The sequence below is a fragment of the Archocentrus centrarchus genome, chromosome 5 (assembly GCF_007364275.1).
Source record: "Archocentrus centrarchus isolate MPI-CPG fArcCen1 chromosome 5, fArcCen1, whole genome shotgun sequence".
Taxonomy (NCBI): Eukaryota; Metazoa; Chordata; class Actinopteri; order Cichliformes; family Cichlidae; genus Archocentrus; species Archocentrus centrarchus.
In genome coordinates, this window is record NC_044350.1 from 9,909,447 (window position 1) to 10,031,342 (window position 121,896).

General features: G+C 43.2%; 2 protein-coding genes across 10 annotated transcripts; one reads left to right on the forward strand and one right to left on the reverse strand.

Annotated features, from left to right (window-relative positions):
- Positions 1-21,348: 21,348 nt before the first annotated feature.
- Positions 21,349-56,981, forward strand: lrig1 (leucine-rich repeats and immunoglobulin-like domains 1). 7 transcript variants are annotated; one of them, XM_030730003.1, is made up of 20 exons: positions 21,349-21,522; positions 22,460-22,548; positions 33,565-33,636; positions 34,382-34,456; positions 41,012-41,149; positions 41,435-41,578; positions 42,595-42,738; positions 43,250-43,393; positions 44,982-45,125; positions 47,296-47,376; positions 49,068-49,139; positions 49,585-49,656; positions 49,777-49,940; positions 50,197-50,553; positions 51,454-51,735; positions 52,982-53,416; positions 53,529-53,663; positions 53,897-54,181; positions 54,718-54,831; positions 55,492-56,981. In XM_030730003.1, exons 1-20 carry the CDS (start codon positions 21,382-21,384, stop codon positions 55,497-55,499), a joined length of 3,096 nt encoding a protein of 1,031 aa, XP_030585863.1. In that variant the 5' UTR covers positions 21,349-21,381; the 3' UTR covers positions 55,500-56,981. The 7 variants fall into 7 exon arrangements, with proteins under 7 accessions (XP_030585863.1, XP_030585864.1, XP_030585859.1 ...); XM_030730004.1 differs by having other exon boundaries at positions 54,721-54,831; XM_030729999.1 differs by lacking the exon at positions 55,492-56,981 and having other exon boundaries at positions 54,718-55,366.
- Positions 56,982-58,886: 1,905 nt separating this feature from the next.
- Positions 58,887-115,334, reverse strand: slc25a26 (solute carrier family 25 member 26). 3 transcript variants are annotated; one of them, XM_030730418.1, is made up of 10 exons: positions 115,177-115,334; positions 113,762-113,918; positions 111,310-111,428; positions 102,526-102,630; positions 102,084-102,131; positions 77,949-77,993; positions 72,660-72,729; positions 69,063-69,127; positions 65,637-65,710; positions 59,672-59,913 (listed from the first exon to the last, which is right to left on the reverse strand). In XM_030730418.1, exons 1-10 carry the CDS (start codon positions 115,207-115,209, stop codon positions 59,817-59,819), a joined length of 813 nt encoding a protein of 270 aa, XP_030586278.1. In that variant the 5' UTR covers positions 115,210-115,334; the 3' UTR covers positions 59,672-59,816. The 3 variants fall into 3 exon arrangements, with proteins under 3 accessions (XP_030586277.1, XP_030586278.1, XP_030586279.1); XM_030730417.1 differs by lacking the exon at positions 65,637-65,710 and having other exon boundaries at positions 58,887-59,913; XM_030730419.1 differs by lacking the exons at positions 69,063-69,127; positions 72,660-72,729.
- Between the last annotated feature and the right edge of the window lie 6,562 nt (positions 115,335-121,896).

Below are 121,896 nucleotides of genomic sequence, written 5' to 3' on the forward strand. Positions count from 1 at the left end.
CTATTATGAGGGTGACGACAGAAGGGCACAGAAAAAAGTGTGAGCTTTAATCTATTCTGGACTGAACACTGATGGGCAGCTCCTTGGCCTACAAGGACGAAATTTGTGGATGATAGTTTGCATGGAGGTTTGTGGAGATTTCACACTAGCAGCCAAAGGTCCTAGACGCATCTGGGAAAGCCTTTAATGTTAGCACGAAAAAAATATTGGGAGCCAACAAAACAACAGCCAAACAGCAGCACAAATACAGTGCTCTCTACTTGTAACTGGCTTCCCTGGTTCTCAACCAAAGAAACTAGGAATGAGAGTAGCAGGTGGCGAGAAACCTTCCTGTTGCCTTGACCTGGCCTTGAGTTAGCCAAGGACTTCAGGAAGGTTCAGAGCCAAGTGTGAGTCAATAAAGCTTTTTACCATTTCTTGTTGCAGTCTAATTATGACCACAGTCACTTCCTCATATATTCATGTTTAAATAACTGTTTGTGCCTGAAACAAACTGCAAAGTAATCGTGTAAAAACTAACAGAGACGATCTGAAACCCACAAGTGATCTGGCTTAACTGAATGTTACAGAGGTTGTGAGCCCGGGACACTATTAAATTATGATTCAAGTACCTCAGTCAAAACAAACTAAAAGCCTCACTGTATGTATCCGCAGTGCGCTGTTCCCAACAGTATATGGGCGATAAACGTGATCCAAAGAATGTCTGATAGAAGTTCAGAGGTCAGAATGAAGCATGCCTTGGCAGGGACAGAAGGACATAGCCACCTGGTCATTTGGGTTAATTATAAATGAGGCAGGCCGCAACAGGGGAAGATGAGCTGGACAGCTGTCTCTCCAGACACACATATAAACGGGATCACAGCCCATATGCATGGTCCGCTCCACTGAGCACCAGATCCCGGGGGCCCGTCGTGGCTGAAAAGCGCTGCGCTGCAGCCAGGTGGAACTGGGGAAAAGTTCACAATCACAGCTGCCAAACTGTTTTTCACTGTCTCTCTTTCTTTCTTCGCCTCTTTTTCTTTCTTACAGCCTCCCAAAGAAGTACAACGTGGGGAAAGTTGCATGTTCCTTGGATTTGTCTACAGTTATTCTCCGGTATTCTCATGACTGTCACGATAGGAAGTTGACCTTAGAAGGCGGGGGAAACTATTGCCTTATCAGAAGTTAGAGAGCGTTGATTAAAGAGCTAAATGGAGATAAATCATATCATTAATGCCAAATGAAGTTGAAAAAGTCCATCATTTGTCTCGAGAATCATTTCAAAATTTCCCGAGCAGCATCATTCCGCTGAGTACCAATTTGTCACTACGTTGCCGTGCCTGTGTGGTTCTGTGGTAATAAGTACTCTTTGTTTTTGCTTCGCTCAGGCTTAAACTGCACAGGTGCAACTGCAAAACAAGCAGCATAATAAGCAGCATGTACGCACACACAGCAGGACTAGAAGGAGCCAGACAGCAACATAGGGGATGCAACGGTACTGACACAGAGGAGGGGAGAGGAAAAAAGAGCAAAGCGAAGGGAGAAGATGAGAAATGGTAAAGGTGAAAAGGGGAGAAGTGATGGATAGGAGAATGTGTTAATGAGTCACTGAGAGAGTGAGCTCTATGAAACTGAAAATCAAGCAAGAAATGAAGTAGGGGTGACTGATACCAGCCATATGTCTTTCTCACAGGTTATGAAACTGGACACAGGATTTTGATCAGTCATATTAAGCACCTGTGAGTTTTATTTGATAATGTTTCACTGGCTGAGTGTTGATATAGGTAAAATGATAAGGGTGATTATTTTTTGCTGATTTTGTACAGAAAGCAATGCGCTGCTCCCGAGACATCAGACGCACAACCAGTGGAGCAGTGAAGCATTACACTGTGGTCCCAGCTGAGAGCGAGCTACGTGAAATATGTCTCATTGCTCTCTGCCAGATTCGAGAGATCCAGGAAGCAGACAGATAGTTGAACTCGAGCTTTTGTGGAGGCATTGTCCAAAAAAGTGCTGACAGCACAGATACGGCTCCCCCACCCCCACCCCCCAGTGGGTGCACACACACACACACTTGCACACATGCACGTTTTACTGTGTGCAAGTGTCCAGTCACTGGAAAAGCCATTGTGGTAAAGTGGAGGAGTAATCCTGGCAGGGCCTGTCTTTTCACTCAGGAAACCCATAAGAATCCAAACCCTGAGCAGAATGCCTCCCCTGATACCCATAGCTAAGATAGCAAAGACGGCACTGGGGTCACTGTGTTCGAAACAAACACAAAAACTGCGTCTGCTGGGCATAATAAGTCTGATGCTGGCTTACTCACTCTCAAGGCAACAGGAGAGTACTTTTTATGTTGCAACAAATGTCGGTGTGAGTGTGAGGTTTTTTATTTTTACACAGCTCAAGACTCGTGCAAATCCAAGTGCGCAATTTGAAGGACGCATCACAATAACATGACACAGGACCCTTTCCCAAACCTTTTTATGAATGCCAAACTATCAAAAGTCAAAATCCACCATCCATTTTCTGATTGTTATGACAACCTGCGTCTTTTGAAGTCCGTTAGGATCAATACACTTCACTCTAATGGTGTCTGTCAGATCCAGGCAGGAGAACATCCTTAACATTTACTTTCCAATCACATAATGACAGCTTTTTTTTGGGGGGGGGGGGGGGGGGGGGGGGGGGGGGGGGGGGGTCTAGTGTGCATCAACCATGCCAGCTTTGCTTACATTCGCAGGCACATGCCTTTGAGGACTAACAACGTCACCCGTCACTCATGAGCAGCATTAAAACATTCAGAAGATCTGATTAGAGATGGATGGGAAGTCCACATGGAGAGGTGCGCTCTGATAGAAATGTTTGATGGGATCATGGATTCATTTTGGTTTTGTTGGATTTGGCAGCAGGTGCTCTGAGAGGATCAATGAAGTATTGTTTTTTTTTTAATGGGAAAATAATTAGCTCAGTTATCACTATTGAGTATAATCATAGTCTTACAATATTTCTTACAATGCTGTGCAAAAGTCTTGAGTCACTCCTCATTTCTTTATATTTTGCCAGGAAAATGAGAAATAGCTGCAGTGGTTTATTGAAGCATGCAAACATACATGGAAATCCAGTATATGAGGTAAAAACATGTATGTAAAATTCTAATGAGGTTGAAAGTCAGTATAACTGTCTCAGGCAGCTTTCTTGACATTTCTTTAAGCAGTCTTCAGGAATAGTTCTCCAGGCTTCTTGAAGGTACATTCAAAGCTCTTCTTTGGATGTTGGCTGCCTTTTATTCTCTGTAAAGATGATCCCACTGTCACGGCTTGGCTGTATGGCAACCCAAAAGCAGGATTCTGGAGACAAGAAATTAACGCAAAATCCAGCTTTAATGCTGATTTTTCTCAGGAATAACAAAAACCAAAAACATCTGCAGGGCAGGAACTAGGAAGCAGTGTAGAAGGAGAACACAGGACAGAGAATCACACAGTATTGAGGGACAACATGACAAAAAACTAAGGAAAACTCAGGGCTTAAATACACACTGGGTTGATTGGGAAAATAGAAAACACCAGGGAACACAACTTAAAAACAAGACAAAGGGAGCAAAACTGAACACGAGAGGTAAGACGACAGAATAAAACAGGAACAAATCATTGATACGTCTTCTACAGACGGAAACTTAACAAGACTTGGGAAAAACATAAGGAGAGCAGGAATGCACTGAAAACTCAAACACATAATCCAAAACAAAACTACAAAAATGTAGAAAATCATAAGTAAGAAAAACAAATTCAAAATGCTTCACTGCTTCAATAATGTTGAGGTCCAGGCTCTGTGGAGACCAGTCCATGAATGAAAGTGTTCCACTATCCAGGTATGCTTTTACTGCACTGGCAGTGTGTTTGGGATCATTGCCACGCTGAAAAATGTTGCCAATCAGATGCTTTCCAGATGGTATTAAATGGTGGATCAAAATCTGATCGTACTTTTCTGTGTTCATATTTCCCCTGACATTCAGTCCCAATCCAGGACAGTGCTTCTGCTGTGTTTACAGATGGCTGTAGACACTCAGAGTTATGCCCCTCTCCTGACCCCTGCCTTACATATTTACAATGATTTGAACCAAAAATTTCAAATTTGTATTCATCACTCCATCAGATCTGTTGCCACTGGTTTTCAGTCCAGTTCTTGTGTCATTTGGCAAACCTCAGCCTCAAGTGTTTGGCTAATAACTCTTTAGGAATCCGCTTGTTGGTGCAAAAATACAATTTTGTGTTTGTCAAACTACATCATCTTTGCCATTTTCCATAAATTCTTTGCCAAGTTGTCTGTTATGTGTAGACTCAACAGTGGTTCATCCCTTGAGTTCCTTTTGTTGTGCTGGAGTGATTCATAGGTCAGTGCTGAGTGGCTTAATTTAAAAAAACCAAAAAGGTTCCTCTGAAAATGGTCAGGTACAAGGACTGGACTGAAAAAGAGTGAAAAAGCAGCCGATGCCCAATGAAAAACATTCAAAGAACTTCAGAAATCCTGGAGAACTATTGGTGATTTTAAAAATTAAAAGAAAGTCTGGCTCCTTGGAAGTAATATTTTAAAGAAATGAGTGGTGGCTCAAGACTTTTGCACAGCACTATATGTGTTTGGCACATACAGCACTTTAAGCACAGATGCAAACTTAGGAAAAGATAAAACCAAACATCTTTCTTTCAACTCAGAACTGAAGTCTTTGAATTTCATCCAGCCTAAATAATTCATTGTAATAAACCAATAACTTCCCAAAGTGAAAAAAAAAATACTTCCCTTGTAGGAATCTTTTACATCAAAACTCTAAATCAAAACTCTACATGCATAACTTTGAAAATGAGCATTTTTCTTTTGTCAGACTGAGACATAACTTTCTCTGGTCACAGAAGATAGTCTGGTCCCCTGCCACCCAGCTACACCAGCCAAACAAAGCAAAAGTGCCAATCAGCTGCAAGTTGAGCCCAGCTGTTGCTGGGGCTGGGTGTCATGGAGCAGAGATCAGGATGGGGCGGTGACTAAATGTCCAGTTCAGGGAGGAGGGAAGGGGTGGCAGTAAGGTAGCTGTGGGACTGCAGAAAGGGAATACAGGGGATGGAAGAAATCGGGCTGGAGTGTCAGATGAGGGATCGGATGATGCCTGGCCAAAGCCTGAGGAAGTATCATATGCGACACCTTCATGAGAGAAGGTTACTCTGGGCTGAGGCTGCCTCCAGGACCACAAGTCCCAGGAAACACTGACAGATACACAAACCTACACAGACAAACACACACACACAGATTAACACCCACTGCTCACACTGACACAGACATACTCAAAGATGAAGCAAACACTGAATCACACTCTCAGCAAAAGTCCTGTTTGCCAGCACACACACTCATTGATTAATCCATACAGGCTTGCACAAACACAGCAGCTTCTTACAGCTGAGTGGTGAAATTGCAGGGCTCCACCCAAACAAAGCTTAGCAAGTCACAGTCAACAGTCTGCTGTCTCTAACAGGTCCAGAGACCACAGTAATTCAACTCTATCTGCAAAATCCTGAACAATCATTTCAAATCTCACCAAAACAGATAGCACATTCATGCGATAGCGAATATTTAAGCAAGTGTTAAAGTATTAAAGCCGAAGTGTCTGAGAAGATCTGAGAACATCTGGTATATATAAACATGCGCTTTCCATATGATGCAGCAAGCCTTTGCTAATGTTAGAATGATAAAAGTATCCCATTAATCTCATTTGTCAGGTCATATGCATCTCTCATCAAGACAAAAGATGAAAAGGACACTTTCTGTTATCATCGGTTAGTACTCTGTGAACCATCTGTCCACAGAGAAGCAGCTTTGGCGCTTATATTCTGCAGAGCTTTTCCTCTTAATCGAAGCGTCCAAACAGCAGGTGGTGGTCTGAGCGATTGACATCTGAGCGAGATGTGACCACAGATAGCCCTCCCTCTCTATTCCACCTGGAGCTGGCGCGGCACTCGTGACTGACAGCTCTGCTCTTAATAATTCATCTGGCCCTGGGTGTCTGAAGGTCAGGAGATCATCCGCTTGGGCTTGGGCGCTGAGGAGAGGTGGCACTGTCATCAAATATTTATTGACCCGCTGTACTCCCAATACACTCTCAAAATACACAATCTTCTTCGCTAAACACAGCACAGATTCGCACCCAGCAGCGGAATAGCTGAACGGCTCTGACACCATTTGACAGTGTGTGTGAGGGCTCGCAGAGGACGCGAGCGGCAGAAAGGAGTGCATGAGAGTTTTGCCTGTTGCGTATATGGATTACAAGTAAGTCAACAGCTGTAACTGCTGATGAGCCAATGTGTTATCCTGTTTTAATTGCACAGTCGGACAGGAAACAGCTAAATGGACGAACACATGGTATTCTATCAGAACAAGGAAATGAATGGAATTGCACACAAGGGAAATTCCTGTATTTGGGAATCTGCATATTTTTCTCACTGTCCATTTAATTAAGGGAACGTGCAAAATGACAATGGCTGTCTGCATCATAAATCTGACACTATGTTTATGAAACCTGGATTTGACCTGTGATGAATCTTACAAATTTGCACATTGCAACATTAGAGTCTGCATCAGCCACCTTAATAACCAATTTATTTCATATTGAGGGTAAACCTCTAGGCAGACACCTGATCCTTTTCAGAGCAAAAAGTTGTATTTTCTGGTTCCAATTCGGCATTGTTCATATTAAATATTTTGAGAGCAGCAAGAACCTCCATATGTGGACATGTCTCCACCAGTGAAGCCCAACAACTGCAGAGACGCCAGCAGAAATGATGACCTAATACTAGCCCTGCTTCATCATGATCACTCCTGCAAGAACATACACAGACGTCCACTCCGAAGCCAAGGCATTACACTCCACTCACTCCCCAGATTTCAGGCAGGTGCTGCTGTTGTTTGTAGGAGCATTTGGCAGCGCAGTCTTGGATTGCAGCATTTTTCTGCATCTGTATCAGCTTGATACAAGCAGTTACGTGTTCCTGGTGGTATGCTGCAACTCACAGAGCCCAACTGTTCCTGTACAAGCTTTCTCAATCTGAACCTGGAGTGTTACGAATGTTTTACGACTCTTACAGAACGTCTGTTTGCACATGACGGCATAGCTATATCTAAATGCATTCAATATCTTTGCATGTGTGTGTGTGTGCGTCTGTGTGCACTCATGCATCTGCATACTGTTATGGGCTTCTGTGAGTGAACGCACAGCAAGTGAGCTCGTTTGCGTGGCTAAACCACATCACCTACGTGTGAAAGAAAACAGTGTGCGTTTCGTCAGGGTTTCTGAAAAATGAGTCACGCAGCAAATTTGGAAGCTCTGCTGCTGTTTTGTGGAGTCAAAAGCAAGTGAAAGCTGTAAAACACACCTTAAAAATCACACGCTTACAACCAAGCTGTGTGACTGGTATTAAAAAAAAAAAGAAGTGTGTCTGCGTGTGCAGACTCTCTCAAAACATTAAAGTCTGCTTCTAAGATTCCCCCGTATATTAAAAAGCTGATCATTAATTTTATTCATGAGGTAAGACAGGGGGTTGTTCCGCATGCAGCAGGTGAGTGAATATCTACCTCGGATTGCGTGCACTCATGCATGAACTTGGGAGTAATCGTCTCCTGCTTAGAGGCTGATGGGTTGTGCGTGTTTGACTAGACGTGTGCACATCAGAGGTGGATAGGTCCACATACACAGGTCATGCAGGTGAGGAGAGGAGAATGTTATGAGCACAATATCAATAAACATGTCAAGGCAGACATCTGTATGTCTTTAACACCTTTGATTGGTATGTGTGTGTGTGTGTGTGTGTGTGTGTGTGTGTGTGTGTGTGTGTGTGTGTGTGTGTGTGTGTGTGTGTGTGTGTGTGTGTGTGTGTGTGTGTGTGTAAAAATGTTTCAAGACTTCTTCTAATCCCGCAAAAAAATAAAAAGTTACTGTTGCATTCAGATGTCCAGAGAACAAGCCATGACAAACAGCTGTGCCTTGTGTGAAGATATGTGGAAGATAATAGCAGTTGTGTTGGAGCGCAGAGGGATGGAGCCACAGGTGTTAAACAGCTAAGCGCTTTAGCTGCTCCAGGGGAAAAGATGTTATTGAACCAGGAAGGCTTCTCCAACGGCCCCTCTCTGCAGGGCAACTCAAAGCCCAGGGGTCAAAGGTCGGTGTGAGCAGCAATAGAAGCCATTTGTTTGGTTGTCAGCTCAACAGGTGAGCCCTGGGTGGGGGGACCAGGCTTCCCAAAACATCTCATCCAGCAAGGGAAAAAAAGAAAACAGCACCAGAGTTATAATATCAGGCATGTCCACCATACACAATCGCTCACTCACCACGCACGTCACAACAACCTGTGTTTACCCTTATTTTGCCACCGCTCTGTCTGCTTTGTAGCCTTGTGTGACATTGTTATAGAGAGAAAGAGGGGAAAATAAAGGAAAGAATGGTGACCATTGGTGCATAGCTCAGTATTTGTTTGTGTGTCATAGGGTCAAGTTTTTGTTTTTGGTTTTTTTGGGCTGAATGAGAGACAGCAGAGCTGCACCTGTGCTACAAGAGCATCTGGTAGCTTCCCCTCAGGCTGTGTTGTTTTGCATCGGGATCCAGCCTCTGGGTTTGGGCCCCAGCAAGACTTATCATCACAGTGAACATATTTGTGCACACATTCCTCCTCCTTTAAGCCTATTGAACAAACTGTGTGGCCAGTGAAGGATTTTCTATACAATGCGCCACAGCTCGTTCATAAAGCTACAGGTGACTTACTGCACCTACGTTCACAATGCACCCTGATTACTTAGTGGTGACAAGTCATTTAAAGCTAATTGCTTATTATATTCTACACATATGGGAGAATGATTCTGTGTGAATGGCTGCAACCTTATTTATAGCTGTCAACTCTAACATTTAACATTAGCTCTTGGTGGGGGTCCGGGGGGGGGGGGGGGGGGGGGGGGGTACAGCAACTCCATTGGCTCCCCATCAAACACAGCATCATCTACAAGATTCTGCTTCTCTCATTCAAGTCCCTTAATACCTTTGATCCTCAGTACTCCTGCAAGCTCCTCCATGCATACATTGCCACCATACTCTCAGGTCCTCCTCCACCCAACTCACTGTTCCACCTGTTCACTTGACCACCATGGGGTCAAGAGCCTTCAGCCGCTCGGCTCCCGTCTTTGGAACTCTCTGCCCCAGGACTTAAAATTCTGCTTCTTTCATCTCTTTTGAATCTCGCTTTAAAACTCATCTGTTTAGACAAGCTTACTCACTGTAATCAGCCATCAATCCTCAGTCTGCCAGTGATTTCTCTACTATTGATTGGGTGATTTTATTTATTTTTTTTTTATTGTATCAGAGTTCTGTAAGGTAACCTTGAGAGTTTTGAAAGACACCTATAAATTATTATTATTATTATTTTTATTATTATTGACCTGTTGCCTAGTAACCTAATTAGTTCCAAAATGTTCCTCCAGCTGTTTCTTTTTAGTACCCCTTACTTCTCCAGCCTTTTGTTGCCCCCATCCCAGCATTTATTTAGGTGTGTCATTGCCATTGAATTCAAATGACCATATTTTTTTTTCTAAAAATGTTTAATATTCTCAGTTTGAACAGTTGATATGTCTTTTATGTTCTGCTGTGATTAAAATATGGTATTTTTAAAATCATTGCATTCGGTCCCAACTGTTTTGGAATGGACGCTGTAAATTCTAGTGTAGTTTCAGATACAATTTCGTAATAAATTAAAATCATAAAAATAATCAAATCCAAATGTGTTCATTTTGCTCCACAGCTGCTGCTTCCAAGGTTGATAACAAATGCACTTTTACTTCAGTAAAACTCCGAAGGTTTGGACTTTCATTTGAAATGAATGAGACGGCTACATTTACTTGAATGGTCACAACACTGACTTCCAGCAATGTAAATGAGCAGACATCATACAAGCTCCTTAACGGGTAACTCAACATAGCCCGTTCTCTCAGACAGCAGATCAGCCCTCTAACAAGCATGAAGTTATGGTCCAAAGCTGAACACGACAGGGCATTAGATGAATTATCAGAAAGGGCTGTGACTATTTCAAAGCTGTAAAAACATGGAGGTACACATGAAAACATCTGCTGTGTGTGCCGGAGTGAGAGAGTGCAAAATATAGCAATTTAACACCAAGAAAAATACTTGGAACATCATCATCTCAATTTTCGAGCAGTCCCCAGGTTCAACAGCACATGTGAACGTGAACACACACACACACACACACACGCACGCACGCACGCACGCACACACAGATGTCCTATGTTGTCCTGTCTTGATGGGCTGTGCAATAGAGATAATTAGGTTTAAATACAGGCGGTTAAAGATAAATGAGCAATAGTAGGTAATGACGGCTTATTTCCCATCTGTCTGTGCAGTGCGAGGCAGCTGAGCCCTGTGAATGAACATCACTGTTCTGAAGGCACAGAACTACTTCTGAGCAGCAGCTTATCTCGCTCCATTATAAGCATATCATGCTACGTAGACAGCAGTTCAGCTGTACCTTAAAAACCTTCCCATTTTCTTGTAAGAAAATTCTCACCCAGATATTTATTTCCTGCTCAATAATGTGAATGAAAAACAGAAAGTATGGACTTGTTGTCCTTTGTTACCACAACAGTCTTCCTGGTTCTGCGTCACTGGCTTGTAAACCAAATAGTGAGAAAAGAGTATTCAAGGAGGGCTTAATGCTTTGCAGGTTGACAGAAAGCAGGCCATTGACATGCAGGAGAGTGCTGTTGGGTGATTGAAAAAGCAACTGCGCAGAGAGAAAATAAAGGGAGGACTGAGCCGGGGGGAAGGCCTCAACAAAACATCCTGCAAGCACTTTAAGGGAAACTTTACAGCTACTCCCAGAGGGAGTGAGGAAGAAAATGGCCGGCTGGAGCCTTCGCCGTGTCGATACATTATTCTGTTTGTATTTGTCTAAGTTTCACCTCTTTTATCGTCTACTTCCTCTAAATCTTAATCTCTTTTTTTTTTCTCCTCCCCATTTTCCTTGGCCCGGTTTTGCTTACTCCCTTTTCACTCTTCATACAGACCTGCACACACACACACACACACACACACACCAAACACGTCTAGGGCATGCAGGTGCGAAGGTTGTGTAAGCAGCTTATTCCAGGTGCAGCCGTTTCTGCTATGACAAACACTGAACTGCATTTCCACATTCCAGCACATCACGAAGCTTCTGTTTCATTCTGATCGTCTGAAAAGCCGAGCGCTGAATGGCAGATCTGAAATTTTGGGGCGTATGTTGTTTGTGTCATACGATACAGAGGCTTCAAAAGATTTCTTGACAAGGTTAAGCTGGCCGTTTAATCTGTTTGGGAAAAGAATAAAAAGCAGTTACTTGTTTTTTCAGGTCAGTTGTGTTGAAGTGAACGTGCTCTTGCCTGGAGCTTGCGGCGATGTCCTCACCAGCTCAATGTCTTGCACTGCAGTTGGAAAGCAGATCGTAAATAGGAAGCTTCGCTGTCTACTGAGCCTGAGCTGCATTTAGAAGAGACTCCAGCAGTTGGGTCAAAGAGGAAAGGTTGGCATTAAACGCACAGGCTCCTGTGTGACATTTTTCCCCTACAAAGACAGCAGCAGTGGGGTTTAAGGCCAATTTGAAGTCCATCTTTCTACTGTGAGAAAGATTATTCACAAGTAGAAAACATTTAAGCAGTTAAATGTCTGGAGAGCTCACAGCAAGTAATTGGGTGTCATGTGCTACATGCAACACTCCTGACCTTGGTGCCACCCCTCACCTAATAGAAGTAGTCGAAAGGCATCTTACCTGGAGAATCTCCTGAGGAAGGGCTGGGACTTTTGACCCAGTTCCCCTGACATTGTCTGTAGCTCATGCGTGAAAAAGGCTTAAGTAAACGTTAGCATTCTGAAATGCTAAGGCAACAATGGTGATCATGGCACCAAAAATGATACCTGCTATAGATAAGCATGTTAACACTGTCAGTGTGCACATGCATGGATACTGACTTTAATAGCCTATTTTAGCTCAAAGTGCCTGTGCCTAACAGAGCCACCGCTGTGGCTGTAGGCTATTAATGCTTTCATTGTAATCTGGCGAGCAGGTTACCCAGCCAAACAACTTTGCTATCTCAAAAGTGATACACACAGCAAAGGAGTGTATCTCTTTACCATCTCTAATCTCATCTTTCTTTGACAGCTGGCAGAGGCTTCACTAATCTTTCCAATCAGGCAAGCATTTCCTGTCTGATCCACTGTCAAACAGAAAAAAAGAAGAAGAAGAAGAAGAGAGGGAAGAGGAAGATGAAAAGCCACGGTGAGATGGAGCGAACTCTTCCAAGAAACATCGGTGTCGTTATTGCATTTGACCGTGCATGTCTGCAGGTATGCAGGCACATATTCACACCTGCAAATGGGTCAGTAACTCACAGAGCAAATGTTCATTCACATGCCTGCATGTAAGCATTCATGCATGTTGACATACTGTGTATACAGACACACATAGCAGGCAGGGCATGTGGAGAAACACAATATGGCAGGCATGCATACGCCATAAAAAATCTGAAAGACAGAAAAGACAAATACACCGTACTTTCGATATGGAATCATACTTTTAAACTGTCTCAGCAACAAATAAACGTCCTTTTTCATTAGGAAGAACTCCAATTAATTTGTGCAAGCTAAGTATGATAGTGTAAGACAAGGCCCTCGTCCAAACAAGATGAAATGTGAGACGGGTGCATTTAATCCAAGGCAATCAATCTGCTCCACTCAGTGACTGCCAGACTTAAGGGCTCCACATCTCACCTCAACTCCAAATGTGATTTCCACAGCAAATATCCTGTTATAGTCATGTTTTAATCAACTTGGTGTGTTTGACTTGGAAGCAGATCTTTATTATCAGGATATAATTTTGACTTCTCTCTACATGAGGGAGAAGCAGACGCTGGGACACTCAAAATGTCGGTTTGAAATGAAAATAAAGCCAAGTATCATTATAAAGATATTTCATAGTGCGTCCTCAGTCTTTAATATTACTAAATTAGAACAGACCAAGACAAACAAAGACAGCAGGTTAGAAAACGAGAGGCAGAGAGAAATTGTGTCTGTTTGGAGTTAGACATGCAAAACCGAGGAGCATCTGTCCTGTCACGCTTCTGGTGTCCAACAGCCGGAGGTGCCCGTGCTAAATAAGCACAACAAATTCAGCCTGTGTGGGTGTGCGTCTGTGTGTGAACAGGAATGGGGAACATCAGGCAGCTTTGACACGCAGCAGCACCTTTTTCCGGTAAAACGAATCGCCCCGACGTGCCTGCGGTGCCAAAGGTTAAACCGATGTACAGGAGTTAAGTCAGAGATGGAAAAGATCCAGAAGCGTTTGAATGACAATCCATCACTGTCAGCGGCTGTAATGAGCTAATGAGGAATAAATGCAACCTGTTGAATGAGCTCAGCTCTGATGTAAAAATGATGTTTACGGCGTGGGTCTCGGGGGTCCATATTTCATTATCGACTCAGATCTGCTGTCTCTCCTCCTCCACAAATCCAGACATTTGCTGTGTGTTCATAGTTACAATGCATGTTGAGCAACCAGAACCACCAAGAAGCGGCTATTTCTCGGGTGTTTTGTGGCCTTTTTTTTTTTTTTTTCCCCATCATGCCAAATGCTACCAGGCAGCACAGATTCCATTATGGCATATGGAAGAGATTGTCAAGATGTTGTGCAATGCGAGATGTTAAATTATCACGTTTGATGGCATGACAAATTTGATTTGAAAAATTTAGTTTGCGTAGCATTTCAAACTTGTATGATACTGCATGCTCTGCAGCTGATTCAGTATTTTTTTTTTTTCTGAATTATATTTTATGACTGTGATAAACTGACACTCCCACCCCACCCCCCCACCCAAATGCAATCCTGAACTGGACACGTGGTCAAGAAAATGGATGTATGTAAATGAATGTGTTTTACTATTCTTGAATTTGACATGCAGCAGTGTGCATGCAGTGTACCTGTCTTCAGGTTTTTATGATAGATATTGTATGTGTTTGTTTGTCCACATGTGAGTTTATTGAGGCATATCTGATTTCTGACCTCCAGCATTCTTTGAGCTCTAGCTCCAACAGATTAAGTGGAGGTGTTTGATAAAACGTTACAAGTCTCCGTGCTTGCTTTTTTTTTTTACTGACAGTTTCCCCCTTTGAATCACTCCCTGAATCTCTTTCTGTCATACTCACGCCTTCATTTTTTGAGTCCGACAGTGTTCCTGTGAGAACGACTGCCCTGTGTCGCTTCAAGAACTGGACAAACATCAGAAAACAGCTAACATCTGTTAGGTAGGTTAAAACGCACCTTCAGAATCTGGCTGAAACTCAGGAAAGCTCCAAAAGGCCTTAAGTTATTGTCCATTTTCCTTCCTCCCATAAACAGAAGCAGATAAATAGAGCATATTTTCACTGCCCTATAAATCAGCCTCTATCTCACTTGGTTCACCGTTCAGCACCAAGTGAATCCAGCCTGTAAAAGTGTCAGCAATTTTTAATCTGACATCTTACTTAACTTAAAAGGTTGCTAGATCATTTCTAAACATAACTTTTATAAATGCTCATCAGGCGTGTCACACAGGTGCAGTGAGATGACCACAGCCCCAGGGCTACAATGTTAAAGAAAATTCATTCCCTCTGCAGTCCCTGCAAAGTAATCCCCCCCCCCCCCCCACACACACACACACACACACACACAGACACCCTGCACCCCACAAACAGAGCAGGCAAGCACACACACACACGCACACACACACACACTTTCACACACATGTATGCACACAGCTCTCTGTGCTGCTCTGTGGGTCTTAAGTGTGCATAACATGGCAGCCATTATCCTATTAGCAGCAACAGTGGCCTGGGGGCAGGTAAGGGAGCAAAGGAAGGAGTAAAGAAACTGGCATGAGAAAAAAAAAAAAGGAGCTGCAGTCAGTAGAAGGAAGCAGCAGCTCATAGGTAAGAAGGAGAGATGCTGATATCGATGAGGGAGGGAGAGATGAATGTAAAGTACACAGGGAAGGAAAACGAGCCAGCATACGTTTAGCAGCTGTGGGTACAGCAGTGCAAAAATATGGTTGGAGTTGTGGAAACTAAAAAAAAAAGAAAGAAAGAAAAAAAAAGAAGGGCACAGATTAATAAGGTGTGGAGAAGAAAGACACAAAAACTGAGTAAAAATAGAAGCAGGATTTACCCACAGCACTCTTCAGAAGAAAGATTTGGGAGGCCTGCTGTGTGCATATCATTACTTTACCTGGCATGCATGTGAAAGCTCTTTAAATTACTCATATTCTCTTTGAGCTTCAGCAGAAGCCCTGCCAAGCTTGATTTGGCCACCATTTGCAGATCCCAGCTCCAAAGTCAATCTCCCCTTTGAACTGCCCAAATAATGGACTTCTCCGGCCATTATTGCATGCTAATTTCCTTTATGATAAACCAAGTTGCTCTTCTTCACTGTCACACACCAGCTCCAAGAGCTCCACGCACAGCAGGGGCATTAACGACGACAGGCTTATATGCAGACTCTGTATATACCCTCTCTGTTCCCAATTAATCCCCCACCCCCATCCGCACCCACCTCCTTTTCTTTTTCCCTTCCTTCCTTCCTTCCCTCCCTACCTAACTTCCATTCCTCACTTTCTCTCTTGTTATTCAGCTACCCTGTCCAGGCTCTTTTCACAAGGTCTCTATTGAAGTCAAGGAAAAAGGCTCAGCAGCAGCTGGCCACTCTTTTCTGCAAAGCAGGTATAGAGGAGCTGGGAGCTCTCTGCATGAGCGAGCCCCACTCCTCCAGTGCCATTCAGCTCTGCCTTTGCCTCCACTATTCACCAAGGCTCTACTTTGTCAAGAGCAAGGGAGCAAAGGAGAAAAAAAAAAAAAAAAAAAAGGAGGGATCAGCCTTTTCTCTCTTTGTACTCCACATGGCCATACAAGCATTTTCAAAGCCTCCACTAATGAGTTGGCCACAGTGTTGTGAGCGGAGAGAGGGAGAAACAGGTTTGCGAAAGAGAAAAGGTTTGATTAATACGGGTTCGTTCTTTTCTCTGATGGAATGCCAGTCTTCTGTGCATCGGCCTGCACGGGTGGCTTCGCTTTACAAGTCCATTTGTGTCGCGTATACCAGCTCTAGGATATTTAGAGGGAAAGCTCAGCAATTAAAGATGATAATAAATGTACAAGTGCAAATGCAGTGAAGTGTGATTTTACTCAATCGCTGTAATTTATGTGGTTCAGAGGGGAAACTGTTTTGTGCCCAAGCCGTAAAGTGGCTGGTAAACACGCAGTCTTTGTGGCAACAGTTAACACGCCGTCTAATTGCCATTTCTCCACAGTTAATGATACACTCAAGATAAAGTAATGATGCTGAATGAATTGCTCGTAAACATATACAACACATACCAAGGGGGAGGCCATATGGCTCACCAGTAAATGGGTATCCAGTTACTTCAAATAAATTGAATTTTCCACCTCTGGTCTGTGGTGCCACCGACTGTGTTTGAAGACCTAATTGAATTGAGACTTTCAGAGTTTGGTGGCTAATTAAACTGCTCAGTGGCTATCTAAATACCAGGGCCAGTGTGTAACCAACCATGAAATGTGGCAGGTCAAAGGTAGGCCCAGTGATTTTGAATCTGTGGATCGGAGTAAAATAATTTTAAGTGTTCAATATTAAACACTGAGGTTGAAGAGAGCTTTTCTAATGTGAGACTCCAGAGCGAAACAAGCACAGAGGAGAAAGGCCACCGGGTTCAGTCATTCCCAGAGTTTTATAGTTATATTCCACACAAACAACAAAAGCTGTGTTTAATCCTCTTCAGAGCCTGAAGAGAGAGCAAAAGACGGGGGGAGTCAAAGACAAAAGAGAGAATGAGATCCCTTTTTTCGTACAAATGCGCTCACACTTAAAAAACACAGAAACAAAAAGCGCTGGCAGACTTGAAGCTGTTTGGCTGCTGCAGCCTCGCACCACCTTTCAAAGAGTGAAACAAGCGCATTCCTCTCCTTGGACAGAACAAAAACTGTTCCAGGCCATTGCTTCTTTTATGAAATATTCTATTGACAGGGCCTATTAAAACAACCATAGCCGAATACACAAGAGTCACCTTTCCCCACCCTGTCTGTCAAAGTAGGTGTAAACCAACAAGCTGTGGCTTCGGCTTCGTGGGGTGAGGATTTGAGCAATGTAGACACAAGTAAACACCCGTTGAAAGGATGTGGAAACTAACTGCCATTTTTGGCCCCACTTTCCACAATGCATACCTTCATTGCAGCTGACACTGCAGCTTGAAATGTAAGCACAGTAGACAAGGTGAGCGCCTCTCGCCACGCCTACCTCGTGATGGAACAGGTTAGAAAGCTGGTAGGGTTTGTCTCTCATCACTTGCCGTTGGGCTGCAAAGCTGCGAGTCTTACCTACTGACAGGAACTTGGCATGGCACGGCCCAATTCACCCTCGTGATTAGGCAAACACAGATGAGAAATGTAATTGTTAGCACACTTTCTATGCAGACAGTAAAACAAAAAAAAACAAAAAAATGAAAAATAGCTAGAGCTATGCTGTTTGGACACCTGCAGGTTATGTGGCTGTGTTGACTGCTAACAGCCACACCACAGCTGAACCTTCATTGCTATTGTCTTTTATTTACTTTTGGTTTAGTTCATTACATAGGGGAAATATCTGTTCCTATTGCGGTATTTCTTTATTAAGGATGGGGATTTCAGGATATTTAAATACGTGTTCACAAACAATAACGGTGAAAAAAATGACACTGCATACTGTACAAGTGTTTCTATAATGATTGTGTTTTATACATGTATCAATATTTGTTTGGCTTGTCACAAGATCCATGTATAATAAGTATATCAGGTTGAACAGATGTCCTGGGAAATACTGCTGTACTTACTTTAAGGCAAAGTGAGAAAAGATAACAGAAATGATGCAAAGAATGTGTCTATATTTTGGTTGTGTTTTCTCCATATTAAAAGAATTTATTCTCATCAATCAATCATAGATTATTTCCAATTTTGATCAAACCCTACAGTCAAAATGTCTCGCACGTGGTTTTTTTACATTTTTCTTTCTCTGCATCTGTCATGCTTTTTTTTTTCCTCTTCCCCTCTTCACTCACATCCTCGGCCTCGTAGGCCACGTAACCACGCCACTTAGCAGGCAGACTGGTATCGACACAAGTGCCTAAACTGTTTCTGCTTCCTATTAGCCAGGCATCTCTGCACTCCTGCAACACCCGTTAGCCATCTAGTCCCGGTTTGATGAGCTGGCTGCGTTTCACGCCTCTCCACTTTATAGTTGATGAATAGCTGCAGCAGATGGTTTGTTATCTTTGAAGATTCCAGTAAGACGAGCGTGATGAATCGCTCCAGGCCTCGCACATCAAACCCCCCACCCCACCCCACCCTAACTCGCCATCACGTTACCCCCCCAGCACTGAAATAAAGTGAAATGTGAACAATGTGTATTTGACTCATTGTGAACACATTAGAAGCTACTGCCTGCACTTTTCTCATACCGGCCCTGAAATCTTTGGACATGTCTTTATTGACACTTTCATTCTGTTCCACCAATATGGATGGTGTTAAAAACATATAAGCAGGAAAAAGAAAAGGCAAGGGCTCATCTGGTGCAGTCATTACCCTCTTTAATAGTGGACTGTCCTGACACGTGCATGTCCACTCTCACAGACGAGAGTGGGGCGAGTCTGAAGAGTGTCCCAGTCGTGACAGCAAAGGCCGCTAATGCCTTCCTTACAATGTCAAATTTTTCTTTGGCTTTCGGCTTAGTGCACAGCAAAACTAGTGCCAAAACACATGCTATCAAGAGTAAAGATTATATCAGATTTCAAAACTGAAACGAGAGTTCAATAAGAAAAAAGAGAAGAAATATTTCTTGTGAGTTTAACCTGCTGCATTAGTAAAAATGATCTGAGTGGCAAGTCACCCAGAGTAGGTTATCCGCCAGATAAATCACATTAGAAGTCCAATATTATAAACCCAACTTGGCATTTGTATTACTTGATTAATCTAAACTGAGTCTCAACTTGAAAAATAGAAAAAGAAATATAGGTATCATATAGCTGTAGCTATAGTGTAGTTTTTAGCTCTTAATAGCATTTAGAGTATTTTGTAAAGACATTTCACAACTTCAAACAAGAGTCTCAAAGCAACACCGTTTCTGGATAAACTAAAGAAATCTGTAATCGTCTGTTACCGAGTTCTCCATCACCAGTGAGGTCATGTTTTAACAGCGTCTCATTTCGCAGATATTTCCCTTGCTTCCAAGCGCTGGAGGCCTCACCTGTAGGCCACTGTGCTCACTCATGCACATGGTGCAATGTGAAACCTTCGCCTATTCACTGGAAAGGAACTGTGCTGCTAAACCGCCTGCAGTGCTCCAGGTGTGAATGTTGATGTCCTTGCTACTGTGATTAATAGCAATGAAATCTGGGACTTCTCCCAACACGAAGCAATCACAATAGCTCTGACAAAGTCAATCAATACTATCTTTCAGTGCTGAGAAAAAATGTGAGGAGGAAGAAAATGTGTACAAGGGGCCAGAAGGCTGACAGGACCATTGATTTACCACAGATGTGCATTTTTGAGACACCGGGCAAATATGATTTCAACATTTGGGAAGAATTTTGTGCTATCATGTGGCCATTACCGGGCACGCTCAGACAGTGAACGATTATTCTGGATGCAAAAATCACACACAGGTGTGTGGGTGTGTTTGCACACAGTTATACTCATCAACTTTGCACACATTTGTATATGCAAATGGTCAGGCACATGTACACAAAACATTTGCAGCTTATTGCACATTCTTGCAGACAATTATGAAAGAGAGCTCCAGACACTTTACTTATCACGACAATTTAAAGACACCCTATTCAAAGACACTGTAAAATATTATCAGCAAAATCTGCCAAAGTTTTCAAAAGTAAATATTCACTTTGCAGAATAGCTCCTGAAATTTATAATTGAATCACATTTTATTAAGATTTTTTTTTTTAAGTGGCCTTATGAATCACTTACACAGTGTGTCAATATGGATCTAAGTGGAGCTACTAGGAATGTAAGCAGGCTACATTTAGTCATATACTGCACTTAAATACATCCATCCATCTTCTTCTGCTTATGCAATTCAGGGTCACAGAGGGGCCTATACCAGCTGCTATGGAGAGAGAGGCAGGGTACACTCTGGACAGGCTCCGACATCACATCTATACCCAATTTAGAATCGCCAATTAACCTGGAGTGAAGTCAGACATGCACAGGGAAAACATGCAAACTCCACAGAGAACAGCCCCAGCTGGCCAATGGATTTGAACCCAGGACTCTCTGGCTGGGAGGTGACATTGCTAACCACTGTACCACTGTACACTCCTTAAGTACAGTTATACTTAATTATACTTATATTATACGTGCTTCATAGTATAGAATATAAAAGTATAACAGTACAAGTATAAGTATAATAAAATTTTCTTCTGATTACCCAGTTCAGGGTCATGGGGGGCTGGAATTAATTCCATCTATCATAGGATGAGAGGTGGGTCAGAGTAATAGATCTTATTTTGAAATGTGAAAAATTTTGATAGCAAGTAATTCAATCTTGATTTGACTCTGATAAGTATCTGCTTTTACTAGCATTTTAAATGCAAACTTTTGATCACTTGAAAAGAGTGCTGTAAATGTGTACTTACTGTTCCAGTATTGTTAATATTCATGCACACTCAAACTTTGCACAAGCAAATGAACATGCACAACTAAACTTTCTCCAGCTGGAATGCTAACTTATATGGTCCCTTCTGACACGCAACACAAACGCGCACATGCTACATTGATAATAGAAAATATGAACTATATCAATTATGCAAATGTGCTGTTTGAATTATGAATAATGAATGAAAAATAAAATATTTTACAGAGCATTTAGTTTAAAAATCGCTCACTGGGGTGCAGTTAGTGTTGGAATATTTAGGGCAAGTAACTAACTGCCTTCTCCTTCAAATGCCCGAGACTGGGGGAAATACAGCCATCTCGTCCTTTCTTTTGTTTGTAAATCTTGATGTCAGCCTTACTAACAAATACTTAACAAGGGCATTCAAACCAATTATGTTATTACGGCTTGTTATAATGCGATTACAGAGCTTGATCTGTGCGATTGTCTCTTTAAGAAGCAGTGAGAGTGAGAGGAGGTGGTGCGGTTTCACACCCCGGGGTGGGAAACAAAGGCGGGGCCAGCAACCGCTGAGTGACAACTGCTCAAAGGCTCTCCAACTTCGCGGCGCAGCGAGAACCCGTAACGACCAATGAAGTTAGGCCGTAACCCGGCCGTCACCTCGCAACAGCCAATCGCGTTTAGTCATGGGAGGATCGTTGGATTGCTGTTGTGTTTCCAACGTGGGATTACGGAACGAGCCCGTAGGAAAAAAAAGGAAAAAAGTAACTCGGTAAGGGAAAAAACTCATGGTGGTAGTGAACGCTCTGAAGAAAAAGGAGGAGAAGGAGGAGGAGGGGGACTCGATTTAGCTATTAATCGGATCGTCGAGATTTTGTGGCCACAGACTGTACATGATAAGCTGCCGGGTGAGTTGCTTTGGATGGGACCGAGTGTGGGGAGTTCCAAAGTTGGACGTATTCGGCCGCTGCGGTACGGACGATATGCAGCGCTCGGCTTGAGAGACCAACGTTGGAGTTTTCGACACTATTCCTGATAGTCCCAAATTATTTTCTGCATATTCAAATTTCTGCTGGACACCCTGCATCGCCCGTAGAAGTTCCGTGTGGAGTTTCTTTCTTTTTTTTTTGCTGCTCCGCGGATCAACTGTTACTTTGAGAGGTGTACGGGCGCAGTGTTCTTTAATATTTGACTGTTGCATGTTTTCAGAGGTCGCCAAAAGCAATATTTCTGCTGACCAACTACATTTAGCATTTTTATGGACAAACACTTGCAACTTAAATTTAAGTTCAGGGAGATTTAGAAGTCAGTTGTAGCCGAGTTTTGTGGGCTAGTCTGTAATTTACCTTTGATTTTTTTTTTTTTTTTTTACCCCGCGTCGGACGCTAGAGGAGAAAGTTGGAAGTGGGGGTGAATGTTGTTGGGACGGAAAACATTTGGCTGCGTCAGAGTTGTCTGTACGAGCATCTTTAGGACAAGAAGATAATTAATGAGCTATAACGACCTTTCAGTTTTTTCGAAGCGACATTGAGATACCAGGTTGCGGGCACCGGGAGAGAGAGCTCAGCGGCCGCGCTATTAAAACTGGATACAAAATGGCGGCCTTCCTGGGACGATTTGGATATGTGTCTCGATGTATTTTTTATTTAATTTTGTCGGTCGAATTCTTTAAAAGTTATGGATTGAGTTCAGATACACCATGTGCCCAGAACTGTACCTGCAGCGGAGACTCGGTGGACTGTAGTGATCTGGGGCTGACGGCGACGCCTTTGGACCTTCCAGTTCGGACTGTTTCCTTGTAAGTAAAGCTCTTAGTTGCCCTAGCCTATTTATTGACCAGTCCATAACGGGGTAACAATGTAAAAGTGGACAACAGCATAGAGGGGAAAGACTCGCTTTCCCTGAACACGCAGCTTTGAAACAGAGGACCCCCTGGTGATGCGGGTTTCTCCCCAGGAATCCGGTCCAAGAAGATTTTTGTGGTTCTGCTTATAGTTTCATAATTGTCTATGAATTGAAACGGGGGTGGGGGTGACGGGCAGCTGTCATTGCTAGCTATGCCTGTTCCCTCTCTCTAACTGTATGCATACAAACAAAACTACCCCCACCCCCCACGTTGTTTGCAGTTAGTTGCCCCGTCAAAGTTCCCCGGGGGCCCCCTGCACCTCTGGAAAGTCGCGGAGCATCAAAACTTTGCGCAGGCAGGTCCTGGACATCCTGTTGGAACTTGATTTAAGGCTTTTTTTTTTTCATCCACTTCATAAATTAAAGTCGCATAATCTTTCACAACATTGTAGCCCAAGCAAATGAAAGCATTTGTGAGTTTGACAGGAGGCCAGATGTGGTGTTGAAAGACCTATTGTGTATTTCAGCGTTGCCAGCTGATGTTTTTAATTATTACTGGGGGGTTTTTTGCCCCAAAGTCAGGCTTGATGAGTTTTATTTAGAGTAGGTTAACAGGTGTTTTATTATCACATGCATTACAAGTTTTCTGCACCTAAAGGGTGTGAAATGCTTTGCTTTGTAAATTATATCAATGTGATTTTTGGTATTTGTTAATTTCAAATTACTGTGCCTTTAAAACGTACTTACTTTTAGATATTTAATTGAAGATTCCACGCTCTGGCTTGTCTTCATTCTTTTTTAATATCTATAACTTTCTGGTACATGACATGCTTGACATGTGCATTCTGAGTGTATTCGTGTTTCCAGTGTTAGAGTAAACAAACAGTTCCTGCAGGTTGAGTTAACAAATAGAGCCAAACATGTCATAACACATTAACCGTCATTACTCAGTCAGACCTGTGACGGGTATCATCCCGATTCCTCTTTCTGTCTTCCTAGAGTCACTTCACAAATTCAATTTCTTGGGAAACTCATCAGTTCCTGGGAGTAAAGCTGACAACAGATGAAACCCTGTCTGCCAACTCATTTAGGAAATGAGCCAATTTGGGACATTTTTATAAAACATCCCCCAATGTATAGGGAACTTAAGCACTTACTAAGCTGAATGACATAATTTACTTATAGACAACACTACTCTCTGTCCTCCCTGTTGACATTTTGGCTCTCACTGGAGCATATTGCTGCTGCTATGTTCAGTGACTATTGCAAATCCTTATATCCTTGTTTGAGATTTTTTGGCATCTTTGTGTGTGTGTGTATTCCTGGCCTGAATACTCCTCTGGCTCCCAGGTTACTGTTTGAGGCAGTTTATCTTGCCCCGTGAGGTCAGGAATGCAACGTTTTAAAAAGTCTTCTTAAAACATCAGTACTTGTGCCCGTATAGCACCATTACCCTGAAGCACCTCTTATGCATTCTCAAGTGCAGATGCTGTTTATCATGCATGCACACAGACTCACAGCACTGCTGCTGTCCTCTTGGACAGTGAACATGCATTGTGGGACAAATGTCCCATCTGAAACAGCTGCTCTGGACCTTTTGGTTTGTGTAAAGACAGGATCCCGCACGATCCCTGTTCCTCTCCAAGTCGACTTCTGTTATCTCGTCCAAAACCTTATCGGCAAAGATTTAAGGACCCGCAATCTTTGTTGTTTTCAAAGGGAATGGTTTTATGGCTTTGAATTATCTTTTGAAACACCTAGGTTGCATATTTCCACACAACTCAATAGTCACATTGTGTTGGCGGCTAACTTAAAGGGAACCAGCTCCATTCCTCTGGGGTCCATAAATGAGCCAGATTAGTGGATGATTACTTTAAACCCAAAGAGACAAGTGTGGACAATTTCACTTGTGGCCCAATGTGATCCCATCACAGTGAACCTTGTGCCACTTCTGTCCACTTTTGTGGCAAATGTTTTTGTGTGTGTTTGTGTGTAGCAGGTTGAAAGCTATCTTTCTTTTTCATTGCTGTCTGTGTGCAAGAAGGTGTGTGTGGGCAAAAGGGAAACTTTGGTATTGTTGCAAATGACAAGTTGTTAGAGCAAGGTTATGGTGCAGTGCAACAATAACAGTTTAGCTTGTCAATAGAGCTAAAAGAGTCAGTGTGCACTGTCCTTGGTTTTAAACCAAGCATATTTGTCTATCTCCACCTTAAGGCATCTTAGCCAAGTAATCAGTGTGGAATCACTTCTTTGTTATGATTTCCCCAGGGAGGCAGCGGCAGTAGTGGTGTTATGAAAGACAGTATTGGTGGTTGTCAATAAACACAAGGCAGCTACACTGGCTTTTCTCTCACTGCGCAATGCAGATGCTTCCCTTAAAGGAAAATCTCAAACTTACCTGTGGAAAACAAACAGATGTGTGACTAAAGAGGCGTTTAATCCACAAGAAGCACCCTCAATTAGTCAAACATACAGCATGCGTGCTATAGTTGGAAACTTTTAAGTCTTCGGGGTTCTTCTCTGCTGTCTGTAAAATTAAGATGGTTCGAGCAGAGAGGATAAATCCTGCAGCAAATAAACGAAGATTTCCCACCCTTTTGTGTGGGTGAAGAACGATAGCGCTGTCATTTAGCTGTTGCAATTATCCTCGTGCAGGCGCTTAAATTGGGATTGCAGTAATGAACCTTGGGCCTTGCGATTATACAGCATCTCACTCAAGGAAACTGTTCTTGCAGAGAGTTATCATTTTTACACCTTGTGGTAGAAGTGGAACTGCAACATGCCACACTTCTTTCAAGCCATCACCAAAACAGTTCTTGCAGTTGAAACTCAACACGGACACCACTGTAAATGGCCGTTCCCTGTGTTGCGCAGTCGGGGGCAAATGAATCAAGAGTGTAGTTTATTAGAATGAATCTGGAAAAGCTGATGAGCATGTGTCCAGTCAAGATAAGTGGCCAGTGGACCAGCGTTATCCTGCAGTTCCTCCATTAGCTGCAGCGCAGAGTCCACAGCCCTTGGTGGAGAAGAAAACAGTAATGCTTTCCAGTTGTCAAAATAATCTCTCCCCGGGATCTTGTGAGAAAGTGGCCTTGATGGTGGATTCAGGGAAACAAAGATGTTAGCGCATCCTGGCTGGGCAGGCAGAGAGGACAGAGACAAAACGGGACTGGACTTTTAGGGAAAGATGTGTGATTGACTAGGTGTGGAAATACACCATAAAAAGAAGTGTATTAGCTACTTTCTGATGTTTTAAATAACTGGATCAATGTATTGCAGTAATATTGATCACACCAGAATGCTTTATCACTTTTTTACCCTCACACCCCTTCATCTAAGCACACAGCATTTGTGAGTGAATGCCTAATACTTTGGACATCCAACTTCTTTAAAGCCTCTGCGGTTATGAATTTCTTCGTCGCATGTCCTTTCCTATTTTACATCAGTGCTTCTAACATTTAACAAACTGTCCAGCAGTCTCAGACATTTGTCTATTGTTTCTGATTGATGAATAGCCTAACAATATTTAAAGCTTTATTTAAAGTTTACTCTCACACAGTCACATATTCCCTCACAGGAGTGGTGTCTTATCTTATTTGCAGTCACAGTAATGTGTATTAAAAGCATTTTTGCCCACAGTGTCACTGGCGTAATGGGATTTTACAAGTAAATAAAAGCATGAGCATTACAGATTTTGGCTGCGATTGCCGGGCTCGTATAGAGATAAAGCAGATGCAGGGTGTCTGTTTGCTAACGTCTCTCCATCTTTTCTTTTTTGCTCTTTGCTGTTATGGAAAGCTACATCTTTTCTATTTCTATTTCTTTTTTTTCTCATTTGTGAGTAGTGAGCCCTTGAATCACCAGCCTGCTCTCAAATGATCCCCGTTGTAATGTGGCATTTTGCTAGTGGTTTCACAAAGTTTTTAAATGTGCTGGCCAAACATTTTGCTGCAAGTCATCCCCAAACTGTAGCCTTAAACCTCACTTAAAGCCTTATTGGTAAACACCACCCCCAACAGTTGGTTTTTGGCTTCTACCCTCAGGAAATGGGTTTGTGTTGGTGGTTTCCTGTCAGGGACGGGGAGCCCAGCTGGCTGATTGCAGACTGGTCACTAGGGGTGTGTGGCCCTAGATCACCTGGCCTGCAAGAATAGGAGGGTTCTTGGGGAGGGTTTTTTTTTTTTTTTCCCCACTCTGTCAAAGTGTCTTGTTAATGTCAGCCTGCTTCTGCTTACTTAAGCCTGGTTCCACTAGTTGGTGAAAGTCGTGTCAGTGGTCAGAGACCTCAACCACCGTCACACATGTTGTAACACACAGAAGAAACCCACGGGAAATTACACATTACAAGACCGTCTGCTCGACAGCCACAAATCACCAGATACAACACTTTTATTTTCAGGTAGTGTTTTGCTTCTTCTAACCTATTAATAGGCATGCAAAAATAATTTTAACCACTAGGACTGTGCTTGCCCCAGGTTTACTGTTTCCATCATGCCCATTTATACTGTCAGGGATTTTGAATTTTATGTTGGGACTGACTGATGCATAAACATGGCAGTGCAGAACTGTTTCATCTCTTGCTTAAACACATCAAAATTGGAGCAGCTGGGGCAGAGATGCAGCAACAGCACTCAGCAGGGCTGAGCCCTTTGTGGTTTCTAGGGCATTTCTCACTACGCAGCCTTGTAATCTTGTGGTTTTGGTGATTATACCAAGTTTGTTTATTGTAATAGTTTTGCTAGCCTTGTGACTTGCATGTCTGGCAGATATTTTGTAGTCCTAACTTAAGTGTTTAGAAGGCTTTAGGATGATATTATTATTGGAGCTCATTTTCTTTTCTTTTTTTTCTTTTTTTCTCGGCTGCACTTCACTTTTCCTCCCTCATCGGGCCGTTAGATTTTCAGGTTAGAAAAAGTACTGGGAGTTCCTAGATGGAGGATTAAACAGTGTGTGTGTGTGCGTGCGTGTGTGCGTTTTTTTAACCAGCTGAGATGATTCATGTAACATATTAGCTGTGAACAAATTAGGAAGAAACAGCTAAAGGTTGATCCCCTACTCTAATAAGAGCAGATAAAGTCTGACATTAATATGGAGATATGGAATGAGCTCATAGCCTCACACTGGCTCTAATGACAATCAAACAGCTGCTCCCACAAGTCATTCGACAGGAATTCAGTCAGCAGAATAGATGGCTCTTTTGTGAAGACACTTCAGGGCGCCAATTTTTTTTTTTTCTCTTTTCCCTTTACCCTGAAGTCAGTATCTACAAAGTGGGCTTGATCAATGAATCATCTGTGAATTCTGTACATCTGGTAAGAGTTTGGGAATCTGGAGATGTTTGGGGGGGCGAGCGTGACTTGGACAGAGTGAGAGGTACTGCGCAAGTGAAGCAGCTTCACCCCAGAAAACAGACGGCCCTTCGAAACAAAGGGGAGATTGGAGTACCCCTGGCCTCTGTGCTTTCTGACACTGTAAAAAAACAGCATCAGCTTAAATCTTTTAAACAACTACAAATTCATGTGTAATCATAATTATTATGGGTAATTATTGCTCTGCTAGTTAAATAAACATCAGTAGGGAAGGAAATTAACGAATGAAAAACTGCCTTTCTCTTCACTTTGAAGCTATGAGTATTAGAGCAGACTGCTAGACAGGACTACAACAACCCAGTGTTTATGTTATTCTTTGAGATCAATTGGGACACTCATTTCCCTGTACTCAGAATGAACTAGCATGGCACCATTTGTAACAAATTACCTTGTTATCACACTAGAGAATGCTCCTGCATTAATCCCTTAGTTTGCTTATATATATGGGCCTGCTGTGCGGACAGCATGAGCAGGTTTGTGCTTCTCATATGGAGCACCCAAGCTGGTGTGGGCCTGGCCATGGGTTCACGCAGTGCCCCAGGCTAGTGCAGACTCTTTTCCCAACCTGGTTTGTTTGGAGTGCATTGCTTTGTCTCCTGGTATAACCCCAAAGCGGCAACACTCAGAATGGGACTGCACATGGCCCCAAGATGTGCCTGCATCGGAAAACTTTAGAGTCACGCTCTTAGTCTGACTGATTTCAAAGGCTGGAGCAGCCACTTTGAGTTGTGTGTGCGCGTGGTGGGGGGGGGGGGGGGTCTGTAATGCAAATGGTAGAATATGCTGAGCCCATCAGCACTACATCTGTCAGATCTTGCACCTAAATAAGGAGCTTGCATTTTGGACGCACCTTCTAATTCAATGATTTTTCATTATTTAAAAATTGTCTGCATTGCAGATTAATCCTAAAGTCATCCAAACTATGAAGAACTACATATGGAATTATTTAGTAAACAAAACAGTGTCAAACAAACCAGAATGCTTTGTATTTTAGATCCTTCACCGTGGGCACGCCTTGCTTAGACGACAGCTTTGTACATTTTGGCATTTTCTCAGTCAGCTTTTTGAGGTAATCACCTGGAGTGTCTTTCAGTTAACAGCTGTGCCTTGTTAAGAGTTAATTTCTTTTATTTCTTGCCCTCTTAATGTGTTTGAGACCATCAGTTGTGTTGTGAAGAGGTAGAGTTGGTATATAGTTAATAGCCTCATTTGAGTAATGTTCTAATCCATATTATGGCAATAGCTACTGAACTAAGTGAAGAAAAATGACAGTCCATCATTACTTAAACAACTGAAGATCAGTCAATCTGAAAAATTTACTTAAAATGCAATTAAAAATTAAATTATAGTATCCACAAGAGCAGTCACAAAGACCAAACATTATGATGAAACTGGCTCTCATCAGGACCGCCCCAGGAAAGGAAGACCAAGAGTTACCTCTGTTGCACAGGATAAGTTCATCAGAGTTACCAGCCTGAGAAACCAAATCTCTCTCTCTCTCTCTTTATATATATATATATATATATATATATATATATATATATATATATATATATATATATATATATATATATATATATATATATATATATATATATATATATATCTGGCCTGTCTTCACTGTCACTGTATGACTTGTGCGTAAAATGGTGGCCTAGAGCTGGTGTTAGCTTTGTGTACACTCTCACTGCAGTTGCTGGGCTATAAACTGGCCCTTAATGACAGGAAGAGCGGTGTGTGTGTGTGTGTGTGTGTGTGTGTGTGGCTCTCTGACACGCAGGTTATTATTTGACTGGTTTTATGATGCTGTGAAGTCGACCACATTAAAGAGCTTTTGTCTCACAACTACACTACAGAAGGCTCATCCCTGACATCACTTCACACTTACAGCGAGCAAAGTTCACACTGCATTTATCTACGATAGAAATGGGAAAAGATAATGATGATGTATGTCTGTATGTGTAAGTCCCCGTATTCTTCCTCCCTCCTCACATCTCCTCTCTCCCACACACAGACTGTGCGCTGACTTACAAGTGTAGTGTCATATGCTATGACATCACTCCACTACTCCCACAGTACCCATAACAAAGCTATTTTTTAAAGCTTTTTAATGAGTTTTATATGTCACTTCAGCTACATGGTCCAACAGTGATGGTCTGCAGGCGCTAAGCTCCATTTTTCTTCTTAAGACACTTGCTCTATGAGGCTGGCCTTTCATGAGTTTATCACTCTTTCTTTTGGAGAGTTCATTTCCAGGTATACTTGGATAGACTCAAACTTTTCAGTTTCTCATGTGACCTTTAATCTGGCCAACTTAGGATGTTGTCAGTTGAAGTTTTTTTTTTTTTGGTGATTTTATAAAGAAGCTTTTTCCTCCTGATATGTTCAGTCTTTAAGTGTTTGTGGGTACTAAGCTGAGTTGTCTGGTGGGGTTTGAAGGTTGGATTGAAACTGTGACTCTTGATCTGAGCGTGACCTGTGTGCGTACTGATTGACAGCACTGTATTAGAACACAGATGATACTGCTGAGTAGAACAGCGTTGCCCTCACGACTTTTCATGGGTGGGCCACCCATGTACATTTCAGCATTTTTATTTTTTTTTTGACAGACCAGTCATTACTAACCAGTTACTCTCAGCCCTTCCTGTGTTTTTCCCTACCATCTGGCTTGCTGTTGTACTGACCCACTATTCAGCTGTTTCCCTTGAAAGCAGTCCCACAGTCCGACCACTGGGTCGGATGTACTCCAACTCCGAAGTCTTGAACTGCAGCTGGCCACAATGTTCCGCCTTCTGCTTTGGGGGGCTGTTGTCTAGCTGCAGAGTGGGAGAAAGACTACCATTGCTAGCTGCAATCCAAAATGTTGGAGTTAGTGTACATCTGAGTAACTAAAGAGGCACCACCAGATTATTGCTCAGTTATTTATTTGGCAAATAAAATATTTGCAAAGGAGAAACTTCTAAATGTTATTCTTTAATGTTTAAGAAAGCCGTTCTTGCACATAAATATACCCATGCACACCAAAGGAATCCAAATCTGAGGGAAACACTGGTAGACTGTGTGATGAATGTTAAATGCAGCCTTTTTGATTGTCCAAAATGCTTTACTGGCAGCAGCACATTAATCAGAACAGATTGAAGCCAGTGGGCAAATTTGCATTTGATTCAACATTTAGATTTTCCCACACTTTCTTTGGTTAAGTACCTGGCTGAGAGTGCTTTTGATTTGGATCCTGTTGACTAATGTCAAACAGTCCTGCCCATTATGGACTAGTTGTACCACACAATGGAATGCAGTGTATGAACCATTCTCAATTACTTTTTTGAGAGCTAAATTGCTTAGTAGTGTTTGCCATGTTTAATAAAACACAACTACACATCGTTTTCCAGCTGGTTGAATTATACAGCATAAACTTGCAGACGGCTATGGAACGCTAAACCCAGTCTAGCATTTGAGAGGATATTTGGATGGTTCTTTTTCTTCTGAGCATGTTTGTTTCTGTTTGTGTTGGCGTCTGCATCTCTCCACTTGCGGCGCAGTCGAAAACTCAAAAGACTTGTATTTTTCTCACCCGTCGCAGCAAATTCTTTCAGAAACGGCATGAGTGCAAGGTCACTTTCTGGAAAGCATTAACAGTGCTTAAAGCTGGAGTCACATTCCCTCCTCCTTTCCTTCCATATGGGGTGGGGGGGCATTTAGAGCGAGAGGGAAAAACCAGCCTTATCGTCACCATCGCCTCCTTACAGTAGGTGTTAAAATACTGTGAAACTTATCTCATCTGATAGGCGAGAAAACAGATTTGTCTCTGAAGTGGGGAGGAAAAGGCTGGGTTGTGTAAATACCATAGGTGACTGAGAAAACGGCACACGTGTGTTTGCGTACACACATAAAAGGCCAGTTTTGTTTGTTGCTGTGGCCTTTGGCACCAGTGTGGCAAGTTTATCCCTCAAACTCGACGTTTTTTCTTAGTCACGTCTTCATCCTGTTTCATCTTTCTCTTTATTTCAAACTTTGAGTGTGTCTGTAAATATGTGGCCAACCAGTTTTCTCTACTTGTAAATATTAACAAAGCTCTTTGATTGTAAAGTTATTGAATAAATCTTATACTTGCTTGTAATGCAGTGCAGACTAAAAAAATATCTTCTCCTATTTTGTGCCAAAAGCAGGTTGATTAGAAACTACTGATAGCTAGGCCCGATGACGACACCGTCTCTCATGCTGTCTGCATTGTGTGTATTTTTTGGCTCATTATACCTACCTCTAGGCAGAGGTGATCAATGGGGACTGTGTTTTTTGGGGGCTTTTTTTGGCTTCACCATAACAAGGTAATTTCCTTCTTTTGCAGGGAACAATAATTTAGCGATCTAGGCCTCATTGGGAGGTGCCCCAGTAAATGATCATGACACATGCATACACACCTCCCTGTCAGCCCTGTGCCCGGAGGGCAGACAAACGCTCTGCTATTATCCCATCACACACACACTTTGAGAGAAAGAAATAGGAAAAAGGCTGTCATTATCTGCAATTGAACACAGAAGAAAAGAAAAGGAAATCTGTCAAGTGAGATGGCTATTGAGACTGATGGGCGTAAATTGTTTTAGAAAGTGTAGTTCGCCCGCTGTATGACAGTGACAGTCTTTTGCTTCAAATTTAGCTTTTTAATATCGGTTCCTGCTTTCTATTAAATGTGTGTCTTGAAATAACAAATTCTGCGACAGAGATCAGCCCCCAGATTCCCTGTCCGTTCCCGTCCGTCTTTTAAGGCCATCGTGGGACGAGAGCAGAATGAGGAATGCGTTACATCAGGTAAAAGTGTCCCCAGTCTCTGGGAACAAGTAGCCATCTCTCGGCAGGCCTGTGAAACATTCCTGGGCCGTCTCTCACGTCTGGACAGAGGGATGGAGGGGCGGGAGGCAGGCGGCTCGGAGCTCTGGGCTCCTTTTGTCTCGCCTAGCCTAACCCCAGCGCACAAACAAACGGCACTCTCACTGCAGCCTCCTCTGCCAACAGGCAGGCGGCATGCCAGCTAGGCAGGAGGCAAGTGTGTGACACAGATAGCACTTGTCTATGCGAGATAAACTTGATTCATACGGCGTGGGAATCTCAGTCTAAAAAGCAAAGGTGTGTTAGGCGCACCCACCAAATCACCTTTTTACATGCGCTCTAACAGCGGTATTGCTGTATCACTGGACAGATCACTCACTAAAAAGCTTCTGCACAAGTCAAGTGCCAGCTATTAAATACACTATTAGCTGAAAGTGCCAATTGACTGCTGCAGATGAATGGCCTGTGGGTAATGTTTGGAAAGTGAGCCAGGAGAGAGACACTCTGTATCGATAGTATTGATCTGGGCCCTCCTTGAAGGCTGCCTAAATTTATGTACTGCAGTGTTTTCAGGCGTACTTAATGTGGACAGATGAGGATGTTTGTCAAATGGGAAACATAATTGCTGCTATTGATCAGGATCCTTATTTAAACTGCTGAAATATGCCAAGCACAAAAGCAATAAAAGCCATGAAAAGCTGTTGCCCTGCAGATATTTCAAATAATTGTCGTCTCCGGTGTTGTAACGAGCTACTTTTTTGTTTGTTTGTTTTCAGAAATCTCAGCCACAACAAACTGACTGCCATCAGTCCTGAAGTCTTTGCCAGCCTTCCCAACTTGAGAGAGCTGTAAGTAGTCACCTACAGAAAGCTCACAGACATGGTTTCTACTTAGACAGTCTATACAGAGTACAACATCTCCTAACTGCTTCCCAGTGGACTAAATGCGTGTTTGGCCTGGCTTGATTACATTTTTTGTTATATTTGAAATACAAATGTCACCTATCTAACATCTTTTAATCACTGACTCAATCCTGACCAACTTCCATCATCGCCGCTTTACTTCCGAGCAGCATCCTCATATGTGTCGCCTTGAACTAAGTCCAATTGAGAATTAAGTGGTGGTTTTCTATATTAAGCCTTCTCCCCCACCACCTGATACTGTGGCCAACACTGGCCTTGTAAATATTTTATATGGTGAGGAGAGGGCTTGGTTTTGTGTCACTCAGCGCCAGCACACAAGACACATACACACACATACAGGAGCAAACTGGTGATACACACACTGGTGACATCTTTGGCAGGCCAGCCGGCCAGTCATACGCTCGCGGACATCTGTTTTACTCCCATGTTATTTTCGGTTTTTAAAAGGATGACTTGCTACTTGCTGTGCAGCAGACGTGACAAGTTGTATCTCTTGATTTATACGGGGTTTGATTGAAATGACTTGCAACAACTACACAGTGGCATTGTTAAATCTAAATATGGATAGGAATTTGTTTTTGTTTCTTGTGTTTTCACTTTTAAGGGCGATCCTTTATTTACCAGCAATTTAGTTCGCTAACCCACTTCTCTCTGTGTTTGTGACTTTCAGACGACTAGACCACAATGAGCTGACCTCCGTCCCAGATTTAGGACAGGCTGCACCCAAGATTGTGTCCCTTTACCTGTGAGTATTACTTCACTTACTGGTTAACGAAGTCAAGAGAAATCTGCTTCCAGAAGAGAGATGTTTCTCTTGTAGCCTGTGTGCGGAGGGCAGCTGTCACACTCACAGCTGCAACACACACACACACACACACACACACACACACACACACACACACACACACACACACACAGACCCTTCTCTTATGGTGACAGCAGCAAAGAGAACTAAATATTAGAGAGTGTGGTCACACTTATGTCTGAAAGTGTGCAGCAAATATTGCACATACGATGGATCTTTTTAGTAACTTTAAACAGACTAATGAAGCCAGCAATGCTGTGTATCCCATGTCTGCAAAGGGCTTCTGTTACTGTATTCTTAGGTCACTTGCCTCACTGAAGAGCTTTTAAATAGTATCTTGACATCTGTTCAGAAAGAATATGCCTTTGCATCTCGTAAGTAAGGCTGCATTCATGTGAAATTAGCTGTGAATGTGACTCAGCTGCATTGAAACTGGCTCAAACATCCCCTCTCCACTTGTGCTCCATTGGCGTAAATGTGAATTTCTGTCTTCACTGATTAGCATGTGGCTGAGTTACTGACCAGTCTTATTACCTTTCTATGTGGTCCTGTCTGCGCTGAGTGGTGCTGGCTGTTTGGAGTGTCAGCTCGTATATAGTTCTAACTTGGTTGCTCCCAGTTGTGAAACTGTGCCTGTGGGGGGAGGGGGGGCTGCCTGTGCTGGCATCCCACTCGAGATTTACGGCCGTATTTGGAAAGGGCGTGTGCGCGCTTGTGTTTGTCACAAACGTGGGCTCAGCAGTGTCATTTTTTATGCAGTTGAAGGAAATTCATGATGTGAGGGTAATTTGATAGCTTCATTCAAACAGCTGAAAGCTAGCGAACGCAGCGATGGAGACAAATGCACAGAAATGTCCTTTTTAATACTGTTTATGATAAGACAAAGTTAATATGAAATAAACGTAATAGTAGTCGAGTTCCTGCTGCTGCCAAAATAGTTGACACTAGGATGTTACTTTGTTAAACTCTTAAGGAAAGACATTCAAAGGATAGTGCAAAACAGGCCCAAGATTCAGCAAAATTAGTGATTAGTCACATAACCAACTTCTAAAATGGTGTGCAACAGCTTCCCCGAACATTTGTTAACAAATAGAAATAATCAATACTACTGGGAGGTTTATCCATGATGATGTTGAGCAGTGGTGGCCTTTCTGCACATGCTCCACACATGTGCAGAGCTTGTGACTAATGCAGTGCCTACGCTTTCAGCTCAGGGTGATAGAAAAAGGGGGCGGGGCTCGCCAAAGGGGCTTAAGTCACAGCAGAAAAGAAAATCCTGCTATAGCCCTAAATTGTTTGTCTTGTCAGTAGTTAATGCAAAAATGCAACAGTAATGTAACTACACATACACACAAAAACTAATTGAACAAAATTATTCACTGTGCAAATATGAATGCAGCTGAGCTGCAATCAGTGTTCCACTAAATGCTTCCCGACACCGCCGATGTCCATTAACAAGGCAAATAAATGTGGATAGCAATGCCGGCTTGTCAAAAGGTGTGGCGGTTTTGTGGTCACTGCTGTATCCCTAAATATTCTCACAACTCGCTCAGCCCGAAACGAGCAAGTTAAACAGCCATCGTCGAGTGCTAACCATTAGCTTCACTCTGTATTTTCTTTCACACTTCGCTGGCATGCAGGCGGACTGCATGGTAGTAAAGTACACAGCTGCTGGTTCCTATTACATTGGTCATCGGCATATCGGATTCAGCGGGGAGCTTTGTGGGAGTCACACGTCTGCCTCTCCTTGTGTGTCATCTGCCTGCTTCTCAGAATTTACCGTGATGCATTAATGTGGTCAGAATATTACTGTAAGCTGCGGACAGTTAGTAAGGGGAGCAGTTTTGCTGAGTTTTTGATTATTCAATCCTGTCAGATGTCTGTTAACACGTATCACAAGTTTGACCTTCTGTTATTGTGTGTGTTACGTTTACTTTTAGTCTATATCTTTAGGATTTAGCACAGTCTCCTGTTCATAAAACATGATATAAAACAGACTGGAACAAGTTCAGCTTTACTTTCACAAACTGTGTCCATTTGCAGGCCCTCCAAATGATTGGGGCATCTTTTTTTGGTCTGACTTGCAGCCTGTTGCTAGGGGAAAGGCCAGTAGTGCTGATGGGAGTGGAGACTGGTGGGAGGGTCTGATTTTTTTTTTTTTTTTTTACAAAGCCATGCAGCTGAAGTGAAGGCCCACTGAAGCACTTGCAGCTGCAGCTGTCAGTCACATGGCTTACAGTAAAAGGGGCGAGGGTAAGCAGGGAAGGAAGGATGAGCAATCAGGGAGGGAGTAAAAGATCATAGTGTCAGACCGGGATGACACCACCATGTGTCGAAAGAGGAATGGTTGGGGAGAAGTAGTTGAGGAAGCAGTAGGAGGTTACAGAGAAGAAAGGAAAGGGCAAATGAGAGGTAAACTCAGGCTCGGGGTTATTCCCAAAGGTAAATCCAGTGCACTTTTAACATACCAACTGCTGAGCCCTCTGCAGTGTGGACATTTGTGTTTGTGCCCTGGCAGAGGCAGCCGCTCGAACTGCTGGGCAGCGTTTCCGTGCCATTGGTTGCAGATTGTCTGGAATGTAGTCTGACTACAAGTTTGTGTGAGACAGCAAGCTCGAATAAACATACAAACACACAGGCAAGCAAATGGACAGAGAATCTGTCTTCAGCCGCTCATCAAACAGTAAACTCTCCAAAAGCCTGAGAGCATTTTATATGTGGTTGCTACTGACTGACTGGCTGACTCCCTCTGAGTCTTCTAGTCCATCAGCTGGCTAGCTGCAGACAAGGTTTGCAGTTATAGATGAAAGGAGCTATGCAATACGTGCCTGGACACAGAATGTGAAATGAATGACAATTTCCTACAATTTCTGGCTTTATAAACATTTGCTGTTTGAGGAGCACTAACTGGAAAAATGAGCAATTCTGGTATATATTTTTTTTATTTTTGTACATTCATTATTCACCTACAAACTATATTTATTTTACTGGAAGGTGAATAAGGAAATTGTTGACTAATTTATGTGGGCGTGCAACAAACTGAATTAGAAAGAAGTATAGCAGTCTTGCTTCTAATAAAGTAATAGGAATAAGGGATAAGTGAGTGGGCAGGTGAGTTTCTTTTCTTCGCACTCTCTTGTTTGTTTGAGAAATGACTCAGATGATTTTTTTTTTTTACCTTTTTTTGTCTCTTGTAGCTCTCTCCCTTTAGTCCTTTCACACCTTCCTTACACACCAGCCAGCTCTTTTTGATCGCTGCAGTTCTTGATTGGGTACCGACAAGCATGGCTGGGTGGTTGAAATTTGTGGTCGCTGTCATTTGATTAGCTGTCTGTCAGCCATCTTATACAGGACATAGTTTACCATTAAATCATCTGAGCATGCCGAAGCTTGTGTTAAATCATCCAAAGACCATATGCCAGGCTCCCACAGTCCCACAATGCAGTTGGCGAGCCCGCTGATGTCCTGCAGACTCCCAGAATGCCACAGCAGGATGACAAGCAAAAAGAAGCAAGTAAATGTTTTAAAATCACAGTGTCAAAGTGACAGCAGAGCAGCACAAACTTTCCCATTGTGCTCATCGCCTGGTCAGACAGCTTCAAAGGGGCTCTTTAAAACAGCTTGGGATAGAATTCATATGGCTCGCCGGATGATCTGATTTTCAAATAATTCTCCTTTTGTCCCGACTGTGGACTTCAAACGGAAAGAGACGGGCCAAACAATCGACCTCAGAGATGACACTGGAAACAGGAGAATGGGCATGCTAGTGTAAACCCCCCAATGTACTTTCCATACATCAAAAGACGTGTCAAAATGAGCTGGGGCTCATGATAATCAGATGGTCACTGGGGCAGGGTAATGAGATTTGGAATTAAGTGGAATCAAGGCGAATAAGGTCCCCCCGGACATCAAAGAGAACAAGGGTGAACCAAGCTCCTTTTTATCAGAAATGTCACTGGCCATATGATAATCAGTTTTCATAAACGCTACTATTGTATGTGAAGACTTCAAACACGATGAGCGCCGAGGCTTTATCCGTCTCTCACACGGTGCAGCTGGGCTCTGGCTGTGGGAGGGGGGAGTTTGATTTGAGTGGTGGAAGAAGAAAGGGGGGAGAGAGGTCAACTTCTCCCACCAGTTTGAGTCTGATCTGTTTTTCCATAGTGAAGGTCAGCAGCTGTTGACCCCGCCTCACCCCATAACCCCCCCTCTTTTTTTTCCTCCCACCTTTCCTTCCTTCCTTCCTTCCTTCCTTCCCTTCTTTCCCTTCCTTGCTCTTGTTGCTCACTGTTGCCACTGTCTGTTGCTCTGTCCCATGTGTGCGTTTGTTATTTGTGTTGTGTGTTTGCGCATGTGTGCTCATCCTTAACCATTTCTGCCACTGTTTATTCAGGTGGGCCACTGTGGTTTGAACCCTCCTACATCTCATGCACCAATAAATGAGTGTGTGTGTGTGTGTGTGTGTGTGTGTGTGTGTGTGTGTGTGTGTGTGTGTGTGTGTGTGTGTGTGTGTTCATGTTCATCTGCTGGCTAAAGGCTTGAAAAGAAGGAGGGACTGACCTTTTTTGGATGAGTTTGCCTAGTAGAACACCTGCTATCTGTAACGCTTTCTGTGAAACACACATACTCTCTCTGTCATACACACACACTGTCCTATTACATATAGCAACATTATCAAACTCCCTAATGGTCAAGTGAATTGATTTAAAGATGCTGTACATGATTTGTTTAAAGTCGGGGGTGGGGGTGGGGCGTTATAAGCTAATATCGGCAAACTGCATCCATAAACTGTACAGAAACAATACCCAGCCGCCATATGTGCTTGCAGACAATAAAACTGTATAAAACATGTAGCTACCGTGACATCAACAATTGGTTTGTTAAGGCCAAATTTTTGAAGTCTTGAGGTGAGAGTTTTTGCCATTGGCAGCTTGGTGCTTTGAAACCAGATGTGATGAAAGAGGGGTGGCCAGTCCTCCTTTCTGAAACTTACAATGACCAAAATTTACTAAATTTTATTCATTATGACCCGAAATTAGTGACTGAGCCTATAAACTTATCAGGAAAGTGTTTTCCTGTAGACATCTATAGGAACTGAACTGAACTGTCGCTCCCCCGGTCACCATAAGAGTGCAGGTTTAAGGTTTCAATGCTCCAAAAGGCCCCAACATCCAGTTCTGTGACTGGAATTAGCAGACAGCTGTAGCTTAACAGACAGTGGCTGGGTGAGTAATAAAAATGAGAGAGAAAAGGAAACCAGAAATAAATTGGTGATTAAAGACAAAGAGAGAAGCTAAAAATAAATAACACACTTGTAGGCTAGCAGTGTTATAAATACATCTCAGTTAGAGTAGTTAGTATCATTTGCTGGGTTTAAGAAAAGGGCTCTTACGTAGCTCTAGGGGTGGGAAGGTGTTGCAGTTTACCTCTTGCCCTCTTGGTCCACCTGCTGTTTTTGGTGCATCTTGAAAATTTGGGCCCTTTAAAAAAAAAACAAAAAAAAACTGTCATGTTTCTTATTAATTTAACTTGTTTTGTAAGTTTTTTTTTTTTTTTTTTTACCAAATTGTCAGGCAATGTAAACGATACTAAATGGATCCCCCGTCCCTAGTTAGCACCCAGTCATGTGTCAAACGTGTCATCCAGGAGAAGCTTTCATGTACACTCAGATTACACAGGCCTTCAGTCTCCTGACACACTCACTCACTCACACACACACACACACACACACACGCACACACCCACACACACCACTTTTGTTGCAACATGCATAAATGTCACCACACTCTACGCCACTCCTCCTTACATGATGTTTACTGGGACAGCGTTCCTCTATTATATCATTGTCTTTCTCAACTTGTGTGTGTGGAATGAGTGTGCTCCTCAAAATAACCACCACAGATGTTGAGGAGGATGGGATAGGGTGGAGAGAGTCACCCTCCATTCCACACCAGACCCCTAAATAGGGCAGAAATAAAAACTGAAATTCGGTCTCCTGTTAGGCTTCTTGACTAAACCAGGCTAGCACACACTGACAGAGCACATAAAAACAGACATTTCTTTGGGTGAAAACTGCTAAACTCTAGTCTGCCTGCCCATTTTGCCCTGGGTTCATTAGGACCTTTAAAGTGGACCCTCCTGACTGTCGCACAAACTTCTCCTCATTCCGTGACACACTGAGATCTCCCTTCGAGTGGCTCTGGTTCATCGCTGAGACCCCCATCCATCTAACAGATTTTCTGGCTGTTTCTTTGTCCTTGGAGTTGTTTAAAGAAGACCAGCCTCTGTTTGGAAGCACTTAAAGTACTACATTTTGTGGTGGATGAAGACCACTTTGTTCTGTGTACTTTTCTCTCGCTCTCTCTCTGCCTGAGTGGGCTTAGAGAAGCCAGTGGGATTGGAGTGGCTTCCCACCTTGGTTGATGGGAAGAGTACACAAAGTTTGCATGGTAACAGTGCAGACCACACCTTATGCTTGTGTTCTTTATTTTTCAGACATCATAATAAAATTCGCAGTATTGATGGCAGGCGGACTGAGGAGCTGGTTTCTGTGGAAACCCTGGATCTGAGCAATAATGACATTACCGAGCTGCGAGGACAGTGCTTCCCTGCAGGCCTCCAAATCCGAAATCTGTAAGTACCATCTCAGAGGATTCCTGTGGCACATCACGCACCAGTCTTTCAAAATCATAGCTGCTTAAATAAATTAATTAATTAAAAAAAGAGATAAATAATAAATGTTATTTGTTATATAGGGAAACTTCTGAATCAGTGTGCATGATAGTTCTGTAACTGATTTTAACACCAAAACTGAATGAAGTTTTTCAGTGAATATACAGAAATGCATAATGCAAAATAACTCAAGTTTGTGAACTATAAGATCACTAGCAAACCTCACTGTGCTTTTCCTGTGTTCAGGCACCTGAGCAACAACAAGATCAGTGTGCTGGAGCTCGGAGCTCTGGACCATTTGGGCTCAACCCTACAGGTTCTCAGACTGAGCCGCAACCGCATCAGCCAGATCCCCGTGAAAGCCTTCCAGCTCCCAAGGCTCACCCAGCTGTGAGTGCCACTGGATTTGATCCGTTTAACAGTGTAGGCTAGTGTGCTGACAAGCTTGAGCTCTGATCTGTCAAAGCAGTTCACCCTGCAAAAAACACGAATAGGTTTCCCAGTTGTAGTGTTTGGAAACGTTGCAGAGATGAGAGCGTGCATGAGAAGGAGCTTCTAGTGTCTGTTGATCGAGCTCTGTGTGTGTTTAACATTTAGAGTGCTGTTAGCGTGAGCTCTACCACTAGGGATGGATAAGAACTGACTAGGCAAACACCAGAGCCATATTATTGGTGATTTATTGCCTTTTTCCATATCCCCCAAAGTGGTTAGTTTAGTCCCCACACCGCGCTCCTTTATCTTCGTCAAACTTCCCTCCAGCATAATGGGGAGGTAGACCCATTTGTAGCTCAACGCCTCCATTCTGGAGAGCAAAGGGACTTGGGTAATGAGAGTCTCTCCCCATTGTGGCTCCAGTAGTTTCCCCAGGTGCCTTTTGTTGAACAGGGGGGGCCCAGTGACACTGTATCACCACATGCTAGAGGTGATGCACATGAGACACAAAAGAAGCTTTGTGAATGTTTATCTTTGAAAAAGCTGAAGGCTTTTACAGTCGACACACACACACACACACACACACAGAGCAGCTGTACATATTCATTGTTACATCCACAGGTGTCTCAGGCTTTATATACAAAGACAAAGTGAGCACAGTTTTTAGTCATCTCATTCCATGCTTTTAATTTATTTATTTTTTTGCATACTGTTAATTCAAAGGGTGATAACACCTGTGGTGTACAGCCCTGGCTCCATACCACCAACAATGCTTGCAGCTAAAGTGAGCAGGCTACAGGATTATGTAGTTTTCCTTTCCTAAATTGCGATGAATGACTGTGTTGAATAAGGGCAAAACAAGGGGAAGGTGTTTTTCTGCTGCTTTGCTTTAAAATGGTCTTCCATTTACAGTGCCCTAAGCATTTTCTCTCATTAATCCCTCTGTATCGTTTGTGTGTCCATTCATCCTACAGTGAGCTGAACAGGAACCGTATCCGCCAAGTGGAGGGTCTAACCTTCCAGGGTTTGTCCAGCCTGGAGGTGCTCAGACTACAAAGAAACAGCATCAGCAAACTGACTGATGGAGCCTTCTTTGACCTGGCCAAGATGAAAGTCCTGTATGTACAAAACATCAAACTCAATACTATAAATGACACATTAATAAAAATAAAATATTTAAACCATTATCTGGCAGGTTACTTCCACCAAGTCACAAGTCCTACACAGCGTAGCACAAATCCACATAGTAAAAAAAAAAAAAAAAAATCTAATTTCAAGAATTTGTGTGCTGCAGTTAGTTTGTTAGTTTTATCTGATTGGCTAATCCTATTTGCACCCATTTACTGTCATTACAAGAATATACACCAACCAGAAAGATCTTTTTGTACCCTTACTGGAACTTTCTCACAGTCACACTATTTTTCTCTGCCAGAATACAATTTTTACATAATTACTTAAATTACACGCAAAATAACAGAGTAATGCTCACAAATTGCTTTGTAATTTTTTTTTTTTTCCAGAAATGCCAACTTTAATTTGGCAAATTCATGCCACAGTCATAGCACTTTAAGATCAGCAGATTCTCACTGCAGAATCTTTATTTTTTTTCTTACAATCTGTCTCATGCAGCCACCTGGACTACAACAGCCTGACGGAGGTGAACAGTGGCTCGCTTTACGGTCTGACTTCCCTTCAGCAGCTATTCCTAAGTAACAACTCCATAGCACGCATCAATCCTGATGGGTGGAAGTTCTGCCAGAAGCTAAGAGAGCTGTGAGTACCAGCATTTAAATTAGCCCAAACACACAAAGTCGTGCTAGATGTACCTCAAAAAGCTTTCACCAGAGAGTGGTTAAGTTTCCACTAACACTAAATGTGCATTCAAATTTGGATTCTTAAAGCCTGAGAACTCAACTCTCTCGATCTGCCACCCATATCATCGTCATCTCTCTTCCCCGGGGTTAAATGACATTTTGTTTTAACACTCAGTACGCTTACGCTATTCTCAGGATAAGCCTGTTTATCCCATAATTAGAGCTGGGCTCAACAGCACTCAAGCCCTTCGACAAGAGTTTTTGTGTTCCATTCTGTAGCGCGGGGGTTTTGGCAAACCTGCGTGTAATCCTCCGCTTGTTGTGTTGTGGTAATTACACTGAAGGATCACCTTCACTGCCTTTGTCTACCGAGTTATTATCTGAGAGTCTTTCCTGTAATGTTGACACGACTGTCGTAATGCCGCTTTAAAGTGCTTCGCTCAGCTGAGGCGTTGCTAACTATGAGGTAGCCGGAGCTATCTGTGGCGCCCATGTTTGTTTATGTGTAACAGTCAGAATGGATAAAGTGGTAGATGGTGATCGTGCTAGTTTGCTCTGTGTATCTCAGTGCTGCTTCCTGCACGCTCCCAGCGCTGTTCCTGAATCAGCCTCCCAGCACCGCACCATTCACCAGTTATATGATTTTATTACCTGGGGTTATGGTGACCCTCGCGGCCGATGGAAGTGGCTGACTCGTCTTTATGAGAAGTCTGTTATTGCATTCCCAATGCGAGGGGCTGAACTGATCATCAGGGAGAATCTCTGCACACATGACCGGTCAAGCAAACCTGAGACAGACAGAGAGGGCTGCAGAGAGGGCAATAAAATACACAATACTGCCTTTGAACACTGTTTGAAAGGTACCATTATAGGATTTATTATCATTTGTAATCAGGATTTGCCATGTAGTATTATATATAAACCATGAAAAGAAGACGCATTCTCTTCTAGCCGTAGTTTCACTTGTTTTTAAATAGTAAGTAAGCCGTCTCTCCACATTCCTGAAACAAGTGAAATTCCTCGGAAACCCACGCAGTGTTGACACCCCACTTGTATATATGGCCTTTAAAAAAACAAAAGATTTAGAGGATGGATGGATGTGAAAATACGTAATATTTTGGGGTTGCAGGACACGAATGACAGTTTATTCCCCTGGGGGTTTACCACATGCTTAAGTAGTCTTATAAACAGAGGTTGTAGTCATGTTAAGTCCCGACCCAGAATTTCTTTCTTTTTTTTTTCCTGTCAGATGGTTTGGAGCTTTCTTAAGCTCTCGGTTCTGCTAAATCCATTCTCTGTTAACATCATGTGGTGTGGAAAACTGTACAATGGAAAAACACATCACAGAGTGGCAAATAGACATTGAATCAGCTATGAAACCGAAGTATAATGATGTCGTGAGCAGTCTCGGTGGTCTGCCAACCTGTCATCTCCTTCCAGACCTCACACAGAAAATTTCTCTGTCTTTTCTGGTTTCCCCTCTTTCTCTGTACCTGTGTCTGCCTCTGTCCTCTTTTTCTGTCTCTATTCCTCTCTTCTCTCTCCAGGAATTTGTCATACAACAACTTAACTCGTCTGGATGAAGGAAGTCTGGCTGTGCTTGGGGATCTCCACACCCTCCGGCTGGGCCACAACTCTATCAGCCACATCAATGAGGGAGCCTTCAGAGGCCTCAAGGCTTTACGCATCCTGTAAGTACACCAGCACCCCCCCACCCCACCCCCACCCCCAACCACCATTACCAAGCCCCAAACGGCCCCCCAACAACCCACTCATTATGTTTCTGCCCCTGCTGACCACAAGGGTAAGATGTGCCACTTGGGAGCAGTGAAAATTGAGACGCTTAATTTTGGTTTTGCCTGCGTGACATTTGATATTTAGGCTTACGAAGTCCCTTCATTTCACTTAAGAAAGAGGGAACTCTTAATTTTCAATGAGGGTTTACTCTCATTTGCATTCATGTCTTTTGCAAGTTGTCTGTTGTCGTGGTTTCTGTAGCAACTTCTTACTTTTTTGTGCCTTTTCTCACTTTGTTACTTTAGTTTTGTTTGGGGGTTTTGTTTTGTCTCCAAACACCCAACAATCTTGGATCTAAAAGGGTTTTGTGTTACTCAGCTCCCTTGAGATCCTTCCTTGCTTTTTTTTTTTTTTTTGAAGGCATGAATAAAGACAGAGGGTCCCCCCATGTGCACAAAAAGCCCAAAGAAAGAAAAGGAGAGAACCATGGGGAGAAAGCCGATGGATAAATCCAGCAGAAAAACTTGGGGGTCTTGGTCTCTAACCAAGGTCTTCTTGGCTGAGCTGTTCACAGAGAGAGAGCCAGGGAGGAGAGTAATGCCAGAGCTTGCTAGAAAGGCTCTCTGACGGCGGGGTCAGAAGCCAAGGCACACAAGGCTTCTCCCTCTGCTGGCACACTGGGTGCTAGATCACTAGCTACAGAGGGAAGAGTAGGGGGTGGAACAGAGAGCTTTCACTGCCATATCTCAGCCCTTCTCGTGTTTTTCTTTCTTGTCTTTAATTAGTCGCTTTGTTTCATTTGGCTGCACACTTTCAAAGCCCTCTTAATGCCCAGTTCTTCCCCTCTGTTATTCTAAGCATGTTCTGTCATCTCCTTACGATATCCCACAATACACATAATCGGTCTTGATTTTGGATGATATTTCTTTTTCTCTTTCTCCTTTTCTTGTACCGCTCCTGCTCTGTGTCTTTGAGGCAGGCCTAATCTAATCAGCGGTGGGGAGGACACGCATAGCCTGGGCCCTATAAAGGAGCCGGGGGAGCTTTAATTGGGCCTGAGCTGCTGATTGTGCTGGCATGGGGCTGGAGCCTGAAACGGGGTGTGAAAGCTCCAAACAAGCCAGCCTGCCCTCTAATTCGGCCACAGGGGTCGTTGGCTCATCGGGGCCCCCTTTTCCATGCTTCATCTCTCCGCTCTGCAGCCCCCACCGCTGCCCTTGCTTTAACAAGGCAATAGCCTTTAACATCCATCCAGCCAGAAAGAGTAGGAAATTGGCAGCTCCAGTCCAGTCAAACTAAGACAGTGGTCAGCAAAATGTGAAAAGAACCAAAAGGGGATAAGAGAGGCTTGGAAAACAAATGGGAGGAGGAGTGGAGGCTGTCATTGTGGTGGTGGTGGTGGTGGTGCTGGTGGAGGGGTGGGGCTGACCATTAACCCCGAAGGCCTTTCCCAAGTTTGAGGAAAGTCTTTTAATGGCTCAGAGAAGTTCTCAGACTCTGTTGCTTTTCTTTTTGATCACCGTGCAGCAGGGTGGAGTGGTGGCTCCTGAGCAGCTATGACTTCACCAAAAGAGGTAGTTCTTTCGCAGAAGGACGCAGAAGCATTCATCAAGTGTTTGGAAACCCCCAACTTTTGTTCACTGAATCTCTTCTGTCTTTGTCTGGCCATGACTAAGCTCGGCCGCTAACCCCATCAACACTCTTGGCTGTACCATACTTGCCAAGCATTGGACTTACAGTCCCAACTGTCTGGCTTCTCACAGGGCATTGTGTTCTCGCCAGTCCCTCCATGCCATCATGAATTATACATGTTTCCCCGCGCTGGGGTTTGCCTCGACACACCAATGCACATGCTCAAGTATTCACGTGCACACTGCTTCTCCACCCCTCTAAGGAAAGAATGTGCTTGGTTGGCAGAGCAGAGTGGCAGAGGGGCTCTTAAGGCCAGGTGCGGGGGGGGGGGGGGGGGGGGGGGGGGGGGCGAAGGGGGTAACCTGTGACTTCCAGAGCAGCTTCTGCCAGGGCTGTGAACCGCTTCAGCGCTGGCAGGCCCTGTCCCTATTCCTCTCCTCTCCTTCCCGCCTTCCATCGTTCTTATTCTCCTCTTTTCTCTCGTTCTCCCAGGGAGCTGGACCATAACGACATCTCAGGCACAATAGAGGACACCAACGGGGCCTTTTCTGGATTGGACAGCCTCATCAAGCTGTAAGTGTCTACCCTCCTTTTCATCCCTCTGTCCTGGCTTCTCTCAGCTCTCTTCAAAAAACAAAAACAGACAGAGAGGAGTGAGCTCCATCATTTTCCTGCATCCCAAAGCCATTCTAGTTTAAGTCTGTAGAGTTTGGAAATGTGAGACACCTGCCCCCCGTCAGAACCCCATGATTCACTTGAAAAGAACATGCTCACACTGAGCAATGGCTTAAAGGTCCCCTCTTCATTCATTTTATTTTTTACACAAGGCTTGCTCATGAAAAAAAGTAATTTTTTCCCTCTCCTCTCATTCTGTGGAGGCCACTTTCTCTGCAGTTCATTCTAGCTTTCATCTTGTGATTTCATTGTTTCCCTGAAGCTTTATGGGCAAACTGGGTTCTCTGTGCTGATAATGGCTGGAAAAATGAGTCATTTTTATCAGTTTTTGTTTTTTTGTTCAGGATTACTCATCAGTGTTTTCAAATGGCTTGTAAAAAGTTCAATGTCAAAAGTTAGAGAGCTGAGAAATTAGAGGGCGTGAAGTTTCTGGCAATGAGCAGCAATCATCAACCTGCAGGATGAAAAGATGATGTCCAGCCAAGATGGTTCCCAGTGTGAGCACTGCTGAAAGAAAGAATGAGCGAAAGAGGGAGAGAAAGGGCTTTTCTTTGAGCTGGCAGGGGTTCCCTCCCCAATAGGCTTATTACTATTTCTCCTCCATAGCTGCACTCCTCTCATCCCATCGTTCCCAGTCTCTGTTGTTAGGAACCGAGAGAGGGTGAAATTGAGGACTGCATTCAGTCATCAAACATCAAACGCCTCACAAGCCCCGCCCCCTGACCCTGCCCCTTTTGTCACGGCGTTGTCGGAAGCTGCCTGATGCATCCCAATGCTGGCAAAGCAAGCCATGGGAAAAAAAATAAGAGATGGGGGAAAAAAAAGAAAAGGAATCGGACATCAAAGTGTCCATTACACGAGTTCCCGTTTTAAAAAAAATGTTTTAAAGCAGCTTGTGAATGCCACCACATGAGATGGAAGTGGAGCTTACAGCTCAAAAGATGATTTTGGATTTGATTCAACTTAATTTCATTCCTTCAAAAACAAAAGATGCAAAAAATGGCAAAGAAGCCTTTCTCGTCATCCGTGCGACAGGGCAGCCATTTGTTTGTGTGTACATGTGGACGAGTTTGAACACTGGGCTCTTCTTTGTGAGCCAGCCAGCCGTGTCTCCTCTTCCTGCATAGTGAAGGCTACAAGAGGAAAGAGGAGGTGGCAGTGGGGGAGAAGGTGAAGGAAGGGGATTAAGACCCCAGATCGGAGGGAAAAGCAACTAGATTCTTGGCTTGACAGACACTCAAATGATTACACGTATGTCCTTACAAGCTCTGCAGGGAAGAACAAAAAAAAGAGTCCACACACAGCCGTGCCTGGTCATTGCTTTTAGATTCTAATAAAGATAAAAGTGGTCTTTGAGCAGCAGCACAGAGCCCAGGTGCCCCCACCCACATCCACAACCCCGTTCAATCTCCCGTACCCTTCCTCTTGGCTAATCTCCACACAGTTCAGATTTCCAATACCTCAATCCACCTCAGTCTTATCAGATTCAGCCTGGCTAATTGTGCTTCTCTCCCTGTCTTGCTCTCTCTTCTTAACCCCCCACTCCCCCACCTCAATCTATCGGCACTCTTCATGTTTGGAAACGGCAGGACTCTGTTTGGAAACAAGATCAAATCGGTGGCCAAGAAAGCCTTCTCTGGCTTGGAGACCCTGGAACACCTGTGAGTATCCCACGAGTGAGGAGGGGGGGGGGGGGGGGGGGGGGGGGGGGGGGGGGGGGGAATAAGGTTTCGTGTAAGTAAGGTTGGGGTTGCCAAAAGTAGCTGGCAGAGAGGAGGTTGCTAGCATCTTTGTAAGAGGTGAAGATGTAAGGGGGTTTTGTAAGCGTCCTAGCACAGTCTCAGATTTGGCCTTTTTTCCCGGGGCTCTGTGCAGGAACAAAATTACTGAGCATATGGTGAGCTCCATAGAAGAGATGGAATTCCTATAAGCTTTTTCACAGGACTATGTGAAATGAGGGGTGGGGAGTGATGGAAAAGCTGGAGTGTATTCTGGTACATGAAGATCTGGATATTACCACCGTGGTTTAAAGTTTGTCAGATCGTGTGCGTAGGTATGGCTATAATTTGTGTACACTTGATGAAACGGTGTGTAACGTCTCTACAGGAACTTGGGGGAGAACGCTATTCGTTCCATTCAGCCCGATGCCTTCAGTAAGATGAGGAACCTCAAAAGCCTGTGAGTTCTAACACCAATCATTCTGTGTGCAGAAACGTGTGCTTACAGAGCCAGCCAGCAGGAAATACATAAACAGATGCCATACATGTGACACGTGCTTTTCTTTTCCATCTCCTCCAGTCTCATTCAGAGCAACAGTTTGCGGTGTGACTGCCAGCTCCACTGGTTGCCCGACTGGTTGGTGGCACGCAGTTTGCAGGCCGGTATCAACGCCACCTGTGCCCACCCAGAAAGTCTGAAGGGAAAGAGCATCTTTGAGGTTCCGTCCAGCAGCTTTGTGTGCGGTGAGTTGTATGTGTGTGTCTGTGTTATGTGGCTGCGTGTGACGAGCAAGAGGCGTTCAAGGCACAGATGAATCCCGGGCAGCTTATTGCTGTTCCATTGTTTATATAGTTGCCCGTATTTGGGCGGTGTTTTTGTTTAGCTCTGCACTTGTGTGTTTTATTTTCTCCCTTTCCCTTTAAAATAACTGCCCTCACACTTATTCTGTCTTGTTTTTAACACCCAACTTCCTGTCCTTCCTCCATTGCTTTTTTTTAGATGACCTCCCCAAGCCTCAGATCACCGTACAGCCAGAAAACACAGTGACAGTCCTCGGTAGTGAGGTTCGCCTCACCTGTACAGCTGCCAGCAGCAGTTCCTCCCCCATGACCTTTGCCTGGCGTAAGGACCAGGAGCTCCTTCGTAACGCCGAAATGGAGAACTATGCCCATGTGCGTGCTCACCACCAGGGTGCGACGCCAGATTTGCCGGGTGCAGGAGGAGGAGGCGTGATGGAGTACACTACAATCCTGCACCTGCGCCACGTCACTTTTGCCCACGAGGGTCGTTACCAGTGCATCATCACCAACCACTTTGGCTCCACCTACTCAAGCAAGGCCCGGGTCATCGTCAATGGTATGTCGTTAATGGCTTCTTATCATAGTCACCATCATCTATATGACTATTTAAGGAGCTCGTTGGGTCATTGCAATTGCAAAAATGTATTTGTTTTAAATTGATCATTCATTTATTGAAACTGAGAAACAGAAGAATTTTAGTGATGCAGTGACATGTTCGGATAGGCAGGAGAAATCGCCAGGATCTCGGCTGATATGTGTGTTGATTACACAATTTCCACGATTTTATATTGTTTCAACTGTTTATATTATATTTAACTCAATTTTGAAAGAGTGGGCCCACACTGAGCTCTTCCTTGGCTACAGTAAAGTCTCCTCTCTCTGTCGCTGCCTCTCGCTCTCTCCCTCTGTGAGCGTCCATCTTTCCTAAGTTGGTATTTGGAACAAATTGATTTAGCTGCATGTCATCGCTGACAGGGTTGATCTCTTCTGCGCTCTGGCAGGGAACCAAACTCTGAATAAATACTGTCCAACTGCAGAAAAGCAGTGTGAAAAAGTCTCCATCAGACCTTTGGCTTCTTCTTAGCTCTCTCTGTTGCTCCTTGCTCATAGCAGATCATATGTTTTCTGCCTATAAGGTTGTAGGGTGCTTACCTAACAATATAATGTCCAATCAAACTGAATTCAGTTTTTGTCAAAATGATTTTCCTGCCTGTTGTTTTGGCATACTCGTGTATAAGGTAAGGCTTCCTGCTATTCTAACTGGAAGTTCCTTGATTTGAATGTCAGCAGCAGCTGGAAAAATGAATGAGCAGCTCTGTGATTCTTTACAACTGCTGTCGAAGTTCTTTATCCAAAACTGTTCGAGCAGACTGAGCAAAAGTATTTGTCTGTATCAAAGGTCAATCTGTTTTGATCCACCAATACTGAAGGAATTTTGCGGATTTTCCATCCATAGTTCTGCCGTCCTTTGTGAAGACTCCCAGGGACAGCACCATCCGAACCGGCCACACCGCCAGGCTGGAGTGCGCTGCAGAGGGTCACCCGGCGCCTCAGATCGCCTGGCAGAAGGACGGCGGCACAGATTTCCCCGCTGCCCGCGAACGTCGAATGCACGTCATGCCAGACGATGACGTATTCTTCATCATGGACGTCAAGCCGGAAGACATGGGCGTTTACAGCTGCACCGCCAAAAACACAGCGGGCACGGTCTCTGCCAACGCAACCCTCACCGTGCTGGGTAAGAGCTGTGAATTCAGCACATTGTCCCATCTTAGGCTTGTGCTGTGCAGTCCCGCAGTTTCAAAAACGAGCCCTTGCAAATAGCCGGGTGCTCGTTGGGGAATCGGTCAGTCCGAGGCAGAATGAGAATCTTTATATTTTGCTTTCTCGCCAGCTGTGGCTTTGCTGCAGGTCAGGGGTTAGAGGTCAAAGTTAGGGGTCAAAGGAGGGATGCTGGGGGATCGAGGGGGATTCACAGAGGGGTGTTTGTTAGACATTTACCACCCCCCCCCCCCCTTCTCCTCTCTCTGTGTGAGGGACAGTCATAGCTGCTTCACTGCATGCCTCAGTGCTCCCAGTTTATTGGCTGTTTTACACTGTTAAACAAAACAGAGCTTCTCTCCTATAACCACCTCAGCACATAGCTCATCTTTGTCCTTAACCTACTGTTGTACAGAGAGCCCGCAGATGGCAATTTCTATATTTAAAATACTGGTTTAGTATCACATTTGCATGTTGTTGAGGGATTAACCCACATAACAGTGCAGAATACTGAAGCAAGCTACCATACCTCCACGCTGAATGGGCAGTGTTTTGGTCTGAGTGATGGAGAAGGAGGGGTAGCCTGTAGTCGAGGGGCCCCTGTCGGAAAGAAAGTGGTGGGGGAGAAAAATGGGAGCCAAAGAAGAACTGCAGTGGTGGAAGTGTGGAGGGGGGGGGTTAAAGGGAATTTAGAGAAAAAGAGTTGAGGGGGTAGTAGAGAGAGAGAGAGAAGGAGGGAGAAAGTATTGATAGGCCCACTGAAGTGGGTTAAGTGAAATCTCTTAATCTGTGTACGTCCCACTGTGAAGGGAAGTGCTCAGTCTGAGAGGAGAGGCCACCTTTAACATGCACACCATCGCTCAGTCCAGTGTGCTCAATTCATCTTCTTCATTCCTCTGAAGAAGATTCTGCCCCAACAGAAATGTTGTTGGTGCCACAGTCAAAAAGGTTTGAAGTTTCAGGAGATTTTAGACTTCAACGGCATTGCATTTGTATCAATGTCATTCTTAGAAGAGAGATAAGCTTTCAGTGGCTGGACATCTCAGTTTGTATGCAGACTGTCCAACTGAATCACCACAATCCAGCAGTCTGTAATTGATATAGTGAACAGTCGATGTTAAAGAAAACTGTAGAACCGCTGACACCATGGAAAAAAAGAAATCACTGACCTCAGGAACCCTGCAGCCTTTTATGATAAAACTCATCACCCCACTCTTCCACAGAAACACCCCACTTGGCCCAGGACCTGGAGGACCGCAGCGTTGCAGTCGGGGACACGGTGGCCCTGCAGTGCAAAGCCCTCGGCAGCCCGCCCCCGCGCATCACCTGGCTGCGCCACGACCAGCCGCTGCGCCCCTCTGACAGACACCACTTCACGCCGGGGAACCAGCTGCTGGTCATCGGCTCTGCCTCGCTGGAGGACGCCGGGCGCTACACCTGCCTCATGTCCAACACCCTGGGCACAGAGCGTGCTCACAGCCAGCTGGTGGTGACTCAGCGCAGGAGCACTTGCACCGCAACAACGGGCCCGAGCACGGTCACTATAGGGATCATTGTTATCGCTGTGGTTACAAGTATTGTGGTGACGTCGCTGGTGTGGGTGTGCATCATCTACCAGACGAGGAAAAAAAGCGAGGACTGCAGTGTGACCAACACGGGTGAGCTTGGAATGGAGCTCAAAACACATATTTGATCTAAAATAGAAGAAGATACTAAAACAGCATGTGTGCCACAGTTCTGGCTCTGATGTCTGCCTCTTCTCTGTCCCAGATGAGACGATTGTTCATCCAGACGTATCCAGCTACCTCTCCTCCCAGGGCACTCTGTCCGAGCGGCAGGATGTGTGCATCCGCGTGGAGGCCGGCGGTGGACCTCAGCCCAACGGACACGTTGTAGACACCACAGGTATCGTTAAAAGTTCACTCTTTGCTTCCGAATGTTTGCACTACAGCCAGCAGTTTCTCCCACTTCCCTTGGTGTGTTGCATAATGATGAAAGGAGTGCTGCTGCTCTGGAAAGACCAGTATTTGATCAGTATTAAAAATAATCACAGCAGACACCCTCACCACAATGCTGGCACACAGTTGATGACTTTCTGCCTCCAAATCACTTGTTTTTCTCGCTGTGGCTGCCTGCAGGTTTCGATGGTGCGGTGCTGTGCACAGACTGTATGGAGAATGGGAACAGCTACTCCAAAGATCCCGACTACCTGGCCCATGGGTTTGGTCCTGCTGCAGGCATGGAGTACCAGCAGCAGCTTATTCCACCACCCTACTCTTACTGTCACCCACGGGAACAGCATGATCCCGGGTCACACACAACCCCGCTCTGCAACGGCACCCCCAACAGGATCCGAAAGAACTCTGAAGGATCAGCGTTGCCAAAAAACCACAATACAACACTGAACCAATACGATAGAAAAGGTATGGTGATTAATGTTGTGAGTTTAACTGTGCTTTTAAAGTTTTGGGGGGAAAAGCCCTCAGCAAAACAAATGCCAGCAACTTTATCCAATAAATCCACTACACTTCTTAAAGCTCTGCACTATCCCACAGGAATATCACTTATAGTAGGTGATACCATGAGAAGCTAGCAGCAATTATGGAGTTCTCTCTCTGCAAATACCTTTGAATGTGATTGTTGATTGATTGTCTCCTACGGCATCTGAAAGTGTATCATAGTTACACACCCAGAGCCCCTCAGGATATCTACCTAAAACAAAAATACCAGAAAAAGCAGCAGTGACTTCTCCCTCCTGCTCATGCACGCCCAGGCCTGTTGTGGGATTCAGCTCCTTCAGTTATACCAGTGGTATTGGGCTTTGAATACTATAGTTCTCACCTCCGCATGCAAACCCAGCTCTACGCACACGTTCTACTGCCTCGCTTTCCCAAAGCTGAACACATATTTGTCTTTGTATGTGTCACGTCAGTGACTCTGCCTTTCTTCTCTGTTTCAGCAGTGAGCAGAGCAGGGCAGACAAAGGCGAGCTCTCCATCACAGGAAGACTCCTTCCACAAGCCGGTGAAGTTGGCCGGCTTGACGAGCCACGGATGCACCGACACTGACTGTGAGCCTGAGCTCAGGCAGACTCTGCTGTCCAATGGACACGCCCTCAGAGCCTCTCAGAATGAGAGCGCCTCTCTAAGGAGAGCCAGTGACTAGCAGCCCAAAATGTGGACTTCTGACTTTTTAAAGTTTTTTTTTCTTGCACTGGGAAATAACCTGCTACCTCATATCGAGGCAAACAGTCCTGAGCCTCCTGGAGCTGAACTGACAGGGAGGACACGGATTTGGGGGGGGGGCATCCGGAGTTTGAAGGCGGAGCTTGTGTGGGTGGCGTCCCATCTGAGCGTATCAGCTGTATATAGTTAAAAACCTTCCTTTGGGAGGTGGCCGCTAAAAAATTCTAGCTCCAAAAAAACCAAAAAAAAAAAAGTGACTTGCATTTGAAGCATGTAAATGTAGGGAATCTTGTACAATATGTATGTGCAAAGGGTAAAAAAGAGAAATATGCCTTTGGGACTTTTAACTGTACATAAGAGTTTTCTTATATATTATATAACTTTTACAAAAGAGTGTTTAAATATATGTGCATGGCAAAGAAAGGAGTGATGGTATTTTTTATTTTTCTTACAAAAAAGAGACCCCCCCCCCCCCCCCCCCAACCTTTTTTTCAGCTTTTACCAACATTTCAGCTGCAGTGCCTTATTGCATGAGCAAAGAAAACTCAAGTTGTAATAGCATATATCTGTGAGAGATCCTGGTACACGTTCTATCGCAAACAAAACACTTGATCGCACTTGAATGTTTTGGGTTTTTTTTTTTTTTGGTTTGGTTGTTTTTGGGACAAACGCTGCCAGCTGTGGCCTTACAGAAACACAATTCACATCCACTGTTATTGCATGAAGGAAGAGCTTTGATGCTAATTATTTAGGTACGTTACATGGATGCGAGCGGTCGGTTAAAGCACTTTTTTTCATACTCACTTCATAAACATGCGGACTGTGTACACGATCTGCCGATAGGAATGCAGGAACCTCCTCTGTGCGAGGAGACATTCCGCCTATCTTGACGCACTAAAGTCAGCAGTACATACTGTACCCTTAAGGCTCTTCCACCTGTTTCACAATACTACACGTTACTGCAGAGCTGCTCAGATCTGGCTGGGATTGTTTATGTTTAAAGAGGACTTATTATACTTTTCCTTTATGTGTAATATGCTGTTAGTGTTGGATGCTCATATTAGATGTAGCCAAAGTTTTCAAATAACAAGGTCACTGCGTGTTGAAGTAATCCCTATGAGCCCAAAGCTGAGGCTTCAGACTGCTCCGTTTCCACCCACCTGCTGTTCAGACCTTCTGTTTGCCAGGGGTTGGCTTGTTTCAGAGGATGATCTGAGTGGGCTGCTCTAAGGCCCGGCATAAAAACATAAATAATTAATTATTTTGAACTGTGAATCGTGCAAAGCTGCTCTAGTTGATGCCAATAATATACGAAAAATAGAGAGAGAGAGAGATCTGTAATAAGCATAATAGGTCCTCTTTAAGTTTGATTCTTTATTTGTCCCAGAAAGTGACTTTGGCACAAATCTGCAACCACATGTGGCTGCTAACAGCTAACAGCTGTTACTTGGAAGCTGCAAGAGCCAGTAATAATCTCCCAGTGCGACTGCGTGACACCTGTCACGAGTTACAGCCGCATTCATAACCCAGGCCACAATTTTTGACGTTTAATTGGCCGGATGCCTCCATTTTTTTTTTTTTTTTCTTTCTAAAATCTGAATGCTACGAATTTAGCGAAAGGTGCAGAATGATGATGTGTCATTGTGTTACTGCTGTACTATGGATCGACATCCAGGGGAGGGTTGTGCGTTCAGGAGCAAAATGGCCAGTACTCCACCTGAATCACTGCCACTGAGTAATGATTCATGCCTGAGGTAGCTAAAGGTGCAGCCTGCTGCTGCAAACTATTAGGGAAGCTTGTGAAATGTGCTCTAACCAAACACCCACGACTGTCACGGTCCCTGAATACACTGGGTCACCAATCGGCATTTTCTAATGTGCGTCCCCCTCCCCTCAAGCTGAACTGTGTTCTGTAACAAGTGGCCTTATCGAGGTAAGCTGGAGGACGTGCTCCTCTGGTTACACCTGATAGCACTTACTGAGATGATTTTTACCAGCAAGACCAAACGGAGAACCTTTTTTTTTTTTTTTTTTTTGGGAAAAAAAAAAACAGTAGGTAAAAGGGACTCGAAGGTGCAGTTCATATCCTGAGTAATTTATTGATGCAGACTGTCTGAAGCCATTGTACCAATGTCAAAGTTAAAACAGTGAAGTGTCTAACATGGCATTGAAGTGTCTAATAAAATCCCGTTTTGCTATTATTACCAGTGCCGGGCCTTGTTTTTTTGCTCATAAAAGCACAAAGGGAGGATGTTGTTTCGACATTATCGCAAACAGCTGAGTTAGCGTTTAGCGCTGCTCTCCTGTCTCAGTGGTTGTGGAGAAGCCATCAATTCAAATGGAGCATGCACAAAGACAGGGAATCCAGAGCCCTTGATCTTCAAAGAAGTCTAGTAGCTACACACACACACACACACACGCCTATACACACACAAAAAGCTAATCTTCCAAACAGGAATGTCTCTTGGCTCCTTGGAGCTCCAAAGACAGCAGGCATTTTTTTTTTTCCTTCTGCGGGCTGTTAAAAATATTTGCTGTTGAGTCGGGTCTGACTGAGGGTCAGGATGTGCATTCCAGATGGACGTTTGTCACCAGATGATTGACATGCCCCTGGCCGTGGCCTCCACCAATCACACACCGACCATTGTTGTGCAACAGCGTAGTGACAAGCAGCATGACAAACAGTCCCACCTGTGAGGCCATTCATCTCCCACCCCCTGCTCCCGCCAGGTTTTGTCCTTCCAGTCAGACCTGCTGAAGGATGACATAAAGTAACACACCGAAAACACACCGATACCTAACTGTTCTTCCATATGCCAGCTGAATAATCCTTCAATAAGATGTACTGGAGTCTTCTTTTTAAATGTTACATTAAGTTGTCCTCTTGTTTTGAAAGCATGAGGAAAGAAAAAGGAAAAAAAAAAACCTGCCACACAGGAAATCACATCACGTAACCATTAAATGAAACCCAGAGAGATCCAAACTTGTCTTATATCTTGTCCTCGTGGCCTGGTCGCACAGCAGCTCTGTGGTCCAGGAGTTGGAAACTGCTGCTCCAATAAACAAGATCAAAGACAGAGTCAAATGTGCACGAGCTTACCTCTGCTTGATCTAGTCATGCAGATCGGTTCAGTTCTGGGACTGAACTGCTGATATCTCACAACCTCAGGAAACTAAATCAAAACCAGCTGCTCAAATAAAATGAAGCTTCTTTGTGAAATCTGGCGTACCGACCCCTTCAGTGACTACGCCTTATCGAGTAAATGGAGCGTAAGTAATTTATAACCATTGAGATACACGACTTAAACAGCATGTTGACCAGTTTCATGACTTCCAATCAGGCTGATCTTTTATTTTGACAGTGTTTGATTTGAATATTTGTACAGTCACTTTCTTCACGTTATAGTTTTCATACCTTTAGAAAATCTGCACCTACATACAACTGCAGTAAGGACAAGAGGAAACAGCTAGCACGGCTTTCTATAAATGCCTATTAGCACTTGTACAGAACATCAGTATTAAAACTACTCCATTAGAATCCCATCATGTGTTCAGTCCATCTCCAAACACTCTGCTCATGTTGCACGTCTTTGTTCAAAGCAGTTAACAGGGTTTGAACTTGAATTTGGTCGCTGCTCAATGGAACTCGATATGCGGTCCAAAGAGACGTTGATAGTGAAGGAGACCGACATTAGGCTGAAAAAACTCAAAGAAATCAGAGAGAGAGAGCAAAAACTTCAGGGGCTGCCAAATCATAAATGTGATACACTCCTAAAAAGACTCCACGCGCTGGTCAGCTCAGAAACACTAAAAGATCTGAAGGACCAGAGAAGACAAAAGTGCATGATGGCAGAATTGTTTCCACGGTTAAGAAAAACATCGAAGCAAGTCGAGAACACTCAAAGAGGAAGGCGCATCATCGTCAAAGTCTACAATCAAGAGGCACCTTCATCAGTGTAAATACAGAGGGTTTACAACAAGGTTCAAAACACTGGTTACACTCAAGTACAAGAAGGCCAGATTAGACTTCGAAAGAAAATATCTAAAAAAAAAAAAGAATCACACGTACGGATTGTTTTTGACAAAAGCTTCAGATAAGTGCACCTCAGAACAACCACGAAGCCGATCGAGCTGACTTTTCTATTAATCTGCAACCGAAATACAAAGGCAAAAGAGAAACAGGAGACATGTTGGCCTCTAAAGCTCTGCTGTCAAATGTTTTACTTGTACAATATTTGGTATACTGGAGCGGAAATTAATTTGGCTGTAGGTCAAGTTTTGGTAGAACACACCTTCTGATAAACTGAAAGCCTTGTTAACTGAATAAAGAGTTCACTGTTTCAGGTGGATGAGGTCAGTTTTTTTCCAGCAGGATTGGAACAATAGTGAGAGATTACTGCATCTCTCTGGTGGGTCTTTAAAGCAGGTGGCTTAGTTTAATAGAGAGGAGAAAACATGGATGAAACACTAAAATGATCATTAATCCAAGAAGGGAAATTCCACAGGGAGACAAAGGAAACACAAGCCTCACTCAAAAGATACAAAGAGACAGTTTTAATAACATAACTCACTCACACATACATTAAACATAAAGTCACTGCTCCTACAATGACTCTGCTCTCTTGGATGATACAGTGTAGCTTCATTTCAACAGACTACTGTGGTGGTTTGAGCGGCTCATCAACTCAGTCCGCCAATAAGCAGGAACTTGGCGCTCCGGGTAATGCTGTCAACCGTGTGAGCGGCTCTGCTCTGAGCACCTCGTTCCTCGGGGCACAGCAGCGTGCCGGGACCTCCGCTTCCAGAGACGCTTTCCCTGCTGTTCTGGTTCTCTCCATCAGGTCAGGACTGGGGACAGTGACAGGTCGTGCTGCTATAGCAGAGTGCGGCGGACCTTCTCGTAGGCTCCGAGGAAGATGAAACCGCCCAAGCTGATGAAAGTCATCCTTGGTATGCTGCCAGCAAACAGACTGGAGAAAGAGGAAAAGAGCAGCATTTACTTTAAAAAAAAAAAAAAAAAAAAAGACATTTTTCCAACATTTATTTGAGGACTCTACGAGCATCTACAGTGCTTCTCTGCAAAATGCAGCAAAGAGCAACCAAGTATCAGTCCACTTTGCTCTTACTCTTATTTAAAATGTGTTGGGACAACTCACTATTTAGCTGATTTACAGATAAATAAATCACCAAATGTTTGGACATCAAACACTCAATAATTTAAGCTGGTGCCACCTTCTCAAAGGAAAGAATATACATCACTGCAGAGTGAATATGTTTTACAGAAGTTGTGTAGAATAAGAGTTAAAACTGAAACACGGTCAAAAAGAGACATTCATTGTCAAACTTTGTTAACTCTGTTGCAAATGAATTCAATAATATTAATTAATCAAGATAAACATTAAGAATACTGCAGATTTATTGTGCATATTTTTTTTTTTTGCAGGGTTTCTGCAGCAGTCCATGTGTACAAAGGTTATTTTTCCTGCACTCATGTGGAAATTAAAAAATGTAAACACAGTTAAGAGCATGCTGAAGAGGCAAGGCTATACTCCCAAACTGACAGCCATGCTGGCCAATCAGAATCCTGGAAAGAAATAACGCTGCACGCGCTCCCTTTGTTACAGTTCTAACTTCTTCATTCACGTGCTTCCAAAATAAATGTGACAATCATCTGAAAATAGTTTTTTAAAATTACAAATAAAATAAAAACATCTATTTGAAAGTGATTTTAGGCACAGTACATTTCCTTACACTCAGACATGTGTGGCTCAGCTCTCACAAAACTCTCCTGCTGCAGCTTAAATGAACAGAGCGGCTCAGACCGTCTCATGTGCAGCTCCACTGATGGAAAGTGTGAGTGATTTACTGCGATTTCACAGAAGAGGGGCTTCGTCTTTGGTTGCAGAGGGTCCATGGGAGCGCGTCAAACATGAGGCCACGCTGGTGAGCCGCTTTCACAAAGAGCAGAGCGAGGGGCCCGGGCTACAGCGACTGAGGCCCAATGAGGAGCTGCTGACGTCTGGGGGGGAGGTCAAAGGATGTGACGGGCCATGAGAGAGCACTCGTCTCCCAAGATCCAACCCACCCAGCTCCCTCTTGCTACACACAGCTGTTTTTGGGATTAGGCTCCAAGCCTCCACCCTAGGTCCTCCCTGGAGCTCCCACCCCCCTCCCTGCATGACTGATGGCCAGATGACATTCACACATGTCTCTCTGCTGTCCATCCATCCATTTCGCTGTCTCTCCCTTCAGCAACGTCCCCCTCAGCTGGATCACTTGTTTGGGGATTTCTCCTCCGACTCCTTTTCTTGCTGCGTCATGCGCTTCTAAGACACATGCTCGCTCTGTCCTGTCAGCTCATCTGGCTTTCCATGTCTGTCTCTCCTCTTATTTTCCCCACTTCGCTCTGCCTGACTTTCTCGCATAGCATTTGCCTACCAACACCTTCTGTCTGCCAATACGCCCCCACACTCACATGGTCTGGCCCGGTCCAGGCCAGATGTAATGGATGAAGAGTATTGTGTGCTGGTGGATGTGTGCCTGTGCATGTGTGTTTGAAAAGAAAGTGTCTACACACACAACATGTCTGTCTGCATTCATCAACTTTGTGGGTGTGTTGACACTTAGCTTTCTGTCCATTCTCGTTTTTATAAAACTTCTGAAATATTGCAAAGCTTGATTTGGTTTCCATCAGCCTTAAAAATGCTTATTGAATGCAAATACATCTCACACGCGCACATGCGCACACGCGCGTGCACACACACAAAAAGAAAATTATTCTGAAGAGCTAACAGCTTCTGGGCAACCTGACCAGGCCAGTTCTGTGCTTACACATCACATTTTTAAGGTTTCAGGTTTTCATAGAGAACAAATCAAAACAGGTCTTCCAGCTAGCAACTGTGGGGTAAGGTATAAGGTGTATTATTGCATTTCAGAACTTCACCAGCTTCTGCTGCAGAGCCACACAGTCCAAAGTTTGTTATTTCATCAACAAATGCACCATTTTTTTTTTTTTAAAGCCGCTCCACTGCAGATGCTGTGATTCTAAGCATTTACTATATTAACATTTAGCTCAAAGCTCTACTGTGCCTAAGCATCTGCCCACATGCTCAAGCGGAGAAGAAGGTCAAGAATATACTTTGACGCTTAACATGAGTTCTTATACTCAGAAAAACAAGCTGAGAAAAAAATCTCTTCCTAAAGCGTCTGTGCAGGCTGCGTCACGCACAGAAGTCCGTTTCCTTTTAATTTGTGTCCTACATGAAGCGACTATTTCTGGACACATACAGAAAGTGCAGCTCTTTCACTGGAAATCTGAGATCTGGGGATTATTTTCATGTTGTCCATTGTAAAGTTATAAAAGTTGCCAAGCATCTCTGGGATCAACTCCACATTTAAGAATGCCCCAGCCTAGGTCGGCTGTTCTCAAAAGAGGGCTCAGCTTTGCGTGTCTGGCTCTGATAAGTGTGTGAAACGGAGAGGAAGCTGGAAGTGTGAGAGACCTTATACAAGTGTGTTTATCCCAGCGTGAACTGAACTGCTGCAAATAAACATGGGACATTAGTCAGAGGCTGTTGCCCTGCCCTTCGATGTGCTCTTTCCATCTCAGCACGGCTATCTATCACCATCTGCTGAAACAAAAGCCGCAGGCTTGCTCCGGGGAGTGCTGCGCATTGCTTACACAATGATATCAAATACAATCCAAAGCTAATCAAAACCCACTGACAGAAGTAACAGAGTAAAGCCACAAAGGGCAGGTGGACAGCCTAACAACAACATGCCAGATCCCCATGTATTCCACTCAACCTTCTCCATCATGTGATGGTCTGATAGCCAGCAGTGCGAGGAATGAACTAATTTTAAACTCAGCGCTCATGTTTTGTCTCAGCTCTCTGCTAGCGTTACATTTCCTGTCTGGGATCAGGCCCACCTGTGGACGTCAGAGCAGAGCCAGAGCTCAGATATTCCCCTCGGGAAGCCTTGACTCATTCTGACATCACGGCCTGGCCATCCGCAGAGAGCTGTCATGCCCCTATTGTCGGCCAATCACCGCTCCTGAGGAATCAGGATAAATATAGTTTCGGAGCTCGACGGGAGAGTATGGAAGAACGGTTCTGAGTTCAGACAAACTGTTTTGGTTGCAGTGAAGAAAAATGCCGGTGCTACTTAAGGAGAAAGAGGGAGAGATCTTCATATTTATTTGAGAGCAAATTTCTGGAGCTAGTTTAGGAACAGGTTCCAAAAAAAAAAACAGGCTTACTCGGAAACTCTTTGAAAGGATGAATTTAAGAGGAAAGAGACCAACTCTAACGTGTTTGGGTCTTGAAACAAATCTGAGGAAGATCGATCTTTTTTATGTTCTTCTAGCACGGAGTGGGTGGACTTGAATTTCTGGTAGAAAAGTGGGATGATAACAGTCGAGACAAAAACAGACGTGAATGCACTTTCCTTAAAAGCCACTGCATGGAATATAACTCACTCATCTGTAGTCACCCCATTCCCTCTGTGTTATCTTTACCTGTTATATAACTTTAGTCATGGTGGACGTTTTTATCTGAACAGATAACCCAAACCACTGAGTCTCCAACAAGTACTTTCTGTGCAGCACAGCTCCATTTTTGTCGAAAACTATTAGAAAAAGGACCTCAGCTGAGCCACAGTGCTTTACTACTAATCACATATACCATCCTGCTGCACTAGAACACCATCCACAACTCAAAGAAGTCTCCAACAAGTGTGCCATTTGCTCCTGTGTGATTAGCTTTAGCCATTAGACTTCTTACCATTTGGACCCACTTTCAATTTTAGTAAGAACTAACAAGTTTCAGACTTGGATGAGGAATTTGGAAAGAAACAGAAACATATTTCTTGCCTTTATTCAAGCGTTAAATGAATTTGATAAATGTTAAGAAATAATTCCGTCTGTAGTTCGACACCTGTGCTACAGGCTGAATTAACGTGGTATTCCAATAAACACAGAACTACAGTCTGTAAAAATGCTATTTAATCTAGTTGTTTTCTCGGCGCACTGCTGTAGGAAAAGTTCGACTCCAGAGGAATAAGACAGAAATTACACCTTTTCCCAGAAATCCCGTCTAAAGCAGGAGTATTCAAGAGTCCTCAAGATATTTACAAGGCAAAAGAGGGACATGCTCAAAGGATAAGTGGACAGTTGCACATCGGTGCACAACTTTACAGTTTCCTGCAACCCAGCATGACTCTACTCCTCACAGGAACAATAACAGAAAAGTACAATTACAGTTTACGGCAGGTTTCTCTGCTGTGTATGAGGTAAGAACATGTTCTTTATTTGCTTTTCTTCTATTTTGGTTCGTGTCAGCAGCCAATCAGAGAGCCTTGAGGACATGTTGCCCATTAGTCTTTATTATGACTCCTAGTGGTGTTTGGTTATTCTGCAGGTTACTGGGGGGAGGCTGCTGAGCTGCACCGCTCTCTCCTAACCCGGGGTCTCTGGGGCATGGCACACACATGGAAGCACTTTAGAGCTTCACTACACAGCAATTGGGCCTATTACCATAATTGCAGCTTTAAAGCCTCAGCAATCTGTATCAGGCATGCACCAGTGAAACCACCGGGCCTTTGGTCCTGTGGAACAACAGACACCCCCTCCTCCACCACCACTTTTTTTTTTTTTACTTTTTACACACCCTCCTTTCTTTCTGCATTTAATGTGTCTCTTAGCTACTCTCTTTGTTCTCATTCTTCACCTTCTCTGGTTACATCGCATCATGGAAGAAGAAGAGGTTGTCATTTTAAGCTTACGGTCCTTGTTCTCTGGGTGCAGCTGAGACACAGCTGAGCCCAGGATGATGATACAATGAGGGGGGGGGGGGACCCCAAAGCTTTCCATGTGGTGCAGAAGTAGAGACAGGCTCTAAAGAGTTCTCCTGTGTTGCAGCAGGGAGAGTGGGACTTGTAGTTAGGGTTTTTCCACGGGGGCCTGCCAAATATCAGCTCACTGAGATCCTAATGAAGTCTCAAATGTGATCTTTATTAAAAATGATGCCCAGACTGTTACTAATGTTTGAAAGCGGTTTGTAGGGAATCACCCTCGGCTCTGATTAGATTCCAGCACCGTGTCCGCTAAAAACAAACACAAACTAGTGGTTTGCATTTGCATGTGTGTATGCGTTTGTGAGACAGAAAGGGGGAGAGCAATGTCCTACTAGTATTTGGCCCAGTCCCAAACCAAATCTGCCGCGAGCATTACGCCGGGGTGCATCCTGACTAAACGATGGCAGCTTGTACACAAGCAGGCCCATTACTCACCAGGACTGAGGGTTTGTTTTAGCGCTGGCAGCCCTCTGTGGCCCCATTAGACCTGGCCTTTTGTCCAGTGCGCATCATAAACACATCAAAACACTTAAATAAACCCTTCCACTTGGCCCCTTGTAACACCTTAATCAATAAGACAGTACAGCAAGTCAGCAGGAAAAGCTTTTATACATCTCATTTTTCAGCCGCGGCTGTAAATTCACGTTCCCTGGAGGAACCACTCTATCATCAAACTTGATTACGTGAGGGATCGGGAGCCGAGTTAAATCAAATCATGTAAAATACGAGCTTTTTAAAGTAGCTTGGGATAAAATGGTTTGTGTAAAGAGGTTGTTTGGTTTTAAACAATCACAAGGGTCTTTGAATGTTTCACCAAAATCAAGACGCACACACCCACCCTGTAATGCCCCTACTCCTCCACACGTCACAGAGCACCATTGGGATGTTGCCGCTCGCTATGGTTGAGCCCGCCTGGAGAGGGAAGGAGAGAGAAAGAGAGAGAGTGAGTGAGAAAGAGGGACTAAGAGAGCACAAATAGAGGTGCGATGACTGATAGATCGTCTCCGTTGCTTCCTGCACCTCAGACAGACACCCTGTTTAGTCTTCCCCAGCCCAGCTTCCTCCAGCCTCCCCCTCCTTCTCTTTCTGCTCATGGACAGCTGTGTCAGCGCAGGTGTCACCTCCAACACCCACGCAGGCACCCACTCCGAAACACGCCCAACCAGCTGCCCACTCAAAAAACACACTCAACAAGTTCTCCCCGTCTCCCTCCACTCCCAACAGTCCAGTGGTTTTATTTATACTAAACGGATTAGCTGGCCGGAGAGTTTTGAATCCATCAGCGTGGAGTGTCAGAGGGGTATGAGAGCGGCACGATAAGGCCAGTTTGGGTTAAGTGATGGTGGGTGGTTTCAGCCCAAACGGAGAAAGAGAAAAATGGAAGCGATAGCTGAGGAGAGATTCAATAAGTAGGAGAGAGCTGAGTGCGGCTTAAGGACTTTGTGCGTGGGTGCGCGCACACCAATCCACGGTACAGCTTGTTGAACATGCAGGAAACAGTCTGCAGCATCTGCTGTGAATTGTGAGTCGGATTCGTGCTGCTTTTCTTCAGGTAAACAGGAAAAACACCCCTATTTCTTGTGTTTCTGTTGGAGGCAGGTGGCTGAGAAATGAATCCCCCCCTCCTCCTCGTCTGGTCTAACAAGTTTTCTTTTCCTTTCCCGCTGTGGAATGGTGGAACGACGGAACAGGGTGTCCAAAACACACACAAGACACACAGTCCCTGTCTAACCTATGCTGACATAAAAATATCTTCATGCATCTCAGTTTGAGTTTTTACAGACTTGAGTTTCTTTGCTGTCCAAATTTAAGATTTAAAAGTGATTCATAGTGTGTTTTTCTGGGTTTTCTTGCATCTAATATGTTCCCAGTGAAATGTTTGAACAGTAATAGCTGCTCCACAGAGTCCTGTGTTTCCCACAGTTGGTTCCAGTTGATATTAATAAACACGACACTGATGGCAGCGCTGGGATGAACAGGCAGAAATCACTCCCAGTCTAAGAAAAACAGTGTTGAACAGTAGCAGCATAGGGAGGCGTGAGGCAGCACTGTGGTGCAGCAGGCATGTTGCCATTGCTGCAGGCAGTCCTGCCCTGGAGGGGCCCTACTGGACGTCGGCCCACCCGCGTTTCGTCTGCGCCACTTTGCCTTACTGTACAACACCAGTCTTTCATTCTGTCTGCTGTGGGAAGGAAACTGATGTGACAAGTTCCAACACCCAATTTCCTCCCAGCGTCCAGATCCAAAGCGTCCACAACCATCAACACCACTTTCTCTAACGCTCCTGCCTGGACTTGTCATCCAGCCACTATGGAGTTGGCTGAACTACACCAAACTTGAGTCCCAAAAATGCAATCCTTCCTTAAGTAAAGCACTGCTGGGGAAAACTTCTGATTTGAGATGTTTGCCACACAGTTTTTAGAGCTATAACAATTTGGACTATTGGTTGATAAGTTGACTGACAGGAAATGCAACAAAGCCATCATGATAAATATGATTTTTAAAATTTTTTTTATTCAGTAATTTTTTAAAAAAAAGCCTTCTTGTCCAGAATCAATGTCTGACCTCACAAATGTGCTTCTGGAAAAACGGTCCAAAATTCCCATAAACCTTCCCAGAGGAGTTGAAGCTGTTACAGCTGCAAACAATGGGCCGCCATCATATTAAACCCTATGGATTAAGAATGGGACATCACTCATTTTCATATGCGTGTGAAGGCAGACGACTGAATACTTTTGGCAATATAGAGTATTTCTTAAAATTAAAAGGCGTTTGAAGTCCAGCACTTCATGCTTCCATCTGCTGAACGGCTTTACAGAGCTGCTGTTTTCCTTTTCCAGCAGGACTTCACACCTGCTCACTGGACCAGACCTACTACCAAATGGTTTTCTATGCTTGACTGGCCAGCCAACTCACCTGAACTAAACCTCAGAGTAAGCATTTTCAACACGACCTAAAAATGCATTCAAGATTATCAAAGCAACCTGAGCAACACGCCGCTCCCCTCCGTGCCACGTAGTATTGGTGCATTCATGGTAAAGCAGCGCTAAACAACTATTTAATGAATAGATGAACGTACATGTTAGGAGTTGGACATTTCCGTATCTGACTGATATGCTAATAATTTAAGATTGTCATGAGCAGCAAGCCATAATCATACAAGTGCTGAAGTATTTCACTTTACGTGTAATGAATAAAGAATATATGAAAGTTGACCTTTTTGAGTTAAAGTACAAAAAAGAAAAAGACCGTTTGAGATGCATCCGTATATTGAACCCTTCTATTAAAGTGAACTGTGGATGGATTTTAAAGAAGCTGCCTCCAGCCTGACAGTGGAAGCAGTTTAAACTGCATAGCAGAATATTCTTGTTTCGTTCTCAATGGAGCGCCGTCTCTAAGCTCACCTGTGGTGCCTTTAGTGAATCAAAAACTTGGCCTTATAAAGTTATAACTGAAACTCGATGCAGGCCAAGTCCTTTGCTGGTGGTTAAATTACAGCAGCTGTGTTTCAGATAATGTTTACAGGAAGCTTTTGTAACACACTGTTCCACCTACAGCCAACGGCTTCTCACAGGAGATCAGGACTGTCGGAGTCTTATGTTAATTCCAGTATCTCATTAGTTAGGACGAGGTGGGAATGGAACACTGTGTCTTCTCCAAGGACAGTGTGTGTGTGTGTGTGTGTGTGTGTGTGTGTGTGTGTGTCTGTGGGGGGCTGATTGAGGTTACTCTGAACTCACTACCCTTTACACACACACACACACACACACACACAGGACATAGTGAGGGAAGCCAGACGTACAGTTAGAGCAAGCCAGAAGAGAAAAAGGCGATGAAGAGAGGGAGGAAGAGGAGGAATAACAGAAGACAGGGGGAGGGGAGCAGTTTTAGAAGACGGACAAAGTAGGAGAGTTAACCGGAGGGACAACGGACTTCTGCTTCACCTCTCAGTGACAAGCAGCCTCGAGATGGAAAATCTCCTGAAGTAGCAACGTGTCCAGGCTCTAACACTAACCATGCGCACAAACACCCTCTTCCCAAAATGGTCCATATTCCAGATGAGGTGATATATGAGCGTGTATTCGTCACTAATGTCCCAGCGCTACCTTGGCCTGCTCTGTCCTGCATGCCGACACTGTTGAAATGTGCTCAGGCTGCGGGGCCGCTCAGCTCCCTGCCTGCGAGGCATCACCTGACAGCAGTGTTTAAAAGTCGCTGCCAGAGGAGGCGTTGCGCTGTGTGGCCGTGTTTAAAGTGTGTATACCTTTGCAAGCATGATCCTGGTCTTTGCCACGTCAAGAGGAGTGGTAACAAATGCAGCTACCGCACCTACAAAAGATACATAAACACATTCAGCAAAGTGCAAACATAAAAAAGCCCCTCTCTCTGCTCTCAGAACAGCCTTTAAATATGAAAAATAAACCCATAAAACGTCCAATTACTTAACCACAGTTACAGTAATGTATTAATTCAGCAATAAACACAGGAACTATTGGCCCTCAACTCTATTAACTTCATAAAATCATAATATTCCAAGTCCCAGACCTTCCACTGTTATTAGACCACAAAAACCAGAGACACACTTCTATTCCCACCTCCCCCTTTCCTACTGCGTCGTCCAACCCACGCCTTCCCCTGAGCTTTACACACACCTGATTATATGCACATGCATGCAAAAAAAGACACACACACACACACACACACACACACACACTCCTATGAGCTTTATAGAGAAGTTACACCCCAACTTCCCTCCAACACTCCAAGTGGGAAGCTGGACAGGCAGCAAAATCCAGAGGTGTCTCCAGTGAGCGGAAGAGTGTGTGTATAAGTGAGAAAGTGTGTTTTATGTGTGTGTCACTGCCACAAACATAGCAACTGTTCTTCATAAACATATCTATCTGGGCCGCTGAGGAGCAATGTGACTGCAAGAGTGCTGGGGCTGCAGGAAAACATCAGGATCTGTGTGGTTAATGGTTGCTCTCTGTTGTCGAGGGGGAGAAGTTAAGAATAAAACACTACAGCCGTCTTACTGTAGCACGCTTTGGTTGTTTGTTAGCAGTAAAGAATTATCCCAATAAATCTCACATGTATTAAAAAAAAACAACATGGGATGAAGCTGAGTGACATGATTGTGTCTGTACAGAATCAAAGCTGCCATAAGTCAGTGCAGGATACTCATAGAGATATCTGAGATGATTAAACGCGCCTGTGTGAGCATTTTCAGTGTCAAGCAGATTATGTATGCGTAAGAGAGAGACTGTGTGAAGTGCAGTGTAAGGGGAAGTGACTGAAACTTGAGGATCCCTCTTGGATAGCAGCTTGGTCACGGCGGGACGTGAACTTGACTCCTACCCTGGACCCACCCCACCCCAACGCCCCGCCTCTCCCATTTATCTGAGACTGCCCATTCTCTGTGCAAATACATGTTCTCAAACATAATAACTGCTGTAATGCTGCTGTATTTAACAGTACCGTGTAAAAGTCTTGAGCCACTCGTTATTTCTTTATATTTCATGAGGAATTAGGTGCAGTGATTTATTGAAACGTGCAAACGTGGAAACACAGCATATAAGGTAAAAAAGAAAGTCTGTATAATTTTAACGAGCCAACATTTGGTGTGACCACCCTTAATCTTCTTATGCTTTCTTGTCATTTCTTTAAGTAGTCTTCAGGAATAGTTCTCCAGGCTTCTTCAAGGACATTCAAAGCTCTTCTTTGGATGTTGCTGCCTTTTGTTCTGTTCTCTGTCAGGATGATCCCACACTGCTTCCAGGCTCTGGGGAGGCCAATCCATGACTGATAATGTTCCATCGTGTGTCTTCCAGGTATGCTTTTACTGCACTGGCAGGGTGTTCAGCTGAAAAATGAAGCTGTTGATAATCAGACACTTTCCAGATGGTACTGCACTGTGGATCAAAATCTGACTGTACTTTTCTGCGTTCTGAATTCCATCAATTTTGACTAGAGGGGCCAGACGCATCTCTCTGTCTCAGGTCTTTGCTGGATTTTTTCTTATTTCTTATGGATATGATATTCAGGTACTGCTCATCTGCTGTAGAGATTTCTTTTAGGCCTCCCACTTCTTCTTTTGTCCTCCATTTGTCTAGTTTACTCAAATTTGTTTCCGTAAACATGGTGCGCATTGCACACCATGCCGAGATAAGTTTTCAGCTAAAAGCTCTTTGGGAATCATCTTGTTGGTGCAAAAAATGCTATTCCATTCCTGTCAAACTTTCATCTTTGGTATTTTTGTAGATTCATCTAAAGAAATTGGAAATTGGGTGAAAAAAGCAGCCAATATCCAAAGAATAATTCTGAAAGACCTTCAGAAAGTCTGGAGAACTATCGCTCAAGACCACTTTAACAATTACAAGAAAGTCTGAGTCCTTGGAAGCATGCTTAGTCATGCTTATTTCTTTTGAAGCAACTATATCTCCAATCTGTTGCCATCTCTTTCTCATCTTCTTTCCACTGAGGACATAGTCCAGGTGGGGGATGGCCCAATGCCACATCTTAGTTCCTGGGGGGTCATTACTTTTTCCCTCCATCAGTCCCACTTCAATCTCACTATCACCCCCAGAGCACCTAACCTCCATCTTCCTGTCCTGTCTGGCACGCTGTAGCATTTTTAAGAGTTATGGACTGAAAGCTGTAAAAGTCCAATAAATTCTCCATGGACTGGCCAGCAGAACTGTTCTTTTACTGAAATATGTATTTAGATTGGGGTTTTGATTTTTCCTCACAAAAAATGGAGCACTGGGTAAAAAGACAGATGGTGTGACAGATTTTCTTTCATGAAGGAGGACAGTGCTACGGTGCTACCCCTGGGTCTGCATTACTCTCTGGTTACACTGATTATGTAGAGCCCAAGTACTGAAAGCCACTATTTAAATAAATAAAGCTTTTTAAAAATGGTAACTGAGAATCACTTTTCCAAACCATTTAGTATGAACCTCTTTTTCACAGTTCCATTTCTTCTCTAATTCATCGATATTCCAAGAAATTGGAAGATGGTTAAAAAAAGAAATAAAGAAATTTTACAAAAACAGAATGCAAAATAATTGAAAGCCTACATTTAATTACAAACATAATATGTGCTGCAGAAAAATGTATTACTTCCTGAAAATGTTTGTGTTCTGCTATAAGAAAAGAATTCCCAGATCTGGGATAAAGACGATGCATCTTCATTTTTTATTTTAGCTAAAAGTATGTCCTCACTTTTAATTTAATACCTTCAAAATGTTTCTGAGCTGTTAGCTCCTGTTTACCACTGCGCTGCATTACCTCTTCTGTTATGGAGCTGAAGAAAACAGCTGCTTTAGTTTTGAAAGCAAAATGCTTTCTTGTGCATGGCTTGAACAAAGCTAATGAGTCGTGAGATGTTCCAATGGTTTTTTTTTAAACTTACATTATATTAATATATCTACATGTCACAAAGCTGTAGAGGCTCATGGCCAGAAGCTGCTCCATCTCATCTCTCCCGTCTTTCCCTCTGGTTGTCTGCGTATCACCTCATCCAGGCGAAGACAGAACCATAAAGTCTGCTGTGGAATAATGTTCACTGGCTGAATGAGTCGAGAACTGTGATAATGAGACTTTTCTGTTGTGGAAACAATCCAGGATCAATGCACCGAGGACTGCCAGTTTAATGCCACCTGTTAATATTGCATAAGATAAATCCTGGAATTATTTTTTCCTCTTTGGCAAATCAGGTGAGGGTGGGATTTGTCTGCAGAGCTCAAATTTGAGAAACCTTACATTAACGCAGTTTTGGGTAAACTTTTCCTTCCTTCCTTCCTTCCTAACCCCTTTCCCTCCCCTCGTCCTCTTTCTCAAAGCAGCATATAATCCCCTGCACCTGCAACAGCTCCGCACACTGCTGACTGCCAAGAGTAGAGCGTGTGACCTTGCCTCGATGACCACAGAGTCTGGGAGAAAGAGAAGAAATGTCAAGAGAGAAAGAGAGGGTTATAGATAGAGGAGGATGATGAAAGAGAAAGAAAATGGGGGAGAGAAACAAAGAGAGGGAGAGAAGACTGCAGTTAGTGGAGCTATCAGACACATTGAAAACATATTGTGAACCCTGGTCTGGGCTGGGCTTTAGAGCCCACAGCTGGGAAATGTGCTGTCCGGCTATTTTTGTGTTGCCTTTTCTCCCCAGTGATGTCATGCTACTTGTTTCCCAAGAAATGATGTGGGATAAGGGGGAGGCAAGAGAACATGCTGCAGTGTTTCCTCTCCATTATGCTTGACACATATTGTTTAGATGCCATCATGCAGTACAACAGGCCATCAAATATTCGCAGATCCAGTATTATTTTTAAAATAACAGAATATTTTACACCAGATTAAAATCAATATGCAGGCGGCATAGACACTGCTTAAACAATGTAAAAGCTGGCACACTACACATTAGCCTGTTAGCCCACTATACTTGCCAATAAGAACTAAATATAAATGTACAGCTGAGGCTTTCCATGAATGACTACACAAAATATTTTGCCAATTTATTCATTAAATATTTAGTGACACATTTTTTGTAGAATATTGATATTTAAAACAGTGAGAACCAGTAAAAATGTCTGTTACTCTGTTAAAGGCATCGAACAGGCATTGAAATATTTGTTTCAACATTTTCAGCAAGATTACAGACAAAGAGGAATTGAGCACCCTGCAAAATAATAATTAAAAAAAAAAATCAACAGGCTCTTCTATACCTTAATTAGCTTGTTAGGGCCATGGCTAATTCACAACAAACAAAAAAATATATATATTCTGTTAAATATCAGCAAATTCTGGCAGCAAATATATCAACAGTTTAAAAGAAAAGAAAAAAAAAAAAAAAAAGGCTGAAGGTGCACCCGGGTAGCTCATTGGTGGAGCAGGAGACCACATATATATGCCGCTTTGCAGAGTAAGCAGCGCGGGTTCGAGTCCCAGCCTGTTGCTGATTTTCCCGCGTGTCTTCCCCGTATTTTTCCCCCCGTTTCCTGTCTGTCTACACTGCAAATAAAGCTGCTGTGGCCAAAATTTTTTTTAAAAAGCTGAAGAGAAGGTGGCTCCTGCAACACTATAATGACTAAACACAAAGCTGAGCTTCACAACATCCAACATTAAAAAAAAAAAAAATTTATATATATATATATATATATATATATATATATATATATATATATATAAATACCTCAAAGGAGAATTGAGTGACTCACCAGCCACTAAAAGCCTCTCTTAGTACTCGCCAAAGGGGAAGTTACAAAGGCCTGACCATGTAGGGTCTCTAAACCTTTCCATTTCTGTTAAAGCTAGAGATATAAAAAAAAGTTATTCTACAGGCCAAGCTACACTCGACTTAAACTAGAAAAAAGCTAACAACACAGAATTTTATCAATAGAAGATACTGTTTGAATTATATAAACAATCAAGACAAAAGTATTTTCCTAATACTTACTGTGTATAAAACCCCTCACAGCTCAAAAGTGGCTACTGAGTGAAACCACCTGATGTCTTTGTTTTGAGATTAAAGTCATGATGGGAAGGGAGACCATCTCTCTGACTCTCTCCCCTCACCAGTTTTGGCAAAAGGGGGCGAGGAGGCCAAGTCTGCGAGGTTAGCCTGTGTATAAAATGCATGTGGACAGCTGTGCTGCCTCGGGGGCTGCAAGCTATGATTACTTCTCAGTGAGAGCAATTGAGCAACAGCATGGAGTGATTACTAATATTTTCTTTGTCTCTTCTCCACTTTGCGAGCTGAATGTGTTTCAGGTTATCTTATTCTCCTCCTTTCCCGCACACGTGCGGACGTCGCAAAGACCATGTGTGTGTGCATGTGCGTGCAAACGCAAACAAGTAAACACAAAGAAAGGGAAGAAAGAAGGAACAGCAGACAGTGTGGATGAGCTCAGGATACGTCATGTGTATTTCATTAGAGGGCAGATTAAAAAGGAGATTTTGTTTTCCACATCAAAGGCCTCGCACTGGGGGATTCCTCTGTTTCTCTCCCATTCCGACTCTCCCCCCTCCTTTACTACCCGTTTCATGAATAAATAATAAGGAGTAAACCTGGGAAAACAAACTTTTTGACCTGTGAACCCTTGAGTCAGGATCAGCCTTTGCACCTGGTTGCCTTCCCACAGGAAAGAGGGCGGTGGGTCCTTGTACAGCACACGTCTGTTAGAATCTCTGCCTTTTGGAAACATACAGTCTTGAGCCACCCCTCATTTCTTTATATATATCAGAGTTTGTACAATTCTAACCAGCCTGAAAGTCAGTTTTTGGTGTGACCACCTTTATTCTTCAACACAGCCTGAACTCTCTCTGCAGGAATAGTTCTCCAGGCTTTTTGAAGGACATTCACGGCTCTTCTTGTGTTCTGTGTCAAGATGATCCCACACTCCTTCAGTAACGTCCAGATCAGGGCCTGGGGAGGTCATTGTACTTGTCCACTTGTCCAGTTTCCTCATTTTTTTAAGGATACACTGCACACTGTGTTCTCAGCTAACAGCTCTTTGGGAATCACCTTGTTGAAGCAGAAATACTATTTTATGCCTGTCAAGTTGTTTTTGGCATTTTTATCGAATGGTTCTTTGCTGAGTTGTCTGTTATGTGTAGACAGCACTGATTCATCCCTTGAGTTATGTGCCTTTTTTATGCTTTAATGATTCATAGGTGTGCGTGTGTGTTCAGTGGTTCACAGCAACAACAGGATTCCTTTGAAAATAGTCAGGTTCAAGGTCTGGACTGAAAATGAGTGAAAAAGCAGCCAATGTCCAGAGAAAAACTGGAGAACTATTGATCAAAATCACTTTTAAAAAAATTACAATAAAAGTCTGGCTCTTTGGAAGAAAAATATAAAGAAACGAGGAGAAATGACTCGACACTTTTGCACAGTGCTATACCTCACTGGCTCATTTTGAGCTCTCTTATGCCTTTGACTCCAAATTTTCTGGATTTTTTGTGGCTCTAAGTCGGTGTTCAATCATAACCTAAAAGTGTTACACCCTCCTGTTTTGCTAATGTTATTTTTGAGGTCAGAACAGATGGAGCAAACTGTGGGCTTTACTCTGCAGTTGCTGTTGGGAAAACAACTGAGTGAAAACCACAATATTGTGAAATTAATGTGTGAAAGAACTGTGAGAATTATTCACATGGATATTGCAGTCTGGTGTGGAGAGGCTTTAAATCTCTGTGCAGTGACCGATTCCCTCGTGATTTACTCTCTGGCTACTTCTGTCTGGAATATGCTTCTCTGTGATATCCAGATATTTAGATGCGTAGCCATTTTATGACTAGACAACAGCACTGGGTCGGTTGGTTTTCTTCATTTTCCTCTCTTTTTCTCTCTCTGGCAGCTGTGCTGGCTCGGTGTGAAATTAAAAAGAAGAGTGGAAAAAAAATAATTAAAAAAAAAAAGAGGCCATAACGCAGCACATTTTTATGCCGTGAAGCAGATGGGAGACCATGCCACACACATGCACTCTCTCTCTCAAATTCCTTCACTTTGGCATTTTTCAAAATAAATCACTTCAGTTTTGTTTGAGAACTCCTCTGAACATCTTGGTGGTCACTGAAGGAACAGCAGTAATAACCTGCTTGCCTGCAAACAGTTGTTTTTTCATCTGTTTTCTTGGCTAGCCTGCCATTGTAACTAAAAAATGGAGGAGAGGAGAGGAGTGGGGAGGAGAAGGGAGGAAGAAAGGAAATGAAGAGAGGAGGAAATGAGGAGAGGAAGAAAGGAAACGAAGAGAGGAGGAAATGAGGAGAGGAAGAAAGGAGGAGAGGAGAGGAAGAAAGGAGGAGAGGAGAGGAGAGGAGAGGAGAAGGGAGGAAGACAGGAAACGAAGAGAGGAGGAGGAAATGAGGAGAGGAAGAAAGGAGAAGAGGAGAGGAGAGGAGGAAATGAGGAGAGGAGAGGAGAGGAGAGGAGAGGAGAGGAGAGGAGAGGAGAGGAGAGGAGAGGAGAGGAGAGGAAGAAAGGAGGAGAGGAGAGGAGAGGAGAGGAGAGGAGAGGAGAGGAGAGGAGAGGAGAGGAGAGGAGAGGAGAGGAGAGGAAGAAAGGAGGAGAGGAGAGGAGAGGAGAGGAGAGGAAGAAGAGAGGAGAGGAGAGGAGAGGAGAGGAAGAAGAGAGAGAGAGGAGAAGGAAGAAAGGAGGAGAGGAGAGGAGAGGAGAGGAAGAAAGGAGAAGAGGAGAGGAGAGGAGAGGAAGAAGAGAAGAGAGGAGAGGAAGAAGAGAGGAGAGGAGAGAGGAGAGGAAGAAGAGAGGAGAGGAGAGGAAGAAGAGAGGAAGAAGAGAGGAGAGGAGAGGAAGAAGAGAGGAAGAAGAGAGGAGAGGAGAGGAGAGGAGAGGAGAGAAGAAGAGAGGAAGAAGAGAGGAAGAAGAGAGGAGAGGAGAGGAGAGGAGAGGAGAGGAGAGGAGAGGAGAGGAGAGGAGAGGAAGAAGAGAGGAAGAAGAGAGGAAGAAGAGAGGAGAGGAGAGGTCCAGATTCCAGCAGTTCAGTTCTCCACCAACGGACATGTCCAGATGGCCTGGAGAGAGAAGGCCTTTGACTGAGGGACAAAGAGACACTTGTGAACGACAAAAATCTAACTCTCGCAAACACACAGACACACATAAATACACACACACACACAGCTGTGCAGCGTATTGTTCGCCTTTGCTCGGCCGTTAGCTCCCAACATTGATGGAATGTTTGACTGGCCGCCTCTTGCGCCCTTGAGACATGATGTCACTCCAACAAAACGCTTTTTATGTGTTTGGGGCCACACAATGAAATGCGGGGGGAGAGCAGAGACGTGGGGGAGAAAAAGACATTAAGAAAGAGAGGAAGCAAAAAAAAAAAAAAAAGATAAAAAAGATAAAAAAGCTAGAAGCAGAGCAACAGCTATTCTCAGAGCTCGTGATAAATCGAAAGGCTGGTTTGATGACAGTCGTGACAAGCCATTAAACTGGGGTGTAAAGTCCCATTTTGGCCTGCCACAATGATACAGGGGAATGCAGAGGGTGAGCCTGCTGTAAATGTGTCAGAGTGTAAGCACAGAATTATAACTGTACAATGGATTTAACACAGAGTAATCACTGCAAATGATGCTACTCAAATAAAATAGATAAACTATAAAGATGCAAAGAGAATAAAATAAGACAGATGCATACCTTTAAATATTCCCAAAGTGGAAACTGCACCAGAGAGAACGGGATCTGGGGAAAAAAAGGGGAAAAAAAAAAAAAGGAGGTAGAGTTTTAATCATCATCATTATGTCAGCATTAGTTTTTCATTTTCTAGAGGTTCAGGTTTCATCTTTAACCTCTAATCTCTTACACTTGTTATTCCTGCCACCTTTCTCTATTTCCTCTAACTCGTCTGACTGCTCCGTTGTTCCTTCTCAGTGCTGATGATTAATGAATGAGACGGGCTGTGGTCTGGCAGTCCTGACGGATGGATGGATGGATGTATAGGACGGAGCAAAGTTGGAAAGAGGAATAGAGGGATGAAGGGATGGCTGGAGTGTGAGTGTTGCTGCTGGAAATACTAAATCGGCTCAGGCAGGAAGTTACAGTGGAAAGAAATCGATGGCAGTGCCAAGGCGAGGTGCAAATGACACGCAGTCAGACCACACACACACTCTCTCTCTCTCATACACACACTCACACACAGCAGCATGGAGACATAGGAATGAGCATACTTTCTCCATTTGTGTATTAAGCAGAGAAACAGAGAAATACACACACACACACACACACACACACACCCTGTCATCCTGCACTGGATAAATTTCAGAGCAAAACAGGAAGGAAGAGAGGAAACAAAAAATCAAAACAAAGGAAGAAATAAATAAAGTGACACTGAGTTGTGTCGCCAGTCTTTGATCACATGAACAACGGGCTCATTCATCAATCTGATCATGTTTCATCAGACCACATTAGCACATTTGTAAAAACTGAGTCAGCTAAGGCACAAAGACGATGCACAAACTGTGTTTACACCACCTAATGAACTTAGTCCAAATGGACTGAGCTCAAATAAACAATCTCAATCCGAAGTAGATTAAATTAAAAGAGATCTGCTCCATACTAGCCCGGAGTTTTATTAAAGCCTTTTTTTTTTTTGATTTTGGGGGGTAAAGATATATTATATATATATATATATATATATATATATATATATATATATATATATATATATGTGTGTGTGTGTGTGTGTGTGTAGGAAACTGAGTTTCTGAAAAACTGTAATAAATACAAGTATGACAAATAAAAAGATCTGATTGTATTATAAAAGCCAAAGTAAGATTCAAAAGATTCTCCTACTGAATAAAGCCATACATGCATGACAGGTTAGTGAGAGAAATGTTTTACAAGCAGTGGAGTACAAATGTAACTACCACACACACACACACACACACACACACACACACACACACACACACACACACACACACACACACACACACACACACACACACACACACACACACACACACACAGGTACTACAGCTAGACCTGAAGTGGTCTTTGAATGTAATGCTGTTAAGTGCAGTTACTCCACATGTGAGTATTTAACACACACATTAAAGCACAGAACCCTGAAAATGGTGCGTGCAACATTTGGTTGTTGCTCGATAAAGGGGCCTGGTATGTGGACGGACAGAAATCTTCACCCATCTGGTCTATCCGGGCAGACAGAAGCAAATTCTCTCACTCCTCTGAGATTATCTAAAATCTTTTTTTTTTTTTTTTTTTGGACATATTGTAAGTCTGGTATCCAGCTGCCAGAAAGTGGACTGTTATAAAAGTGCACCTGTGTTTTATTACCACCCTGATGAGTTCTGCTATTCCAGGTCGGGAAAAGAGAGGGACAGAGAGAGAAAGAAGGAGTGAGGGAGAGTGGAGGGGAGTGTAGGGGTAACGGGTACTGCTGCTCAGTGCAGGCAGCACACACTGTACCGATATGAGTGAAAGTAAACTGAAAGTTAACCTAAGTAAACACATCCTGACATATTTAATATTTATATTTTATACTGGACTTCCTGTGAACACAATGACATAGCACGATTGTAACACTAATGTAACTTAATCTTAAAGTACAGATACATGCAGTGCAGATGCAGCATCAGTAACTGGGTAACATCATTCTTCTGTAGCGCTGGATCCTGTTTACAAACTGAAGCTTTAAGTCACAATCTTTATCAAAAACTTTTTCAATCTGACTTAAACTGCAGCTGATATTTCCAAATTTCAAAAATGATCAACCCAATCCTTGGCTGCAGTGTGCAAAGAGAGACACACACACACGCACGCACGCACACACGTGCAAAGACAGATGGTTTCAGCAGAGGATCTGGAAAGAATGATCCACCAGTGATTTATGGCTCGGTCTGACACCCCTGGCACACTGAGCCTGGAGTGGAGTGTTGGTTTTTGTGTGTGTTGCCCGGCAAAGATTAAACATCTGAAAACCACATGAGGTCTGATTAAAATCGATGAGCAATTTATCTTTAACGCAGAGCTGAGGCAAACACACAAACACTTGAAACGCGTACGAACCTGAATCGATGCGACATCCAGAAGAATGTGTGTTAGTCTGAGTTATGAAATCAAGAACAGAGGCTGGAGGATATATGAGCTAATGACTATGGAGTTATTTCTACAGCGCTAACAGGAAGTTCTAAACTTCTAGTGTAATGCTTTAACCTGATATCGGCGTAGTGTCAGAAGGAGATAAGAGAAGGAATAAATTTTGCAGCTAAGGGAAATGAAGATGGGTAGAGACAGAATGGGAAGATGAAAGCAATAAAGAGGGCTGAACACATGTTTCTGCCTTTCCTTTCAGACCGCTGAAAAGCATTAAAAACACAAGCAAGACTTTGCACAACAGCCCAAAAGAGAAATGTCTTCATTGTAGCCGTGGTTAAACCTTGGAGACAGACATGCACATCACCTTAGCACCTGACTGACACACTGTTGCTCCTAAGCTACTGTCACTGGATCACTGTGTAAGTGCCTTAAGCTGGGAAACACTTTTTAAACAGAGATTTTCTGGCCAGTGAGCCCTCTGCAATACTGGTGGAAAAACATTCACAGGCTTTTATAAGTGAAGGAGGGACAATAAAACTTGCATAAAAGGAAAATCACCATTGATCACTCATGAAAATATCCTACAGTTAAGTCTCTATATTGAGCAAATGACTGCTTAATGTACTGTTCTGTGTACTGCTGTTATAAATGGCTGCAGGTGCTAAATCTCAAGTCAAGATGGCACACTTTACCAAAGTGTTTGCCAGTGAGCAAAGAGGGGTCTACCACAAGTGTTGAGGGCGCATTTATGCCATGCTAGACTAACACAAGGCCATGCAGGCATTCAGGGTCGCTCTGCGGCTGACTAGGATGAAGGCAGCCAAGCTACATAAACTCCACACTCCCCCACGGTGCTAAGTGCTCATTCTGTCTCATCCCACTGCCTCATATAATGCCTCAGCTACCACAGGCTATTCAGTTCCATGAAGCCAAGCTAAACCCAGTATGTGTGTGTGTGTGTGTGTGTGTGTGTGTGTGTGTGTGTGTGTGGAAGGTGGCTATTATCCTAATAAACACGAGGCCACGGGCAAACAGAATCCCATCATTATCTCATCAATAACGCTCACTTTAAGAGCGAATAAAACAGTAATGTTTCTATCTTGTTTCTTTGTGTTTCCTTTGACAAGGAAGTCGCAACTAAGTAGCTCTTTTTTAAAGTAGGAGAAAAAGCTTTCCTGAAGGCTGAGCACCAGTTTTGTTTATGTCCATTGAAAAAGACTGAGGTTTTTCTCTGCTTGCCAACATTTTACTTGCTCACTCAACTGCAGCTTGAGCCAATCAGTAGACTTCTATGGCTACATGGGCTACAACCAGATCATAACCATGGAGATGAACACACCCAGTGCATTTAACACGTTGTTGAGGTCTACAAACACGAACACACACTTAAGAAACAGAGGCGGATATTTTAAAAGCTCTGAAATAAGAAATAGCACTAGGGCAACACCAAGCTGGGTTTTTTTTTTTTAAAGTCATGTTAGTTGAGTTGGTCATGGAACCACAGTGTCGATTATATCGGTTCCCTGATCCCCTGACTTTTCACAAGGCAGCTGATGTGCAGTCTAGAATGAAATGTCCTGATGGCTGCCATGATCTGCTTCACTTTGTGGAAATATTTCACCAGGACATGTCTTACTCTGAACTTAACGGCACACTAATACACCTGTTGTCTAAACTATAGCTTCCTCTTCAAAATCAATAAAGTGGATTTTGAATTTTGAATTATTTTTTTTAACCCTCCAACCTGGGCAAACTACGGCCCGCGGGCCACATCCGGCCCTTTGTGCGTACCTGTCCGGCCTGCATAAGGCCAATCATAAATTACAATATAATTAAAAAAAATAAATAAATAAATCTATGTCATGCATGAAACACAACTGATGCTTTTATTCTTAAAAGCGTTATGTTCACGTTCTTTCCGGATGTGAGCTGTCAGGGAAGGTGAACAGCGATATGTGATGCTAGCCAGGTCACCCTCAAGATGTCAGCTCACACTAAGAAAAGAAAAGTTGATAACGAATGCCGTGTTTTCAATAAGATGTGGACTGCCAAATATTTCTTTACAGAAATTAAAGGTAAAGCCGTGTGCTTAATTTGTGGTACAGAAGTCGCTGTGTTTAAAGATTATAATTTGAATCGCCACTTCGCGACCAAGCATGAGGATAAATACAGAAATCTGCGCGCGAGGGAATCTGCTGTGTTTCTAGCAAAACTGCAAACCCAACAAGGATTTTTTTACCAAACTTCACACCCCCAGAGATGCAGCCATCAGGACAAGTTATGTAATTTCTCACAAAATCGCCAGAAAAAGTAAGGCGCTTTCCAACGGAGACTTTGTTAAGGAGTGCTTATTGGACTCTGTTTCATTGATATGCCCAGAGACCACTCCACTGGTAAAGACTTGTTCACAGAGGTAAATGCATGTTTGGACAAATTAGGACTGAAATGGGAAAAGCTGGCAGGTGTGACAACAGACGGTTGTCCAAATCTGACAGGGAAAAATGTTGGACTTTTAAAGAGAATGCAGGATAAAGTGAAATTAACCCTGTGCAGAAACTGACATTTTTGCATTGTATTATACATCAGGAAGTGTTGTGTAAGACAGTGTTAAAAATAAACCATGTTGTTGATGCTGTAACTAAAATAGTTAATTTCATCAGAGCGAGAGCATTAAATCACAGACAATTTGTTGCACTTCTGGAGGAAAATGAGATTGAACATGGTGTCATGGGCTATCACTGCAACGTCAGGTGGCTCAGCTTGGGCGAAGTACTGAAAAGTGTCTGGGACCTGAGAGACCAGATTCAGGATTTCTGTGTGAAGAAAGGACATGACTTCCCAGAGCTTTCAGGTGGCAGACCTCGGATTTGCCGTGGATGTGACTGCACTAATGAATGAACTAAATGTCAAACTGCAGTGCAAGGGCGCGTTTGTGCATGAGATGTACAGTGCAGTGAAGGCTTTCATGAGAAAGTTGCAGCTTCTCTCAAGCCAAGTGAAGGACAACATTCTGACCCACTTGCCAACACTAAAGGAAGCCACAAGATCAGCTGATCACCTCCACAAGTACTCAACCAGAATAGAAACTCTGCATGCAGAGTTTTCAAGGCGATTTCAAGATTTCAAAACTCTTGAGAGTGAAATGCACATGGTTTCTTCTCCCTTCAACTGCAGTGTGGATAATGCACCAAGTGATGTTCAGATGGAACTCATTGACCTGCAGTCTGACACACTTCTGGCAGAGCACCTCAGGTCAGTCTCACTGCTGGACTTTTACTCCTCCCTCAAAAAGGAGAGCTTTCCAGGCATGCTCAGGGGATTCTAGTCCTCTTTGGATCTACATTCATATGTGAACAGACATTCTCAGTGATGAAGTTCAACAAATCCAAACACAGATCCTCTGTCACTGATGACCACCTCTCAGCTGTCCACCTCAGACGTTCAGCCAGATTTCAATGCCCTTGTTCAAGCCCAGAACAGACTGGATTATTCTCACTGAAGCAGTGAAATGAGGTCAAAAACATTGCAAGTTATTGTTTGTTATATTGCTGTATTTCTGTATTTGACCTCAACACCACAATTTCACATAACCTAATATAAACAGTTACAGAATAGATTTATTCTCCCAGTTACCAGTACCAGCTATTCAAAATATGCAATTAAGTGAATTTTACAATAGAAAAAAATTGAGCAGAATTGTTTTATTTACAATATTTACAGTTATAATGTTGACAGTTGTCATGTAAGAACTGCAGTGATTAAATGTTAAGTTTTGAACATACAACAGGTCTCCTCATTAAGAAGCTCCAGATATTCATGAACTGAATGATACACATTATGTAATTAAGTGCATTTTACAATGGAAGACAGGTGAGCAGAACTAAGTTCAAGGTACCATTGGTGTGGCCCTCTGACACAATTCAGGTTTCTCATGTGGCCCCTTGTGAAAATTAATTGCCCACCCCTGCGTCAACCTATAAGCACTCCCTATCTATGATGCATTATTAGATCTTGCTACACAACTAAGCAAATATTAAGAATCACAATGGATCACCTCTGAGGTTAGAGCTGTACATGCAATTGTATAGTTTGGTTTTGGTTTTTTTGGGATTTTTTTTTTTTTTGGGGGGGGGGGGGGGGGGGGGGGGGGGGCTGTCAAGTTATGGCTCTACAATGGCAAAATAAATGCTCCAGGAGCATCTGTACTCCACATCTGTGTAATCCAACCATCCTCCAGGGACTCCATACCTGACAAGCAAGCAGGGCCCTCACTCAGACCTGTTATCCTGCATGTGCATGCCTTGCTTTTTTTTTTTTTTTTTAATACGCTGGTGAGCTTAACCATATTCTCACTTACGTGTGCATGTGTTTGTGTGTGTGTGTGTGTGTGTGTGTGTGTGTGTGTGTGTGTGTGTGTGTGTGTGTGTGTGTGTGTGTGTGTGTGTGTATAAAAAGCAGCATTATATGTTTTCTCACTGATGTATTTTGTAAATGATCAAAAGTGACAGTGCCACTTGCTGTGACTGTCAAGTACGATATAACGCGAATATGGAGACTGCGTCTGCTGTGTCATTCTGCTGACACTGCTCCTGTTTTTGTGCGTGTATGTGTGCGTGTCCTTGCCAACTGTATTAGTGCTAACTTTATTAGTATTCAGAGAGGCTCTGGGCTGTCACAGGTCCTTAGGCACTCAGCGGAGGGCAGGAAAAACACATGTCAAAATATATTCACATTGAGCCTGAATGCAGGCAGGCCAGTTGGCTGCAATTTGACAAATGACTTTTAATAGGTCATACTGCAGCCTCTGCATACTGATGAGCATTTAGCTGGAGAGAAATAGTAAGTGAGATGGATACTGAGACAAGCAGACAAATGTATAGATGGCCAAACCAAGAGATGAGAGACATTATTCATTATTTCCAAAAGTAGTACCTCAGCCCTCAATGTTAAACGGTTTCCTACTTTAAAAACACTCCAATAGGCTACTGTGGAGTGGCACTCCAAAATCAACTTTACTCCAAGCCAAAATTCAAATATAAAAATTGGTCTTAGTATGTCTGACATTTAGCATAATACAGTAAGCAAAGAGATTAGCGTACATGAATTTGATGTACACTGATCTCAGCTGTTTGGAAGGTCGTACTCTGCATCAAATGTCCTCGGGTCTGTGAGCCAAACTAAAGTGTATTTATTTTGACAGGGTTTCATTAATTCTACATAAAATACAAATTCTTAAAACTGACAACTCCACTTTTAGGAACACCAGCTGTAGCAATGTAGCAGTGTTAGGCTTAAGAGATACAATTTTAGAGCCAGATTTACTAACAAAACCCTTCTTTAAAAAAAAAAGTATTTACTAAAGAGGCAGTGTCAGTTTTGAGACCAAAAGGCGTGGATGCAGGTATTTTTGCAGCTGCCTTAATGCATATGTAAGAGCTTCCCTTTCCAAGCACAAAATTTTATATGGAGAATATTTAAATGAATCACACAAATGTGATTTACTAAGGCTCGCTGTTTACTTCTCTCTGGTATTGAAGCCATTTCATAGCATACTAAAATCTCAGTCAAAATACAACAATTATTTTTATGGGACTGTGCTAGCGTGCTAGATTAAAGTCTGACTGTTACAATATTATACTGCTTAAGAAGAAAAAAAAAAAACACATCCACTAAGGATTTATTGCCTGCATACCTTACGCTGATTTAACATTTATTACGGTATTCCAGTCCAAACTAAAGTGGTGACCTGGAACACAGGCTATCATTTCCATCCATAAAGGCTGGGAATGGATCGATTTTAACGCAGCTTATGTTTAACTGTGGCAAGTGGATAATTAACATCTGGTGTATCTTTCCCTAAGTGGATCGCACAGCTTGGTTTAATTATCTATGATACCAAAAAGCATATTACCAGTTGTGCAAATTTGATTGTTCACACTCCACCAGAGCTGATAATTCACTCTTGGTTGAGCCTTGTTGAAACCCAGCTTCAGTTTTTATTATACACACACACACACACACACACACACACACACACACACACACACACACACACACACACACACACACACACACACACACACACACACACAGTCTGCCACCTTGCTAATAATTTGACCAAAAACACACATTTCACAGTCTCAAAAAAAAAAAAAAAAAAAAGCCAGTGTGGTCTTGATGACATTGTTTACCGTCATTACAATGACAGTAAAAGGACGCCCTCACAGATTTTTACAGTTACATTTTGAAATCCCAGACACAAATAATAAATACTCACATTCTAACTCAGTCAAGACACGGTGGTGCAATTTCAAACCCCACAACGTTCTCCTCCATTCTTGCCACCAGATGTGGAGCAAATGAGCAGAGAGCAAATGATTCATGAGGCAGAGAAGTCGAGCAGATCCTCAGTTAGCACTTGATACTAAACGACCATTCCAAATCCATTTGGCAAAAACCTCCTAAATCTGTGGATTTGGAATTTACCAAATGTACCATTTCAAATGAGACCATGTATGCTGCCTCAAATTCAACTTACACACAAATTAAAATAAACACAAGGTCTTTCCAAATGTTTAAGTAGTCATTTTAAGAAACGTTGAGTCACATAAGACCTATAGCTGACTTTAGAGTTTAGATGGTCCAATTAAGGAATAGGAGAAGTAAAGAGGAGGAGAGGAAAGGAGGAAGTGTTTTTAAAAAGGAAGCAGATGGGAGTCAGATGGTGAAGCAATCAGCAGAAATCTTATTCAAAGGGAAGAACTACTATGGACCTCTATGGACCACTTTCTCCTTCCCTCCCTCCCTTTGTGTCTATCTCTCTCTCTCTCTCTCTCACACTCACACACACACACACACACACACACACACACACACACACACACACACACACACACACACACTTGCTATCCAGACTGTGGGCTTTGCTCCGCCTAAGTCCACATTTATTGCCTGCTAATGCAACAGGGCTGCAGGCCGGATTCACTTTCCAAAGACATATGAGCGCGCACATAAGCTTCTCACACAAACATCGAGACACACCCACATTCCATCTGCCGTGTGTCACGAAACTATGACGATGAACTGACTGCGGTGACACGCTGATAACAAACAGACAGATCATATTTTAATATGTTGAAAGTTGATAAAGTCATTAATCATGTCGGGCAGGTGGTGTTGGATGCTTCTATAGGTTACTGTGCCAAGGGTTCAACCACATTCACTTAAAAAAAAAAAAAAGGTCACTGAGCGGGAAGAAGCCAGACCTGTTGGACTATCTGACAGTATAAACTGTATGAAGACATATGCACGCAAGGGTACCTGAAAACAAAAATACAAAAACAACTGATCGCTAAAAAAACAAAAACACAAGCAAGCACATGCCAGCGAGAACAAGAACGTCGGAAAAACAAACACACCACAGGCATGTTGCTAGTTGGTGCTATTCTAATGAAGTATGACTGATATGCGACATGGATGCATGTTGCAATGCCCTGAGAGCTCTGAGTACACAGTGAGCAGAGGGCAGCAATTACTTCCCTAAAATAACTTTAGCTGAGCTGTTTTTAAATACAGGAGATGAGATTGATGTGTATTCATGTTATAGGGCAGTTGGCTGCAATTTGACAAATGAAAACCCACAGTAAAACTTGTAAAATGGACATTTCACACTTCACTAAATGCAATCGTACTTATATTTCTATCCAAACAACAGCTGAGTCGTGGCATGATTTGAAAACAGAGCTGGCTAACTCCACCTGGAATTTCTCTGCTTTTTTTCTATAGGGGGCTGTTACTTATTGTCCTTGTCTGCACAGAATCTACAGCATGTTAGAAAGAAAAACAGGCCATGCATGCATATACTATACACCTATAGTGACGTCACATGTAGTTACTGCAGTGTACATCCTGCAGTGATGCAGCCAAAAAAAAAACAAAAAAAACCCCTACGTGCACATAAGAGAAGTTTGTGTACAGTCTAATAAGAGAGACAAAGGGATCCTCTGTGTGCATGTGTGTGTTTGCACCTAAGGACACCCCAGGGGCGGAAAGGTTCAGGCCCTGTTAAATAAATAAACAAACACATAGGAAAAAAAATAAAAAGGAAATCAATAGAAAGAGCCTGATCTGGCACTCTGGGCCTCTGTTTGGCCTGGGAGCGAGGGAGAGAAAGAGAGAGGCCAAAGAGAAGGCTCGATTACTTCTCTCTTGGTGGTTGTATAGTCCAGGCTAGCAGAAGCCAAGGCCTGCTCTCTCAATTACAGAAAACAGACTCCCATATGCTTTGTCAGTTGAAGCATGCATGTGCATACATACACACCTGTCTTTATACTCCCCTGAGGCAGACTTCACACAAATCATATGCTTATCCAACCTAAACCTACAACACATACAAAGCATAACTTCCCTTGTTCTCAGCGCCTTTCCACAAAACCTAAATTTGTCACAGATTAGGAGGGTTGGAGGCCGTACATCTGCCGCGCATCCGGCAGCAAAAGCACATGTCCCTTCGAGGCCTATATGGTGTAAATATGAAGAGCATTCAGCCTTAAGCAGCAAGCGATCACTTATCCCAACCTTTCTCGCCCCTCTGTGCTGTAAAAACTAGTGTGAGTGTGACTGCACTTGCTGAAGAATTCCACCTGACAGTGTTAAATGCCAAGGGCAGCGAGCGTGTGCATGTGTGTATGCGTATGTTTAAACAAGCCAAAATAGGGAGAGGTTTGAAGCGCCGGCACATCACCCTTGAGCCAATCAAATTGCAGCTGCATTTGTTTCCCATAAGCTGCGACAGTCCGCCAAATCGCAGCACAGGGCAGTCATATTCCTGACAAATTAAGACTTGTTCGAATCTGGAGAGAGAGAAAATGAGAGAAAGAGAGAGGCTGGGAAAGAGAGAGGAAAGGACAAGCCTTAAGGAGGTGGTGGGGGAACAGTGTGCTGGCAAAGATTCAAGAAAGCAATTCCATGGACATGAGCAAAATGCTTCCCAGAAACTCTGAATAATATTTATGTTGTGCTGGAGGTTTTTTTTCCTTCCTCCCACCTGTGTGCAGAGCTTTGTACAGCTTGTTGCTTCAGACTGGATACATGACACTGCAGAACACGCAAAAACACAAAGGGTCTTATCAACGGATAACTGATGCTACTCAGCCTTTAAGAAAGGATGTGAAGTCCAGTCAGAGACATCCACGTGTGATGTAAAGGAAAAATTTAAGAGACAACTCTTGGGGGCTCAGTTTAAAAAACAAAACAAAAACAGAGGCATGTAAGGATATTTACAAAAGTTATGGCACTGGAACATGTTGAGTTTAACTTGTTACATATCGAGCAAATGAAATATTTATTCGATCGCTGGCTTAAAAGCACGACAGTTTGACCCACCACAACCACTGATGGATGACATCAATAGCAAAGGGCAAATTAGCCATTGAATGGTGACGTGGTGAGATACAGGATGCCCTGAGGGTTGGCCAATTAGCTGTTGACAGGAACAGAGATGTATGGCTACCTCAGGACCTGTCTGAAGCTCTGAGTGAGACGTGGGAGAACAGAGGGAGAGAAAAACATGTTGGTGCTGAGGGCTGAGGCACAGGCGAGGAGGCTGGCTGAGGCTAAAGCGCTGAGACGCTTCGTAGTTTCTTACCAGCGTAATGTTCAGGATAAATTTCTTTTGAACAGAAATTTTCTCAGTTTTCAGAGAAAACTTTCCAACATTATGACCACCTGCCTAATTTTGCATGGCATTTACTCCACAAACCCTCTGAAGGTGTGCTGTGGTATCTGCACCAAGATGTTAGCAACAGATCCTTTAAGTCTTCTAAGCTGTGATGTGGGGCCTTTATGGATTGGACTTATTTGTCCAGCATATCCCACAGATGCTCAATTGGATTGAGATCTGGGGAATTTGGAGGCCAAGTCAACACCTCAAACTCGCTGTTGTACTCCTCAAACCATTCCTGAAACATTTTGCTTTGTGGCAGGGGGCATTATCCTGGTGAAAGAGACCACAGCCATCAGAAAATGCTGTTTCCATGAGAGGGTGTACATGGTCTGCAGTGATGCTTAGGTAGTTGTCAAAGTAACATCCACATGGATGGCAGGACCCAGGGTTTCCTAGCAGAAAATTGCCCAAAGCATCACACTGCCTCCGCCAGCTTGCCTTGTTCCCATAGTGCATCCTGGTTCCAGGTGTTCCCCAAGTAAGCGACGCACATGCATCCGGCCATCATCGTGATGTAAAAGAAAATGTGATTCATCAGATCAGGCCACCTTCTTCCATTGCTCTGTGGTCCTGATCTGATGCTCACGTGGCCATTGTTGGTCCTTTTGGCAGGTGACAGGGGTCAGCACGGGCACCCTGACTGATCTGCAGCCTCATACACAACAAATTGTGATGCACTGTGTATTCTGACACCCTTCTATCAGAACCACCATTAACTTTTTCAGCAATTTGTGTTACACTAACTCATCTGTTGAAATGAACCACACAGGCCAGCCTTTGCTTCCCACATGCAGTGAGTCTTAGCCACCCATGACCTCAGGTTCACCACTGTTCCTTCCTTGGATCACTTTTGATAGATACTGACCACCGCAGACCGGGCAAAGAGCTGCAGTTTAGCCATCAAAATTTGGCCCTTGTCACACACCTCAAATCCTTACATTTGGCCATTTTCCCTGCTTCTAACGCATCATCTTTAAAGGACAAAATGTTTACTTGCTCCTTAATATAGCCCACCCACTATCAGGTGCCATGATGAAGCAATAATCAGTGTTATCCACTTCACCTGTCAGTGGTCATAACGTGGGTGCTGCAGCCTGTCAGTCCAGCTCCTTCAGTGACAGGCTAAATGGAAGTTTACACACAAGTTGGCTAAACGTACAAAGTATTGTATCTAAAAGAAAAATTTTGAAATCATGATGCATTAATGACATGCAGGAAAAACCACCGACTATGCCATTTTCCATCAGACACACTAACCACTTTCAGTCTCATATTGTGAAGTCTGAACCCAGCATTATAGACAATTACCCATGTTCAGTAATAATGTGACAGTTTAAAGGACAGAGAGAAAACCCGAGTAAAGCAGTAAGTAAGCATGGCACTCACACATGCCTCTATGAAACCCACACAGCAGAGATGCAGAGACACACTGTGTTCTCTGGGAGCGGTGCCCACAGCAATAAAACACAGACCAGAGTCGCTCCAGCTAACCAGTTGGCCGACTGAAATGTTTCTTTCCTTGTTTCTCACTCACACACACACACACACACGTGCAAGCTGCACCTTATCAGCTGGGAATCAGATAAGCACAGCAGCAGCACAGCTGGAAATAACAGAATCTCCATAGTGAGAAAAGTGCATACTGGCAGTGACGCAACTAGTCTGAAGAAAGAAAAAAAAAGAAAAAAAAACTACACACACACACACACACACACACACACGAGTAAAACAAGACCATGTATGGGCCTGATCGATCCGTTAAAGAACTTGACGAAAAGCAGAACGACATATTGCCGAGAAGAAACCTCATTAGTGGAAATAAAAACACGCACCCTTCGTGGATAAGACATCCTATTTCTTAGGTCAACTGACACACCTGATATCATTATTTAATCTTTAAGCACTTCACAAAAAATTAATAAAGACACAGCATACCATATTCAGTTACTGGCTAACCTAGAATGACATTAAGACTGTTTGGTCCTTTAATTTCAAATTCATCATTTAGACCACCATTGCCTTCTTGTTTGACATTTTCAGATGACCGGGCTCTGGTGTGTAGTCCAGGCGATACGTTCACTATGGTAGTGTTTCCATAAAAGGTATGAAACTTTGCAAATTTGTTTTCTAAAACTCATTTGGTGGTTTCCACACAGTATGTGGTCAGAGAATAAAAGAGCTCTGTATGTTTTGCTGTTTTTTTTTTTTTTTTTTTTAAATCTTAGTTGGTTAGCATCTTGTTTTCCTGCCCACCCTTGTTCTTGTCCTTGCCCTCATTCTTCCGTGTATTGTTAGGATAACAGTCAAAGATTCAGCTTATATCAGACACGACAACATTAAGTCTAGTTTAGGTACGCAGATGCTTTCAATACCTCTCTATGTCACTGAATTCACCATGAACGAGTCACCTGAGGGATGTTTACCATTATTTTTGTTTTAGTTTTGTGTGTTAGCTTGCAGGCAACGCAGCAATGCAATCGTGAATGCTGTCATATCACAGCAAGAAGGCCCTGGGCTCAAATCCACCAGACCGCTGAGGCCTTCCTGCGTGGGTTCTCTAAAGGTACTCCAGCTTCCTCACACAGTTAGTTTAATTGGTGATTCTAAATTTTGTAAATGTGAGTGTGAATGATTGCCCTAAAGTACCCTGCCTCTCACGCTATGATACCTGGGATAGGTCACTGTGACACTAATTATATAAGTGGTAAGAAAGTGGATGGATGTTAGCTCACTAGGACTTCCTAAAAACTAATTAACTTATCAAGTGTGTCATAAAGCAAAGTCTGAGATAAATTTTAATATTTGACCTGATGACAGAGTTATTGCAGTTTTTATGGCTAAAGTTAATCCTGTGGTGAATGTTTGTAACAAACTGCTGAGACAGTTTACTCAATATCAACCTGCAGGTCAAGAAATCACTTAAGGATAACTCTGGAAACCATTAATGTCTGTGCAAGATTTTCTCCCAATCACATACGTGACCTGTTAATTTCATAGCAACCCATTCAAAATTTGCTAGGTTATGAATTTCAAGTTGAGATTTGACGGAAAATGTAAGCAGGGCTATCCTCTGGGAACCACCTAAATCAGTACATCCATAGTTGTGATAAATTATTTTTGTCCTGTTTTAAGAACCTACACTGCTCAAAAAAATAAAGGGAACACTTAAACAACACAATATAACTCCAAGTAAATCAAACTTCTGTGAAATCAAACACTGATTGACAATCAATTTCACATGCTGTTGTGCAAATGGAATAGACAACAGGTGGAAATTATTGGCAATTGGCAAGACACACTCAATAAAGGAGTGGTTCTGCAGGTGGGGACCACAGACCACTTCTCAGTACCTATGCTTTCTGGCTGATGTTTTGGTCACTTTTGAATGTTGGTGGTGCTTTCACACTCGTGGTAGCATGAGACGGACTCTACAACCCACACAAGTGGCTCAGGTAGTGCAGCTCATCCAGGATGGCACATCAATGTGAGCTGTGGCAAGAAGGTTTGCTGTGTCTGTCAGCGTAGTCTCCAGAGGCTGGAGGCAGTACCAGGAGACAGGCCAGTACACCAGGAGACGTGGAGGAGGCCGTAGGAGGGCAACAACCCAGCAGCAGGACTGCTACCTCCACCTTTGTGCAAGGAGGAACAGGAGGAGCACTGCCAGAGCCCTGCAAAATGACCTCCAGCAGGTCACAAATGTGCATGTGTCTCCACAAACGGTTAGAAACCGACTCCATGAGGATGGTATGAGGGCCCGACGTCCACAGATGGGGGTTGTGCTCACAGCCCAACACCGTGCAGGACGCTTGGCATTTGCCAGAGAACGCCAGGATTGGCAAATACGCCACTGGTGCCCTGTGCTCTTCACAGATGAAAGCAGGTTCACACTGAGCACATGTGACAGACGTGACAAAGTCTGGAGACGCCGTGAAGAACGATCTGCTGCCTGCAACATCCTTTAGCATGACCGGTTTGGCAGTGGGTCAGTAATGGTGTGGGGTGGCATTTCTTTGGAGGGCTGCACAGCTCGCCAGAAGTAGCATGACTGCCATTAGGTACCGAGATGAGATCCTCAGACCCCTTGTGAGACCATATGCTGGTGCGGTTGGCCCTGGGTTCCTCCTAATGCAGGACAATGCTAGACCTCATGTGGCTGGAGTGTGTCAGCAGTTCCTGCAAGATGAAGGCATTGAAGCTACGGACTGGCCTGCCCGTTCCCCAGAATTGAATCCGACTGAGCACATCTGGAACATCATGTTGGCGGATGCTTTGGTCCAGGTCTGGGAGGAGATCCCTCAGGAGACCATCCGCCACCTCATCAGGAGCATGCCCAGGCATTGGAGGGAGGTCATACAGGCACATGGAGGCCACACACAATACTGAGCCTAATTTTGACTTGTTTTAAGAACATTACATCAAAGTTGGATCAGCCTGTAGTGTGTTTTTCCACTTTAATTTTGTGTGTGACTCCAAATCCAGGCCTCCATTGGTTAATAAATTTGATTTCCATTAATAATTTTTATGTGATTTTGTTGTCAGCACGTTCAACTTTGTACAGAACAAAGTATTCAATGAGAATATTTCATTCATTCCGATCTAGGATGTGTTATTTGAGTGTTCCCTTTATTTTTTTGAGCAGTGTATATTAAACAGTTGTTCACATAATGAGCAGCTTTAGCGTGCAATGACTGTTGAATAATGAATTGATTTGAACTTCTAACCTATGCCGGGGTTGAGTGAGGTAAACGCTTGAGCTGCAGGTCACATTTTATTTCTTTTTTTTTTTTTTTTTCCCCTTTGGACATTAAGCTGTGACATCACTGCATGACCCTCGACTTTCAGGCAGCTTGTTCCAGATGCTTTAGGGTCGTAAGCACTGCTGCAACCAAGATGATGGTTGTGACTGAGGGAAACGGGGGCAGGCATATGGCTGGCTGGGGGTGGGGGGGCGGTGGGTGGGGGGTGGGGCTTCTGGAGAGCCTCAAATGACTGCTGAGGAAAAGGAAAGAGCACTTATGCAACATAAAAACTGCAAACGCCACAGCAACTATAATAATGTTATTGAAAAAATGCAAATTTGCTGTGTGAATGTAACATGATTTCAATTCAAAAAGACAGCTGATTTGACAAGGAGTGATAAGCTATATTTTGAATTGAACATTGCTGTAAGTCCACAGAAAGGAGAGATGGCTGGCTTTGGAAAGGAATGGGGAAAGGGGAGGAAGAAGGATCTACATCACTGTTTTTTTGTGAAAGAGTAGCGTTGCTATTGAAAAAGAAAAAAAAAAAAAAAAAGTTAGGTTAACCTCTAATTATGGGGTGCTTCCTCATGTCTGGCTTTTACACAGCACTGATTTATCCTCCTTCCACTCCCACAGCTCTCACTCCAGGATAAAGTGAAAATGAGACACTACTGTTATATAGAGTAGATCTGATTGATGGGTTGACTCATGTAAAGGTTCTTTTCAGTGACTACAGTAACAGAAAGTGCTGATTGACTGAGATGAGTGTTACAGTAATTAGGCAGTTAGGGTATTATGTCACTTAAATACCTGCTAAACTCAAGTGGAACAGGCATCCAATTCAAACTTAATCTGCATTACAAGTATGGCTGTCAGGGGAATAATGCATCACTCTCAATCTTGTGTTATGGCACCAACATACAGAAGCACACGCCTGACACTTATTTCCTTCCACATGACATCCAAAACATAGCCATCGCTTTTCCCTCCATTCCAGACCCCCACCCAACCTGCAAACACACACACACACACACACACACACACACACACACACACACACACACACAGTCCCTTGCCAGGCTGTCGGGCTGTGTGTTATTAAAAACACATGTAGATCGCTAAAGGTTTTCTGCTCGGGTTGAGACAAACATGCATAAAGTTGTGGGAAGCAAACACAGCCCCAAGACCCAGAGGGATGCACAGACTAACAAGGCCACTGTGGTCATGATTGCTGCACTCACACAGACACGCATACAGCAGAAAAATGACTATAGCTGCTAAAAGCAACAGTGTGTTTCTCCTGGGAAAATGTTTGGCAGCAGATATCAGTAATAAGTCTCTATGCAAAAAAAAAAAAAAATGCAGAAATACAGAGTATCCCTGCATGATGAATTGTAACCAGAATGATGGATTTTTGAGTTGTCATCAACAGGGACCAACGTACTTAACATAAGTGTGTGATCCATGGCTCTCAGTGGTACAGGCTTCCTATGCATCATCCTGAACAAGCAAGCACAGAAAGCCCGATGCTGTCCCCCGCCCGAACACAGCAAACGGCACACGCGGGGGTCTGACAGCATGGCGGCTAACTCCTTCAGCCCCACTGACTGCTGAACTCATCAATAAGACCACATGTTGATCTAAGGAAGGTTACTGAGACTGAGTCAGACTTGCAGTAGATGTCCCATTGCCAGTGTGCGCCTCAGAGAGACTGGATGTATGAGGGGGATGCAATACTCAAGATGCATGCCAGTATGGACGCATTAGGAGACACAGAAGAGGAAAAAATATATGATATGATAGTATTCACAAGGGTACGCTGATGGGAATGACAGGTGCAGCCAGTCACTGTGAACAGAATCACATTCATCTGTCATCCATAATGGCAATGGGAGGGAAAACCATTATTCCCTTGAGTGACATCTGTGATAAAGTGATGCAAATCATGCAGCGGCAAGTAGATAGCTTAAGAAGGTCATCACTTTTCTAACAAGAGTCAGCTTGACCTGGAAGAAATGTAAACAAGGGCAGGATTCAACAGGGGAATCCCATAAATCAAGCAGGCTGATAGTAAAGAAAGAAATAATACAGAGAAATCAAGCTGAGGTCTCTACACAGTATTCAGCTGCCTTTAAATTCTTTTGTCATTAGTCATTTTGGATTTCAATCAAATCAATCAATCAATCTTTTGGTGGGCTGGCACTTAGAAGGACACCACCGATACCAACACCAACCAACCACAACAAAATTTGATTTAACACATCTTCGACAAACCATTTTAGCTGATTGACTGATGGAGGTTTCAGCTCGCCACTGGTGCCAAATTAAAGTAATCCCCAAATAAATCTCCACCATCTTTCCCTTTCTTTTTACTACCTTCTTCAGTATACACTCCAACACAGACCATCGCCTTAACCAGGGGTCTCAAACATACAGGGTTTGGACCAAATGACTTTACAAGGTGTTAAAAATGATAAAAAGTAATTTGGTATACAATAGTACTGTTTCTTTGTATTGATTGGCTACCTGTGGGGGAAAAAAAAAAAAAAAAAATGTCTTTTTCTTAGGACATCCCAGGCTATTGATCTGTTTGTGGCCTTCAGGTTAGCTCAAGAACAGTGTGTAGAGAGCTTCATGGAATGGGTTTTCATGGCCGAGCAGCTGCATCCAAGCCTTACATCACCAAACACAGTGCAAAGCATCAGATGCAGTGGCGTAAAGCACGGCACCACTGGACTCTAGAGCAGTGGAGACGTGTTCTCTGGAGTGACGAATCACGCTTCTCCATCTGGCAAGCCGAGAACGGTACCTGTCTCACTGCATTGTGCTGAGTGTAAAGTTTGGTGGCGGGGGTATTATGGTGTGGGGTTGTGTTTCAGGAGTTGGGCTCGGCCCCTTAGTTCCAGTGAAAGGAACTCTTAATGCTTCAGCATACCAAGACATTTTGGGCAATTTCATACTCCCAACTTTGTGGGAACAGTTTGGGGATGGCCCCTTCCTGTTCCAACATGACTGCGCACCAGTGCACAAAGCAGGTCCATAAAGGTATGGATGAGAGAGTTTGGTGTGGATGAACTAGACTGGCCTGCACAGAGTCCTGACCTCAAACTGATAGAACACCTTTGGGATGAATCAGAGCGGACACTGCGTGCCAGACCTTCTCATCCAACATCAGTGATCTCACAATGTGCTTTTGGAAGAACGGTAAAAAAAGTCCCATAAACACTCCTAAACCTTGTGGAAAGCATTCCCAGTTGAAGCTGTTATAGCAAAGGTGTTATTGCAAAGGTGGGCCGAGATCATTAAGTTCTATGGATTAAGAATGGCAAGTCACTCAAGTTCACATGTGTACGAAGGCAGACAAGCAAATATTTTTGGCAATATAGTTTATTATGAATGTATACTATGACACTTTGATACTAGTTCAAAAATGCATCCTACAGCAAACCACACTCAAAAGATCAAGACATGGCCTCTGGACACTCCCTCCATGGTTCGTCCATATCACAGGAGCACACACAAACACACATATAGCCCTTCACAGGTCAAGTCATGTCAAGGATCAAATCTAGTGAGGTCAACAGGTTTTCTCAGTCCTCTTAGACTACTCATTGATCACAGAGTAAACAGATAAGGTAACGCCAGCAGCTCCCACTTGTGTCTATATTTGAAACCATCAGCGCTACACTCCATTGTATTAATTTCAGAAATCTTATTTTAAAACTGCATAATAGAATACAGCTATGAAGCAAAAATGGCTCATAGAAAGAGTGCAAAACAAATCAAGAAAAGGCCCAATATAAGTGAAAACATTCATCTAACCAGTAAGCATTCTATTTCATTTTCAAATGACAGCTTAATATTTTCCTTGGCTTAATTTCTCTTTTTTCCACTGCAACGTTGTGATATTTTCCTTCTCTTTTAATCCAGTCTTGTTAAGCTTTTTAAAGGTGTTGAAGTAATTTAAGAGTTGGTTTGCTGTCTGGGTCTGTGAGACTAACGGCAGCTGCTCCGATGAGGTCCAACTCTACTGCGCAAAGCAGGAGGAAGCCTTCAGTCCTTTATACGTGTCACACAAATCCTACCTTTACATATGTAGAGGAAAATAAACAACCTTTGCTTCTCCTTCCATTTCTTTTTTCCCTCTTTCAGCTGTGTCTCAGTCATATGAGGGTATATAAACATGAGCCTCTATGGATCAGTGTGCCCAGAGGCAAGATTCCCCTTTTGAACCCACATCACAGACAGTGAAGGGGTTACCTCTGCTCTGCTGTGTGCCTGTTGAGACCGTTCAACCTTGGGATTCCAGCAGAGGAAGCAGCAACAACCCCCCATTATGTCCCAGTGTACACACTACAAAAACTGAGCTGTCAATTGTGATTGTTCATACCATACAACACGTAAGTATGACACACACTTCACATAAACAAGGAATGCCCTTAGTGTGTTTACTATTTTAATAGATTAGTTTAACGATTATAATTACATCAGAAAACCAAATGTGAGAATATGTTCAAGCAGAGTTAAAGATAACAGTGTTTAAGCTGCTCAGATCATGGCTCAGATATGCTGCTCAGATATGGTTCACCTTTTCTCTCGTTTGTCACTTTTCTGTAGCTCAAATACAAATCGGCTTCAAACATCTTGCAGCAATGTCATTTGGTCTGTTGGTAATCGTTAAAACCCAGGTTAGCATGTCTTTCCTTACAGCTAAACCCTCTGCTGGAGAAGGCGGGGTGGGGGGGGGCGGGGGGGTGTCAGCAGCAGATTGAAGAGGAGATGGATAAACAGAAAGCAGAGTCATGGTGGGGAGCCTGGATGGAGAGGTGTTTCATAAGCCTAGCTGCCAGATCCTGAATTCTGCATTGCCAGGTCTCAGCTGCTGAAGTGGGGAAGCTTTGAGGCTGATGGAGAGGTTGGATTAAGAAAATTACTATATGCAACACCAGTAAAGGGAAGTCAACACAAAGTCCCAACACTAGACTTGCTTTCATTTAAGTGGCTCAAATACCTTTCCTGTCTGTGTGCTTCCCAACTTAAATGTTAAAAAAAGGCATTCAGATTAAGTGGCTGTTGAACTGTAGAGGAGCATAACTATAAGTGATTATATGCAGACTGGCTGTATGCTAGAGTCACTGAGACAAGGTCTTATACACAGTCAGCTTTACGTACACCTGTCACTCCACAGCCCTCGTAACACCACCTATTAACCCATTTGAGGCTCATTACATAAACTGTAGCAGTTTAGATCAAATCCAAGATCACCTCAGAATACGTTAGATCAGGAAAAATAAATAAATGTGATGTGCATAAATGTCATGAAGCTAGATTGGTACTGATGGGTGTGCAGAGAGAGGAGGGAAAATACAGATATTGAGGAATTCAAACAAAATCAGGGGCGAGCATCATAAGGCAGCACTAATCTTAGCATGCCATCTAGTGGTGAGAGAGAGTACGACATGCAGGAAATCCTAACAAAATGAGGACAACTACTAGATGATGACATATAATTATACTCTTGATTAGACTTGGAAGATTACCCTGTGTGTTTCCATACAATGAATTGCAAATTAACACTCAGACAACATCAACAGCTTATGTGGGATATGGAACAAGCGTATTCTACCTCAGAGTCCTGAGCAAAAGTCTTACTGATGTTAATTAAAATAGGTCCTTGTTTTTCTAGAGCAGAATAAAGTAATTTTTCACCGCACTCCAATTTCCTTCACCCCAATCTAAAGCTCAGTGATTTCATGCTCTGTTCAGTTGGAACCCATAAGATGCCAACTCAGCAGAAAACTTGACAGTTTCCTCTAAAGAAAGGGTATACCACAATAAAGATTAATGTAGTGCAAAATTAAAAAGAACTGAAATCCTATTAATCAATAATCTAGATGTAAGTTTTAAGGAAAACTTTGGGCATTGTTGGGGTGTGCCGTGTAAAACTGCCCACAGACGTAGGTTGCTGCGACAATGACAAACAGATCACAACAGAGGTGATGCTTGTACTCCTTTCCCAGGCTGAACAAAGGGGATCCTTACACACTGGGCGCTAATGCGATATCATACCCATCAGGAAAGCCTTCTGAAGGCTGCCTAATGAATATATAGCACAGATAGGACCTCAATTAGTGGGCCAGTGAGAGCAGGGAGGCGCCATGCCGTACCACATAAACAAACTTATCTTGACAGGGTCTCTCGGCCAAAGGAGCGAGATAGGCGGATAGCGAAGGAGGCTGAGAGAAAATGAATTACCTTCCTGACACACGTCAAAGCCAATCACTGCGAAGCATCCTTTGCCATTCCCGTGCCCCAAATCCCTGCCGCCACCGTTGCGTTTCATCTGCCAGTGTTAGTATGCACACGGGCCGTGCGCCAGCCTCCAAATGTATTCATTTATTCAGAGCCCCTCGGAGAAATCACAGTGTCTTGTTGTCCTTTTTTTCCCTGGCTGTCCAGATGGAATTTGCGTGAATAACATCAGTTTAGTGAGGCAGAAAATAAGTACAGGCTAGCACAGCAGAGGGGACTAGATTACGCCCTCGCCCACCTCCCACAAAAAAAAAAAAAAAAAAAAAAAAAAGACAAGTGTCACCTTCATATACTTCTTTCTCCCTCCTCATTTTCTTTTCCAGTTCTATTGAAACTCAAAACTGAGACACCCATACAATGTTTACAACAATTATTTTTGCAATATCATGCACTGCAGGTGCAATTAAACAGAGGATCATGAATCAAAGAACTAGAGCGAGTTTTTTCATTACAAAAAGGTGAGCGCCTATCAAGGGAGTGTAGCCCAGCACTCATTTATCCTTGTTTTGTTTTGCATTTATAACCAGACTAATTGCATTAATTAATCAGATCTACTTCTAAAAAGGAGAGCACACATCTTGTGCAAGTAATTGACTGAGATGAAAGTGAGGGGGGGGGGGGGGTCTGTAAATCAATACTACAAACTTCAATACAGCCCAAGAGAAATTAAATTGTCTTCAGACACAAGCGTGGAAAGCCTCAATATCCATCCAGCCCATCAAGAAGATTCACTACACATCGTTCAAAGATGTTTTTAGTATTGATTTCAGAATGATCTGTATGACATATTTTATAATTACAGGGAACTAAACTTTACCAAAGACGGACATAACAAGTATAGGATCTGCTGGGGAACGGGTATTGATAATGGTATCAACAATGGATAACAGCCAAAAGTGAACGATTGAGTATGAAGAAAACATGAATGAAGCCTACCTCTCTGAGAACTGTACTGCCATATCCTCTGTACAAGCCCCGAACACCCTGCCCAGAGAAACAAAAGAAGAATTTTATATTTTTACCTGAATAAGCATCAGTGAGCAGAGAAAGCATTTGTATAATACGATCATGGGAACCATCCACCTAACTGCTGAGAGCCATTAGGGTTAAGGTGCTGGTATGCTCCAACTGAAGCACTTGTCAGCACTTGTCTTAACCACCCCCACCCCAGCTTCTAGCATTTTAGTTCTGGATTTCAGACAAGTTTACTTTTTGATAATCTGCTCGCATTTCTTGGCAACCTACTTCTTTTCAGCAATGTCCCCAGATCCCATATCTCAGCAGTATTACTGATATGAATGACAGGCCAAAAATCACACACACACACAAAAATTAATGAACAAAAGCCATCCTTGAGGAGCCTCTGATTGCCACATACCTCTTCTCTAAGAGTCGCCAGCAGTATATTGTAGGTGGAGGATGAGGAGGAAGCTTGGGCCCTTTGTTTGACCACCTCTGTGGGTACCCGGATCAGACATGCCACCTTCAAGAAAGAAGAAAAAACTTGAAGGCAATTTTTGTATCATACAGTACTTTCATCTTTATATCCATGTTGTGCTTAATGGGAGATTAGGAAACCCATAAGATGTGCACACACTCACATGCCACCCCCCCCAGATGCCCTTTTGCTGTGCATGATATCAGTTTCTATATGTTTTTACTACATGGCAGGTGGCCATGATGTTGCACGGCTCGAGGAGGGCAATTACATGGAGCTGGCAGCCTAACGACTGCTTTTGGCCAATTAACAAACTGGTACACAGAGCGGACATGACACCAGAGCAACAGTTGTCATGTTTTCAAAAGGTCATCAGGCTGACTGTGTATCTGTGTCCAAAGAACATGCTTCCGTCAAACACGCTGATAGATCCAGACATGCGTGTACACTCCAGTAGCCACACTCCCTGCTCAAGTCCCAACCCAACTACCATATGTCAACAAAAATATGGACTGCCAACAGCTAGTGAAGATAGACATGAATATTTATGCTTCATAACTCCCATGGTCCAAAAGGCAAGGAGAGGCAGGCAGGCACAGCTGCCCACCTGGCGGCTTCATTTCCCATTTATCCTGCACCGGAGTGGAAATACCGGCTAACGGCGAGCAATCTTAGAGAGCGATTTGTGAGCCACCCCCATGCTGTGACTTCTCTTAGTCACACAGATGCCAGTCTGCTGGTGCCACCCTCACCAAGCAGGGAGGATAGCAAGGAGAGAAGGAATGATAGAGGCAGTGCAATGAAGATGAAATGTATCCGCTTCCTGTTCTGCTCCTTTTTAATTCAGCTCTTACTACACTGATTTAGCGAGGACACCTAATGAGCAAGAAAGAGTACAGGGAAGTAGCTGGAAGTACAATCACAGATTGAACATGAGAAGGCTCAACACATTTCTCTTTTTTTTGTGCTCAGTACTGCTAAAATACCGGCTGACTGTTGATTAACATTTTGACCAGCTCTCAACTTTGTTTTGACTTTCACTGTATCACTTTTTCTGCAGGACACGCAAGTTGTTCCTCTTTTCAACATGCAGTGAACAGAAGAGCCTTAATCTCCATACATAACAGCAAAAACAAACGACTCGAATGTGCCTTTATAAGAAATTCTGTGCTGGTATTTCACGAGTGTGACAACAGTCCAGCTGCAGCCTAACCACGGAGCAACACTACCACCAAGTGACCAAACTTGCACCTGCACAACCAATTCACAATAACTAAGCTGGCTGCATCTGCCTCTGAGATCTCATTTACCCTCCCCTTTGGTCAAGTTAGAATTTCTAATACATTGTACATCATGTTTACCCCACACCAATTCCCCAAAGGACCAGAAAACGGCAGCTAAATGGAAAGAAAGTGGCTATGACACGTAATTACTGATGTAATTGGCTCAGGGGCTTGGACTTAAGATGGCCTTTTCCTTTCCTGTCACTGCAGCGAGAAGGCCGGAATGAGACACAGATTATACCAAATAAATGAGGGACATTGTTTATTTGGGAGTAATTTGTGCACCTAGGGGGTAGCGGCAATGATGCTGAGTGGATAAAAGATGGGAGTGTGCAGCCTCCGAGGCCATTTCAGATACAGTATCAGAAACAGCGAGAAATAAGGGAAAGAGTGATCCTGAATGAGGACATAATGGAGGTGTGGCTGAGATCAAGGAAATCTAAATAACAGGTAGAGATGCAGAGGTAGTATCTCATCAGGGAGCAAGCAAGATGAAAAAGTCAAAGCAGAAAAAAAGGAAGCAAGAAAGGAAAAAAAGCATGGAAACGACAACTCAAGCAAGAAAGGAAAAGATTAACGTAGATTTAGAGGAGAGATGTATGAAGACAGACGTCTCATCCTTCACCTACACGTCTCCAGCACTTTATTTTCAACACTTTCCTCTGGCTTGTAAACTTATTAGAAACCTATTGGCAGCCTTTTAAATTTCTGCTACCATTTATCTTTATTTACAAGCTGCTGGATATGTCAAGCAGCCTTCATTAGGAAACTGCCTGTCCGTGTTTGAAGCTCTTCAGTTTGGCCTGCTGTCGTTAATCCAAATGACAGAGTGTGTTTTCAGTTTGTAGCCCTGGCGGCCACGCAACGAAGTCAGAGTCCAGCACTCAATCATGGCAGAACCACAGTAAGGGATGGGAAATTAGCAGAGACTCGCAGCACATTAGAGTCACTAAATCCCTCCATCCTGCAGTCCTTTGCCCCATCCCTCTCTGACCACATCTGGTCATCAGGACGCAGTGGCTGGTCAGTCGGGACCAGGATTACCGTTTGGCGCCACAGCAACAACAGGTTGGAAAAAACATATAGGCTGTAATAACTGTATTGGGCCTAACTTATTTGGATTTATTTGTCATTAAAAACACTGCAATCACCACCACGAAACAAGACGCCCCTTTGTGGACAATAATGCATTTAATCTTATTCTTTGTTGACATTTGGCTGCAACTATAGTGCATTTACCACAATTCAAAAAACAGTAAAAGGGACTTTAGCTGCCCTTTTAAAAGACAATACTGTCTGTATCCACTGCTTTCCTTGGATTTCATGAGACTCTCATTGCTTCAAATGCATTACAGTATCACAAAGCATAAAATAGGGAATGAAAAGGAAAGAAAGAAGGAAGATGGGGAAGAAAAAGGTCATGAAGAAGAAGGGTAGAGATGAGGACACTGCATGTCTCCAACTCTGAAGCAACAGCCAATAAATCACAGCGTGCGCTGCTGCTCGAAGGCGATGCATGGATTACTTCTCAGAGCCACGTTAAGTGGCTGCCAGTTTCTCCCCCTCCCAAAAAAAGAAGAAAAAAAAAAAAAAAAAAAAAAAAAAAACCTCCTCCCTTGTGCTCCCTCCTTCTCACTGTCCCCCCTATCTTGTCATGTCACACTGTATTTTCCAGTACATCCTCCCACAGATGTGTGGCACTGGGTGGAGGGGGGGTTAGAGATGCGAGAGAAGCCTGCTGCCCGGCCTTGACAAATGAGCTTTCAGGGCAGACGTCGAACGAGCGGGAATGAAGATAAATCTGATCTAATGGCTGGATAACAGCCTGCTAGAGCCTGACAGACGCCATCAGCTTACACATTCTTTATGGGAGCGTCCCACCACTGCAGTCGCACAAACACCAAGACGCTTCTGGCAGAGGGGGTTTCTCTCATTGTCTCGACCCTCTCGACTTCTTTCTCTCTACAACTTCTGAGTGTCCTCTGTCTCTGCCTGTCTGTTATTGCTTACAGGTGAAAGCAGGTGGTAAGTAGGTTAATGCAGAAACTGGATTAGTTGAAGCTTGAAGAGAAATATTCAACAGCTCTAATAAATTTCTGGCTTTCTTCCTTCACGCAGACACTTCACATAGCATGTGCGCCTGTTAGACCAAAGGATTTTAGTTCCAATATCAAACCCTGTGCAAAATAAAATCTCAGCAACTCCCCCCTCTATTTGGGCATAATAGATTTTCTTAGAAGTCCACATTTAGTAAGATATTGCTAAGCCAGGCACATCATCCACTGAGCTTGAGTATTAAATTAGCAAAGCAATAAGTCCCATAAAGCTTCTGTTGTGAATGTTGTGGATTGGAAACGTTGGTAAAAAACACACTAGACTCCTGGGGGAAAGGAACAGAGACTGAGTGGGTTAGAGAGGGGAAGTCAGGCAAGGAGCAAATAAGTTGGCTCATCTTTAAGTTCCTGTGTGTCACACTCTGACTGCATCTAGCTGTTCTCCACAAGAGAAAGACAAGCAGGAGGAAGAGCAATAAGGAAACAATCAAAGCGAGTCACTCTGATCTACAGCAGCTATCCATTCAAACAGCTTAACAGCTTACCAGATTTACAGTTGTGTGTAAAAAGAAAAAAATGCAGATTGTAGATTTGTTTGAAGTCAGGTTGTTATTGTGATCTGTTTTACATAATTTATTTGGATGAAACAGGTGGGGCCTGCACAGTTTCACGTTGACATTTTGTTGTCTAATGTAATTTTAAATTGTGGATTAAAGGCCAAACTCCTTTTTTTGAGGCCACTGTATATTAAATTACAGCCCTTGTATTAGTGACAAAATAGAAAATAAAGAAGTATTGAGTGACACTGTTCACTTCCTTCAGATGCGAGAGCGTCGGACGGTGTGTTGTTTTTCTCCCACCCATCTCACACACATCTGACAGAACAATTGCACTTGTGTTTTAACCTGTTGCCTGGATGGAGGGTTTGAGTGATAAAATAATATTTGGACAACTGAAAAAAAACTACCTTCTTGGGAAAAAAGAATAGCTATGATTGGTTTAAATGGCTTAAACTTCAAGGACACACACACACACACACACACACACACACACGAGTATTACATCGTCTCAGCTAAGGGTGAGATGGACATTTAGTTAAGATGAAACCAGGTGAATAATATAAGATGCAATGTTAAGATGCATCACAGTTTACAGGATATTGTAACGTGTGAAGCACAGAAAGAAAGTGATACGTTTTTTTGTCACCGTCACCACCAAATGAAAGTGTCTGAGTTCAGGAGTATTCCTGGGTGGGGCTGGGTGTTCTGGCGTGGGTGCTGGCCTGCCCCCCTTGGGGGTGCGGTGCGGGGCTGCGGTGGCTTCTTCGGCGTGGGGGGGGGCTCTGTGGAGGGTCGGGCGGTCCTTGGGTGCCGTGGGCCCGGGGGCCCTGCCGCCGGCCAGTGCAGGGGGCTGGCCGCTGGGGGGGGGCTGGCTTCTCATCGCCTTGGGTTCCCTGGAGCCCTCGCTCCTCGACTGGGGGGGCTCCGTCTGAGACCACCCTCTCCCGGCTGCTGGGGTAGGTGTGCGGTTGTCTTTGGACTGAGTGGCCGGGGGTCTTCCTGGCTCTTGGTGGGCTGCTGGTGGCCTGGGTTTCCGGGGGCTTTCCGTACCTGCCTCTGGCTTCTGATGGTTGGAGCTGCAGCGTTTTGCCCTCATTGGTAAGTACGTTCCATGACACAGACACAAACATGACACAGACACAAACGCCCACTCAATCACAACTCAACAAAATTGTTGGTGTGCGTAACATGCTTTGTTAGTTTTGTTTTTCACACACAAATTTATTTTTGCAAGTATTGATAGTATTTTTTTATATGTTAAAGTGATGAACTATCTGATTAAGACTTGTGCTCTTTCCCCTTTTTTTTTTGCTCCCTTTCTCTCTCCCTTTTTCTTCTCTTTATTTTCCTCTTCTTCAGCCTGTCAGCTCTGGCTGTTACATAGTATGTGGAAAAATAACTCAGATAAATAAAATAAAGGGTTAAAACATCAACAAGAAGAGCCTATTGAGAACCTATAGAGCTCATCTTGAAATAGCAAATATGTTTGGCACAACAACGCATCCAGATCACAGTTCTGCTTGCAAGATCTACCAGACATGACAGGCTTTTAAAAAAAAAAAAAAAAGGAGTATTATGACTACATGGTCAGTAGTAACCATGGCCATAGAGAATATGAAAATATGTGAACACATCAGCATGTCAGTATTCACCACCATTACTCATGTTAGCATAATGGTGATAGGAAGGCCCCCCCAACATGACCACTCCCTCAATGATCGTGATCAATAAGATGACAATTATCACCATCTATCTTTACACAAGTGGCACGCAACAAGTGCCAAAAGTGATATTTCCAGAAATCGCGACATTCGGTATTTCATGAAGTTCTTTCTTTACCATTTTTCTATGCAAAATGATGAAGAATCCAATCTGAGCCAACAGAGAGAACCTCATGTTAACAGCTTTGCTAAATGGCTCGACCTGAATATTATTCAGTACATCAGTACACACATATATATATATATATATATATATATATATATATATATATATATATATATATATATATATATATATATATATATATATATATATATCACAAAATTTTGAGTAACGTAGGAGGAGTAGCGATTCTTATGAATTATGAACAGATGGACAGACAACTGATACCTCACTGTTGCGTGAGTTCAATGGTCCTTCTGCTGGATGAATTAAAAAGGGCCCTAAATTTGTACTGGGACTGTGTTAAAATAAAGTAATGGTTCAGTTTAAATAAATTTTGATCATGTAGCACCAGTTCACTGAAACACCACTTTATATTGTACGGTAACGACCCTGCAGCATTAGAGAAAAACACCAATGTTCTGATGAGCCCATCTAAACACACTTGGTGAGAGCGGGGAGGAAGAAGTCCATTTCAAGAGGAAGAGACAGGCTGAAGACCCAGGCCAGGGGAGGGGCAGCTATCTGCCATGACAAGGGGAAAGAGAATAGAGGAGCACAGAGAGGTCATCAACAAACTATAAGACAGGGTAGACAAACGTGAACTACATGCCCACAATAATGGTATCACATGAAAACTGAAAAAGAGGAAAGGAGTAGAGGAGAGGTGCTCAGTGCATCATGGGAAGTCCCACAGCAGCCTGAGCATAAATATAGGAGGTTGGTTTGGAGTTAACTCACCAAGCTGAAACTATAAATTCAATCAAAAGGAAAGTTTTATGCCTAATCATAAAAGTAAACACTAGATGTAACAAATCTACCGCTTCTGTTAGTCACTCAAAAGAGAACCTAAGAAAAAGTCATTAGCACCTACTGAGACAAAGAATCATATTTGGCTGCTATTGCATCATAGTGCAGAAGTTCAGGTCTTGCAGCTGACTCAGGGCAGCACTAGGGTAGGCCTTTCATGGCTAAGCCTAAAGATTACCCTCTTTGAACAAGACGATTTCAGTTGGCAGAATGTAGCGGGATACCGTCCCTGCTCTGCTCAGCTCCAATCTGTGGATTTGTGCCTTTGATGTGCTCAAATCCACAATGGGGTTAGAGGTAGTGGCAACCTTTGCTTGACCTTTCACATTTAACACGACTGTACTATACACAAAAAAGATGAAAAAAATGTTCTGACTGTTGTGTTACATACTTACAGTAACTCCAATAAGTGCTACATTGAGTCTGAGAACTAGACGAAGATTTGCTAATCTTTTTGTATCGCTGTGTCCTCTTCTGCACACTGTAAGGCCCAAAAAGTTCAGATCCTACATCTAAAGATAAAAAAAAAAGGCAAAACTTTTCACTGATTCGAGTTTGGCTGCAGCCCTCTGTAAATTAGAAAAAAATCCATCCATCCTCTTCTGCCTTTCCAATTCAGGGTTGCGGGGGGGCTGGTGTCTATCCCAGCTGCCATAGGGCGAGAGGCAGGGTACACCCTGGACAGGTTGTCAGTCTGTCGCAGGGCTAACACAGAGAGACAGTCAACCATTCACACAATCACACCTATGGGCAAATTAGAATCACCAATTAACCTAACCCCACTAACTGCATGTCTTTCGACTGTGGGAGGAAACCGGGGAAAACCCACACAGACACAGGGAGAACTTGCAAACTCCACACAGAAGCCCAGGTCACACCATAGTGTGAAGCAGCAGTGCTAACCACTGCACCGATGTGCAATGTTATTTATATAGTGCCAAATCACTACAACAATTGCCTCAAGGCACTTCCCAGTGCTTTGACACACTTTGATGACCCCCCCCCCCAAAAAAAAAAAAAAACAGCTCATACTGGATCTCCTCCACCATGTCAAAATGTCAAACCTTCAACTTGAATTTTATTCTGGGAAAGAAGATGAAACATCTCCTAGAAGCCTTCTAGATGTTTCTTCCACCGTGAAGGCTCTTTGGTCTCTGGGTCTTAACCAGTGATGCCAGTTGTGCTGACCCTTAACTTGAAGGTTGTATGTACGGGTCACAATACTGCACGTAACACATGTCCTGATGTTCACTAAGCGACATGACACAGAATGGCACCTGTTGTAAGCGTATGACCGTGCTGTGCTCCACTCGTGCACAGCAGGATCAGTCTCAGAACTTTCTGATCGTACCTTGTAGGTAAACTAAAGTACAGTGAACAGCCTGCCATGTGAAATAATCCCATTTCATAAACATGCAAAACCTGGCTAAATTACACCCATTCAAAAGCCATGAATACTGAATACCTAGCATTTTGCAGACAGCCTAGGGTGTACCAAGGGGGGCATCCAACTTTCCATATCCCCCATTTCATGCCAGTGTGAATACTCATGGCCTCCTTATGGCTCGAATCCTGTGGTTCACTAGAAGTGACTGGGAGAGGATCGGCTGAGGAAATTGCACTGCTCCTCATTGGTTTCAAGCGTGAATTCCCCAGACTAAATTGTCAAAGTCTGGGGGTCTGAGATGGGAAAGTAGATGAGTCAACAGGCAGTAATGAGGTCTTATTTACCCAGCTGGTCGGGGGAAATGCTGGGACAGTACCAAGGAAGCCCCCTTAACTCACCCAGCTGGACCCTGAGGCCTACAGCCAAAACCACATACTCAGCCCCTCCCTCCTGCTACCCCTTTGAATAGTGGTCTATGAAATTCAAAAGGCAATAACATTAACAGACATACCAGTGGTTTCCATTTGGGACATACAATGGTGGGAAAGAAACAAGGGCAAGAACACAGAAGAGGAAAAAATATGCATGTAAGACAGCTGGCCTTCTATACATGGAAGTGCTGGGAATCATTTAGACCAACACAAATAAAAATGACTCAACAGTGTACTGTGTACAGAGTGAAACAGGGGTATAAATCTAGACTAGAGGAGACAAAAGATGAGAGAATGAGGGACAGGAAGACTTACTACTTCTCCCAGGGAGGCGGCCAGCATGTGAGTGACAGGTGCCACATGTGGTAATGCAAACACTCCACCAGCGCCGCGAAGAGACTTTGTGTATTCGTAGGTGACAAAGAAAGCAGCGGCTGAAACCAAGCAGAACCACAGGCGTTTAAGGCCCATTAGTCAACCAGCATAGAGCAATTAATATCCCTCACTACCACTGACAGGGGAGAAACTGAGGTGTCAGAGTGTGTGTGTGTGTGTGTATGTATATGTGTGCCTGTCTGCACTTAGAACAGATGTAAAAGCAAAGAAGGTTAACACTTTAAATACCAATGCTTCTATTTACCCTCTACAGTACTCAAATGAAGAGATGATTAAGTTGTTGTTTTTCTAACTTCTTCAATTCAAGTCTTTTGAAAAGGTAAACAGACTTTAAAAATGTGTCAGTGGTAAATGTGCGGAGAGAACGTTTGTTTTTGAAACCATCCTTTCTTGAACCTGATGCTCAAGTTTTAGGTATCTTGGTGCGATTACCCTGCAGATGACTGGCCCCGTCTCAAAGGCTCACCATGACTAAGATATTGCCTGTGTGGAAAACACTAAACCACAGTTAGAAAAGTTTCGATTTATAGCCCCTTTATAGACCACTTCAACTACAGTGGAATTCAAAGTTCCCTAATTAATGATGCAGAATTCATACATAGTAGAATTAATATCTGCAAGGCGCCCAGTCTATGAGGCAGTGAAAGAAGTGCAAACTATAACATTTCCTCCATCACTCCTCACAGTATATATATATATATATATATATATATATATATATATATATATATATTTTTTTTTTTTTTTTTTTTTTTATCTCTTGCCCAACTGATCTTGGAAAATGGCACCAAAAATTCCAGAGAATTTCAGACCACAGATGTCAAAAGTCTGTATAAAACTGGTTATACCTGCAACTCGCTAAAGCATTCTAACTAATAACACCTAATCTGGAACCACCAAAATCTAAGTTTATGGCTCTTAAGATGGTATAAATGTAGGGGTATCTTTTTTTCCATGTGACCGAACTTTATTCTCTCCCATCCATCTTCGTCCAACTTCTTCAGGGGTCGCCACAGTGGATCATCTGTCATGAGCTCACGCTATCCCTAGCATCCTCTTCTGTCACACCAACCCTCTGCATGTCCTCCTTCACTACGCCTTCCTGACGCAGCCCTCCCCATTTATTCGGGCTTTTGCCTGGCACTAAGGGTGCACTGACTTGTGGACCCCCCCTTTGGCTGGGTTCCTGGAACTCTGAACTATATCCTAAAATATTTAATAATATTTTCCAAAACTATTTTAAAAAATAAGTATCAAATTGAGTGTTAACTAGTCAACTGCTGGGACTAAGAACAATTACTTGATTAGGAATTTTCTTCTGTCGAGGTCAACCTTCTCGAGCACTTCACCTTCATTTTCAGGTACTTCTTCAAAGAAAAGTGTCTGCTTGTTCAAATGTGTTTCAAAAAAAAGAGAGAACTTTGAGCCTGATACAATTTTTAGGGACAATATCGATACCAATACTTATTCTGACGTTTGGTGATTTAAAAATTCGATATTCTGATACATCAACGAATATTTTTTTGTTTGTTTGTTTCAGACGTATGAAACAAACAGATTTCTCTGACATTTGTTATGCGTAGTTACTCGTTTAGACCCAACTCTGATCAGCTGGTTTTTGTGTTTGTGGCGCTCCAAACAGTTGTTGCCAGCAGGGAAGTTATGCAACATCAACACTCATAATATGGTTGAAGGGTGTTTCTTTCATCTCTTTACTTTCTAAATTTACATTTATCAACCATAATAAATGTAGACACTGATATACTGACGAATCACTAATATCGGCTGACCAATAAATCAGTCGGGCTAATGAAACTAATCTGATTGTGAACTACCAAACTGATCTGTAAAGCCCACAGCCTCAAACAAACATCTATCAACACAGCAAAATAAATAAATGCATGAATGCTAAAAGACTATACCACCGAACAGGGAATTAGCACAACATTCTGCTAACAGCTGCTACAGCAAAGACAGATGTATGATGACAAAAAAAGAACAGATATGCACCAAAACAATCTGTGACCAAGAGACGAGCTGTGACAGCTGTTTGGAAGTTTTTCGGTTTTAAAAAATTAGACATGTGTTGCTGTCATTTCTGGTTGCATTACTCAGGTAGGTCCTCCACATACAGGGACAAAGAACCAGGTGAGGCGAAGGCTGACTTCTTTTGTTATGATGACATTAAAATGTTATATATTCTGAACACCTCTGCCAAATGAATGAGCCCCTGTAAACCCATATAAGGCCCCATTTATACAATGATAATATTTATACCGTGATATACTATGAAACTGAAAGAAGCACAAAAAAAGCTGCAAACAAAAGTTAGGAGGGATCACATATCCAGTTGTCACAATAAGTATCGTACCACTGGGGAAGGAGCCGACAGCAGCAGATGGGACTCCAGCGTAGATGCCCCTAAAGCCACCAGCCTTGTAGAAACCCTGCTGACTCTGCAGTCTGGTCTTTATTGTGTCGAGAGGAAACAGGGTCAGATCCACACACATCCCCGCACAGCCTCCTGCCTGCGGTGACAGTCACTTTGTGAGATGTACAGTAATGCTGCAACACTCACCCTTTAGCAGCAGTGGACGTCCACTTAGGAACAACACAATGAGCAGAAAAGAAAACACTGACAGATTATGACGCTGATGTGTAGCAAACATCTGACTGTTTACAAGGCAAGGAGGAACTGAGAAAATGTTAGTTGTGTCTGTGAGACTTAATTTAACATCCACACTGTTAAAGTCTCCACAAACTCCTACAGAAAACAGACCGTCTAGCAGCTTAATGCTCGACTTTATCCATCAGCTACTTTCTAAATTTGAAAGTCTGCTGTTAGTTGCTGGTGTTGTGCCAAAAAGTGATTGTCTGCTAAAAAGAGTGATTTTTTGATATTTGCCAAAAAAACAAAAAACAAAAAACGATTGGCTGTATTTAAACTGTTGTAAATGAGTTTCTGGCCTATAATCTGTGAAACATATGTCAAACATATTTTTCGTGAATTATATCAAGTAATTTTTGAGCAAGAAAAACACTCATGTCACAGGGTTGAAGGTTGCAGCTTCAACCCTGTGACATGAGTGTTGTGGCAAAGTGACTTTTATATATTCTTTATTTATCAGGGTAAAAACTGTCACTGACATTAAAAATATATTTTCAGAGAGATTAGGCCAAGAGGGCAGCAGAAATTGCAACAAATATAAGATCACAGTTGTGTAAAGATATTTTAAGTGGCCAAAAAGGACTGGATTGATTATAATGTAGATACATTAACGCTGAGTCATGAAGATACTTACAAAACAGGCCATTTCTTCATTTTATATATAATCCCTTCATAAATCCTGTTGCCTGCAGTCTATTTAATCAAAGACATTACACATAAACACACAAAAACGTCAGAGAGCACTTTTTTGGCACAACACCGGGCAGGTCCCTCGAGCAGCTGTATTAGTGCTCTTTTCACTGAAAACTGCATTTCTGCCACATTTAAAACGCGTGCAGGGTTTCTGCTACACCTGATGGAAATGAAAACGCAGTCTCGGAAAACGACATATATACATTTACTTTTGCGTTCATAAAATAAATATAAAGCGTCATGATGAACCAGCAGTCCTTACAGACCTTCACCAACACATTTCATAACATTGTTTAAACAACGAGGAACCGGCAAAGCAGTGTTTTCATGCAGGCACAAATTAGTTGGCATCCGTCTATATTTTAAGCACGACTCTATGTAAAATAAATAAATAAACACAACAAATGAATAAATAAGTATCTTACCACCAGAGACGCCATGAACTCTCGCCTCTCCATGTTTCCGCTCTCAATTTTTCCCTTTCAGTCGCGTAGCTCGTAAACTTGCAACTGTTATTCATTATCTGACGCCTCAGTGAAACCAAAACATGCCTGTGAAGGACGCGGCCATCTTGGCGACATTATTTCCGCATTACGTCATGACGCCGACGTGACGTCGACCACTTAACCCAGTGCTTCACGTGCGTGTTTGTTTTTATAACTCTCAGAATAACTGAAGAAAGAAAGAAATGAGGCTATCCCACTATCATATAGCATGTAATAACAGTATAGTATGCGCCTTTCAATACTTTTCCTGATGGGTCACGTGATGAGCTGCGGTAAGTCCTTCTCATTTGGCTCAGAAATGTTTGAGAGATGCTCTAAAATAATTTTGGGACAGGCTGAAAATGTCCTCACATTTTTCCCCTCGTATCTGCTTCTTTTCAGTGTTCTGGCTGGCAGACTGGCTCACGCAGGGGCTGGGAGGTGCTGTCAGCTTAATTCAGACATGTCAAAATAATAAAACCATTAAACAGTAAGAAAAATAATAAATAAAAGCATTCTGAAAGTGTTCACATTAAATGAACTAAAACGCACCATAAACAGTCTGCCAGCGCCTTAATTAACGTGATTAATAACACCTGTGCTGAGCTGCAGAACACATTTATATTAAAATGGTTGCAATGAGGCACTGAGAGAAACACATGGACACAGCTGGGTGGCCTAATCATCTTATTTTGGTGTGATTGTCAGTAAGAAAGCTGAAAAGCACGATGATTGGAGCCTCTAGCTCAGATTAAATTAGCACCTGACAAATGCTCATCATCCACAGTCCAAGTGGATGATTGCAGGTTTTCCTTTTCTCATAAGAAGTAAAGTAAAAAAGAAAATGGCTCTGTCCTGAGTCATCATGGCCACCTGTCAAAAACACGGAAAGTAGGGGCAGCTAATTCAAGCAATCCTAATAGGATTTGTGCCATGCTTTCAAACCATATTTGATTTATTTTAATTAGACCACACACGCAAAAAAAGTACTAGAGAGCAAATAATCTTCACACACTTGTGTTGTCATTTGGTATCTGTATGGCCTTGTGTTATTGCACCTCACTTCTCCCTTGTGGTGCCCGTGAGTGAGTGCGCTCAGGTGAGTGTGTTCTTTTCCAGTGACACGCCGACTGGGTTATTTATGGGCTGCTGTCAGCCAGGCAGCGCCTCCTATTAGGGAAGAGCAGGCAAGGGGCCACCACCTCTTTATTCAGCCCGGACCCAATGATGTCTGGGCTGGGTGCGCCCAGTTTGAAGCTCGGTGCGCGCCATCCATCTTGTTGAAGGTGGTTTCACAGAGATCCCATTGGATGTGAGCCCCAGCTGGATCAGGACGGACTTGCTGTCTTCGTCCGTATTAGGCCTGAGGATGGCAATCGCGCCGCTTGCTCTCTCCTTCTTGTGCTTTTGTTGTCTTGATGCGGCACTTTATAAAAAAAGAGATCAGGATGAATGTGTAATTCAATTCAATTCAATTTTATTTATATAGCGCCAAATCACAACAAACTGTCGCCTCAAGGCGCTTTGTAGTGTGGGTAAAGACCCTACAATAATACAGAGAAAACCCAACAGTCAAAACGACCCCCTATGAGCAGCACTTGGCGACAGTGGAAAGGAAAAACTCCCTTTTAACAGGAAGAAACCTCCAGCAGAACCAGGCTCAGGGAGGGGCAGTCATCTGCTGCGACCGGTTGGGCTGAGGGGAGAGAAAGACATGCTGTGGAAGAGAGCCAGAGATTAATATCAATTAATGATTAAATGCAGAGTGGAGTATAAACAAAGTAAATAAGGTGAATGAGAAACAGTGCATTATGTGAACCCCCCAGCAGACTAGGCCTATAGCAGCATAACTAAGGGATGGTTCAGGGTCACCTGATCCAGCCCTAACTATAAGCTTTATCATAAAGGAAAGTTTTAAGCCTAATCTTAAAAATAGAGAGGGTGTCTCTCCCGAATCCAAGCTGGGAGCTGGTTCCACAGAAGAGGCGCCTGAAAGCTGAAGGCTCTGCCTCCCATTCTACTCTTAAGTATCCGAGGAACCACAAGTAAGCCAGCAGTCTGAGAGCGAAGTGCTCTGTTGGGGTGATATGGGACTATGAGGTCTTTGAGATAAGATGGTGCCTGATTATTCAAGACCTTGTATGTGAGGAGAAGGATTTTAAATTCTATTCTAGATTTAACAGGGAGCCAATGAAGAGAAGCCAATATGGGAGAAATATGCTCTCTCTTTCTAGTCCCTGTCAGTACTCTAGCTGCAGCATTTTGGATCAGCTGAAGGCTTTTTAGGGAGCTTTTAGGACAGCCTGATAATAATGAATTACAATAATCCAGCCTAGAAGTAATAAATGCATGAATGAGCTTTTCAGCATCACTCTGAGAAAGGATGTTTCTAATTTTAGAAATATTGCGCAAATGCAAAAAAGCGGTCCTACATATTTGTTTAATATGTGCATTGAAGGACATATCCTGGTCAAAAATGACTCCAAGATTTCTCACAGTGTTACTGGAGGCCAAAGTAATGCCATCCAGAGTAAGTATCTGGTTAGACACCATGTTTCTAAGATTTGTGGGGCAGAGAACAAGAATTTCAGTTTTATCTGAATTTAGAAGCAGGAAATTAGAGGTCATCCAGGCCTTAATATCTTTAAGACATTCCTGCAGTTTAACTAATTGATGTGTGTCATCTGGCTTCATTGATAGGTAAAGCTGAGTATCATCTGCATAACAATGAAAATTGATGCAGTGCTTTCTAATAATACTGCCTAAGGGAAGCATGTATAATGTAAATAAAATTGGTCCTAGCACAGAACCCTGTGGAACTCCATAATTAACCTTACTGTGTGAAGAAGACTCCCCATTTACATGAACAAATTGGAGTCTATGAGATAAATATGATTCAAACCACTGCAGTGCAGTACCTTTAATACCTATAGTATACTCTAATCTCTGTAATAGAATGTTATGGTCAACAGTATCAAAAGCTGCACTGAGGTCCAACAGGACAAGAACAGAGATGAGTCCACTGTCAGAGGCTCTAAGACAGTGGACTGTAGGATTTTTTTTTTTGCAGCAGCAGCAGCAGCAGTTTCTTTTATTCGTGATTTCATTTCACTGATAATGCAATTGATATCCTTTGCATTGGTAATTTTACATTACAGCCCTAAGACAGACTTTTGTTGTCCCTCACCTCAGTCAATACAGTTCATTTATTCTGTACCACACCTGAAATTGATTTTTTTTTTCTCTCTCTACGTTGTTGTTGAGAGGTTTGTCCAGAGTCCTGCCTGTCCCATTATGTAGCCATTTTTCACTCTGTCACAGCATGTCCTTGGTTATTGGGACTATTGTTTGAGCTCCAAATGCTGCAAGCCTCAATAGTCCCATTCCTAAAGTACACATTAAAATGTGGAAACAATAGAAGTATACTTAAAAAAACAAAAAACAAAAAATCAATGGTTTCCCAGTGGTTGCAATTAATTTTTCTGCATTTGCCAACCGATTGCAAGTAGTTGCAGTGACAGACTGGCAAAGGCAACTAGCAACTCAGTGGTGCCCATCTTTGAAGCAACCATTTCAATGGCAGTGAGATCTCAAGTTAATTGCACATGATCGCAATAATTTTGGTCGTGCCGCAGTTTCCGACCACTGTTCAGAAAGCAGGTTGGCTAAGTGTTGCTTTTGAATTTGTTGAAAATTTTAGCTTTTAGGACAGTTTGAGGTAGAGAAGACCTTGGTGAGGCTGTGCACCAACATGGTCTGTGATTTCTCGATGAGAGCCCTGCGAGTGGGAGGCAAATTTATCCACAGAAGTGGATGCAAAAGCCAGCTGCATGATGAGAGTAGGTGCGCACAGTTACCCCAGCGTAAGGTCAATGAGAATCACCCAGAGTCTGGGCAGATTTGCAGGGAGCACCATTGATCTTGACCCACTCAGAGTATGATCTCAGAGATAAAAGGGAGGAGACGAGAGGGGAACTTATTCACTGTCAGCCACAAGTCAGCAAAGGGCAATTCTAGCCCGCAGGCTGTCTTTGAAAAACTGAAGGGCAAAAGTACGGAGGATTAAGCCACGAGGTGGGGAGGGAGAGAAATGCAAGCAGCCACGAGGTTTATTGTAATAACACAGAGCTAACATCTATTGGTTTCACTCCCCTTCAGAGGCGTGTGTAGGTGACAGCCAGAATGAACTCTGAGTCAAAAGGTTATGTGACTTGCACAGGTGAGAGGGTGCTCAGAGTTCCTTCTGAAGTTTTAATATACTTCTTCTGCCTGTGTGTGTGTGTGTGTGTGTGTGTGTGTGTGTGTGTGTGTGTGTGTGTGTGTGTGTGTGTGTGTGTGTGTGTGTGTGTGTGTGTGTGTGTGTGCGCGCGCGCGCAGACAGGACAGATTGCTTACATTTTAATAGTTTAAATAAATTTTCATTTTCTTATTCTTTGGACACTGTTATGGAGCAACAATTGCCTTTTTTTTTTCCCTTTCTTGTATGTGAGAATGCACCATCTGTAATGGTCCCTGTTTGAGAGCTGAGAGAAACACACATCTTGACTCTGACACGGTGCTTTTATTCATGAGACAGCGTGGTCGGGCAGCGAGGTAAGCTTCAGCCCAAACATAGCTCCTGCTCATTAGCCGGCCTAACATTTGCATCATTAGGACACCACAACAGCAGGGGTAGAAAGAAATGCGACTAAGCACCTTTCATATAACTCTTTGTTTTTACTCTCAGGATGATAGGCTACATGAGTCTGTGACAGGGTGGGGTGGGTGAGAGGTGCTGATGCTGTAACGAAGAGGAGGAGGGGAGGGGAGATAAAGGGAGCAAAGGAGAGGAGAAAGGTTAGAGAGAAAGTGGAGAATAAAAGAACATTCATTATAAATTCACTGAATCGACAAGCTGTCAGGCTGCCCTGCGTCCATGCCGCATTTAAGTGTCTGCTAAACTACTGACTCCTGCGTTACACACAAAACTTTTACCTCCTTATCACCTCTGGACGCATCCATATCACCTGTTTCTCCACCACGCTATGTGTTTTGACCCCCTAGAGCCTTGCAAAGCCATGTCATCATCCCATCTTTCCCTTCCTTTCCCCCCCAACCCCCTCCCAGCCCCTGCTTTCTCATCCCTGCTGGGCCACCAGCGAGCTGCCTGTAGCATATTGATCCCATGCCTTACTCCTGCCAAAAGACAGACGAGGCAGAGAGCTCTCGATGCCTTCTCTTCTGCAGAAGCAGCAGTGCCAATGGTTTCACTGGTTGATATTGATTGCTGTTATCAATTTTTACCATAATGCACCCTCATAGATCCTGTGTTCTTGCTGTTGTTGCGGCATGTGCAGGTGAGCTGGGAGAAGGGCTGTCACACGGAGTGAACTGTGATGGATTTGGATTGGTTGGGAGCTGTGTAATCACCCTTGAGTTATAGCTGTCCAGTGGCCACAGTTGAAGCATCACCTGTCAGGGCCTCATTCACACTTTGTGGATAAAATACATTTTTTCTTAACTCATGGGGAAAGTTTAAGACTTGAGGAATTTAGTGCAATACAGTGAACTAAGTTGTTTTTATCTCTTAGAGAATGACATCCCTGTCAGCCTCTGCTGCACCCTGTGCTTGGTGCGAGCAAATGTGCTAAACTTCCCAGCCTTTTACCATCAGTGTGGTAATATTGTCACTGTGAGCATGTTAGCATTGCTGACATTAGCTCAAACCACCACAGCAGAGCAGATTTTTGTACTCAGTTTGAAGCTTGGGTGAGGAAAAAAAAAACCCTTAAATGTTGTGCTTGACTTTCTTGGTGCCTCACAGTCAAGTACAGTGCTATAGCATATATAGTATACATAATAAATAGTATATCATAATATATTTTGATATGCTATTTATTTATTGATCTATTGTAATAGTTTTTGTAATAGTGTGCCAGCTGTAAATACTGATGTTTAAGAAATGTTAGCGGGAGGATCTCAGAGTGAATCCAGCAGGCTGAAGTTTCCCGGAGGAAATGTGCTGACTGGAAAAAACGAAAACTGAACAGAAAGCAGCAAAGTTGTCTTAAAGAAGATATGGTATCTATTCATCACAACTAGTGTGGCTGAATTTTTCTCTCGGCTCGTATTAACTGACTGGCTTTTTGCTGTTTTGGCTCATAGTCACAGATGACACTTACATTTGTCATTGCTTTAGTGCATTGAGGGAGAATGTGAGAGCATCCCAACTAGCTCATGGTACCTTGGAAGAAAGCTGCAAAATGAATCACAGGAGCTTTGTTTGCAGCATACTTTTCCTTTGATAAATATGTCCTCCAAATCTCAATTCTTTATAATTTTACCAACTGCTGCATTTTTGTTTCTCTGCTTTGTATAGCGCATTATTCTCCTTCACTACTAAAAAATGAGTAATGTGAGTCAGCCACATATTCACTAAAGTTGTTTCTACAGTTTCCTCCACACTGGCCCTCTAGCGGCTGATGCCCCAAAACTAAAGTGGGAAAAACCCACAAGAAGTCTGGAAAAACTTGACAAACATACACCTTTGTGTTTGTTATGTTTTGACTTACTCATTCTGGTGCATCAAGCCATAATGAACTCATTAGCTGTTCCCACCCTGAGGGATAAAACACACACACAGGTGATGCTGAAAACCTAGTTTATGCATTCATTATTTAT

Coding starts and splice junctions, on each gene's coding strand:
- slc25a26 (XM_030730417.1), bottom strand. CDS start 115,209: ATGGAGAGGCGAGAGTTCATGGCGTCTCTGGTG. Junction 102,132..102,525: donor TGGCGACTCTTAGAGAAGAG/GTATGTGGCAAT, acceptor TTCTCTGGGCAG/GGTGTTCGGGGCTTGTACAG. Junction 77,994..102,083: donor GCAGTACAGTTCTCAGAGAG/GTAGGCTTCATT, acceptor TTTTTTCCCCAG/ATCCCGTTCTCTCTGGTGCA.
- lrig1 (XM_030729999.1), top strand. CDS start 21,382: ATGAAGTTAGGCCGTAACCCGGCCGTCACCTCGCAACAGCCAATCGCG. Junction 53,417..53,528: donor CTGCAGTGTGACCAACACGG/GTGAGCTTGGAA, acceptor TCTCTGTCCCAG/ATGAGACGATTGTTCATCCA. Junction 54,182..54,717: donor GAACCAATACGATAGAAAAG/GTATGGTGATTA, acceptor TCTCTGTTTCAG/CAGTGAGCAGAGCAGGGCAG.